We start from the raw sequence: 115,279 nt of genomic DNA on the forward strand, positions 1-115,279 counted from the left end.
GGTGAGCTGCTCAGGCCAGGACCCAGCCCCGCATACATTAGGAGTAACACAATTGTGTGAGAGCTGTAGGACATTATTGCCTGTGCATTATTGATAGTTATTGTACCCTGCAAGCCATAAATTATTGATGGGCCGAGAGAATGGTGAGGTGGGGGCTGCGGCCCGGCAGGGGGCGGGGGAGCGGGGCCAGAACCTGCACAAGGCCTGCCTCGGTGAGGTGAGGGGTGGTGGGTTGGGGTGGAGGGCCCAAGCTGGGGGGAAGATACACCTATGTTCACCCCCAGGCAGGAAAGTAATACATGTGTCTCGCTCTCTACTTCACTATTCACCCGTCTTTCCTCGATTTCCCCTTCCTGGGTGCCTTCACTTCTCTCCTGTCCCTTCGTCCTTCTCCTTGTGCTCCTCCTTCTCGTCCTCCTCCTCCTGCTCTCTGGCCTGCTGTTTCTGGTAGACAGTTGACATCTAAAAGAGGCCTCAAGGGCAATTCCAAGTGCTGGCCACCCAAGTGTTGGGGGCACCGTGGCCAGAGATGGGGAACAGCTAGGGAATAGACATTTGGGTGGGGTGAAACACGGAGTCCCGTTCTGGCCAGGTTAAGTTGGAGAACACTGTCAACCATCCAGGTGGAGGTGGAGAGGGTCTTCATTACCATGACCACATCTGTCAGGCGCTTTAGGGATGTTCCCTTCTTCCCAGCAATAATGGGAAGGAACCACAGAGGGGTTAAGGCACTCATCCGAGGTCACATCGCTGCTGAGTAGCAGAACCAGAGGTGAAGCCCAGGTAGTTAGACCCCAGGCCTGGGCTCTTAACCGTCACACTGGGTATGTGAGTGACTGTCCCTGTATGAGGAGATTAGGAGAGGGGTTTTTATTTGCTTTTTGTGCTTATCTCTATTTTCCAAATTTTCTACAATGAATATGCATTGGTGTGTAATCAGAAAAAACACACACAACAAATTACATTTTTAATAGCATCTCCCCTCCTCCCAAGTCCCTTGATGCCTCTAACCTCTCCCCTCCCCAACTGCTCGGCAGCCCCAGCGGCAACCTCCAAGTAGGCAGGAGGAGGGGGAAGGATGCAGCTGACCCCATGCAGAACCGCTCCTACGGGCTGCAGCCAGGAGGTCAACACCACTGCCACCTCTGTCAACCTCATCTACATCCAGGGCTGGGGTATGGGGTATGGGGTATGGGGCACTTCGGGCCTCCCTGCCAGGCCTGGCAGCTTCTTCTTTGGCTCCTCAAGGACTGAGGGTCAGCCCTAACCTCAGCTCTATCTGCCTGCAGCAGCTGGGCTGGCAGCTGGGCCCAGGGCCAGGCCAGTACCGCAGAAGGGACTCTCAGCCATTCCTAGCCCTGACTATGCCTCCGAGAACACCATTCTCATCTCTCGGTACCAAGTGCCCTGGATTAATTAGTTTTCCCAGACTGGGAGGGCAGGGGCTTTACTCTCATCCACACAGCTCCAGGAAGGAGAGTCTCCTCTGTCTCACTACTCCTGGCTCTCCCTGGAGAGGCGACGGTCATCCAGGAGGGAGTGAGAGCCTGGGGCGGAGGCTGCTGCCCGTGCGCCCACCGTGCCTGCCCACCTTCCCAGCAGTGGCCACGAGGCCTGGCACCAGCCACACTCTCACTCGGCCTCCAGCCACACTCTCACTTGGGCCTCTAGGTGGACCTTGCAAAGAGTTGCAATTGAGTTGCATTGGCCTCAAAGAATAATCAGTGTGGTGACATTAAGTGGAAAAACAAATTGCATCCCTATATAAAGCGTAACCCCATTTTGGTTTTACAAATAGATATTTTAGTCATGTTGATATAAATGACATGTCTGCATGATCTTCGGATTTGGTTGAGAGGCGCCCCCTGAAACGGCTCGCAGAGGTGAGGAGGTTGGGTGTCTGCAGTGGCTGGCTGGCAGGGGACAACACTAAGAGAGAATGAACGAATCTTGTTTTACATAATCCAAAAAAAGAAGTGATGACATTATGGGTTATTTTTTCCCACCCAGAATAAATAAAACTTTAAAAAGAACTAAATATGGTGGGCACCCTTATGCCTCCAGACTCTAGCAAGCCTAGTGGCTGGAGAATGACCGCTCTGGTGCTCCCTCCTGGGAGCAGTGTCCCTGTCAGGGAGTGTCGGCCACACCATAGGCAATGGCTAGGCAGCCGTCACCAGGGTCACATGGTTCTGGGCTCCGTGGCAGGACCGGCCTAGGCTCTGGGAAGATTCAGTGACTCATTCAACAACGATGTCAGAGACACCACCTAGGTTCCCGCCTCCCTTGCTGGATCCCTCTGTCACATGGCCACCCAGTGCCTCAAAGACCCATGCTGAGGACAGAGACCTCTGGCCTACTCATAGGACACTGAGTCTCTGCCCTCCTCCCACTTATCCAGCCCCGGATACGTGCCAGGCATTATGCTGGGTGCCTCCATCTCTCTCATCTAAACATGCTTATGTCACTGTTTTCTGGGAGGAAGGATGAAGTAGACCTGTCCAGTTTGGAAACGCACAAGTAACATATCTATTGTTACAGATATGTCCGTCTTCCCACGGAGGACAGAGGGAGAGTGAGTGTTTTCTTGAAAGGCTTGGAGACAATGATCCATCCACTCAATGTCTGAAACTGGTAGGACACCGTGTAAGCTCATAAGCCAGAAAGAGGCCAAATGTCCCCCAAGGGGAGGAAATGGAAGGAGGGAGTTGGTCCTTTTTGGATGGGGAATGGACAGAGAGGGAGCTGATGGTGTTGAGGGGTGTATACACCACAAAAGGGCCTCATCTTCCCTCTGGGTTGAATGGGACGTCTGTAGGAATGGCACTGGGGTTGGCTGAGCTCCACGTGTTTAAGGAGGCAGCTGCAGGCGAGTCCTGGATTTGGCAAGCTCACCCTGCTGTCCCCAGGCAGGTCACCATCTGCAAAGCATGAGAAAATCCCATTGGCAAACGGAAAGACTGAAGACTGGACAGGCTGTGCTGGGGGAAGTACTACACCTCTCTGGGTGAGCCTCATGCCTCCTGTGACCCTCTCCCCCAACACACCCCCCTCAGTTCCCCTCCCTGCTCCTGGGTTGAGCCTTCTGAAGGAGGGGGGAGCAACTGTGTGGGCCATCCCCCTCTGCAGGCAAAGCTGGAAAGCCCTAGAGAAGGGAGTCTGGGAGGGTGCCCCGCGCTAGGCCTTAGCTGTACCTGCCTCCCCTTGTCTGGCCCAGCTCCAGGAGGTGCAGGAGGTGGGGCGTGGGATGAGATCTGGGAAAAGGAAAGGGAACTCTTGGTCCCAGCTCTGCTGCCAACTTTCCATGTGGTGACAGAGGGCTCTGACAGGCTGTCGGGACAGGAAATGACAGGCCACAGTGAGAGTCAGGGACTGTCAGGGTGGAGGTGCACATGCCATGCCCCCTGCTGGTGGGGGCGACCAAGGTGGGATCTGGGAAGGGGGCCAGGCTTACCCATGTGGAAGGGCAGAGAAGGAGCATCATCTGTGTGAAGGGACAGGGGGGCTGGTACCCAGGCACATCCAGGGGAGCCGAAGGGAAGGGGAAGGGGAGTGTGAGCACCCAGCCGGAGGCACACTTTGCGTCCTCCCACATGGCAGCCACTGGCCACCAGTGGCCACGGAGCACTGGAAACGTGGCTACAGTGACTGAGGAACTGAAACTTCAGTTTCAGTTTTAACTCATTTTTAAAATTTTAATTAATTTTAATTTTAAAACTGATACTTTATTCGCTTATTGGAAAACTTTTTAGTATGTTTAGAACGTGAGTACTTTGCCGCAGTAAACCGTATGAGCTATAACCACTGATCCAGCATTTCAGTTGAAAAATGTAGAGTTTGGGACGCCTGGATGGCTCAGTGGTTGAGCATCTGCCTTTGGTTCAGGGCATGATCCTGGGGTCCTGGGATCCAGTCCCACACCAGGAGCCTGCTTCTCACTCTGCCTGTGTCTCTGCTTCTCTCTCTATCTCTCTCATGAATAAATAAATAAATAAAATCTTTAAAAAAAGAAAAGAAAATGTAGAGTTCAAACTGAGATAGCCTTTAAGTGTAAAATACATGCTGGATTTTGAAGAGTTGGTATTAAAAAAAAAGAATGTAATAACTATTAACAATTTTTGTATTGGTTACACGTTGAAACAAAAATGTGTCAGGCATCTTGAGTTCAATAAAATATATCAAATTAATTCCACTTGTTTCTTTTTCCTTTTGAAAATGTAGCTGCTGGGAAATTTTAAATTACCTATGTGACTGGCGTTATATTTTAGCTGGACGGAGCTGAAAGTCTTGAATGCTGGCCTAAATTTAGCATGAGAGTATGCATTATCCATTATGTGGCTCTGATGTGAGTAGCCCTGGGAAGTCATCCTTGCTCCCTAAGAGTGAGTAGGGCCCCTCTGTGTGCTTCCAGAGTATCCCATATGCATCTCAACATTAAGGAGAAAAAAAAAAAAAAAAGCACTATGACTCTAAGGCATGATAAGTATATTTTATTCAAGATGCACATGGTTTGTGACTACAGTGTGTGAGTTGGGGTTCTGCATCTGGGCTCCGGGGCCCCACACCACCAGCCTGAGCTGTCAGCAGGCCCTGTGCCCAGAGTGTCCTAAATCCAGCCAGGCGTGAAAAGCAGGCATCATCTACCTCTCCCACCTCCTCGCACAGACAGGGCCAGGGCAGGCGTCATCAACCTGGGCCTCTGGACGCCTCCTGTGGCCGGGTGCTGGCGGGGCGGGGCGGGGGGGTCCCAGGAGAGCATATCATGACACACGTCAGACCTGTCAGCTCTGATGCTGTAGAAGGGACATACAGGCCCGTGAAATAGGACCCCGATTCCTGTTTTGTAATATCTGGGCTTGGGTCACCAGCATGCAGGGCCCACTCAGGCTTTTAAGCCCGCCACAAACTCCCTAGCTCATCGCAGATTTGCCAGAGGGGAGAGGACCCTGAGGGGTGAGGAAGCTGGGCCCATGTCCTCCCCAGGCCCAGGGAGGAACCAGATCGACTTGCCTGTCTAGTTACATTTCTCTCTGGCCCTAGTTCCTCTGGACCCTTTTCATGGGGCAGGTTTTCACACAGCACTTGAAACCGCCTTTGACCTGGTTTTTCACACAGCGAGAGAATATAAAGGCCGACATTCCAGACGAGGCAGTTTCTAGGGGCTGTGATGCAAGACAAGAATTGCTGCGTGGCCTTGGGAGAGTCACTTTGCTTCTCTGCGCCTGTTTTCCCAAGTGGGAAGACAATCCTGGCATCCCTTCTTATGTGGACCAGACCTCTATGGAGGAGAGACATGCTGGGGAGGACGTTCTGCAGGTGCAAGTGTGTGCAGATAGACCTGAGCCCGCGGTCGACGACCCGGTCCCAGACCCAATACCCAAAGGAAACAGATGCTCTGTGGAGAGCTGGTTTTGCAAAGCAAGGTGTTATGTGAAAGCTTACAAACAACCTGCTTCCCACTTCTCTTCAAAGACCCTTCTCTCGCCTCTCTCTCTCTCTCTCCCTCTCTCTCTGCTCGCTTCCAGCTCTTACCTGCTTCTCTGTACAGGAATAGACTCATCCTTTCATTTATTCAGTCAACTAATATCAGTTTAATATTTATTGTTATGAAAATCGCCTGGTACAACGTCAAGAGCACACTAGATTTCTTAATTATCGTAATCATCATCTTCTATGCCAGGTGCTGTGCACGCTCTTCCCTTGTAGACCGAGCGCTTCCCAGAGGGCTCTCACCTACTAAATATTCTCTCCGTGGACCTAACCATCCCAGGGATGACGCAGGTGATGCCTGCACGGCCTCACAGAGGGGCCCCTCCTGTCTCCTCTATCTTTTCAAAGTTTCCACCCATGCATGCCCCCTAACAGGATCACTGTGGTTTCCAAACTTCTTTTTGGAAGAAAGCGGGATGCTTTCTTTAAACAGACCGCCTCCTGTGTAAAGCAGCTCCTGGGGAAGGGCTGGGGTTCTGGAATGCTCCTACTCAACACCTGCCCCCATCCCACCCTGTGGCAGCTTCTTCAATACCTCTGCAGAACCCTGTGGCTCCCCAGAACACAGATGGAAACTACTGGGGTGAGCAAAGACTGGAAGTCAGAAAGATAGGGCTACAGAGCACAGGCCGTTGTCGTGCTGTGCAACTTCAAGCGAGCTACTGCCCTCTCTGAGCTCCGGGCCCATTTTGGTCCAACGAGGAGGTTGGGATGGGTGAGTCAAAAGAGATGACCAGGATCCTACAATGGGGAGAAAGGAGAGGGTTACCACTGGTCTGGGTGAGACAGCTGCCCCGCCCTTCCTGAAACTGGTGACCAGGGAGCCGCTATATCTCTTCCCCATCTAGAGTGAGTCCTCCTCTGGAGTGAGTCACTGCACACCAGGAAGGCTTTGAGGTCCTGCTTATACACTAACTGCCCCAAAATATGTCTCCTCGTGTCTTTCACAACGTCTAAAATTCCACCATTAGCACCGCATCCCTTTGGATCCCCGGTACTTTATGTTCCACTCAGATCTCATGAAAATACGGATGGCTATATTTAAGAAACAGAAATAGCTCATCAGATAAGACCTTGGCGAAAATAAGCTGGCAGAGATGGGCTTGGTCTGGCCGTCAAGGGGGGCAGCCCAAGAACCAAAGCCCAACTTTACCAACTTCATCATGACAATCGGGCAGACCAGCCTGGCCTTCTGACCCACTTCAACACCCACCCAGGGCGGCCAAGCTCGCCCTGTAAACTCGCCTCCCGCCCCAGCCACCACACTGTGCTGATCGAACCCCAGCAGCAACCACTGCCCAAGCATTGAGAGCCCACCCAGCACCCTTCTCCGTGCCGGGGACTGAGCTGTGAGAGGATAGCAGAGCCCCTGCCCTCAGGGAAAGACACTTGATAAACAAGACTGCACAGGTTGCGCAAGTGGTATGATCACGTTTATGCTTTCAAGGGTCATGGGTCACCAGATGAATAAGGGATTTTTAGGGGGACAAGGGTAGAGCCGTTTGTCTAGAAAGCTGGAAAAGGGCCTGATAGCCACCTAGTCCAATCCCCCATTTCACAACTGGGGAGACTAGGACACAGAGAGGGAAGGGGCAGCAGCATGGTATAGTGAAAACAGTCTGGGCAGATTTGCCTCATCTTACCCCCCAGCCTTGATGTTATTCACTGGGTGGCCTCATTGGAGTTCTTCAGCCTCTCTGAGCACCACCTCCTCCCGTGTCTGCTAGTGGGGCTCCTGCCCCGTAGAGGGGCCCGTGAGCATGGGTGAGAGGACTCGTGCATAGAGCCCAGAGCATACTAGGTGCTGTTGAGCAAACAGGGCTGTTGCATTGCCACTGGCATCAGGGGGACCCGCCCAAGGTCACACAGGGAGTGAGTGGACAAGCCAGGACTGGACCCCTGACCTCCCAGTGCCCTGTCCAGCCCAGTGAGATCAGCCATCAGTGCAGTTTCCAGGGAAGGTGATAGAGGGTGGAAAAAATTAATAGGATGTTATGCAATTAACTAACATGAGGATAAGCGATTTTTTAAAAGGGGGGCGGGGAGGAAAGTGCCTCAGAGGACACACTGTCTTCACAAGCTGCTACTCTCTGTTTCCCAGCATGTTTTTCCCTGAGGTGAGCTCAGTGAGAAACACAGTAAATTACTGTTCAACAGGAAAAGACCATCCCAGCCCGGGGGGAGGCCTCCTCCCTGAGCAGAGCCACCAGGAAGGGACTCGCTTCTCTAGGCACAAAGCCTGAAGACAGCGGGAGAGTCCAGGCAGGACTGCAGGCCAGCTGGGACAGCCTCGGGGAGGACACAGGTCCAGTGGACGGGCCAGCTTGCACCCCTGGCACCTGCCCGGGGCAGTGCAGAGAGGACAGTGTGGAGTGACCGCAGAGCCTGGCCCCCGACACCCTCCCTTCAGGAGCCAGCTGTCTTTAGCTGGTTCCCCAACTGCTGTGAGCCTCAGGGTCTCCATCCACAACTCCTGGGCTTACAGTATCATGCAATAGGCGCAAGGAGCTGCAAGATCCCCTGGGACCATGTCTTGAGGCACCCAGGAGCCCAGGAGGGACTCAAGGCTTGTTTGCCTCCCTGTGGAGGGCCCCCCTTTGGAGAGTGAGGGGACACATGGTTCCTGGGAGGTGAGAGCAGGATGGAACTGGGGAGTGGGAGCAGAAGGAGTGGGATGGGGGGAACTGATAGCTGCTTCTCTGGGTGACCCAGGGTGGGGGCCCGGCTGCAGAGCCCCTACTCGAAGGGACTCAGGGAGCAGAAGCTCGGATATTGAGGGAGCACAGAGACGGAAGGAGGAAGGGACTTGTGCTTGGTCGTATGTTGGGATTAATAAAGTAGAACTTTCTCAAGGCGCTTGGATTAGTGTCCTGGGGCCACCACAATGAGGTGTCATGGACTGGGGAGCTTAAAATGACACTTAATGTCCCATAATTCTGGAAGCTGGAAGTCTGAGACCAACATGTAGGCAGAGTGGTACTCCCTCTGAGACTGGGTAGAAACACTTGTAGGCTCTTCTTTGCTTCTGGGGGCGGGGGGGCAGCAGTCCTCGGACTTCTCGGCTTGTGGCTGCATGTCCCCACATCCTCACAAGGTGTGTTCGCAGCATCTGCCCTCCAGGTGCATCCGTGTCCGGATTCCTCCTTGTAAGGACACTGGTCATTCTGGATTAGGGCCCACCCAAATGACCTCATCTTAACTCGGTTACATCTGTAAAGACCCTATTTCCAAATAAGATCACACTCTGAGATAATGGCAGTTAGGGCTTTAATATACCTTTTATTGAGGCTGGAAGGACACGATGCAACCCACAACAATACTCTTAGACATGCTTATCTATAAGCTTGGGGGGAAATGCCAATTGTCCATATCACACAATATTATTTGGGTGATAGCTTAGAAGAGGGGCAGGTAGCTACTATGGGGGGACTAAAGGCCCTCCAAGGCCTCCCCGCCTTGTTTTTGCCGCTGCTTAGAGATGGGATGAAGGCAGGCCCTCCAGGAGAGATGGGTACTCTAACCCTGGAGGCCTAAAATAATTCAGATTGAAAGGAGTTACTGTGTGTCAGGCCCCCTGCTCGGCATAACACAAAGCTCATCTCATTTCCTTCTTGGAATGACCCCACAAGGCAGGCATCATGCCCGCCTCCTGGATAGGGAATTGAGGGTAAGACAGGTCTTGTTCAAAGTCACACAAGCGTCCGTCTTGATGAGCACTGAGTGGTGCATGCAAGCGTTGAATCACTGTATTGTACACCTGAAACTAATATAACACCGTATATTGACTCGACTGGAATTAAAATGAAATGAAATGAAATTTTTTTTTAGAAAAATCAGCCCAAGAGTCAAGGAGAAGAGCTCGACTCTCAGCCCAAACAGCCTGGCTCTACACCTCTGGGTCTCACCCCTGAGCACACAGCCTTCCCACAGGAGGAGCACGTGGTGTGGTGCTTCTTCTCGCACTTCAAGGTCAAGGCTATGCCAGGCCCCAATCTAAAGGTGAGCCAAAGGCCATCGGAAACAGCAGCCAAACCTTTTCCCAGCTCAATAGCAGGATCAAAAAGCTGCTCGTGGCACCTGAGGTTGAGGAGAGCACTAATCACAGGTGAACTTGATCTAATTAACACCAAAACCCAGCACCAGTCAACTCACCTCGGGAAGAGGCTGCCCCTCACCCCAAGGTGGAGGAGAGTGTTTACCGGCTCTGTGAAAGATATAAGCAAACAAAGTAAAATTATATTTCCGTCCTCACATTTTTCCTAGATAGTATTCATAAAAAGGAAAGAAATATTTTAATTAATACATATGAAGAAGTAGGAAAATATGCAGCCGTGTGTTGGAACCAGCTGTGCTCATGAGAGCCAGTTGAGCACATCTTTTCATAATTCCACTCCGTTATGTTACTCTGTTATGCTGATATCTTGAACTCAGCTATGGTGGGAGTATTTACACAACCGACATTGGCAAACACTGCCAGATAGAGCTGCTGGGGCTGTTTGTTCTTTTTCTTTTTTCTTCTCCTTCTGAGAGCTGGCTTTAGGCTATTGTAAATTATATTTTTGAAAATTTTGATTTACACTTGTTCATTGCCAGTATATAGACATACAACTGATTTCTAAACATACTGATCTTATGTCTGGCAACCTTGCTAAATTACTTCTTAATTCTTGTAGCTTTTTGTTTTTGTGTGAGAGAGAGAGAGGTGAGCGGGGGAGAGGCGAAGGAGAAAATCTCAAGCAGGCTCCACACCCGGTGCAGAGGATGACACAGCATTCAACCTCACAACCCTGAGATCACGATCTGAGCTGAAATCAAAGCAGGTGCTTAACTGACTGAGCCAGCCAGGTGCCTCTATTCTTGTAGCTTTTTTAGATTCCATCAGGTTTTTTACATAGACCATCATGTTGTTTGCAAATAAAGACAGTTGTATTTATTTCTTACCAATTGGCCTGCCTTTTATTTCTTTTCCTTGCCTAATTTTAATGGCTAGAACCTATATAATTTATTTAGTTTCACTGAGATGTAATTGACATACAACATTGTGAAAGTTTAAGGTGTACAGCCTGTTGATTTGATGCGCTCCTACATTGCAAAATGATTACCACCTCCGTCATGTCACTTAATTAATATTTGTTTATGGTGAGAACATTTAGAATCTACTCTCTTAACAACTTTCAAGTATATAATATAGTACTATTAGCTGTAATCACCATGGTGTACATTAGATCCCCAGAGCTTATTCATCTTGTAACTGGATATTTGTGCCCTTTGACCACCATTTCCCTGTTCCTCACACCCTGCACACCCTGGCAACCACCACTCTCCTGTTTGTATGAGTCGACTTTTATAGATTCTCCATATAAGTGAGATCATGCAGTATTTGTCTTTCTCCGTCTGACTTATTTTACTTAGCATAATGGTCTTAAATTTCATCCTTGTTGCAAATGGCAGGATTTCCTTTTTTTTTTAGCCGGTGTATATATCATATATATAGAGAGAGATATATCATACTATATATTTGAGATATATATATATACATATATATATCTCAAATGTGTATATATATTTCAATTATATAAATATTTATCTCTCTCAAATCTCAATAGTGGGTTAAAAGCCAATTAAAAGAATGGATTTTTTTTACTAGGTATGTTTCAACATACCTTGTAGAATGGCTACAATTACAAAAAGACTGTACCAAACATTGGCAAAAATGTGGGGAAAACGGAACATTCATACACTACTGGCGGGAATAGAAAATGGTATAGCCACTTTGGAAACAGTTGATCAGTTTCTATAAATATACACCTAGTGTATAACCCAGGTAATCCCTTCCTATATATTTACCCAAGAGAAATGAAAGCACATATCCATATAAAGACTTGCACACAGGGGCGCCTGGTTGGCTCAGTCAGGAGAGCATGCAACTCTTTCTTGGGGTCATGAGTTTGAGACCTACACTCTACACTGAGTGTAGAGATGACTTTATTTATTTTTTTAATAAATTTATTTTTTATTGGTGTTCAATTTGTCAACATACAGAATAACATCCAGTGCTCATCCCGTTAAGTGCCCACCTCAGTGCCTGCCACCCAGTCACCCCCACCCCCCACCCACCTCCCCTTCCACCACCCCTAGTTCGTTTCCCAGAGTTAGGCATCTTTCATGTTCTGTCTCCCTTTCTGATATTTCCCACTTGTTTTTTCTCCTTTCCCCTTTATTCCCTTTCACTATTTTTTATATTCCCCAAATGAATGAGACCATATAATGTTTGTCCTATTGTCAATGAAATAATTGATTTATTTCACTCAGCATAATACCCTCCAGTTCCATCCATGTCGAAGCAAATGGTGGGTATTTGTCGTTTCTAATGGCTGAGTAATATTCCATTGTGTACATAAACCACATCTTCTTTATCTATTCATCTTTCGATGGACACTGAGGCTCCTTCCACAGTTTGGCTATTATGGACATTGGGGCTATAAACATTGGGGTGCAGGTGTCCCGGCATTTCATTGCATCTGTATAGAGATGACTTTAAAAACAAAAACAAAAAAGACTTGCACACAAATGCTCATGGTAATTTTATTTGTAATAATTAGAAACAACCCACACATCCTGTGACAGGTGATTGAATAAACAAATTGTGGTATATCCACATAATATGTTACTGCTCAGTAACAAAAGGAAATAGACTACTGATACACTTAACACATGGATGAATCTCAAAATTAGTATACTGAGAGAAAGAAACAGAACAAAAAAGAGTACATTTTATGTAATTCCGTGTTTAGAAGATGCAAACTAACCCACAGTGAAAGAAAGCAGGTCAGTGTTTGCTTGGGAGGGCAGGGAAGACAGAGGGGCAGGAGGGAGGGATTACAAAGGAGCATCAGGAAACCTGCAGGAATGATAGATAGAGTCACAATCTTGATGAGGTCATGGTTCCATGGTGTATAAGGGTCTAAACTTACAAGATATACATATCAAATAGATGCAGATTATATTATACATTAACATATATGTATACTTTAATACAACTGTTCAAATTGTTCAGAGTATACGGTATGGTCCATAGGTACAACAATGATGTAAAGTTTATATTGATTAATTTGATAGATTTGCTTGCCTTTTCTCTTATTGCTCAAGGCAACTATATTTTCTATTTATAATATTGTGCTGTAACATATAAAACAAGTTTTTCTTATCATGTAAGAAAAAGTTGTTGCTATGGTAATTTCAGGCAAAGCAGCCTCAAAACAAAGTGTTACCAGCAATAGAGACATAACGCCATGATAAATGGTCAATTTATCAAGAAGACTTGACCTTCCTAAAAGTCTATGTTCTCAATAATGGAGCTTCAAAGTACATGAAGTGAGTACTCAGGAAATTAAAGGAAGAAGTAGAGAAATTATATCTGAACATTTTAACATTATTCTTTCCACATTCGAATAAGTAGATTACAAAGGATTTGAATAAACAAAATAGATTTGAAAAAAGCTATCAATTTGCTAGTTGCTTTCAATAAACTACCTGAAATTTATAGAATGTTACATTTAACAATCACAGAGTATACATTATTTATATATGCACACAGAATATTCATCAAGATATATATGTTATAGGTATTCATGTAGAAAACAAATTATAATAAATTTTAAAGGGCTGAAGTCATAAAAAGTTTGTTCTGTGACCATATTTGGATAAATCAAATATCAATAACAAAAAGGTATCTGGAAAATACCACATATTTGGAAATTAAACAGCACACTCCTAAATAACTCATTGATCAAAGAATAATGCCCCAGGAAATGAGATAATATTTTGAAGTAAGTGAAAATGATTTGAGATATTTTCCTCTTTTCCAATGTAAGTTTTCAGTGTTATAAATTTACCTCTCCATGCTCCTTTAGCTGCATCTCACAATTATGTTGTACTTTCATTATAATTCAGTTCCAAGTATTTTTTTTTTTTAGTGTTAGGAGATTCTCTTGTTATTTTTCTGTTATTGAATTCCAGTTTGATTCTCCTTGTGGTCAGACTACATTATTTCAATTCTTTTAAGTTGTTAGAATTTGTTTCAAAATCCAGGATATGATATACTTTTCTACATTTTCCGTAAGCACCTGAAAATAATGTATATCTTACTATTTGAGTAGAGTGTTTTTATAAATACCTATTAGATCTGTTGGCTGATGCTATTGCTCAGTTTTTCTATATCCTTGTTGATTTTCTGTCTGGTAGAGAGAAAGGGATGTTAAAGTCTCCAACTGTAATTGCAGGTAAGTCTATTTCCATTTCTCCTTCCAGTTTTGTCATTTTTTACTTAGCTTTGTTGTCTGATGCATATACATTAAGGATTTCTATATATTCTTGGAATGTTGTCCCTTTTATCAATATTTAATGTCCTTCTTTGTCTCTGGTAATTTCCTTTGCTCTGAAGTCCACTTGATCTTATTAATATATACACTCTGCTTTTTTTTTTAAAAAAAAGATTTTATTCATTTATTTATTGAGAGGGAGTGCACGTGCATGCACAGGTGAGGGGAGAGGCAGAGGCAGAGGGAGAAAGAAAATTGTGAGCAGACTCCATGCAGAGTGCAGAGCCTAATGTAGGGCTCCAATCCAATACCCTGAGATCATGACCTGAGCCAAAATCGAGTCAGATACTTAACTGACTGAGCCACCCAGGTGCCCCACCACTCTGCTTTTTTTAAATTAGTTTTGTAGGGTATATTTTTCCCTCTTTTCACTTTCAGCCTACCTATATAGCTACATGTGAACTGGGTTTCTTATAGACACCATATAATTAGGTAATTTTTTATCCACTGTGCAAATCTCTGTCTTTTAATTGATGTATTTAGATGACTTACATTTAATGTGATTATTGACATGTTATGGTTTACATCTACCACTTTATTATTTGTTGTTTGCTCATTCTGTTTCTTATTCCTTTGTTCCCTCCCCCTATTTTCCTTCCTTGAAGGTTATTTGAACAAACTAAGTGAAATTGTAAAGAAAACATGTTAAAATTAATGGAATGCAAATAAAGTGCTGCTAAAATAAAGTATAGCTTTAACTGCTTATGTTACATAGGAATAAAACTAAATATCAATGATCTAAGCATCCACATTAAGAAGAAAAGAGCGTGTTCCATAGTAAGCATAAGGAAAGAATTAATAGAGTGAAAAGCATTAAAAAATAGATAAATGAAAAATTCATCAAAAACAAATATGATCACTTGAAAGATTGAAAACGATCTTATCAAAAGGTTGACAACCCTCTAGCTGGAATGAAAAAGAATAAAAAGGGAGAGCCAGAGGACACTCAAATTACCAATACCAAAAGCCAAAAGGGGATATCATTATAGGCTCCATCTTAAAATCCCACACAAATAAATATGACAATTCAGATGAAATGAAAAAAATTCCAGCAAAGTACAGCTTACCAAAACTAGCCCAAGAAGAAATAGAAAATAGTAATGGGCCTAAGTCTGTTAAAGAATTGGGTTAACGTTAAAACCTTCAACAAAGAAAATACTGGTCTCAAGCGGCTTCCCTGGTGAAATCTTTCAACTGTTAAAGAAAGAAATGGTACCAATCTCACACAAACTTTTTTCCAAAACTAGAAAAGGAAGAAATGCTTTCCTACTCATTTTACAATACCAACATGACCCTCCACTGAAACCCCACAAAAATATTACAAAAAAGTATAGAGCAACATCCCTCATGAACGTCAATGCAAACATTCCTTAATCAAATATTGGCAAGTTGAATTCAGGATATCAAAAGGAAAACATATGATGACAAAATGTGATTTATCCCAGGAATGAAAGACTAATTTCTCACTTGAAAATAAATTGCTATAATTCACATTAACAGAAGAGAGAAGAGAAAAATTACAATCATCTCCATCTATGCAGATAAAGCATTTGACAAAATCTAATACCCATTCATGATACTTAAAAAACTTAGCAAAGTAGCAATAAAATAGAAGGGAATTTCCTCAATATGGCAACAGATAGCTACAGAAAGCTGACAGTTAACATCCTACATAATGATGAAATATGAAGGCCTTCCCCCTATGATCCAGAACATGTGAAGAACGTCTGTTCTCACCACTTCTGTTCCACATCGTCCTGGAGATCTTAGCCAGTACAATAAGGCATGAGGAATAAACACGATTCATAACAATTGAAATGGAATGAGTAAAATGCTTTTTATCCACAGATAATATGTTTGTGTATGAGCAGAATCCAGAAGAATTGAGAATAAAACAACTAGTATTAATTACTGAATTTAGTAACTCACAGTATACAAGGTCATTATACAAAATCAATTGTATCTTTATACAGTTAGAAAATGAGACTAAAATCATTTTAACAGCATAAAAGCCTGCAAGATTTATAGGAATAAATATACAAAGCCTCTATAATGAAAATGATAGATTGATGCTCAGAGAAATTAAGAAAGTGAAGGGATATCTTTGCTTGCAGATTGGAAAACTTACCATTAGGATGTCAGTTCTCCCCAAATTGATCTATACATTTGATGACATTTTCTCAAAATCTTAACTTTTTAAATGGAAATTAACAAGTTGATTCTAAAGGTAGTGGAAACGATAATGCTCTAGAAGATGCAAAATAATATTGAAAAAAGAAAAAAAAAGAGGGTTAGAGAGCTAACAAATTAACTGTAAACCTGTGGTGGTGGAGATGGTGTGGTACTGGTGTAAGAATAGACAAATGGATTAATGAAACAGAACAGAGGATCCAGAAATAGATTCACACTTACACAGTTCATTGATTTTTGATAAAGGGGGCCAAAGCAATTCAATGGGGAGAAGAAAGTCTTTTCAAAAACATGATGTTGAAACAAGTGGATAAAGAGATGGGGAAAGAAATGACCCTCGACCTCCACCTCACACTAAACATTAAAAATAATTAGCGGCAGATAATAGACTTAAACATAAATGCTAATTACAATAACCTTTCTGGAAGGAAACAGGAGTATATCTCTATGACACAAAAAGCATTAGCCATAAAAGAAGAAATGTAAACCATTGATCTTTATCAAATTGGAAAATGTTGGCTTTTTTCAAACACTCAGTTAATGAAATGAAAAAGCAAACTACAGATGACAGGAAGGAAATATTCACAGAACACCTCTCTGACAAAGGGTGTGCATTCAGAATGTTCAAGGAAGTCCTATAAATCAACATTAAAACGCGAGAAACATCCCAGTAAACATTGGGCAATAGGATTGAACGGATCCTTCATAAAAGAAGACATACGAGTGGCTAATAAGCACATGAAAAGGTGACCAGCATCACTAGTCATCAGAGAAGCGCCAATTAAAACTAAATTGAGATACCACTTCACACCCACTGGCTTCATTAAAAACACTGACGATATCAAATGCTGGTGAAGATTGTGCAACTGGAGCTCTCATACACGGAAGGTGGGAGTACAAAGTGAAACAATCACTTTGGAGAAACAGCTTTGGCAGTTTTCTATAAAATTAAATATATACTTACCTGAGGACCCAGCAGTTTCACTCCTATTTACTGCAGAAAATGGAAACATAGGTTTCCAAAAAGAAAAAAGTTGTTCAAGAATATTCACAGAAGCCTTATTCATACTGGACTAAAATGGGAAACAATCCAAATGTCCATTACAAGAGAATGAATAAACAAATTATGGTGTGTTCAAATAATTAATACTATTTAGTAATAATAAGGAACAAACTTCTGTTACCACAACAACCTGGAATGGATCTCAGTCATTATGGTGAGCAAAAGGAGCCAGTCGCAGAAGGCTACCACACATTATCTGATTCCATGCATGTGGCACTCAGGAATAAGCAAAATTAACCTACACTGTTAGAAATCGGAACAGTGGTTGCCTCTGCAGGGTGAGGATTGACTGGGAAGGGGACAAGGGAATTTCGAGATGATGAAAATGTTCAGATCTTGATTGGGATTGTGGTTACTAGGTGTGTTCACCTGTCGAATGTCATAGAACTTTACACTCAACACCTGTGCATTTCATTGTATATAAATTACGCTTCAATCAAATTCCTAACAAGACAGAAGAGGAAGCAGTGGGCAGGAACGTGGGTGTAACTTCTAGTTCTTGAACCTTCCTTTCCTTGACCTTGATCTTCTCCACCATTTGGGATCTCCTGGCTCCCACAGGTCACCCCAACCAGGCAACACTGGTCGGAGTCCTGACTTCTGTGCGGGCCCTTGAGTGATGGTAATCTGGGTAGCAATCACTGGAATATTGTACAGCCCTCTTAACTGGGAGCAGAAGTTTTGACTTGTTTAAAAAAATCTCTCACCCTACAACTTACCTAACTACTTGAAAAGCTCAGCCATTTTAAGAAAGAATATGTATACACATGCACACCGACAGAGCCTGCTTAAAAGATGCCAGCAGTGGATAAAGAGTCATCAGGAATAGCAGATCTAGAAGCAACCAATGAAAAGCTACATCAGTCCAAATTCATAGCTCATGGTAGAATTGATTTTACGGCAAAAGAGTGGAACAAAGAGAAATCTAAATATCCAGAACCAAATGAGCTGACTGCTGATATTACAAGAAAGATAGAGCAGAGGAAGTGATGAGGGGCGCTCCCCATATGGCCCTTCACTGTAGAGTCAGCCTTCAACAGAAAGGAGAGGTCTCCGCTATCTGTTGCCCCAAACACCACCCCCCCCCAACACACACACACAGAGTCTACTGGGATTCTTGCCTCTCCATCTTCCTCCAATTAAGATCTTTGTGGCCCATGCATCCAGTTCATGTGAGGACCACCTCAAGAATACCTTCCACGGAAGAATTTCTTTGCCATTTATCCTGTAAAAATCAAAGCGAGTCACCTTCAAAAGAACCTGCTACCGAAAATTCAGAAGCATGGAATCCCCAAACACATGGGAATCTTGTCTCCCTTACAAATTCATTTTGAATTCTCTCTCATTTTTGGTTTAAGCGACTGCTAGAACTTGAGCGATTCTACTTTTGCCCAAATGAAAACTTTGCAGAGTTATAATTATCAAGATAGTGATTTGTAAATAAAGTTGATTTAAATATTAATCTCAGGGAGTGAATTATCTTGTCCTCTCTGGATAGTATAAATATAGCATTCAATTCGATTAGCAGCCCATTATTACATGAACAATACAGGAAGCATCACACGAGCAGTTCTGAAATGGCACTATGTGAAATGGCAAAAGGCATTTCTACACACCAAGCACTGTATTGTTATAGTTTGAAGATAAATGTCAAGTGCCTGGATGTTTGCATTAGACCAAGTAACTTGGTGTTACCTGAACACATTTCAACTGGGATGTTTAAAAGAGCACAAGAGAGTTTACAGGGTCTATCATGCTATTTGAATCGTGTCCTTGTTACACTGCACCCTCTCCTCCCTCTCCAGAGATAATTCCCCACTCCTAACTCCAGACAGGATCAGAAGAGGCTGGTAGAATAGGGTTGGAAAGCTCAGAGTCAGTCCTGACCAGTTGTCCCTGGTTCTCCCCCAGCCTCAGTTTCCATTTGAAGGACGCCAGGATCAACACTGAACTCCAAGAACAACAGAGAGGATGGACAGGAAATCACTGTTAAAAGAACTACCCAGGGAACTTAGGCAGGCGGTCGGTCCCCTGTGTGTGACAACTGTGCGGGCTCTGAAACCAGACTGCCACGGTTTCGATCTGGCCTCCGTCTCCCACTAAGCAGGGAAATCTGAGTCACAGTTTTCTCATTTTTAAAATGAAGATAAGCATAGCATCCACTTCATGGGTTATCGTGGAGATTGAAGGAACTGATTTGTGTACAGCTCTTGGCCCGGAGTCTGGCTCGCGGTAATTGCTTAGTGTATGTTAGCTGGCTTTGTTCGCTTTTAAGACAGTGGCCACTCCTCTAAGCCCAGGTCCGTCCTCCGTTCACACAGGTATGTCGGGAAGTCCACAGGCACCTTTAACTCACCCTGTCCAAACCCAGATTCTCCACCTTCTCCCCAGTCCACCCCTCCTCCTCTTTTCACTACTCCTCCTATTGCAACCCTGCCTTCCCCTGCTGGGCTCTTGCAGCCCCCATCCTTTCCCCTACCCCCAGATTCCCACACTCCATGAGGCTCAGAGTCCAGAGTTTTCTTTCTCCTTCTGGGTCCCCACCCCCTGCAGTTCCAGGCCTGGTCTCATTGCCTCAGGAGCAAACCTGACTGGTTCCCTGCCCTGGGCTGTCCTCCTCAATCCGCCCCTACACCCCAGCCTAAAATATGCTCCCACAGCTGGACTCCCTACAGGTAGCACCCAGGCCTCCCCATTTCCGAGCAGAATCAGTCTCTAGCACAGTAGCCCCTGCCTTAGCTGGAAGATTTCCCCTCCTGCCTTCTCTGCCCTTTTGTCCCCTGGTGGAGAGACTAGGGCCTGGCCACACCCTGACCATACACCATCCACATTCCTGGCCCTACATCTTTCTCACACTGTTCCCTGGAATGCAATCTTCTAGCAGGTTTATGGTTTCCTTCCCACCCTGGGTCTGGAGTCCAGCACTCCCTCTTCAGAGCTGTTAAAGCCCCTCTGGGCAGTACTGAGACTCACCAGCCAGACTAGGGCATATCCCAGGCCCCGCTCCAGGGCCTTTGCCCTGTGCTATAGACAGGACAGGTTACCTAATTTGTAGGACCAAGTGCAAAATTATTTTGAACAGGGCTCCTTGTTCAAAAATCATTAAGAATTTTGGGGCACCTGAGTGGCTCAGTTGGCTAAGCATCTGCCCTCAGCTCAGATCTCTCCCAAATAAATAAAATCTTTTCAAAAAATTATTAAGAATTTTAAGATGGACAAATCCCAGCTGAAGGACATTCTACAAAATACCTAATCAATAATCCTCAAAAACATCAACATTATAGAAAACAAAAAAAACCTAAGAGACTATCACAGCCAAAAGAAGTCTTCGAGGTCATGATCACTATGTGTAATGTGGCATGCTGGACAGGATTCAAGCACAGAAAAAAAAGGATATTAGGTAAAAATTAAGAAAATATGAATGTAGTTCATAATAACATATCAATATTGGTTCACTAATCGTAGCAAATATAGTACATACTAATGTAAGATATTAATGGTAGGGGAAACTGGATGAGGGGTATATAGGAACTTGCTATATTTGCAATTTTTCTGTATATCTAAAGCCGTTTAAAATTCAAAGTTTTTTTTAAATTAACAGTAGCAACAACAAAGAATTTTGAGAAGGCAACAGCAGAGAAAATGAATAAATTGTCCAAGACAGAGCCAGGATTTAAACCCAAATCGGCCTGACCCCAAGGCTTTTGTGACTAACTGCTTCTGTTGCCTAAACCCCAGGGAGAGGACCCTCTCCAGGGGGACCACAGAAAAGATGTGTGTCCGGGATGGGAGTGGGAGGAGGGCTGTCACAGTATTTATCCAAGGTTAAGAGCCCAAGCCTGATGGTCACGTAGTGTTGTGATTCCATTTATATGAATTTCCCAGAATAGGCAAATGCACAGAAACAAGAAAGTAGACTCGTGGTTGCCAGGGGCTAGACGAAGGGAAGAATGCGCAAGGGAAGCAGGGGAGGTAACTGTTTCATGGTGTGGGATTTCTTTTAGGGGTGATGGCAATGCTATTGAATTAGATAGTTGTGATGACCGTACAACATCCTGGATATACTAGAAAACGCAGGGTCATACATTTTCATTTATTTATGTTTTAGTAAACTTGACGCCCAATAGGGAGCGTGAACTGACAGCCCCGAGATCAAGAGTTGCACGATCGGCTGGCTGAGCCAGGCAGGCGCCCTGATAGGTTATGTGCATTTAATCTCAATTGAAAAAGAAGAGTACACACTTGAGACCATTCTGTCCAGATCTGCATCTCCACTGCACCGTTCCCGAGCTGTAGGGGACCCTGGGCAGGTGACCCGTCTGGGCTGCAGTGCTTTACCTGGCAAATAGAGGTAGTAACCAGTACCTATCTCAGAAGGCTGTGGTCCGCACATAAAGAACCCAGGACAGTACCTGGCATCTAGAAAGCACCCCGCATTAGCTATAATGATCTTACTACAAAGACATGGTAGTGCTTTAAGGGGCCTTGGGGCCCTGGGGCCTCCCTCCCCACAGTACAGGTGTTTGGGGCATCGGACTGGATGGATCAGGGGAGGGATTCTGAACTCATTCTCAAACCTCACCTCCCAAGATCCTCCAAACCGAGTCGTCTGAGAGCCCGCTCCCCTAGACAAGCCAGGGTCCCAGGAACCACTCCTGGGCGCCCCCCATCCCCTGGGGGTCTGGCCTTAGGCTGGAGGCCGCGGCGGCCTCGGTGGCGATGCGAGCTGCAGCGCGCCCCCTAGTGGCACCTGCGCGCACACGGGGCCTGGCCGCCGCGGGAGGTGCCAACCCAGCCCGGCGCCGCCGCAACCCGCAGCTGCTTTTCAATCAGCTCGTACCCAACCAGATAAGGGGCTTTCTGTATGTTCTTTTCAATTCTAGGAGGTACGTAGTGTTTCCATTTTACAAGCGAGGAAACCGATGCTAGGAAAAGGCTCAGCAGCCAGCCCACCTTCTCCCAGCAGGTCAGAGCTGGCCCTGGTCCATCAAACATCAGCTCAACTCCAGATTCCAGAACTCTCGTCTGCCACATGCTCTTCAGGTTTGGGGGAAATGAGGGTAGCCCACGGAAGCATCTGCAGACTCCAGTAAGTGTCAGAACTGGCTCTGTGTTGTAGGAAGGCAGCCCCACCTCCTGCCCCTGGCCCCAGGCTCCCAGGAAATGGAGGGGGAGGTCAGAGGCTCCTTCTAGGGCCCATTTGACAAGGCTGTGGGTGCTTTGCTCAGTAACCCCTCTTTTTCCAGTCTCACTGATGTTCTGACTCAACCAATATTGATTGTAGGCCTATCTTGGATGCTGTCTTCCAAGCTGGATGTATAATGGTAAACGGGAAAGGAGGTGCCCTGCCTCCAAGCAGCTCACCACCTCCTCCTCCTTCTTAACTCACAGCAGAACACCTTTGCTGGGTTTGGGAACACTTTAGTAATTTGTAATCCCATTACTCCAATGAGTCATCCCGGGGCCCGGGCCTTGCCCATTCACCTATCCAAGGGACAGGTATGGGCTCTGGGTATTATGACTCCCCCTGCAATCCTTTCCCTGGCTGGAGCCGAGGGCCAGCAGGCACACCATGACAGCATGGGAGGGGATGCAGGGGAATTATGGAGGGATCCCCCATGTAGTAAGTTCCCCACCCTGATGTTGGAGTCATGGAGGGAAAACAGGGCCCAGGACCCTCCCCCCATGCCCCATAGGCATATTTTAAGAATTGAAAGAGTTTTTAGGCTGGGGAGGGAAGTGGGGCAGACACCTGCAGGAGAGAGGGAAATAAATAACCACTCTTCTTTTGCTTGCCCTCTCATCCCCCCTTCCCTGCTGCTGGGAGTTAAACAAAGCCCTGAAACCTGACATTGGGCTAGAAGGGCCTACCTGGTACAATTCCTGCCTGAACAGCAAGTCCAGAGGACTGGAAGTTTTCAGAAGTCTCCAATTCCCACTGGCCTTCTGATGAAGAGAGAGAGAGGGAGAGAGGCGGAGGCTGGGGAGAGAACACCAGCCCTGTAGTCCCTGCATGCTCTGTTTCTGCTGAGCTCCCAGCTGAGTTATGCAGCATAGTGTCCTTGACCATGTGCCCACACCCAGGGGATGACAGTCAGTAGTGGGTCTGGGTACCTGTGTTCCTATATGTGCTTCTTTGGGGTAGCTAGGTATCTAAGTATCAATTTGTCTCTTCTTATGAGTCCATTTGTGCTTTTGGAGATGTCTGTGTGTGAGTCTGTGTCTGTGGCATGGGGAATGTGTGCGCTTTTTTTTGGCCTCATGTCTTGGGTTTGTGGTTGTCTCTGCAATGGGGAACCTGTTTGTAAGTGTTTCTAAGAGGGTCATTTTGCACCTGTGGATCTTTGCTGCATGTTTACTTGTGTGTACTTTTATAGGTGTCTATGGGCCATGTGTGCTTATAACTGTGCTTGGGGTTTGTGTATGTATGTGTGCTTGTAATTGTGAGGATGGGTGGAGTTGGCCACTACACTTGCCTGGGCTGTCCTGGGCCAAGCTAAAGATAACCTAACTACCTTTGCCCACAGGGACCTTTCTCAGTTGGCCAAAGTTCTTCCCAGGTATTTCTGCTCCACCTATATCCACCCTCCAGATCCTGAATACCCAGCCAGAGAGGGCAGGGGAAGTGGCTGACTACAAGCACCATGCTCCAGATGCTCCAGGCCCCACCTGTGCAGGGAGAGTGTGTGGAGGAGGATATTGGGCAGTACTTATTGCTTTTCTGCCCCCACCAGGTCCCCTTCCAGCCTGCTAGATTGGTCCCCAAGTCCTTTCTCCTCCAATCTAGGAATTGGAGTGTCACTGGGACAGGTATCACATGTGGGAACATGTGTCACTGGGGACACTTTGCCTGATTCCAGCCCATCCCCTACTGGCTCCCGGGCCTGGCTGGACCAACCTCTGACTTCCTTCACCCCTTCCTGAAGTAGCCCACTGCACTTGTATTTGAGGAACGATTCTAGATCCGTGCTCCAGAAAAATCCCAAGTAGAGACAGATCAGAGCTAGGGGACACAGGCATTCCTGCTGGCTGCCAGCATCCTTCTCTTTGAGTCCAGCCCCAGAGGAGGTGTGGGGTGGAGGCTCCCCAGCTCAGAGTTTCTCTCCAACTCCATCTCCCCTGTCCCCTTCACTCACTTATTCTCTCAAAGCTGTGTGTGATCTTGATCAAATGACCTTACATCTCTGTGCCTCCATTCCATCATCTATAAAATGGGGATATAACTGGTACAACTCAGAGTTGTTGTGAAGACTAACTCGGGGGCACAGGTCTCTGCCAGGGCAGCTGGTCCACCGCTTCTGGTATCACTGTGTTTCAGTCTCAAGACACTACCATCCCTCCAGCTCCACCTAGTTCCATATGCCTTTTGGCCCACTCTTGGGTAGCCAGGACTTTCCCCCACAAATCAGACTGGCAAGGAGAGGAGATCTTGGAAAGAGAGATTAGTGACATTTATGCAGTTTCCATACATATTTTTTTCATTCAACTCTACACCCCCTTATGAGATAATTATAATTTTTCTCTATTTTAGATGATGATGAAGGAAGCATCAGAATGGTTAAGTAACTTGCTCAAGGTCACACAGAGGGTGAGGAGCAGAGCCCAAGGGCTGTACCTCTCCCCTCTGCCCTACTGTTACCTTGGAGGGCAGCTTTTTAACAGTAGCACCTAAGGTGGTACAGGAGGTTTAGAGGGGTCTGGTAAACAGTTCTGCCTAAGGTCACACAGAGAAGCCGAGCCATCCAGGATGATCCGCATCTATACCTACGTTCACATAGCTGTAAGCCCCGGCTCAACCGGGCCTGAAGTGTTTGAGATTTTTCCCATTTAGGGAGTCTTTTTCTTTCTTTCCTTTCCTTTCCTTTCTTTCTTTCCTTTCCTTTCCTTTCTTCTTTTCTTTTTTCTTTTTTTTTCTTTTTCTTCTTTTTCTTTTTCTTTCTTTTTCTCTTTTTCTTTTTCTTTTTCTTTTTCTTTTTCTTTTTCTTTTTCTTCTTTCTTTTTCGAAACATCCCCACACTTTGAAGGCACAGGTAATAAGGACCAAGGCAGCCAAAAGCGAGAGGCCTCAATTCAATCAGAGGAGAAAGCTGACGCAGCCAAGCCAAGGAGAGCTGAGATACATCTCCCTGGTTTTTGAAAAAGGAAAACTGGGCAGCCTGCGCCTGCAGCCACGTTCCCGCGGCCGGGTTTTCCAGCTCGCCGGGCCGAGCGTCTCGCGAGCGCCCCCCTGAAGGGCCCCCAGCCTCGGCGGAGGCCGCGCCGCGCCGCGCCGGCCGTCGCTGCCCCCCTCCGGGGCCCCGCCCGGCCCCGCCCCCGCCGCCCCGGCCCCGCCCCCGCCCCCGCCGCCCCCGCCCCGCCGCGCGCGGTCCTCCCGGGCTCGCGGACCGACTCGGGCGAGCGGGCGGCGGCGCTCGGCATTGTGGCAGGCGGCGGGGGCCGGCGAGGGCGCCGGGGCCGCGGGCGGCGGCGGGGCGCGGGGAGGCGCGGGGCCGGCCGCCGCGGGGCCGCTCGGGGCGCTCACCTGCCGGCGCGTAACTTCGGAGCCGGGGCGCGCGAGCCCGCGGAGCGCTCGGAGCGCCGGGGCGCCGGGAGCGCAGAGGGGCGCGCGGGAGCCCGGCCGGGAGAGCGGGCGCCGGGCCCCACGGACCGCACGGGCTGGCGCGGCCGGGCGCCGGGAGGACGGCGAGGCGGCGGCGGCGGCGGCGGCGGCGGGGCCGGGGCCGGGGCCGGGGAGCGCGCCCCGCGGGAGAGGCGCCCGAGCCTGGCCGCGGGAGCATGTGGGCCCGGAGCGGAGCGCGGGGCGCGCTGCTGCTGGCGCTGCTGCTCTGCTGGGACCCGAGGCTGAGCCGAGCAGGTAGGGAGCGACCGGGCACGCGGGCGGGGGTCGGGGCCCGCTGCGCCCGGCTGCGCGAAGTTGGAGCGGTCGAGCGCCGCGTCCGCCCGCACGGGGAGGCGCAGGGGCCGCGAGTGGGAAGGTGGGAAGGTGGGAAGGTGGGAAGGCAGGTCTCCCCGCCCCACCAGCCACCCCCGGGGGCGCGGCCGGGTGCCCCAGAGGAAGCTCCCCGCTCCGCCGCCCGGGAGGACCCGGCCAGGAAGGCTGGCCTCCGGGGGACCCCGGGCTCCCCGCACACGGCGGCGGCACAGGAGGAAAAGACGGGGCTCCGGCTGCTCGGGCCAGGTGTGCGCTGGCTCGCGGTTCGCCGGCAACTTCCCAGCCGTGCGGGCGGCTCGTGCAAGCTCCTACGCGCTGCGCCCCCGAGACCCGCAGACGGGAAGGAGCGAGAGACCCGCGGGGCGCCCCGCTACCCAGGGAGGCCGGCTGTAGAAGGGGGAAGGGCCGAGCACTGCTCCTGGCGTGGCCCGCGACCGCAGGATCCGCAGGTCGGGAAGGAGTCTTTTTTTTTTTTTTTTTTTTCTCTTCTTTCTGGGGTTTGGTGTGTGTTGGGGTGGGGGCAGAGTACGTAGCGATCCTGCCAAGTTTCCTTGTAAATGGGTCACTGACATCCCCCCACCCCCACCCCCACCCCCCGTCCGGGGAGCCGGCGCGAGATGCGCTTGCCTACAGTGGGCCTGCAAGATGCGTTAAGGGGGTTGGTAGGCTCCTAAAATAAAGTCCCTACCGCCACGGCACCACCCCCTCGCCCTGGCTGTGCACACCTCTCGCTCGCCTGGAGCTGGGCCCCGCGCCGCCGACTGGGCTGCGACTCCTAAGGCGAGCGGGAGGACGCACGGGAGCCCACCTGCCTTGGGTGCGGGAACCCGAGGAGCTGGACGCCGCGGCTCCTGGGGCGGGGCTGGGGCAGGGGGTCGTCCCGCGTGGAGCCCTCCGAGTTGGGGCTGAGAATGGGGCAGGAAAGCTGGCGCAGAAAGTGGACGAGGTGACGCAGCCCCCCCCCCCCCCACTACACCCCGATGGCCAAAGACTCCTCGCTCTGGAATTAATGATTCCCACGGCCTGGGAGCGAGGGCTTGGTTTTAGCACATCCTCCACTTTTTCCCCCCCCAGCCCTCTGTTGTAAAGTTACGACACAATCATTTGATCCGAGTTAATTACGATTTGGGCAGACTCAGGTATTTAAAGCAGTGTTTTGAAGTTGGAAGGTAATGATGGGGGAGGGGGCAGGCTGCTGAATGACCAACCTTGTTTTAAAGAGCGCAGTTGAAGGTGGGAGTTGCTGGGCTGGGGTGTTGGTTTCTGGTTTGAGGGTGTTTGAGGGGAGGTGATTGAAGGGTAGGGTGAAGCCTCTGTAAACGCCACTTGGGCAGCATCGGGGCTTGGGAAACTGTTTTAGAACCAGCCGCGCAATGGGATCAGGGATAAATACTGAGGTTACAGGGGAGGGGAAGGAAGGGGAGAGGAGGGGAGGGGGGAGGGCCTCCGCTGGGCAGGAAAAAGGCAAGACTGGTTGGCCTAGAGTTGGGCTGGGGAGGCTGGGGGTGGCCTGCCTTTCCTGCTTAACAAAGCATCCAGCCCCCACCTTCCCCAGAGGAAACCCCAGGCCCAGGGCTTTGATGGATTTGGGCACAAACGGAGCCCAGCCAGAAGTGGCCTCTAATACCGGGCTTTGATTTCTCACTAGTGAGCAGAACCGGTGTTGGAATTGTGCTCATTACTTAGCGCGGCAGGGGCTGCCTGCCCACCAGCCTACAGTGGGCCCAACTGGTGGGGTCCGCGTGCAGTCCCCCCTCTGCCCAGAATCTGAAGCCCTTAGAAAATCTGCCTTCAAGGAGGGGAGAACATGCCCCCTCCTCCCACGCAGCCCGTTTCTCCGATGCCACAGGCACAGAACATCTGTCGGAATGTTCTTGGGGTCTGCCCAGTGGATCCGTCACGAGTCCCATTTCACTGCTGGGGAAAAGCAAGGCCAGAGTGTTGGCTCTTCTCAATCTTGCTTGACCACAGATGGCGGACTTGCGTGCAGGACTGCTCCTCTCTAATAGCCAGGCTGCTTCAGGTCACACTGGACGCCTCCTCGTGGCCCCATCCACCTCTGCCTGAAGGCATATATCAAGCTGATGGAGATAAGGCTGTCTCCACAGAGCAGGGCTCTCTCTGGGAGGTGTCCAAGCTCCGTCAGGTGGCAGGCACTTTGTCTCTTTTCCCTCACCCCCCTTCCCAGTGGATATGGGGATGAGCTCCCTTTACAGCACTAAGGGATTTTTAAGCCATAAAGTTTGATGGTGGAAAAATCAAACCCGGAACCATAAAATCCAGACCCTTAGAAGGAGGAGGTGTCAGCAAGTGACTGGCCAGCAGAGGCCACTTCAAAAGCCCCTGTTGGCCCTCAGGATCTCCTCTCACCGTACCGTTAGCCTTTCCAGGAGTTTTTAAAGAGTCTTGCCTTGGCTTCTGGCTGGGATGGTTGAGAAGGGACCGTGGAATCATGATAACACATCTTTTTAAGATGCAATTAAAGTCAGAGTTTTCCCAGTCTCTGCTGTGTGTGCATGTGTGTGCATGTGGGTGGGTGTGTGCATGTGGGTGGGTGTGGTGCGGTGGCCCATTTTGCGTCACCCTCTACACTGTAGCAAACACCCATCTCAAACAAATGGAAAATCAAGAGTGTCTTAATGTGCTTTCTCATTAAAGTGAAAGTATCACTGCAGGGGAAGAAATTCGGAGGTAATTTCTCTCCTTCCTCCTCTCTCCACCCCCACCCCAAACTGGGAATTCCAGAGGACAAAACAGTTCCCCTCTTTTCCAACCCCTTTCCTTAACTGCTGAAGCTTTGGGACAGGCCCTGACTTGCCCTGGGGAGGGGGGGAAGGGGGGTTTATATGGGGACTCAGGGATAGATCTGGAATCTGAACTCAGGCCTCACAAACCTCAGGCTAGTTCTGGCTCCTTCTTTCCACCTGGCTGCATGGGTCTGGGACTGAGCTGTTGAATTGAGGCCCTAGGGAAGGCAGGCTGCTAAAGATAAGGTTTGTTTGGTAGTTAGGTCAGACTGAGACTTGTAGTGGGATGGGGAAAAGAGGTGGAGTCAGGAATGCTGACCCCAGACAGGTGTAAAGGGCTGGGCCAGAGGTCAGGCCCTGAGACTAGCCAGGTGCCCAAAGGTAGCTCCACCCCTGATCCCTAACCCATCCCAGGTGAGATAAACCACTGGCCACGCTCCCTTGGAGTGTGGGACTAGCTGGCTCTACATTTTAAAACTCTGCCTTCATTTGTATAGATGGGACAAAATATATTTTTAGTTTTTATTTTGAAGCTTTGGGGAGCCCATCTCCTCCCCACCCACTCTGTTGAGTTTCTGGCTGTCAGGCCTGAGATGAGATCTTCCCATCTCCCCTTCCCTTCCTCCCCACACTCTTCTAAAGAGGGTGTGGGCTGCTTAGGACTTTGGGGATGAGGGTAGAGAAGGACTCCCTCATTCCAAGTGCTTAAGAGAGTAAGGTTAGTGATTCTAAAGGGTCCGTCCTGGAGCCCCCCTCCCTCTAAGTGTGTTCTTCTGACCCTCAGCCCTGGGGTGGGGTGGCAGAGAGACATCCATCCGGGAGCCCACCTAGCAAGGCCTGTAGGAAAGGAAGGGAGGCGGGGTCACGGGACTTGGGGAGTAAAGAGAACCTGCCACCAAGGCCGAGTGGCCCCCAGCAGAGAAGGGAGGGTGCGGGCATCCGAGGCCACAGCCGAGCCTCTCAGGGCCTCCTCTTCCTTCTCCTCCTCACCAGTTTCCTAAACAGCTTCCACAAATGGAGTCATTAAAACTGTGAAGGCAAAATGAAACCAAACAAGTGCCTTCTGTGCTTTTCTGTTTCTTGTCTTTATTTTTTTTTAAAGGGAAAATTAAAATTCCGTAATTAGAATAATAGGAGGAAGGGCAGTTTCAGGAAAGTCGAGGGAATCAGGTGCACTGGCCCCTTTGATTTGCTTCCCGAGTTGGGGCTGGGGCCCCAGCTGCCCGGGGGATGTCTCCCCACCCTCGTTATGGGGAGCCGCGGGCGCCCCGGAGCTGGCCAGGGCTCCCGGCTGTGAGCTGGGCGCGTGGCGGATTCGCACTCAGCCCCGCGCCCCCACCAGCCGGCCTGTGCAGGTCCCGCGGTGCCCCTTCCTCTGCGCAGCTTTTTCTCGATACTGGCAGCAAAAACACATGCTGGAGTGCGCGCATACAGCAGCCGCGTCCCCGCTCCCCAGCCCTTTCCTTCCCTCCCTTCTCTCCGAAAGCGCCCCGACCTGATCAGCGCCTCCTGGCCCGGCACGGAGTGGGCTCGGGGTGGGCTCCTTGCCTCCATAGTGCCGCTTACCTGGGGCCACGCATCTGGGCGCCCCGCCCCTCCACCCTGCGCCCCCTGCTCCGCGTCCCCCTCTCCTTCTCACCCTCTCCTTGCATCCCCTTACCTCCCCTCCCCTGCCGAGCTGAGTCCTGGGAGAGGTGGGGGGAGAGGGGGAGCCTCCTGGAGCTCCAAGCCACCTGAGCAGGTGAGGGTACCCAGCCCAGCCTCCATCCTCACCTCCCAGAACCGCCGGGCTGCCCCCAGCGCCTCATAACTTTCCCTGCGGGGCGAGGCCCGGTTTTCCGGGAAGGCAGGCTGTGGGTGTGAGAGTGTGTATCAAGGACTGTCGGTGTTGTAGGGGTGAGAACGTGTATTGCGGAGGTGGGAGTGTGCAGTGGGAAGGGAGAGTAGGTGTGGTGTTGCGTTGGGGTGTTGGGGAATGGAGATGAACGTGCGGGACCAATAGATGTGCCGATGAGGGTTGTGCCTTTTGTATATGGGTGCGTGCGATGGAGGTGACTACGTGTGTTTGGGGGTGTGGGGGTGTGTGCATATGGGCACAGCTGTGGTGTGTTTGTGTATAAATAGGTATGTGTGGTGTGGGGACAGTGAGTCACCACCAGGCATGAGAAGCTCCATCCATTGTATTCTGTTGGGGATGTCTCTTCCTGATGGGACCCAGGCCATTTGCCCTTTAGCACTATGGAGATCTTATTTTGCCCTGCACTGGGGGTTGTGAGCAGGATTTGGTCCAACTGCCAAGTTCTGGAGTTGGAAGGCAGAGGCCAGCTTCCCCTGCCCCCCACTACACACACACACACTCTTGAGGGCAGATAGGTCAGGTAGGTCCTGCTGCTCCAGAGGGAGGAAGGTCAACCATAGATAAGTCCTAAAACCAGTCCAGGAACTTGATCGATGGCCCCCAGGACGAGGGTCTGAGTCCTTGGGTCACCTTCAGTTGACTTGCAGCTTACCAAGAACAGTGGCAGCACCCGTGGTTTGGAGATCTGCTCTCTGACCTGGCTCAGCCTCATGCTGCAGCCCTCTGGAGACAATGAGGTCTCCTCTGGAATTTGCTAGAGTAGAGGCAGGCAGAGAGCTTGAGTGAGTGGCATCCCTACATAAGCAGGCATGGCTGGGGCTGGGGCTCTCAGTGGAGGCAATTGAAACAGGACACTTGCACACAGACACACACAAGAGCCGTACTCCACTGTCCTCACCACTTCCTTGGTCACCAAGAGTCCCTCTGCTTTCCCACTTCTGCCTATATTGATTGACTGCCATCCTCAGCTCTAGGGTCAAAGATGGGCCCTTGTGCAGCAGGGGGACCTATAGGAAAGTCGCAGCCCCGCTGCTGGTGCATATTGGTTTAGTTTATAAAAAAAAAACCCAAACTCTCTTATAGATGGGACCTCACTTGGTCCTTGTAAGAACTCCACCGGCCAGGAGGATGGTCACCTAAGAAGCTGACCTGGATCCCAGGTTGGAACCAGAGCAGCCCTGGTGCCAACCCTCAGGGTGGTCACTGGGCTGGATGCTCATGTCCACTTCAAAACTGTTAGGACATTCAGAGAGTCTCAGATGCCAGGTGAGGGCGGTGATGGTATATGTAGGGAGAGCACAGCAAAGAGTAAACTTTCCTAGCCTTGGGGCTTCCTGGAGGGGGTGACGTGAGCCAGACCTTGACTCTCTTTTTCAGGTCTTTCTAAGAGCATGTCCTGAAAAGACGGGGTGGGGGCCTGCTAGCTGGAGCACCTGGGCAGGGGGGCCTGGCCCCAGGCCTCTCCCACTCTCAGAAAATTGGCCCTATCGGCACCTGCTCAGCCACCATCTTGGGCCAGCCCAGTCCTTGGTGGGGCAACCCCTGGTCGTATGTCCACTCCTGGGCCTCTCAGCCTCATCTGAAGGGGTGCGCCTTGGGAAACTGACCCTCAGCTACCTCTGACTGCAGGCTGGGACCTGGGGCGGAAGATTGAGAGGAAAAGCTATCTTATTCCTTGATTCTCTCCCTGTGGCTCTTTTTATTTAAAAAAATTTTTTTAAAGATTTTATTTATTTATGCGTGAGAGACACAGAGAGAGAGAGGCAGAGACACAGGGAGAGGGAGCCCGATGTGGGACTTGATCTCAGGTCTCCAGCATCAGGCCCTGGGCCGAAGGGGGCGCTAAACTGCTGCGCCACCTGGGCTGCCCCTCCCTGTGGCTCTTGAGGATGAGTGAGTCCAGGAAACACTTCTTAACCACTGGTCAGCTGACTTTCTAGAGGGGCCTCACTGGCCTTGGCAGCTCACCTTGCTGTGCTGTGCCTCAATTGCCTCATCTGTAAAATGAGGGTAATAACACCATCCTCATGGGGTGGTTTTAAGAATCACACAACCTGATTATGATAAAGCACTTAGCATGGGGCCTGGCACATAGCGAGTATGGACAGCCCTGTGATGCCAGAGTCAGCTTCCTCTAGGGGCATGCGAGGAGGAGAAAGGCCTAGGCCTAGCAGCTCCTGGCCTAGGAGTTAGGAGACTCTAGTGTTTGCTCTTATGCTGCTGTGTGATGGGGGCCTTTTACTCTCTGGGTTCTGGTTGGTCTCCCCTTCTGGAAGTTTGGGGTGGGGAGAAATGGAAGGATGACCTTTAAGGGCCTTGGGGTTTGGCTTTTGTTTTGCCTAGTTCCATCTGAAGAGGCCCCAGCAGCCAGCAAGAGGCAGAGGTAGCTGAGGCCCAGAAGCACTTGTGTTTACACAGGCCCCTCTAGAAAGTCAATATATCGACTGGAATGCCCTTGTGAACATTATGTGGCCCTGGGTCTCTCTCTCTCTCTTCTCTCTCAAGCCATAAATCACCCGTCGGGACTTCAGTCCCATGTTCCTGCTCCATGAGCGTCTCCTGTCTCAGAGGCCAAGAGCCCCAGATGCCAAGCAGGGCCCAGGGGCAGAAAAGGACCCTACAGGCAGAGGCAGCGTGAATATGCAAGAGAAGAGGCACTTGTTCCCACACACACACACCCTCCCACCCCCATCAAGGCTCAGGGGGCGCTGTGGAGGAGGTGGGGGGAACACACTCTCAGACCCAGCCAGACCATTCACTGTTTCATTTTGCAGGGGTAGAGGCTGGTCCTGCGGTTGGGGAAGGAGGGATCCTGTCCCCACATCCTGTTGGAACACCAGCCCAGCCCTGAAACTCAGGTGCATGTGCATATTCATCCAAATAGAGCAAGCACTGGGCGATACAGTCCAAGTGGGGCAGAGCAGGGGCCTGACCCTTGAATGGATTTGTGTCGCTTTTTGAGGCCTGAGCCATGTGCCCAATGTGTGCTGCTGGGGTGCAAGAGTGGGAGATGGTGCAGCAGAGAGGAGCTCACTCAGGTGAGCTGAGCCACACGCATGGCCCGGGAGGGATCCAGTGCAGTGCTTGGACGGCAGGCTGTGCAGTCAGACCACTTGGGGTCAGGTCCTGGCTGGGGTCCCATCTGGCTCCAGGTCCGGGAGCAAGTCGTCTACCCTCTCTGAGCTTCAGTGTCTTCATTTGTAAAATGGGACTGCTAATAATGCCACACTCATCAGATTGTCATGGGGAACAATGAGGGAACATAGACAAGTACATTGCACCTTCTCGAGTGCTCAGTTGCATTCACGGTCCTCAGCAGCAATCATCATTACCGATGCCATGTATTGGGTGGTACAACAGGAAGTGCTGAGGCTGTTGAGAGAAGCTTCCTGCGGGAGGAGGAAGGTGGTGTTTGGCCTTTGAAGGAAGGACAGAGTTTGGGTAGGCAGAGAGGGCGTTCCTAGTAAGGGGGTGCGTTTGTAAGGGGGTGGGGGTGGGAACGTCTGGCTCATCAACCCAGGAAACAAATTCCTAATTCAGCCCCTGACTTGTATCTGATCATCTGGTACAACAGGAATTCTGGGCCCAGGGGTCCCTTGATACTTTGAAAGAGCCAGGCTTTGGAATTAAAAGCACTCACTCACTGAGAGCCTGGGCCAGGTGGCTCAGTGCTCTGGACCTGTCTGGAAGGTGACCTGCCACCTTCACTGGGCAGTGGTGTGCTGTGAGATGGCAAAGGTAATCCTGGCATGGAGTAGGTTCTCTTGATTTCTATTGCCTTCCCTCCTTCCTGCCTCCCCCCCCACCCCCCAGCCTGATCTATCTGGCTAACACCTGGGGTGAGGGTGCTGAGCCTTGCTTTTCTCTGTGCATCTCTGGGCAAGAGAGCAAGAAGACGGAGTGGAAGCTTCCAGGTTGACCTGAGAGCCAGGGAGAGGGGCAGGATGAGGGAGGCTGCCTGCCTTTTCTGGCCCCTGGTGTTCACCGAAGCCTGGCGGGTACCAGGAGGCATCCCCAAGGTCTGGGAGGCACATCTTCTGAGATCACCCAGGAGCCTGCAACCCCCAGGGGCCTCCAGTGGCGTCTTGAGGCATTACCGGGGTCAGGAGACAGGAGCTAAAGGAAAGCAGCTCTGTAATGCAATCAGAGGCGCCCGCCTGCCCAGCCTGGGGCCTGAGCACCCATGGAGGATGGAGAGCTTACAAGAAATTGAGTCAGAAATTCCAGGAAAGTTGTTCCTGGTTCCTTCTCCCATCCTACCTTTGGGCATTCTGTGACACAGCAGGGCAGAGCGAGACTCAACACAATGAGCAGTGGCCTGGGACCAGGTGGCAAATGTTGCAAGGGGCAGCCTCCCGCCCTTCCCTTCCCTTCCCTTCCCTTCCCTTCCCTTCCCCCTCCCCCTCCCCTCCCCTCCCCTTCCCCCTCCCCTCCCCGAGCCAGGGCCCTGGGGACCTGGGTGGAGGCAGGATGGGGTTGAACAACTAGGTCATGAAAGAGCAGCTGTGATGCTAGGTGATGAGGGGACTGGGTCTGATTTTGTTCCCTCGCATGTCCCTGGTGCCAAGCACAGTCCCTGGCCCATAGAAGGTGCTGGATAAACACTTGTAGAATGAATGAATGAGAACTCACGGTCAGGCCTCACTCACGCAGGTAGTCGCTATGATTCAGTCCCTACCGTGCTGTGGACTTGCTGCTTGAATGTAACCAAAGAATCAAGAGATCCTAGTTGCTTCGCTTGCAGCCTCCCTCTTTGCCTACCTCTCTCCCTTCATTCTCTTCTGCTTCTATCTTGGAGCATTTACTAGGTACCAGCCCTGATGAAAGTCAGAGCCAAGTCTTCAGTGCTCGGAGCCCCTAGCTATGAGAGAGTTTAGTCACTAGGTCCAGGGGAGCTGCAGAGAATTAACCAAGCATCGTAGCCAAGTGCCTTCAGGCCCCTGTGTGCAGAAAGTGGCCTGGCAGGCATTTGCCAGGCTGGTTAACTTTGTACTTACCTGCAAGGTGGCCTTCACATGGGATAGCTGGCCCAGCCCCTTGCAAAATGTTTGTTTCCTACTTATATTCCCAACCCTATGGATCATTCGCCCCCAGCTTGCCTCTTGGGGCTCAACAGAATGTCCATTGCATGCGCAGGGACTCTGGGGCCTGGGATTACATGTGGGCTGAGAGGGTATTTCTTGAAAGCCCATGGGCAGGGTCTGACCACAGCTCTCAGCCCTCCATAGCAACTGCCACCAAGGATCTGGGTTTGGTGCAGGGGAACAGTTTTGGCTGCAGGGTCTGATGGAGCCAAATTCTCCCTGGCACTGTGTTCAGTGCCAACATTCAGGGAGCTTCCCTGGGAGATTGATCAACCCCCTCGGGTCCTTGGCCGAGGCAGCAGTAGGCCTGGCCAGTACCATGCTCGCAGCTGGGCACCCACTGGTTCTTGCCAGGAGCCCCGATCCCAGGCTGAGCTGGAATTACTGCCTGGTAGCCAGATAGCCTGGGGCTGCTGGGCATGATGACCCCTGCTGCAAATCTGATCTGGCCCCATATTTTCCTGCTGGCACGCCCCACTTCTGTACACAAACACACATACACTCACGCAGAAGAGACAACAGCAGAAAGAGCCCTGAGCTAAGGATTGGGAGGCCTCCTGGATTCTAGTCCTGTCCACACAGCTAATCTATGGTATGGCATTGAGGTAGGCCCTCTCCCTCTCTGGGCTTCAGTGTCCTCATCTGTCCAAATGAAGAGGGTCTGGCCTAGAATTAGAAAACTGCATTCAAGTCCGATATATCTGAGTCACAAACTGTAATTTCCTGAGCCTGTACCTCCTCACTGTAAAAAAGGAGCCCTGATTAGTTGTTGGGGAGACCAAATGAGATGGGGCATGGTCAGTAAATGTTGGTTTTCTTTTCTTTCTAGCCAGAAAGAAATGAATCTGCTAATTGCTGGTTTTAGCCCTCGCTTCTTTCTAGTAGTCCCCTTTTGGCATGAGAAATATCAGACATAAGATTCAGCGTGGCCCGCAGGGCGACTTGGTGATCCACCTGTGGTTACAGCAAGGGAAGAAGCCTGCATGTCATATGCATTTGGAAAGAGCACTGGACAAGACATCTAGAAGCTTCAGCTCTAAGGCCAACTCTATGACCAAGAAATCACTCCCCCTCTTTGAGCTTGAGTTTACCCATCAGCAAAAGGAATCAAAGCAGCTGCATGTCAGATAGGGCCAAAGGAGAATACACCCAGAGAGATGCTTTGGAAACTTCTGCAAACCCAAGGAGCTGATCTGAGGTGGAAGGAGGCGGGCAGAGCAGGATCTGTTGTGCCAGGGACTACGCAGTTCATCCGAGAGCTGTTTGCTGTGGGGCAGAGAGGGCCTACCTAGGTTTCCTTCCCTGGCTGGAACCCCCTGCCTGTTGGTGGGGCCTGGCTTCTCCCCTCACCTGGCTGGCCATGGCTCTTGAGCTAGATGACAGAGTTTGGGTCTCTTCCCATCCCTCACCATGCTGCACACCCCAGAGCAGAGGAGGCCGGGGTGCCACGTCAGGGAAGGTTAGTGTCAGAGCTGGCTTTGATGTGTCTGAGCCAGCACACCATCTGCCATGCCCACCAGAACTTACATAATCCCTCGGCCAGCTGCCCGTTCTTAGAAAACGGGGCAGGCAGGACCAGCAGGGAGTGAAGGGGCAGGGTTTTCTTCTCTGCCCTTTATTCCCTGGCAGCCCACACCTCCTCAGACTAGCATTCATTCTCTGAGCTGCTCCTACACTGTCTGGAGCCTGAGACATAAATGCAAAGTCAGAGTAAGGCCCAGGCTGGATGGGGTCATGGCAGGCCTCAAGGGCTGCTTGCTGCCTGGCCTCGCAGGCTTCAGGGGCATCTACAGGCTGCTTTCTGATAGCACTTGGCTAGTGTGCTGGCCAGCCTCCTCTCATCATTCCTCTGTGGGGCTCCAGTGGGGTGGGGCCAAGGGGGCAGCTCAAGCTTCTGGGAAGTAAGAGCAGATCCTCCCCCACTTCCTACAGAGATGTTCCCTTTCCCACATTTTATCATGTAATGAGCATTTTTAATATGTCAGAATAATAGCCAAATAACACCGCCCATTTATGACTAAGACCCAAGATCCAGTCATATCTTTTATTTGCTGACTGTGTGATGTTGGCCAGGGTGCTTCCACACTGTTGGTCTCCATTTCCTCATCTGGGAAATGAGAATAATAAAGCCTGCTTCCATAGCTGTCTTGAGGATTGAATCAGTTAATAATGCATGTAGAGGACAGAGAAGGGGTTCCACGAATGCTAGCCGTCATCCTTGGTACTCAGTTCCATATTCTCTCTCTCTCTTTCTCTCTCTCTCTCTTTTTTTCCCCTAAGAAAGTGATACAGAATGACCAACTCTGGGTCATTCTAGGAATGCAAGGTTGGTTCAAAATCCATTAATGTTCATGACATATGCCAAATTAGTATTACACACCAGAGTAATGAATCTAGGGAAACAAATTCATATGATTATCTCTAGAAATGCTGAAAAAGCCTTCATCAAAATTCAACATCCATTCATCATATAAACCCTCAAAAAATACCAATTAAGGGGTTCTTTTTAGCATGATAAAATATATACATGCCCTAATCCTAAAGCCAGTATCTTATCTAATGGGGAAACACTAAAGGCCTTTCCTTTAAGATCACTAATGAAGCATGGTTACCCACCATCTCTTTTCTTCAGCACTGTGCTAGAAGCATTCGCCAATGAGATTAAATGAGAAATCACTTAGAGGCACAAAAATGGGAAAAAATGAGGTAAAACTACCTTACCAGATGCTAAAACATACTGTAGCGCCTCCATAATTAAAACCGAGGCATAGGTGTGTGAATTGTCGGACAGACCAGTCAAACCTAATAAAAGTCCAGAACGAGACCCAAGTGCATAAAGAAATGCAGTATATGGCAAAGATGCTATCTTGGCCCACTGGGACAGAGACAGACTTTGAAATAAATAGTGCTGGGATAATTGGGTAGCTAGCCATTGGAAAAAGGTATAAGCTTTGATTCACATTTCACACCATAGAGGGAAAAAACAAACTCCAAATGGATTAGAGATCCAGACTTAAGTACTAGATGAAACCATGGGTGAATTTCTCCTTAACATTGGGGCGGGAAAGGCTTTCTAGCTATGATTCGGAATCCAGAGGCAATAAAATAAAAAATTGATCAAGTTTATTACATAAAGACTAAAATTTTTTTTGACAATAAAGCACCCTACACTAGTCAAAAGATGAAATATTTGACAAACCAGGAGGAGATGTTTGTGATATATTCCTCAGGCAAAGAACTAATACCCCAATTCAGAAAGCACTCTAAACTACTGAGGAACAAAGGACCAAAAGCCTGGTAAAAAGAAAAAGGAAGAAAAGAGACAGACAATTCACAAGACAAGATATATAAGTGACCCTCATACACGTGACTTCTAGAACTCTTCCCTTCAGGTACACCTTTATTGATACAAAAATACATACGCCCCCCCCCCCCCCCCCAAAAAAATAACGCTCATCATTTGTAATTGCAAAATATTGGAAATCACTTGAGTGCCCTGAAATTCAATCAGCTATGGCACAAGCACTCATCACAGCTCTTCAGGAGCTGACAGGGTATGTGACTCCCAAGACATACTGACGAGCAAAGGAGGCACGAAATAGTATCTATAGGATGTTGTCTTTCATGAAAGAGAGAAGTGGGTGTGACACCAGGCCAGATCCAGATATCTCTCTCTCTCTCTTAAAGATTTTTATGTATTTATTCACAAGAGACACAGAGAGAGAGGCAGAGACCTAGGGAGAGGGAAAAGCAGGGTCCCTGCAGGGAGCCTGATACGGGACTGGATCCCTGGACCCTGGGATCACACCCTGAGCCAAAGGCAGGTGCTCAGCCCCTGAGCCACCCATGTGCCCCTGGACCTCTCTTCTCATTTTGTTTTCATGGCTGCTTGAATGCTTTCTGCTTCCTCATACACGCACCTCCTACTTTGCTCATAGGTCCAAACGGTGGGCCCCGCAGGGGAGAGAGGTTCCCCGTGCTATTCCCAGGGAAGATGGAGAGGGCAGGACCCACCAGTGCTGTCCCTGCCCTGTCTTGAATTGTGACTCCTGGCTCCGTGTGGGCCTGAGCAGACCCCTTCAGCCCCCTGGGACTCAATTTCCTCCTCTGTAAAATGGGTAATGAATCCTACAGCACTTGCCTCACAGAGAGGAGGTGGGATCATCATCACAGTTCATGTGTGTGCAAAGGGCTTTATTATTTACCTACAGGATCTGCAAGTTGCTATTTGGGCCTCAGATAAGCCTTGGATCTTCCTTTTCCAGTCCCTCGACACACACAGGCACGCACACACACGCACAACTCCCATTCTTTACAGAGCTGTACAACATGCTGACGTGGCTGCTTCGTTTGCTTTTACTTTGATTAGTGAGGGTCCCATCCACACGCAGTCCATCTGTGTGCCAGGTGTGTTGTAGGCCCCCCAAGGCCCCGGCCACCCTCCTACTCTGGGCCTGTCCTCTTGCCCACATTCCGTTTCATAACTTGTAATCACTCTGGGAAGAAGGTCTCAGACAACCAGATGAGGGCTTGGAGAGGTGAGGTGACCCACCCCAATCTTCCAGATTTTATGTCAGAACTGGGTCTGGGTGTTACCCAGCCTCTAGGCTCCGAATTTAGTATTCCTTCCAGGACCCCACTCTGCATCCACTCCCCGGGCTGGGACCGGGTCTCACCCCCATACACCTCCCTGGACATCCCCCTGAGAGCTGGCTGCGCAGTGATGACTTGGGGAGTCATTGTGTGGTGAGTGCACAGAAGCCCCACAGCAGCTTTGTCAAAGGCAGCAGCCCCACCAGTGTGCCTCCGGTCATCTCAGTAAAGAGCTGATGGTCGGAACTGGGCTTTTCCCTGGGACCAGTCCGGGCCAGCAGGGCAGCCTTCTCATTCCAGCCTCTGCCTTTATAAAGGTTGGTCAGAGAGGGTGCGTATTCCTGTGGGAGGCTGGGAAGGAAGGGTAGCAGCCCCGAGGGCAGCTTGTCTGCATGCCTCAGGCCCCTGAAGGACAGGCATGGTCTGGGGGGAAGCGTCCCCCCCAGACCTGAGTCTCCCCAGAGAGGGAGGGGCCTTGGGCAGGCAGCGGAGGGCATAATTGCCGGAAGGTCATGCTCCAAGCCCTGAAAACTCTGCTAACCAGTCAATAAGTCGTTTATTACACCCTTGACAGCATCCTTCTTTGCCTCCGCCCTGGGTCCTGTGCAGTTTGCAGAGGGAAGGGCCGGGCCAGCTGAGGGTCTGGCCTCTCCAGGGAGAGGGGCCTCTGGAAGCCTGAAGTCAGTTGTCCTCCCCACCTTCCCACCACAGCCCACCGATCGCAGTGCTCGCAGAAGCCCCCCGGGCTGGGGGGAGCCCCGATCACTGCTGAAAAAGCCAGCTAAACAAGTTTCCAAGTGCTTGAGCATCTCCACCTCCCTACCCTGGACTTCCTTTCCAAGGCTCCTTCTAGGGAATCCTAGTGCTTATCGCGCAGGGTCAGTGTGCGGAGCTTGGCAGGAGCCATGGCCTGAGAGAGCTTCTGAAGGGGCACGTGAGGGCCCATTTTTTGGTTTTTCTGCCCATCACATGTCAAGGTGATGCCCATTGCTCATAGGCAGGGAGCACTTCGAGCAAAGAGCATCTTCACATGTGAATCTCAGCTGCTTAACGGCCCGGGAGGTCGTCAGGGTGATAGTTTGCACTTCCTTCTTGCCAGTGGGGGAACTGAGGCAGAGAGAGAGGGATGACTTACCCAAGTTTTTAAGGGACTTGCTTTATGGCTGGCTGAGTTTTCACCCTTGCCAGACCTTTTCCACCCCAGCACAGCTGAGAAAGATTAAGAAAAGAAGCATTTTAGACTATTCTAGATTGTCTTTCCAGGGCCCCCATGTCTTACCTCTAGGACTTACCTCCAGGGAAGTCAACAGGAGATTGAGAGGAGCTGTCCGGGCTTTAGCTCTGAGTGTTCTGAGAGGGTAGGGGTGTATGCCCACTCATGAGCAGGCAAGCTGGTGGCCCTACAACAGGCAGTGCCTGGCCTCAGCCCTCCTGGCTATACCACATTCAAAGGCAGAAATCAGGCTTGAGCAAGAGCAAGCCAGCGGCCACTTCCAGCGGTCTGTCCACACAGAGTGACCTGGTTGACCCAGATGGCTCCTGGGCAGGGATGCTCCAGAGATAGCCATCACCCTTCTCTCTGCCCACTCTGCCCTCCCTGCCACATCAGGCCTCTGCCTTGGGGCACCTGGGCCACCTGTCCCCTCCCCAGAATATGTCCTACCCTTCCCTGGGCCGCTCACCATGGGTGGACAGCTGGGACCAGCTTTCCTATAAGGGAAATTCCAGATCCCACTAAATTCCAAATTCCATGGCCTTATCTGGCACCATTCTGTCTGGCCTGCGATGGGCTTCCTGGTGTGGGAGGAAGAACCTCCCTAACAGAGCAACTATTGGGGGGTGCCCACACTTTCCCACCACCCAAGCTCCCTGGGTGTGTCCTGCTAGTTTAGACCATGGCTGGAACACGCAGGTCGCCTATATGGAGAGCAACAAGCAGCAGTTTGGGGAAAAGGGGAGGGGCGGACAGTGGGCTTGGAACGGCAAGCAGGCCCCATAGAGGAGTCCTTGTCTCACATGTAACCCTTTTCGGAGCTGAGATGCCCATCAAAGCAAATCACAGCCTCTTGCTAAGCCTCGGTTTTCCCATCTGATAACTGTAGGGTGGGGGTTAAACTAGTGAACTCTGAGGCCCCTTAAAGCTTTCAGCTGCACATTTTCTAAAATCCCTCTTAGCCCATCAGCCTGTAGAATTTCCCGAGGTCCCAAGAGGGCAGTTGCGACACTGGCTCTTTCCCAGTACTTCCTGTCTAGCCAGGACCCTGTAAACAGCTGACAAGAGTGGGTCCTGCAGCTGCAGGAATGTGCAGCCCCCATGTCAGCAGACATGCCTCTGCACGGAGTGACCCCCCTCACAAGCCACTGGATTTGCCATTGCTGGCTCCTTCCTGTCATCCTCATCCAGGTCTTGGCCCAGATATCCCTTCCTCAGAGAGTCCTTCCCTGATCCCCTGTCCCTTTTACTTTTCTTCTAGCACCTACTACAGACTGAGATGATTATTTGTGCACGTACTTCTGTGCTAGCTGGCTTATTATCTGTTATGCTGTGGCCTGTAAACTCCATGCAGGCAGGACGTGTCACTCACCCAGTAATATACCCACAGGGCCTGGAACAGTGCCTGGCACAGAGTGGGCCCTCGATGGGCAGGTGCTTGGTGAATGAATAATCAAGGTTGTACATGTGAATCTCTTAGAGTTTTTTCAAGATTCAAAATTTTTTCAAAATGCCTGGCCTTCACCCCTAGCGGTTCTGGTTTAGGAAGTCTATGCATATATGAATTTTCACCAATGCACCCTTGTTCAAGAAAGACCCGCTCAGTGGTTCTCACCCTTGGCTGAATGACGGACTCACCTCTGTCTGGGTTCCCCCCAGAGATTCTGACTTAATTGGTCTTCGGGTCTGACCTGGGCATGGGAAGCCTTCAGAGCGCCCCAGGTGATCCTGCTGTGCTTCTAAGGTAGAGGACCCCAAGATCCAATTCTCTCCAAGGCCTTTCTGACCCAAAGTTCTGCATTCTTGGAAAGCCCTGCAAGTTTAAACCACCCTGTGTTCCACATGGCAAACCCAAACCTCCAGTGGGGTAACCTCCTTGCCCTCCCCCCTCCTGCACAGATAAAGAGTGGCTTGCTATGACCCTCGTGGGCAATCAGGGGCATGCCCAGAGCCCTGTGGCCCTTCTCCAAGTGACTTCCCAGGAGCGCTGGTGGCTCTGTGCATAGCCCAGCACCTCCTTTTCCTGGCAAAAGGGCTGAGCTCTGTTGGAACCTGTCTCTTCCCCTCCCTTGATAGCACACAGTTTTAAATAAGATCTTCATTTACCAGAAGTTCACACCACAGCTTATGTGTTATATGAGAAGCAGCAATCTTGTGCGCATGGGGAAGTGCGCTGAGCCACAGTCAGGGGGGCTGGAGGAGAAGCAGTGGCAGAGGGGGTGCGGGAGGAAGGAGGAACCCGTGGAATCCGAGCTGGCACCCTGCCCCGGCCCTGGCAGTGCCATGCTCCTCTTGGCTCAGCGCGTGGCGGGTGGGGGAGGTGCCCTCGCTCTGCCAGCTGACCTCACGGCTGCTGGAAAGCTTGGGGCTGGGTGGGAGTGTGATGTCACCGCCAGCTCTGCCAACTGCCCTCCCCTGCCCCCCACTGTGCTGCTCTGGATCATTTACATGTCTTCAGTTGCTTGAGAAGGGGCTCTTGCCCTTGACCTGCTTGCTAGGTGCCACTTGCCTTGCCTTGGAGGCTGTGATAAGGAAGGGATTTGGTGGCTGTGGACAGGTGCCACTCCTCCCCCACGGTGTCCTGCCTCACTTCTTCCCACCTGGCCTGTGCAGCATCAAGATCAATAAACAAATTCCAGTTGTACAGGACTCGACAGTTTCCAGGGTGTCGTCATGCATTCCTCCCAGCTGATGTGGGTATGATTACCTTGCTTGTGCAGAGGGAGAAACTGAGGCTCGAGGGGTAAAGACTCTTGGGGCAAAGCTGCGGCCTTGTGCCAAGATCTCTGTTGGCCCTGCCTGTGTCCAGTGGGGGACTGGAGGGCAGGTCGCATCAGGTCTCTCAGTATGGTCTGCACTGTTTTTACTCTAGTGGTGTTTGTCTCTCCTGGTGACCTGAAAGCCAAGAGATCAAGGATCGAGTATCAGAGTGCCTATGACCTTGAGCCAGGCTGCTTCTCTCTTTAGGCCTCAGTTTCCCCAAAGGTAAACCAAAAGAGTTGGATTAGGTGGTTTTTTGGGAAGGTACTACCCTTCAGGTCCTCCTTGCAAGTTGTCAAATGTGCCCTCAAATTGAGGAGATGGGGTAAGAGGGTCTTGCAATGGCCCTGTCATGAGATCCGTGGTACTAGGCCGATGTGCATGTAATAAATATTGAGCCAACAAATGCTAAGCCGCATCCCCAGCCTCTGAATAAATAAAAAGTTGCCCAGAATAACAGCCCGGAAAATGCTCGGGCTCCAGCCAGCACTCACCTTCGCCCCTCCCACTGGCCATGCCTTTGTGCCTCCTCCTCTGGCTGCCTCCCATCCCCCTCCCTTCTGGTCCCCTCTCCATCACTCACTCCAGCCCCAAAGGCAGGCCCTGTCCCAGACTGGCCTTAGTTCATGGCTCTGCAGATGACAGCTGGAGGACAGGCCAGCCAGGCCCTCATGGGGCTAGGGGTGGGGCTGGGGGATGTACTTTTAATCCCCACTGCCAACCAGAAATCTTTCCTTCTTTGTAGGACCCTCACTAGCATTTCCAGCCCCTTCCCTGGGAGATCTGCTAGCCAACTCCAGCAGAGGCCTTCGACTCTGACTGCCCCTGGCTGAGGCCAGCAGGAAATGAGGGCCAGGGTACCAGAGGTGGCCCCAGAACGCTCTAGGATATACTGATCACACTTAGTTTGATACTGCTTTGATGTGTATAGGAGTGTGTGTTTCCTGTCTCTTGCTGTTACAGTCAAGGTTTATAGGGGCAGGGACCCAAGTGTCAGGTCAAGCATAAAGGCACAGAATGCTAGAGCTGAAAAGGTATCTCTCTTTTCACAGTCAGGGAAACTGAGGCCCCAGGTAGGCAGGTGGAGGGTGAGAACACTTGCCTGGGGTCACACAGCTAGAAAGGGGCAGAGCCTGGATTTGAACCAACATCCAGGGCCTGTGCCCTTAGCCCACACTGACAGTGCTCTCCTCCCAAGGCCCATAGGTGACCCGCTCATCCTCGAGATTCAGTTTAGGTGCAGAGGAGCAGTCCAAGCCAGGGGGACCCAGGCTCCTTGGTTCTGTTCTTGGTTTATGGACCACCCTGGGAAGACAGTGCCTCATCAGAAAGCCTGCTTTCTGCTTCATAAAAGGAACCACTGTCATGTTATAGGGTTTCACTGAAAGTGTAGGGCTAGTCCCAAGAAGTAGCGCCCCTCCACGGCTTTCCTGTGGGCCTCCAAGCTGTGTGAGAAGTAGCTGGCAGCCTCTTGGAGTGGAAGGCTCTGAACATCAGGTGGAACACGCACCCCCTTTCCATGACCCTTCCTAGTCTTCACAGACAGGGTCTCTGTGGAGGATTCTAGTAGTTCAGTGCAAGAGGCAGTGGGGGTTTTCATCCCCATTCTACAGGTGAGAGCGCCAAGGCATGGCTAGTCAGGGAACAGCCGCAGTTGGAGGCTAAGACCCCGGCCCAGCCAGTTCAGTCTGGGTCTGGGTACCCTGCTGTCCTGCTGGGAATTTGGGGGACTCCCTTAGCCCCTCCTCCTCGTCCTCTTGTGGAGGTCCTGGTGCCAATCTAAAACTTGTGGGGCCTGTGAGCTGGCCTGGAGACTGGGTCATCTAGAACCCCTCCTGGGCAGGGCCAGATTCCCATTGGTCCTCAGGTTCGCGGAACAGACCACACTGTCCCCCTTCCTCCCCAGCACCCAGGGCAGGTCCCCTCCTCCCCCCCTGGCTGCGAATGCAGGGCCTCTGTTGCAGGACTCTTGCCCTGTTACTGCCTCTGACATTCCGCCCCAGTAGATAAGGATCCTGTCTGGCGCCTGAGTGCTTTTTTCCTCCTTCTTTCCGAATCTGTTCCCTGATTATCTGCAGACAGCCCCTCACTAGGGGGCCACTGGGGAGAGGGCCCAGCCCACAGAGAAAGACAGGAGGGGGTGGCGACCAGGAAGGCCTGTGGCCACCAACCGGCCCTTCTGGTCAAACCCTGCTCACCACCACCCCTCCCCATATGCATCTTGGGGCTTGACAGCCATGTACTAAGCCCCCCAGCTTAGCACAGAGCTGAGGGCTGGTTTCCCTGGGTGGACTGACCCACTTTAGTGGGAAGAAGGGGTATGTATGTGGCCTGGGGGATGTGCCAGAGTGGGCCAGAGGGTGGGGTCGCTTCCGTGGTCGGCGTTCCTCAGCACTGGGCCTGGACAGTGCCCAGAGGGGATGTGGTGGCGGCTACAGCCAGCCAGACGGCCACATCCTGTGGGAGACGTGGGCCCTTCCCAGGCCAGACGGGGGCTGAGGACACTTAGGGACAGGGGGGTGGGCAGTGCTCCAGGGTTCCTGGAGCCTTTCCCCCAGCTCTGGGGACTGGTCTCAGAGATGACCAGGGCTAGTGCAGCCTCCTGGCCTCAGCTTGGAAACGAGGGACCCCCCATCACCTGGGCCCAGGACATGGCTCCATGGGGCAACCCCAGCCTTAGAGTGCCAGGGCCGCCCCTAGAGAGCATCGGGTCACAGTCAGGCAGCGTACAGATAGGGAGGCCCGTTCAGACCAGGAAGGGATGCTGGCCGCTCGCCCACTGGCAGGCCGGATGCTCTTCCATCTTCCAGGGCTCCGGGGTCTACATCGGGGCCCAACCGCACTGGGAGTCAGCCCTGGGTTCAGGTCAGTGTGTCACCACTCACGTGCTGTGTGACCTTGGGCAACTTCCTCTTCCTCTCCGGGCCTTTCACTCTTCAGCTGTAAACTGGGAAGGCGGCCTGCGTGGCATGAGGGCATACGGCCTCGTGTGGGAGGTGGTACCCTGGCTTGGAGGAGGTGGCCCGAGAACACGCTCCTGTCCCGCCATCAGCAGCTCCGCAGCAGGAGCCGGGCCGGGCGCCGGGAGGCTGAGGAGTCCCATTTCTCTCCGTGCGTATTTGCTTATGCGGCTCCGGAAAAGGCCCTGCGCCGTCCCTGCTCCCAGCCTCCACTCGCCCTCCCTTCCCCCAGCCCCCTAAAACCATTTGGGGGAAGGGAAGCAATGCAAGATCATTTTTTATGGCTTCCTGGCCCCGGAGCCAGAGGGCTGGGGACTGGGTGGTGTGGGCTGAATTCCTGACCCTCCCCGTCCGAGCCTCCAGCTCGTAAATATGAAGCCCGGGGCCGGGAGGATCTGGCCGTTAAGCTGTCAGCAGAGCGCCCACTTAGAAAGTCGTAAAGTGGTTCTCGGAGCTCCTCGGAGCTGGGCCCGGGGCTCTCCCACCCCACCCTGGTGGGCAGTGGACTCCTCACTGGTGGGTGTGGGCTCCCTCTGCCTGAGCCACCAGTGCTACCATTAGCTGTGCCTCAGTTTCTCCTCTGTGCAAAGGAAACCAACCCGCTGTGCTTCTCCTGTGGGAGGATGGATGGGGAGTCCGGGCTCAGGGCTCCCTGGAGCTCTTGGTGAGCTAGTGGAGGTCTCACAAGGCCTAGAGCGGCCCTGTTCCTAGATATCTCCTAAGAACAATGAAGCCCTGATTATTTCTAATTCCCTTCTCTGTGCGTAGCCTAAGAAGACCCAGAACCTGCCCCGAGGAGCCCACAAAATTGCAGTTAGGGGGAAGAGATGGATGCCTACGAAGAAAGAGCCCACGCTCTCTCTAGCTCAGAGGTGGAGGGTCTCCATGGCTGGGATGGGGAAGGCTTCCTGGAGGAGGCAGGCTTGTGGGCAGGACTCAGAGCGGGAATATGGGAGTGGGAGATGGGGCTGCCTGGGGTGGAAGGCACCTGGCAGCCCAGGGTGGGTGTGCAGTGCAGTGGCAGAGGCCAAGGAGCCAGGACCCAAACTTGGGGGGCTGTGAGAGCCATGGGGCTTTGTGAACACACTGCCCAAGGACCCCTCTCTTGGTCACCAAGACTCGTGCTTACGTGGACAAGCTCTGACAACAGAAGGGGTCAGTTGCCACCTTCCCCACTGCTTGGCCATGTGTCCCTTGGACAAGTTAGCACATCTGAGACTCCACTTCAACCTCAGAATGGAATTAATAGCCATCTATTCCTTATAGCATCCGTTGTCATAAAGTTTAAATGACACGTTGCAGGCGGAGTGGGGGGCAAGTATCACTCAGTGGTTAGGGTTCTCTGGAGTTGGGAGCCTGGATTCAAGACCCACTTCTACGTCTTACCACATGGCCTCGGGTGATGATGTTACTTCTGGTGGCCCCGGTTCTCCTGTCCGTGAAGTGGGGTAGGGTAGTGGGGATTCCACGCTAGCTGTTATTACACGAGGTGCATATACAGTGTCTGTTGCAGGGTAGTTGTCTCCATCCTCAGATTGTGGCCTCTGTAGGGTCGGGAAGGGACGGCTTTCCTGGGAGTAGGAATGGTCTTTATTGTGACTCCTTAAAAGTTCTTTTTTCTGTCTCGAGAAATGTTTAGTGCTTACTTACTAATAAGGCAAGTAAAAACAATAAATGCCAGTCCATTTTCCTCATTTATGGTGAGCCGGGGGGGTCGGGAGAGGAGGGATGGTAACCTGAGCTGGGGAGGATGAGTAAGGTGGGAGCGAGCCCCACCAGGCAGGTAATTGGGGCCGGAGGGGACTCCTCTGTCTTCCTACAGTGGGTGGGAGGGAAGGCAGCTTCTGTGTCGCCTCATTAAACTCCACCGCAAATAGCCTAGCTGCCTGTAACTCCCTGAGGCAGAAATGGGGCGGGGGGGGGCATTCAGCAATGAAATAAATAAATAGGAGTGTAATCATTAAAAATAAGCTGCTCTGGTGGCCCTGCCCCAGGTGGAAACACCAGTCTCCCAGCAGTTTGGAGCCCCAAGAAGGGATTGGTCACAGCACTCAGGGGTTGACCACTCTGGGGAGCAGCTGCTGCTCCCAAATGGGTCATGAAAGCCCGGAGGCTGGCCTGGCATGCTTGGTAATGGCCCAGGGAGGCCCTGTTCCTGGGCCACTCCCCACCCCCACCCCCAGCACCCCATCCCAAGATGCTCTTGTCTTCTCAAGGCTTCCAGTTCACACTCCTGTCCTCTGTCCTCCCCACTTGCCTTAGCCTTCCTCCATGCATTCCTTCTCCTCCCATTGCATCTACAGTCTCCTGCTGGGCCAACTGGGCTCAGATTTAGAAACTGAGGCCTGATAACTCCCTGCTAACTTCCCTGCTTCCGAGCTGCTCTGGCTGGTGGCCACCGGTCGATGGTGGTTGGTGAATGGGGCATGATGGTAGATGGTGGATGGTAGGGGAGAGGGCGGGTTCAGGTTTGAGTGGCCTCTCCTCCAGCCACCATAAACCTCCCCTGTGTCCCCAGGGGGCCTCTGACCCAGGAGAAGCTGGCTTATCACCAGTCCCCTCACAGACACCTAGCAGTCTAGGATTTAGAAGGCAGCAGATAACTTGGCCAATAGTGCAGTGGGTTTTAGCAGCAGCCCTGGGGCAACATCTTCCATAATGTTAGGTCAACAGAAAACTCCCCCAGGGAAACCCACTAATGGGGAATGGGGCTCCCAAAGCAACAGGACGCCCAGGCCCAAGGGATGAATGAGTCAGAAGTAGCCATCTCATTTGTGGAGTGGGCAAAGAAGGGACAGCTGGGTGGCAGGCCGTGGTTCGTGCTGAGCAGTTAGGAGCTCCCCACAGGTGTCACTGGGCAGATCGCTTCACCTTGTGCCCTCTTTGCCCCTTACCAGCAGTACCTACCTTATGGGAGGCTGTGAGGGGTCAGTTGGAGGAGCCCTCCCTGACATGTTCAGCCCAGGGCTGGTAAATTGGAAAGGCTCAGAACGTTCCCTCCCAATGCCAATATTAGTATTTGGTGCTAAGCTAGACAGGGCCCAGCCAAGGTAGGCACCTTGGCCACCCCTACCCCCACCTGGTCCTGTTCTCTGTTCCGCAGTATGGGAGCAGACAGTTCCCCAGGTGGGCGGTGGGCAGCTGGCTCCTGGTCGTGAGTGACGGCCAGTGCCTGAGGGTCCCGGGCTGAGTCCCATGCGCAGATTTCTCAGCTTCATCGACTTCTTCCCTGCTTCTCCACATGCACCCTATGTATATAAACCTCCGGGCCTGCCCCCGGGGAGCCGCCTGCTAAACCCACCAAACTATTGGCCACAGGCTTGAAGAAAAACACACTGGTGTCCTCCATGGGGTGCTTGGAGGCGGGGCCAGCGCACTCTGGGGGCTTCAGACAGGTGCAGGAGGGTGGCACGTTAGATGCCGAGCCAGCCCCTCCGCTCCCCCTCCTGCACTGTGGTCCTTCCTCCCCACTGAGCTCTGCCTCCAGAAGAGCTCCGGATATCCTAAGCCATACTTCTCACGTGCCAGCCTCTGCTCCACACCCCTGAGCGGCACTGTCATTCTCCTGCCATGTGGCCCGCTCCGTTTGGGGACGACTTGGACAGCTGTTGGTCCAGCCTGCATCTGCCTTTTCTGGCTCCCACCACTGGCCTTGGGCCAGCCACTTGCCGCTACAATTCCTCTGCTGACATAACCTGCCGAGCTGTCAATTCCCCTTTCCCCAGGACCCGAATATCCCCATTTCAGGATGGCCAGCACCCCCAGAAACCAGTGGTCCCAGCCAGGGAGGTACTGCCTGTGGCCTGCCTCCCATAGGCTCCAGCATGGGCGCAGGGCCAGCGCGGTGGGTGTGGGTGGTGAGGCCTGGAAGGGCCAGCTTTATCCCTCATCCTGCCTTCTGCTCCCTCTGCCTCCGCCTCCCAAGGGGCCCACGCATTGCTTCCTGTTAGGGTCACGGCAAGCAGAGGCCAGCAGCAACAATTTCCTCCCTGCCCAGCAGACGCCTGCCTTCTCTCTGACCGAAGCAGATACCCACCTGCCCCCTGCCTTCCCATATGCCCTCTGGTCCCTCTCCTGCTACGTTGTCTCCTTTCTAGGACACCAGGGGGAGGATGGGGGTAGGGGCAAGCTAAGGGCATATTTGATATTTCTGGCCATCCTGTCTAGCCTGAGAACGCCTATGGCTGAGAAATCAGAAGAAAGTTCCCTTTGATGGCCCTTAGAAATGAGAGGAGGCAGGCTCCTGGGTGCCAGTCCCCAAGAGCCAGAGACAACTTTGGTGGGGATTCCTGCCTGGAGGGGGATTTAGGATGACCCGCTAGGCTGCTTTTCCTTTTACAGCCTGGAGAGTCCACTGATTTTCTGGCTTTGGGTCTGGATATTTCTGAGTCTGTCATCACAGTGGCCCCCGTATATTGGAAGAACTGTTCCACGCACTCTACGTGCATTGGCCCCACTCATCCTGAAAGCCTCTTGAGGCAGGAATTCTGTCCCCATCTTCCAGACCAGCCGGGGTGCCCCCCTCTGGCAGCACGCCTCCAGACCTCACCCCGTAATCGCCACACTGTCGCCTGGTCTTCCGGGATGCCTGGCTGCCTTCTACGGCCCTCAGAGCCTATTTCTTGAGATTCAGTTAGCTGTGATTGGCTTTAGCTAGAGGAGAGGTTGCCCAGGCGTCCTTGAGGAGCCCAGTGGGTCACAAGTGGCCGAGGGGCCCCCTAGAGAGCCCGTAACTGCGGCCGGAGCCCCCATGCAGACGTCCTAGACGTTGCCTCGGCTTGTTGCAAAGGCCTCCCTTCCTCAAACACTCTGCGTCTGTGCTGCAGCGCAGCCCTCTGGAGTCCGCGGCTTGCGTCATGGAGCCTGGTGGCTGACCACGTCCAAGGTTAGTGCTTGCTGGCTCCGGTGGCCCTGGTCTGCTCAGGGGATGGGCCAGAGGCCACAGTGAGCACGTGAGCCCTAGGGCTGAGAGCTGCCCTTGGGGGTGGCCTTGCTGTCCTCTCCCCCCTGCTGAGTGCCGCCCAGGTAGCCCTATCTTATCTGGGGAGGGGGGAGGCAGGCAGGGGCAAAGTGCTATCAGGCGTATCTAGCTTTGACCCTGGGAGCATGGGCTGGACCCGAACAGCAGCAGTAGTAACTGGCACGGAGACGCGGGGCTCGCCTTCTTCTCCGCCTGGCGCTGCCCCAGGAGATCTCTATCTTCAGATCACAGGCTGTCAGAGCTGGAAGGAGCCTCCCATTACCATGGCCCAAGTCGAGGCCCTGAGCCTCTAAGTGCTACCCAAGGACACAGGATCATAATGGTGCTCCTGGGCCATTCGAGTGGGTTAAGGCCAGGTTAATCTTATAATAAACCTCTAACAATGGGGATGACAACAGCCCAGGCCTCTGCCCTGTTATCTTGCACATCACCTCTGATGAGATTATAGCCCAGAGAGGATGTGGGGCTGGCCCGGAGTCCCAGGATGGAGAGATGAGACTTTCCAGGAGTCCCTGGCTCCTAGTAAAATGCCCACACACGGTACCCTCAGGAGGCTGTACAGGGGAGCGGCCTACAGTGGCAGGCGTGTTCTCCACCTGCAATGTCCAGTATGGTAGCATTAGCTGCATGTGGCTGTTGAGCCCTGGAAATATGGCCATGCAACTAAGGAGCTGAATTTTTCATTTTAATTAATTAAAGATGAAACAGCTAGTGGCAGCCGTGTTGGATGGCGCGGCTCTGGAGGTTCTGGGAAGATGCCATCCATCGTGTGTCTAGAAATGCATAAGCATTCTGCTGGGGAGTTAGTCCTTTCCCTGCTCCCCAGAGACCACTCCCCACCCCACCCCGCCTGCGAGGCCAGGGCAGACTGGAAATCTGTCTGCTTGTCTCAAGCAGCATAGAGGGAAGTAGCAGCTGTGGTGCTAGGGATCACATAAAGTGGCGGCCGCTCTTAAAATCTCCTCCATGCCTGGTAGTGACGACATTCAGTGAGAGCTAACTGAGCAGCAGACACCGTGGGAAGGGCCTGACATGTCATGCTACTTAAGCTAAGCATTGTGCTCCCTGTTCTGTGGTTGAGGACACTGAGGCCCAGAGAGGGGAAGCAACTAGCCCGAGGGCACACAGCTAGTGTGCAGCAGCACCAGGATCTATGCCCAGGTTGTCTGTCTCCAGGGCCCATACTCTTTTCCTAACCACCCCCCCACCACTGTTGCTTCATCTATTTACCCTCCACCTATTCCTCTGTGGCCAGTCCTGGGCCAGGCGGTATTGAGGACACAGAATTATACGATATTGGGTCCCTGCCCTTCAGGTGTCCTTCACACATCACTCCCTGTACAGAAAGGGTAAGGGATGCCCCAGTGCCCAGTCAGGAGCCTCTGAGCCCCAACCTTCATGGGGTGCAGCAGGTCTTCTTGGCATCAGGGCCAAAGCCCGTGGAGAGGGGGTGTCTCCCCAGCCTGGGACCACTCAGGCTTTATGGCTACACCCTAAACCTGGATGCTGAGGTCTGAGTCCTCATCTCTTAAGAGGACACCCAGCACCCAGGAGTTTCCTGGCACTGCAGAAGGCTTGCAGCAGAAATCAGTTGGGTGACTGTTCTCTGGTGTTCTCTCCTCAGTGAGCCAGGCAGGAGAATCACAACTCATCTTTCAGGGGAGGAAACTGAGACTCAGAGGAGCCTCAAGGCTCACCCTAGGCTATGCCTTGCTCGGGGCAAGGCAGGAGGGCCCCCGGCTCTCCTGATGCCTGCTCCAGGGCTCCGTCTACCCCCTAAGGCTGCTTTTCTAGGAGAACCAGGGAGCAGGTGGAAGGAAAACACTCAGCTTGCGTAAAGAGGCAGTCATAAATATAAAAACATCCAAGAGGAGGAGGGAGGGCGGATGCTGAGAGCAAGGATGTCCGCTTCCGAACCTGTGTTCTCCGGCCCTGCTGTGAGCTAGGATCCTGCGGGTCACTGGGACTACTTTGAGAGACAGAGAGAATGTGTGTGCACGCGTGCCCCAAGTCCTGCTGGCGTGGCAGTGTGCATCTGTGGGTGATCACAGCACACAGACTGTCTCCAGCTCTCTCTGCCTCCCCCCCCCCCCCTTCCCAGTTCTGCAGCAGCCAGATGTCTCCCAGATGTTTCTCACTTCCTGCCTGGCTCCGTGCAGTGCGTGTGTGTGTTTATTTTGGACAGCCCACTAAATAATAACCATTTTAAGAAAAGCTTTTCATAACTCTGTTCCCACGAGGAGTCAGAGTTCAGGAAATAATCCCAACTCTATTCACTATTGTCCCCAGGCTCTCTTCTCTCTGACCTCTGCTCCCCCCCCCGCCCTCAGGGACCACTTTTGAAAAGATTTCTTTTTATTCTACATGACGTGTCCTCTCCCCGTGACGCTGGCTCTCCAGGAAGCTGAGGTTGGGTATTTCTGAAGAGCGCAGTGAAGCTGGGGCTCAGAGCAGGGAGCCCCTTAGAGCTATGCTACTCAAAGTGTGGTCCCCAGACCAGCTTCACCTGAGAGCCTGTTAAGCCTGTAAAGTCTCAGCCCTGTCCCAGACCTCCTGAACCAGAGTCTGCATTCCAACAAGATCCCAGGTGATTCCTATCTACTGCAAGTTTGGGAAGTACTAGTCTGGGCTTCTTGTTGATGGGTAATGGGAGCTGACTCGAAGTAGGATTGGGGGTCCTGCCATCAGGAGAACCCACGTGGGGTCTAGTGGTACGAGGAGGCCCTGAGCTCACCCCAGGGCTTGGAGCCTGAACTGCCCGAACGGGTGGGCTGGGGGAAGAGACAGCCCAGCTAGCCCCTGGGAGGGGACCTGAGGGGGCAAATTGGTCTTGAGAATGTCATCATCCCACCCCTGGCAGCCAGTAAGGCAGCAGACTATGTGCCTCCCCAGGTGGCCATGCAGCATGGTAAAGAGGTCTTGGGCCAGCCCTACTGTCTGCTTCTTGGGCTCCTGTTAGTCCCTATCCTGGGCCTTCTGGAGATTGGGTGGGGCTCTCCATCCCCAGGTGATCTCAGCTCTTCAGTGGGGTGGTCAGAGTTTGCATACTCTTGTCTCTACGTGACCCAGCTTGTGGTCCTGCCTCCTGTGAAAATAGAGCAAATAATGTGAGCTCTGCTTGCTTCATGGGGGACCTGTGATCACTCCATAAAGTATCCCACCCTACATGTGCCCAATGTTATGTCTCCCCTTCCCTCCATCTCTCAGCAAGGGTTTGTGGAAGGCATGGCATACCTGGCTCGGGGTGGGGGCAGTAGATGCTCCAAGAGGCCTGAGACCGAGGCTTGGGCTCAACTTCAGGCAGCTGGTGGCTTAACTGGGAAAACGAGACTCCTGCCTTTGGAAGGTTAAGGAAAAATCTGACCCCAGGACTGGAGACCACCAGCTGGTAAAGGCTGCCCTTCAAGCAAGAACAGAGCTGACAGGAGTCTCTTCCTGGACAAGATGGGGTTGCTGGGAGGGGTGAGATTCTAAGGGGTGTGATGAGTTATGGGGAGGTTCTAGCAAGGCCCGCCCTTGTAGGGACTCTGGGCTCTTTCACCGCAGGTGACCACATCCTGTGTCAGAGTAGGTGCCCATTAAACCTCAGTAATCAGTGGATGGGTGGCCAGGTGTGACTGGATGGAGAGGGAGGGAGGGAGGAACAGTGCATGGTTGGACGGATGGATGGATGGATGGATGGATGGATGGATGGATGGATGTAACCATGCTAGCATTCTGTACTTGTCAGAACCCTCTCCCATCTGCCATGCTTTTGCTCCCACACTTGCCCTCTGAGGAAGAAGAGCCATGAGCACTTCTCCATGAGGTCAGTAAGACTAGGGCCCAGACCCAGAGGGGTACAGACCACTGGCCAGCATCTCCCATGAAGAGCACTTCTTCAGCACCCCAGTTTTCTTGTGCTCCACAGTGGGAGGGCTGGACACCTCATCATCCACGCTCCCTGGCCCATTCCCTGTGCCACCAGGATCCGGGCCCGCCAGGCCATCCATAACCCGTCTGATCACACCCCTGCTGCTTGGAGAACACCGGTGCCAGTGGTGGCCCCGCCCCAGCCTTCCCCAGATTCCGGCACAAATCAGATGAGAAAGTCAGTGGCCCTGATTGTCCACCGGAGGCATGTCCAGGCCCGGCAGGGTTGTCCAGGAAGCTTGTCGCTGAACATTTTCTGAGCACCAGCTGTTTGGCAGTGGTTCCTCGAGACAATAAAGGATAATAAAGGTCAGTTTGTGCTGCAGAGGTGCTCGCTGTGGTGTCTGAGAACAAAGAGGTCACCCTGAGTTGACAGCAGCTCAGGCTATGGTGCACACATCCCTGACACATCAGGGTAGGCTTCTCGGAGCAGGTGCTGGTGGAGCTGGGCCTGAAGGGAGGGTTGGGGCCCATGAGGAAGGCACTGTTCCATCTGGCCAGCCACTCCAGCAGGTCCCCAGCACCCCACCCATGTAACATGCTGGAGAGGAGAGGTGAGTGAACAGGCCTGACTTGTTTCTTTCTCGCCCACCGAGGATGGATGAGCTCTCAGACAGTGCCCTGTCAGCTGGGGGCCTTGCCTTCTGAGCTCCCCAGACCTGATCCTCTGTACTTCTAATCTGATACCCATCCCCAGCCTAGCAGAGCTGTTTTGGGGACCTGAGACGGGGTCCTCCTCACCTCTGCACCCCTCGCCCCCCAGGCCCTGGCAAGGATATGAGCAATGACCATGCTCCCCAAATTAGAACCTGTGCATGGTTGGGAGTTCTGTGCCCTACAGGTCTATGAGAAACCAGGCAGCAAGTTGCAGACATCAAATAGAGAGCCTTAGGGAAGACATGCTTCTTTTGGTTTGCCTTAGGGTCCAGTGCCAGGGAACTAAGCCTCTCTAGTGATTTGGGGTCTTGTGTCCAAGAGACCCCTTTCGAGGCCTCAGGGAATAGGAGAGAGGACAGGGAGCATCATATCTGCCTTTGGCTAGCTGCTGGTACCCCCCTCCTCTGTGTCATAAGAGGTGGACTCAGTGACCCCCCGCAGCCCCTCTTTTAGTGCTGCCCTGCCACTGTGTGATATCTCGGGGAAGGAGATGCCAGGTTCACCCTGGGGACCTGTCCGAGGGCCCCGGACCCCTGGACCCGCTCTCATCTCCTGCCGGAGGAGCCTCTGAGTAGGAGGCAGTTGGGTTCCCCCGCCTCCTGGGCAGGCAGCCTTGCCTCTGGCCTCGGCAGCGCTTACCCAAGCAGGAATGCCCGGGGAGGCTGCCGCCAGAGAGGAGAAAGGAAGAGAAGGAGGGAGGCAGTACAGACAGTGCGGAGAGAGCAGTCCTGGAGCAAGAGGAGGCCCTCCCCTGCCTGGGTTCCTCTTGGGACCCGCACATCCTCACTCCATCCAGGAGGGATGAGCCGGTGGGAGGGCCCACCCTCCCTTTCTTCCCCCTGAGTTGGCACTTTCTTTCTCTGGGTGTTAAACTCAGCTCTTCCTTTTTCTCCCATTCCCTACTGCCTGTTAAATAATTTAAATATTTGGGCCTAAAGGGCCTCAATTATCCTTTAATTTACATTAGTAATTTATGTATTAGGCAGAATGGACACGCGGTTAGTGTAACAGCCCCCAGTAGACCGGCCAGTATCTGCTGCACTTTGTGTTCTTAAGAATCTCATCATTTTCCTTTGCAGCCCAGGGTCTTTGTTTTAAAAGCAGCTCCAATAATGCACCTTTACACAGCCCCGTGCACGCGTTCCTGTGTGCACACAGGATGCCTGAACTCACAGTAGACACTGACATGCACCTACTTATATGCGTGGACACGGGTTATACACACACACAGGAAGTTGTAAAACACACACCCCATTGGCCTGCAGTCGCCACTCCCTCTGTCCACCCTTATTTCTACAGGCAGTGGTGCACCTGGATGCTTGTATTTGCATCAGTTGGCCAGGTGGTCCCACACACAGCTCCTCCTGGCAGAGGTGGGTGGCTTCCACCGGTGCCTGACTGAGCCCAGGGTCGAACACACACATGAGAGCAAGATCACCTCTCCACCCGGCTCACATACCACGGACCGTCACCAGCTCCAGGCTCCTTCTAAGCAACTCTGACAGGCTGCCCACCTGGTCCTGGCACCAGAGCCTTACAGCCTGGGCACAGCAGCCTGAGCCCTTGCCCTGACACAGCCAGGCTGCCAAGGGGAGCCCATTTGGGATTGCCAGCTCCCAGCTGCTCCTCCAGGGCTAGCCCAGCTGCCCCGGTGCCAGCTTGCAAGGGCTGGGGCTTCTCAAGGGATGGGGACAGTAGTGACAGAGAACAGTGTTCTCGCCTGCAAGTGTATGTTTCTGAGCTCGTCAGCTGAGACGGGCCTCTAGCCCTGTGGGAACGTACTTTGTCTGTGCTGAGACCATGCTTTCCAGGCGAGAGTCTTTGGATCCGGAGCTGTTCTGGAGGATGTGGCTTGCTAGCTGTCATCCCTAAGTCTAGGAAAGCCCCCTGTGCAGCTCCTCCCTCCCATCACTTCCCATTTGTCCCCAACAACCCCGTAAAGCAGAGGTGGGTAGGAGGCAGGTAGCCCAATGGGCAGTGCAGACTTCCAGTTGAAGCAGCCAGTCGGTCATACAGAGGGTAAAGCAAAACTGCATCTTAGGGCACAGGACAGTACTTAGTCCCCTAGAAAAGTCCCTTGTAGGGTACTGGCCACATATCCCAGTGGCCGTAGGGCCTTTTGGAATGCAGGTTTCTCTCTTCCTGCTCTGGTACTTAGACTGCTGCCCTGCTATCTAGGATGCAGTGGGGATGTCCCTTTCTTCCCTGAGAGCATGTCTGGGGTCAGGAGAACAGTCTGAGGGAGCCGGGTGGAAGATGCATGAGCCACTGGTGCCCATTCCCTGCGCCCTCAGGTGACTACGGTGGCACAAGCATCCCCCACTCCTGAGCAGGCAGGGACACTGGGAGCCCGGGGTACACTGGGCCTGAGCCTGGGCCTCCTGGCTGCTGAAAGCCTTCATTGTGGGGGTCCCAGGCCCTGCTCCCAGGGTGGTCCTGATCTTCCAGCTGTTCTGCTCTCTCCAAACAGGATGCTCCCTTGCCTTGGCTGGTGTGCTCCTGAGGTCCTCCTGGAAATCACTCCCTCTCCCCAATCACGTTCCTCCCAGCTTTGGCCTCTTTCTCTTCCTAGCCTATCTGGTCTGGCTTGGGTGTTTGGGTGCTTCTCAAGTCCCAGCTTAATTCCTGCCTCTCCCAGGAAGCCTTCCCTGATAACCCCAGCCTCCCTGGTCCGGTAGCCCGTACCTCAAAATCTAGGGCAGCAGTGGCACAAAAACAGGTCACCTCCTGTGGCTGTTTTGAAACCCAGAGGGTGACCACCTGATGTGCTACATTCAGAAGAATTCTAGGGCCACACTTGATGTCATTTGTGAAGGTAGCAGCAGTTAGGAACGTCTGCTCTGGGCACAGGATTGGAGTTAGTGGTACTGAAGCCAGGTATGTGCCATCACGGGCCCAGAGCTCAGGCGCAGCTTTGTTATCACTCTCTTATGGCTGCACGAGGGCTTTTCCCCCTCCTGACTCCCAGCTCAACAACATAGGCTGTACTTCTGTGAGCAGAACTTACTTCTCCACCCCCCACCCCCCACCCCCCACCCCCCAGATTCTAACACAGGTCTAGATCTAGTGGAAACTGAAGAGGGGGGATACTTAGAGCATGCTCGAGGTGGAAGGACCCCAGAGACCATCCAGTTCAGGGGTGGCAGGTGGGCCTCCTCTTGTCTACCAACCCTAAACAAGCAGCAGTGACCTCCAGGAGCTGTGTCGATCCTGAGGCAAAGATCAGGCTCAGCTGATGAGAGTGCCGTGAGCAGCTAGTGATGTCTGTCACGGGCTCCGCCGTGGCAGCCACAGTACAGCCATACTGTACAGCCGTCTGGGTTTTATTTCAGTCTTCTGAGTAGGCTGGTACGGAGCTGGGACCCAGACAGGGGTAGTGTCAGACATCCCATTGCTTGGTCGAATCGTTAGAGAATCCTAAGCTCCTGCTAAGAGAGTCAAGTAAAGAAGGCAGGTGTTTTTCCAGCACATTCTTATGAGTCTTCACTTGTACTTACAGGACTCACAAACTCACTGAAACACATACCCCCATATACACACATGCTCCCAAATATATACAAATACACCCACGCACACGCATGCACATGCATGCACGCCATCCTCTGCCTTCGTGCTCGGCTGGTCGGTGGGACAGAGGGGCAGCTCCAGGGAGCCCTGACAGACAGGCTGATGATGTGTCTTGTCTGAGTCAGCTCCCTTTAGCTGCAGTCTTCCAAAGTCTTCCTGCAGGTTTTAAACTCTTAAACTTTTACCTTTTACCCTTTACTATCGGAGGTGGCTGGTGCGATAGAAACACTGTAAATGGCACTCAAAGGCAGATTGGATTTTCTTCTGGCAGCTGCCCTGGACTGGAGACCCGCAGGCCACAGAACACACCTCCCCGTCTGCGAGAGCAATTTTCCATCTGCCCCAGGATGGGAGATGAGACTCCGTGGTGGGCCGGTGTGTTGCAAAGGTGGCTTGTCCTATATAATGCGCTAGCTTTCCGACGCGGCCTCTCACGTGTGCTGCACATGCCTGCAGACGAAGTGATGCGAGTTGCAGATTGTACAGGGTCCCTGCGAAGACCCTGAGCTCTGTCTCCATCTGACCCCCCTGCCACCCATTTGTGGGCTGACAAAGGGATGAATGAACCAAGAAAGCACTCCTGACCTGTGAGAGTCTCATATCTGCACGCAGGCACTCAGGCTCGAAAGAAGAGGCGATGCTATTTACTTTTCTTTAAGCCTTTTTTTCCCCCCTTTTGAAAAAAAAGGGAAAAAAATCCACAGGCTGAGAGTGTGTATTTCCAGCCTATCATTTCGTTTACTGTCTGATTGACTATACTTTTCTGGGACTCTGCTGCTTGAAGTCAATCAGGTGTGCCAGTTTGGGAAGTAAATGAAGTGAGATGTAGTGAGTTTTGGAAGTACGTGAAGTGAGTGCTTCTCTCCCCCTTGGCAAAAGAGTGAGCTATGATCTGGGTTAAATTAAGAATCATATGTATTACAATATTTTTCTAAATGTCTGTAACTTGGAAAAAAAAAAAAAAACGGAAAGGGGGAAGGAGTTAACGGCTCTCTCAGTGGTACCTGAATCTTGCTTGAGTTTTATATTTCTGGTTCCACTTCCTTCAGAGCTGTTCACTTGCTGTGTGGTGTGACCCTGGCTGGTCTATTGCCCTCTCTGGGCCTCTGTGTTTTCACCCATCAAATGGGATGGCGTTGGGCCTGGGGCAGCAGAAACCGAGACAGAGCCCCTGGCCAAAGTACATGGCTCGCATTTGTGGCTCTGTACCGGGGCAGGGCAGGTTTGACCTGTGTGTCCCAGGGGGGCGGGCATCAGTCTCCGAGCACACAGCCTCCTGCCCTCCACCTTGCCCGCTCCTGTTGGCAGCGTGAATCCCTATCTCTCATCTCTTTCTCATCTCAGTCACTTCGCGAAGGCAGGGCTTGCACTGCATTGTACAAGGGAGGAAACCAAGGCGCCAAGAGGTTGCTAATAATAACAGCTATGAGCAATTTTTAAGATTTTATTGCGTGCCAGGCACTGTGCTGAACATGTATTAAATCACCCCCTTTGATCAGAACAGCGCAAGAGGTAGGCATCCTCCCATTTGGAGTGGAGGAAACCGCCTCGGAGATTTGGTGTGACTTGCCCCCGGCTAGAGCCCTTCCTGGGGACTTGCCTCGCTAGGCAGCACCTGTGAATTCTGGGGGAGCCTGCAGGCATTGAATGCATTACGGTGTATTCCGGAGACCAGAGCCTAAGTCCCTAAGTCAGACCCAGGCAGTCTGTTCTTCCCTGAGGAGCAGAGGGCAGGCAGGAGAGAGGGGTGGGGGCTGGGGAAAAGAGGGGGCTTTTCCTGGGGAACTCCAGGGGCACAGAGAGCAAGGGCAGAGCGCAGGCTGTAGGGTTCTGGGATCTAAGGGCTTTTCCGCCCTGTCCCTCTTAGCTCTTGGCTCCTGCAGCTCAGACCCTGACTCCTCCCCCACACCCTCTCCCTCACCAGCTGTGGGTTCGGGGGACCCCCAAAGCACTGACTATTAGAGGTGCTGCACCCCACAGCAAGGCTATACTAGCCACCCCACTGTGCCAGGCCAAAGGCCCAGGAGCCGAAGTAGACCGTTCCCTGAGCTTTGGCCCTTCCCCTGGCACCATGCCCCAGAGATCCTGATGCAAGGAGCAGCAATGGCACTTCCCAGAGATGAGGCTTGCTTTCCACCAGTCCCTTATCCATTGCCAGGCACTGCCTGCAGCAGGTGGACAGACTCGCAAGCAGGGCCTGGGTTGCACCGTTTTGGTCCAGGCTACAGGGGTGGAGTGGGGTGTGTGTGTGTGTGTGTGTGTGTGTACATATGTACATGTGTGTGCTGAGTCCGCTCTATCCCTGGACAGCGTGGGCTCTGCTTGCCTTTCCCTGGGGCCCTCCCAAGCTCCCTAGCACCTGGTTCAAAGCAATTCCAGGGTGTCAGAAGCTGGGCTTCCCCGAGGGCTGCCAGGGGAGGAGGGGGAGGAGAGCTGGGTGGGGCTGAGAGCACTCTGCCTCCCCAGGGACCCCCACAGCCTGGGGGGTGAGAGGTGAGCACCTGTGGGAGGGGAGGGCGCTCCAGAGGCTAGAGCAACTATCTCAGGAATGTCTCCCAGGAGGGATTTAGGCAGTACCTGTCGCAGGTGGGGGTCACAGCTTGAGAGGGGCATCCCAAGGACCCCCTCCTTGCTCCACGTGTGTCCTTGTCACACATGGAGCAAGTATCATGCTTATATTATTCACCATATCATGTCAGCTTACAGACCAGCCAGCAGTCCCCGGTTCAGCAGGTGGGAGACCCATGTCTACAGAGGGCGGTAACCTGCTCAAGGTCACATGGAGGTAGTAGGATTGTTGGCACCGAACTTCAGGGTTTCTGACTCTTGGTCCAGTGCACTTTCTACTAGAGCAGGTGGTTATCGAATTAATATAAATTGTATGCAGATGTCCATGGCTCTCTGTCCCTGGCGTGGCAGGGTGTGTCCTGGGGGAGCTGGTGGGGATCTCTTCCCTTCACAGACTATCAGATCCGATAAGGCCCATGGAGATCATCCTGCCTGCCCCAAGGCCGGGGTCCCAGTGGGCTGTGGTGAGAGGGGAGGGGTGTGTGTTGGCTCTGGGACCGTGGGCGCCTGGCGTCCTGCTGCGGTGGCGGGGTGGGGCCGACAACGCCAGGAAATATCCGGAGGAAGCCTCCAAGATGGGCCCCCAGAGTCTGTCAGACGCCATGGGCCCAGCACAGGGAAGTTTTCTCACACATCCTGGGAAGGTGACGAGCTCTCCCCAGGCCCCCTGGGTCCCCCCATCAATAAGCTGGCCTGAATGGAGACGCTGGGTTGGGGAGATTTATTTCCTGGCTTTGGAACCAGCCATTCTTTCTGCCCCCACCTTCCTCCTGGCCAGAGAACAATGGGACGTCCCCAGAGAGGCCCTCCTGGGGCAACAGGTGCACAGAGCAGAGTGGATGGCCTCTGGCCCCCCAGAGCTCCCGCCCCGAGGCCGTCGCATGCTCCGTGAGCCTAGAATGTTGGCTAGGCTTGCCAGAAGCGCCTGGAGGGGCCCTTGTTACACTCTCTGAGGCTCTTTGAAACACCAGGCTCTGGCCTTCTCCCCAGTCTGGACCCAGTACGTCTGGATCCAAGATGTATTTGTTTATTTGCTTGCTTATACAGTCCAGATAATGTGGCCATATCACCCCAGATGGTGGGAGACAAAGATCTGAAAGAGCAGCAGCCATAATCCGGCCCCCTCGGACCCAGCCGCTGCTCTCATATTAGCCTGTTTCCTTCCAGGCCCAGGCCTGGGTTTGTTTTATGGTGAAATCAAAGTAAAAACGCTTCATGTCACCCTCGGGGCTCCTCACTTCACCTGATTGCGTGAACCTTTCCCGTGTGGTTACGTAGACTTCCTACCTAGCACCGTTCCCACCCCAGGATCATCCATCCTGGGGAGATACTTTACTCCACTAGTTCCCCCCGTGCGGCTATCTTACCCTGGTACATAGCGCTGCACGCAACACCTCCACGCACGCAGCTTGGTTGAGCTCGGGAGAGGCTTCCCAGGAGTGGAATTCTAGAGAAGACATGCCGTCCTTGACACGTGGCCGCGTAGCTCTGTGGCTTTGGAGCAAGAGTTATCCCCAGGTTATCACGCTGCCAGGCTTCACCAGGTGCCCCTCATTATGGGGGAAGGGAATGTGGATCAGCCTTGACTTCCAGAGTCCCTAACTTAGAAACACCGGGGGGCCCCTAGGGACCTGCTTTACTAAGCGGGCCACTCCTCGTCGGTAATTAGCGCCATCCATCTGCAGTGAGATCTGGAATGAGCGGAAGCCCTTTAAAGCAATTTGCTCTTTTAATCTCACCCCTGTGATCTCATTTAATTTTCTCAGCCAAACTTTGTTCACTGAGGGTGCCAGAGGCTCCTGGACTCCAGCAGCTGGCCTGAGTTCTCACCCTTTCTAGACGGGGTCGACTCTGGAAGCTCTGCTGGCATTTGTTTCACCTCTGGCAGTTTGGATCTCAAGCAAAAGACCAGTCCCCTATAAAAGGGAAGGGTAGGGCAGCCCGGGTGGCTCAGCGATTTAGCGCCTCCTTCAGCCCAGGGCCTGGTCCTGGAGACCCGGGATCAAGTCCCACGTCAGGCTCCCTGCATGGAGCCTGCTTCTGCCTCTCTCTCTCTCTCTCTCTCTCTCTCTCTCTCTCATTAGTAAATAAATAAAATATTAAAAAAAGGAAGAGTATAGTGTAAGAGATGTGGCTTCAGACATAGGCAAGAAGATGGCATTATTTACTGAGTTATGCTCTTTGGCGTGTGTGTGTGTACAGGTGGGGTCCTCAGGTAATCCTCTCGTGAACCCTATCAAGTTGGAGTATGATCACCCCCATTTTACAGACCAGGAAACTGAGGCTTTGCGTCTCAATGACTTGCCAAGGTCCCTACCACATCCCCTAGCAGGTGCCCCCCCCCCCGGGAGCTGGGGTGCTGCTGTTACCGTGTCATGTCCCTACCATGAGATGACTGGGTAAGTGGCCGTGTGTCTATCATACCCTGTACCCTGTACCACTGCCACTCACGTAGCCGCTCCAGCCCTGGCCCCAGCTCCTCCAGGAAGGGAGACTCAGCTGAGCCAGCAGAGCTCCCAGACTGTCAGCAGCCGGGCTAGGAGAGAGCAAGCCACGGTGATTTACGGCTGCCTCATCCCCTAGCGCCCTGCCTGGGTCTGCTGTGCTTACTGACTAATGGAAGCCCGGCACGGAGGGAAATAACTCTGCCAGGAGTTGGCTCCAGTGACAGGGGCAACCACCGCTGCCTGGGGGAGAGGACAGGATAGGGAACACGAGGGAAGTTGAGCAGAGATAGAGACGCATCGTGAAGTCCCCGAGAAAACAGACAGAGCCCAAGCAGACACTCAGAGGCGCAGAGAATGGCACCGCCTGGCAGCCCAGGCCCTGGACCACCTTCTCCAGGGCCCCGGTGGGGAGCCAGGAGGGGAGCCAGGAGCCCAAGGTCCCAGGTGTCCACCAGCATACCAGCCTGAACATTTGGTGTGGCTTTTGATATTCATAGAGCATCAGAACTTCTCACCTAACCCCTCAATGACGGATGAGCTAGCAGCGACCCAGAGGGGGTCAGGGAATTGTTCAAGGTCACACAGCAGTTGGTTACTGAGCTGAGACAAGAGCCCCGGTCCCCTGCTTCCCTAAGATGACACAAGAACACTCCAGCCAGTGTGGAGCCCAGAGGGATGGAAAGGAGGGCCATAAAGAAGGCACAGATTGTGAGGTGAAGCAGAGAGTACGGGGATGGGGGTGGGGGGAGCCAGTCCGGTCCAGGGAGAGCAAGGATCACAGGATTAAGGAATTACACTAAGGAGAATTGGGGCAGCCCCAGTAGCAGGAGGGGAAGGGAAGGGAAAGGAAGGGGTCCAGCAGCCAGTATAAACCATCCTGGCAGGGACAGGTTGAGGGGAAGCCCTGGAAAGCTCCGCCTCGGTGGATCCCCTCTGCTAGTGAGCAGGAGCCCCCAGCACCTCCCAGGCACGAAGGGTTGAGGAGGAGGAGGAGAGTCCGCTATACCCCTAGATTGTGCCTCTCCACCAGCATCCCCCAGCCAGCGTACCTGGCCTCTTGGTAGGAAGAGAAGAGCCTTGGGGTCAAATCCTAGCTTCACCACTAGCCCGGGTTCGGAGCCAGGCATGCCATTCACCTCTCTGAGCCTCTGTTTCCTTAATCTACTAAGTGGGACCATTCTGTCCACCAACAAACGGTGAACGGGGACGTTTGGGCTGAGAGTTGCCGCTCATCTCAGGCCAGGTGTCTAAGGACCCCTGTGTCTCTCTGGGACCTCTTTCCCCTTCAGGCCACCCAGACCAGTCACATAGGTGGCCAGCGCCTCCTCAGTAAGACGTCCATGAAATGGGCAGAACGAAGGCCACAGCCCTCGGGGTCCCAGCTCCCCTCCAGCCCCAGGCTGGACGGCATCCCGGGCTGGGTGGTGAGCTCCCGCCTCCACACGCCAGGTGCCGCGCAGAGGTGCTGCGTGGGTGTGGAAGGTGTTGCTCCTGGCTGGGGACTCAGCAGCCACCTGGGGCCTGACAGCCAGGAGTGAGAAAAGCTGGGTCTGTGGCAGGGCAGCCCTCCCTGGGGCAGGGGCGGGCTGTGGCCAGGTGTGTGAGGAGCTGTGCCAGGTCACCAGGCCTTGGCGGCTCCCACGGGCGGCCAGCGTGCCTGCTGTGCACCAGGCCTGTGCCGAAGCCCATCGTGCGTGTGACCCATTCAAGGCGGGCCACGTCCTGATACCCACTTTCCACTCTGACCACCTGCTGGCCAAGTGCAGGATGGGAGGCGAGGGCTTGCAGGTCAGAGGCTCCTAGAGTGAAGCCCTGGTGCTTTCAAACACACCACCCCACATCCCCCCCCAAACCCAGCCCTGTGGCCCCCAAAACACCTGGCTTCTCGCTGAGCTGTGTGGAGGGGCTGGCTTCCCTATACCTTTCCTGGAACACCTCTACTCTGAGCATCTGCGAGCAGCAGGACATGCTCTTGAAGAGCATCCTTGTAGAGGAAGAAGGTCCAGAGAGAGGAAGGGACTTACCCAAGGTTACACAGCTTGGGGCATCCCGTGGAACCCCTGGAGTTACCTCGGAGAAGCACAAGGAAGAACCAAGGTTGGGCTTTGTCCAACTGGCTCCCACCAGTGCCCATCTGCTCCCAGGGCCACCCAGGCCCCCACCCTTGCCCCACCCTACCCCAACATTGTCTTTTCTCTTGGGGTTGGTGTCCAGCCAAGCAGGGGATTCACCAGTGGGTAGATTTCCTCCCCGGAGAACTAAACATCCAAAGCCCCTCTTCCCCCTCCCTGTCCAAGGACCCGCCAGTCCCCAACCTGAGAGCCAGCTGGCAGATGACAAGGGATAGGCTGAGCCTCAGGGTGGGAAGCGGATAGAACTGTCCCAGCCTCGCCTCATGGGCAGGGTGGAGGGAGGGTAGGTGTAGCTACCTTTTCATTAGAAAAAGAATCATGAGTGATCTTAGCCGTGGACCACCTTTCACAGGTTGTAAAGCACTTTTGCATCTATTAGAAGAACCTCCTGTTCTTCTGAGATGAGGAAACTGAGTCCCACAGAGGTGAAGTGGTTTTGCCCCAGCTCACTTAGCCTTAACATATGAGCAGGATGTGAAGGTAAACAAGGTTTCCTGAGCACGCCAACCAGACCCCGTGCCAGTTACTCTCACATAGGTGACTGTTTACCTGAACGGCAGGCCTGGGGGTTTCATGTGGATCTCCCTCATTTATAGATGAAGAACTTGGGGCACAGAGAAGATGTGTGGTGCGGTGCCCTGCCCACAGGCCAGTCGTGGACCTCGGCCCCCTGTCCCCACTCCTGACATTTAGGGGCAGACAGCCCCAGGCAGCTCCAGGTCTGCCCATCTTGGATGGTGGAGGGGGGAAGACGCCTGTAACAGCACCGTTTGGGTGTGAGCCAGAGCCTCTAGGAGACAAACCAACCTGTGTCATTGTCCCTTTTGGTGGAGAGAGGTAGGGGGCACACAGGGTCGGGGTGGAGGCTGTAGAGACCACTTCCTTTCATGGCCCAGCACAGGGGAGGCCCGGAACTACTCCCACCTCCTGGCCAGAGGATGGCTTCTGCGTTTGTCAACTGTCTCCAGCTCTTGTGTTTCCATGCCTGAGATCCCCAACTCAGTTTGAGAAAACATACCTGAGATATCCAGGGTTTCTTTGCAAGGGCTCCACCATAGGGGTGGCAAGCAGAGGGGCTCAGGGATCTACCCCCCAACCCCTTTCCTCACAACTCCAGGGAGGAGGTGGCAATAGGTGGAGGCAAGACAGGCAGGCTGGGCCTGGGAGTTTAGAGGCCTCTGATGGCACCGGGTGTGGCTATAATCCTGCTGGCTGGCCGCCCTGTTCCCTAATTAAAGTGTCCTTTTGAAAATGCCCTCCGGTTCAGGCCCGGCAGTGCTGGGAGAGGCGGGCACCTCCCAGAAATCTCAGCAGCTTTCTCACCTCCCCTGGAGGGCTTCTAGGCTCAGGGCCTTGGTCATCCTGGTGAGGCTGGGGGAGTCATGCACACTGAGGACTCAGGCTTGGGCCCGTCCTATCATGGTCACTGTCCTCCAGGCCCACCTCTCTCCAACACCCCTTGCTGAAGGCAGTGGCTGTCCTGATCCAAGAGCCTGGAGAGCCCGGATCAAAGGCTCCATTGAAGAGGCTTGTTAGAGCGGGGGATGCCAGGGGCAGAAGAACGGCTGGGGGCAGGTAACCAGAAGACTGAGTCACCACGGGCCAATTGTGGTGAGTGGGCAGCGAGTGGCTGGAGCCAGCTTTTCAGGCTGGGAGGAGAGCCCAGCCGAGAGGCCCAGGAAAGGGGGTGCTGGCAGAGGTTGCCACTGCCGCACCAGAACTCCTCCGCCGGTGAGCAAGCTTGTCCCTATGAGGTCCCTTTGCTCAGGGCAGCAGACCAGCTGACCTGGTCAGTACTGTGGGCTGGGGCCAGGGCCAGCTCTTGAGTCTCCTGAGTCTTTCCCACACGTGAGGCCCAGGGTTCATGGGGCCGGGCTCAGGGTGCAGTGGGAGTGGCCGATGCACACCCATGGAGGCCAGTCACAAAGGAGTAAGAGCCACCCCATTAGTGGGCCAGGTGGCCTCAACTCTCTGAGCTCTGTTTTCCCCTTGGGTTAAATTGGGGTGAGTGGAGACAGTTCGAATCAGAGATGGTGGAGTCTTTCATCACTTGATTGGTGTGGCTGGGTGTAGTCCTGTGTTGAGAAGGAGTCTGAGGCCCTGTCCCGACAGGTCGGGATTGATGATTGATTAGTGATGTCTGCCACAGGCTCGGGAGGGGCCAGTCTGCTGTGCTTGCACCTCAACTAGATTTTCTCTGCAGCGCTCATACTCTACCATGCCGAGCTTCTGAGGCCGACAAGGCCTCCCTCATCCTGGCTCTGCCTCTGGATCCTGAGATGCCAGTGGCAGTTAGTCTCAATTTCTCCATCTCCAAAAGGTGGGGGAGAAGGCTTTCACCGCAACTCTTAGGCCTTCACTCCTGAAATTCAACATTCTCGGGATTACCGGGCCCTTTCTGACACCCGGCCCTGTGCAAGATGGAATGTGCATGTGCCCCGAAACCTTCTCCCTGTGTGGACCTGTGTCCTGCCTTTCTTTCACTGGCTGTGTGATTGGGGACAAGCCCGTTAAGCATGGAACGGGGGTTGTAGTGTAGGGTGATGGTGCCTCTGCCCGTGAGATACAACCGTGCACGCAGAGGGCCCAGCCCCAAGATGTGGTGCTGATGAAAGTATCGGAAGGGCTGGGTCCTTTGCCCGCTCCTGACCTGGGCTTTGGCTGGGAATTTTGATGAGGGTGGGGCGGGGGAGGTTCGAGGAGAGTTTCAAAGCATCGCAGGCCCAGACTTTCGGCTCTCCGCCGCGCTCTGCTGCGCCGAAACCGCAGCCCCAGCCTGAGCTGGCTCCTCCGTAAACTCCCCAGTCCCTCCCTCTAAGCAGCCCCATAAAAAGGGAGCAGGGCAGGAGGGAGTCCGGCTGCAGACTTTGTAATTTGGCTTGGAGGCGGCTCCTGTTCGTTTTAACCAGGCTGTAATTACGGCTGGCACCCAACACCCCTCATTACCGGAGCCTGGGAGGAGGACTCTAATTATAGCGTGCTGGGTCCCGGCTGGGGTGGTGGGGGGCCAGCAGAACTGGGCGCTGCAAGGCCAGCAAACAGCCCTCTGGGGTGGGGCCGTGGGGGCCTTCCCCGAGGCTCCTCATTTCTCTTGCTTCCAGAGTCATTCGTGGGAAGGGTGGGTCATAGGTTGAATCGAGGCCTCTTAGGGAGAGAGGACCCAGAGTTGCCCAGGATTCATCTATTCAGGCAAAAAAAGCATTTGCAAAGCGTCTGCCGTGTCCCGTGCTGGCGCTGGGCGTCAGCAGTGGGCACATATGTGCCATCCAGCCAGGGATGGTGTTCAGGCAGAGGGTGCCAGTGAGGACATCCTGCTGCTGAAAACATCTGAGTATGTCCACGCTGGGTGGCAGAGAGCAGTGCCCCGAGGCTTCAGTGGCCCCAGTGGCTCCATTCGCTCCCTCCCCAGCCTCCCTTGGCACAGTAGGGTCTCCACCCCGGTGGTTCAGTGTTGTGACTGCCCCCTGGGATGAGTCGAGGAGCTGGGGGAGACTCAGGCATTCAACAAGGAAACACACAGATGAATATATAACTAAAAATGGTGGCAAGAGCAATAAGGAAAAAGAAATACCAGAGGAAGAGCCAGGGCCCCGGGGTTGTCGGGAGGGGCAGGCAGGGCTCGGCTCTCTGGGAGGTGACCTTTCAGGTGAGGGGTGGCGGGGTGATGATGCAGCATTCCAGGTGTCTCCACTGGAGGCCAAGAGAATGAGAGGCTTGCAGCCTGGGATCTGACGCTCTGAAGTGTCCCCACGCTGGCTGGGAGCGAAGACGGCAGTGGGATTTCTCCCGCACGTGGTGCAGAGGGCGCCAGACCATGACTGTGGGCCTACAGTCCAGGCCCAGCTCTGCCAGAGTGCTGTGTGACCTTAGGCCAGTCACACCCTCTCTGGGCTTTGGCATCCTCACCTGTCCCCTGGGAGGCCCCTGTTGGCCACAGGCCTCACCCCTGGGTGTTTGGAGAGGCTGTGACCAGCAAGTCTTGTTCAAAGACCGCATTTTGGGGACGCCCCAAACTGTGAAGCAAGGGCTCTGCAGCCGGGATGGGGGGGAGGGCCAGAGGGCTGGGGCTGAGAGCTCTGGGCTGAGAACTCCACGCTGTCCCGTTCTCTTTGCTGAGTTACTAAGAGCCACCCGGAAGCAGACACAAAGGCAATTGTCCTGAGCTGGAGTCAGCCCCTAGCCCCCCAGCCGAGAACAATTGGGGAGGAAAACCAAGGCCGTGTGTCCAGCACGGAGTGCGGCATCGGCGGCGGCTGGGAAAAATGCCGAGTATTTCTCAGCTAAAATTAGACGCCTACTAAACCTTTTACATCAAGGGCAACCTGAAGCTTCTATTGTTTTGAACTTGCGATCCCAGAGGATGTGGGGGCAGGAGGGTCTCAGGAGTAGTATGTGACCGTCCCCCTCTCAGGGGCGGGACCAGCCAATGCCAAGCCAAGCCCTGCGCCTGGAGGGTTCCCAGTAAGGAGAAGCAGACCAGGGGACACAGATGGACAGACAGGGAGGGAAGGGGTCTGGCTGGCCAAAGTCACCAAGCATGGGGGGCTGACATAGCTCTGGTTTCCTACTGGAGACATTCTCCCTTCAGCAGTGACACTCTTATACCCTGGGCTGGGGGGTAGGGGGGGTCTAGAAGGAAGTGCAGGAAACATAAGTAAGAAAATAAATACGAAAAATAAGTCAGAAAATAAAAAAAAATAAAAGAGAAAATAAAAAATAAATAGGGAAATAACTCTCCATCCTTTTGGGAGGAAGTGGGCATCTTTCTTTGCTCGTGGAGGACAGGTCCTGCCACTGGGCTCCCAAACCTGGCTTCAGATCCTTCCTCCGCTGCCGCTTGGTGACTTGGGCCAGTTTGCTGAGCGACATCAGGTAAACAACGGAGGTGGATATTACAGCAACCTCACAGGGTTGTTGTTGCAGAGACAGTATAGATGATGTAGATAGTGGCAACGACAATAATAACAACAATAACACAGCTTATACTCGATAAGCCCTTTTGAGGTGCCAGACACTGCCCTCCCTGTGTGATGTGAGCATAAAGCGTGTTCAGTCCTCCCATTTCACGGATAAGGAAACTGAGGCCCAGAGAGGGTAAGGAGTGTGCCAGAACACAGGTGCCGGTGACGGCTGTCATTCTCCTTACTGCCACACACCGGAGCCGATTTAAGCTAAGGTGGCCGGCACCGTGCTGCCCTGTGATTCCTCAGGTTCCTTTTGAAAGGTCTCCGGCTGGATTCTAGAAAGGGAGCTGACTCCATTAAGCACAGTTGTGTGTGCCAAGTGTTTTATATTTCTGTTGGGCGGCCAGAGGGCGTAGAGCAGTGGACCGCGGCAGCACCGGGGAGCTTGTTAGGAAAGCACGTTCTCAAGCCCCACCGAAGGCCCACGGGTGATTCCAGCGCATGCTGCCGTTTGAGACTCCTGGCATGGAGGTGAATGATAGGGGCTTAGAGTCACGGAGATCCGGATTTGAGTGCCAACAGCCATGCTCTGTGACCTTGGGCAAGTTGCCTAGCCTCTCTGTACCTCAGTTTCCTTACCTACAACCTGGGGATCGTGATGAGAGTACTTGCCTCAAAGGTGGTTGGGTGTAGTTGCTCTATACCAAGTGCTCCGTGCGGGGTCTGGGAGGGGGCTGGTCTGTAAACAGCAGTGGTTATTGGCTACCCGTGTGACTCAAGGCCATGGGAAAGAGAAGGTCGATCTGCATGGCCTGGGAAGCCCCCGAATCCCAGCTGGAGTGCAGCCCTCCCTCCAAAGCAACCTAGCAGAACCAGAGGTAACCCCACTCTCCTGGGGCTGAGGGGTCGAGCGAGGGCAGCTGAGATGGGCACGTCCTCCCCACCGGGCTCCTTCCCCGTCTTTCAGGAGCCTTCAGTGTTAACCAGAGAGACACATAAACTGCATGAGGCTCTTTTCTCCTCCCCTTTCTCGGGGAAAGAGCAAAGGCGTCTCCAGGGAAACCAGGTTTGACAATGAGTCTGGAGACAGGGTGATCTCCAGACCCCGGGCTCGTGGGGTCAGGGCCCTCAGCGGCACGCAGGTGGCCTTGCGGTCGCCAGGAGTGTGTTTTGGCTCTTGTCCTCACCACCTGTGTGTGTTTGACGCCTCCTTGGAGGCCTCTGGGGAACCCTGTGCTCCTCATCCATGCCTTCCTCCCCGCGAGGAGGCTCCTGGGGCCAGCCTGGGCAGAGAGCACAGCCCCACCTCCAGGCTCCTGGAGAGAACCCTCCCACAACTGTCCCCAGGTCCCCGGAGCCACCCACATGCTTTCGTGTCATGTTGCACTTTCACACCCCTGGCCCCAGCTCTCTCTGCGAAGCGAGCACAGTTAGGGGCACGGTGCTGTGTCCATTTTACAGATCAACCCAGGCCCCAGGGCAGTGAGGCAACTGGCCTAGTCATGCAGGAACTATTCCAGTGTTTTCCTCCCACAGAGCCATGCTTCTCCCATAGGTCTTTTCCCTCTGACTTCTTTACCCCCTTGGAGAAATACATGGAAGATTGACACATTGAGGCTATCATGTGACAGGCTCAGGGCCATGGGACAACTGCCCTGAAGTGACACAGTGGCAAAGCTGGGTTGACCTACGTTCCACTTGCTCCAGCGTCAGTGGAGCAAGTGCTCTTCTCCGTGCTGTGTTTCAGGCTCTTTCTGCCCCTCTGCTGTCAGCTGCCCCTCCCTGGAGAAGAGCCCTGTCAGGGTGTCCAGGGGCTGGGCACCTGCCCTCTCCCACTCCCTCTGGCTCCAGCTCAGAGGTCAAGGGGAGTGGGCCGAGCCCTGAGCCAAGGAGGCTCAGCAGTTACATCAGCAGATACAAACAAGCAGGCAGGAGCAGGGCCGGGAGTCCCAGGGGGGCCGGGGGTGGAGCTCCACCTGCCCCACGCGAGTCTGTTTCCTTCACTCCTTCCAGCTTGCATCAGCCTTTTTTGCAGCTCCATGTCATCACTGAGTGGGTCCTCACTGAGTGGGCTGGGGCAGTGGCTGGGAGGCTGGGGAGTGGGGCGCCTAGCCAGCACCTCAAACCCAGAGGAACACCCTAGAGCTTTTGGTCAAGATGTGGGCCAGTGACCCTGGCAGCCCCAGGAAGGCACATCCACCATTTCTTAACTGCAAAAAAACAGTACTAAAAATTAGCCAGAGCACGGGGCTGCCCACCTGGCAAAAATAGTTGCACACTCCTGACATTGTGAGCCCTGGGACTGCAGGGGGCAAAGCAAGTAAAAGTGACTCCATTTCCCAGAATGCAAGATTGAGGCCCAGAGGGAAGCTCACTCAAGGTTGCTTCACGAGCTCCATGTGCTTCAGCCCAAGAAAAAGATGAGGGATTATAGGGACCTGGAGAATGAGAACTCCCTATGGCAGTCAAGGTGGAAGTAGTCAAGGCGTGCTTCCTGGAGGAGGTAGGCTAGCTCCCTAAATGGGGAGGAGGGAGCTACAGACACAGCTGGAGATTGGTTTCTGCACTGTCAGTGGGTGAGCAGGCAGAGGGGCAGCCCTGTGGGGCTGGGCTGGAGGCAGACAGAGTAGGAGTCAGAGTCAAGATGTTGGATCCTTCACCTTGAACTTTTACTGTGAGCTTCCCATGGGTGTGACCAAAGCTTGGCCCAGCTCACCAAGGCCCTACCATAGGTGGTGAGGACGTTTGATGAGTGAACGAAAGAGTGGGGGTGAGTCCCTACCCAGCACCCTGTCTCCCTCGAGGTGCACCTGAGCAGCCATGCGGGTCCTCCCCTTGTCCTGAGCCATATGTCTCCCCACCGTCTTCACCGCTGACGACTCAGCTGTTTACCCAAGCCCAGGGCCGGGGTCTCCCCGACCGATACAACCAGAGAGAGGCAAGGGCAAGAGCACTGGGCTGGGTGCCAGGATGCCCAAGCTCTAGTTCAGCTTTGCTTCAGCCCCGCTCTGTGACCTGAGACCCTTTACCCCTACCCCTGGGAGCCCGAGGCTACACCGTCTGCCTCCCTTGGGGCCCCTGGAACCTTAGCCCAGTCCGGGCCTCGGGGAAGACGCAGAGCAGGAGTGTAGATGGAGCAGGAGTGTAGATGGTGATGGAAGCCATCTCCCCTGGCTCCCGGGGCCTGAGCGCAGACCCCCGTGGACTCCAGGCTCCAAAACATACCAGGAGGAGCCCCCCGCACCGCTCCCCTCACCCTCCACTGCCGGTGTGCTCAGCTTTCTCTTGCTCTGTCCCTCTCTCTGTGTCTCCACCTCCACCTCTGTTCATCTCTCCTCCTTTGTCCTATGCCCATTTCACAGATCAGCAAAGGCCAGGGTCTGCCCCCCCCCTTCTCTCTGGCCCCGCTGGGACTCCCTTTGTGTGAACGTGATGTCAGGATGCTAGGGTTGCTGCAGGCACTGACTGGCTGTCTGCCCTTGGACAAGTCACAGCTCCTGTCTGGAAGTGAAGGGCTCGGACTCAGGTCTAAGGGCCCCGCGGCCCAGGCTCCGCCCTGCCTCCTGGTGCCTGCCGGGTGGCCCACAACCACACTGGGGCAGGGTCTGGCCGGGCGTGGTGACCGTGCTGACGGCAGCAGGCAGCGATCATAGCCGATTTTCTGCTTGGCAGTGTGTTGGCAGTTGTCTGTCCTTGGCGAGGAGGGGTTGTCCATCCGCAGAGCAAGACGCTGGGAAGGAGAGGAAATTCATACCTCAGGCACTCTAAGAAAGGCCTGACCTGGACTTCCCTGGAGGGCATGCAGACACCTCTTCTGGAAGGGCAACAGGGACACAACCACTGCCCCCTCAGGCAGCCTCTGAGCCAGAGGCTGTACCCATGGGCTCGTTCACTTCCCCGGAAGACAGGGACAGGACCCTGGGCATCTTTCTGCCCAGCACCCAAACATGCAAAGCCAACCTGACGTCATTGCCTAGTGGCTCCCCGCACCAGCTCTGCATCCTCTCCAGCGACCCGGGACGCTGTGCCAGGGTCATCAGCCCAGCTGGCCTGCATCTGTGACGTGTGAGACTGTGCTGAGCACCAGAGAAATTCCTTGTACATTTGGCTTGTGGTCTCAGAGTCCTTAGTTAACGGTCCTACAAGGGAAACAGAATATGCAGCTGTACATGGTGGCACCTCAGTAAATCACAAAATATGTGTCATATCTAAAAAAGTCCAGGAGGACCATTGTCCCATGTTAATTCTGGTAAACTGGGGGTGGTGATGGGTGGTTTTTATTCTCATTTTTCTTTCTTCCTAAATTGTAATCAGAAAAGGCCAAAAAACAAGGCCAAGAAAAGGCCTTCATTAGAAGGAAAAGGAGGATTTTAAAGATAAATTCCCTCCTCCTGCCCTGGGAGTCTAGAGCCCAGTGTCTCTACTGGATCTGCTGCTCAGGTGCTGTGTGATTTTGAAGCCAGGCCACACCCTCTCTGATCTCCACGTCCTAGAGGATTAGATGGTCTCTGAGGTTCCATTTGTTAGTGGCATCCTAGAGGATCGGGGTTTCCAAAGGGACTGCCTCCCATGGCTCAGGTGGGGTTGGCCCAACCTGTGCACAGTCATCTCCTCTGGCCACTTCCTCCCACCTCCACCTGCCACCCCAGGTGTTGGAGAAAGTTCTGCATCCCCAGTAGGCCCAGCTAAACAAGCAAACAGGATTTCCAGGTTCTCCAGGAGCTTGCCTTCCAGAGAGCAGACCTGTCCAGACACAGACAGCAAACAATCAAATACAGGAAGAAGGTATTCCAGAGAGTGATGAACTGTCAAGGAAAACACACAAACAAGCAAAACAACAAAAAACCCCAAGACAACCTGCAGACGATACGGGGGAGAGCCAAGGAGGGTCGGTGTCCACGGGGCGGTCAGGGAGGGCCTCGCTCGGGAGGGGCAGGTGGCACTGGGGTCTCAGTGACCGAGAGTCGCCACAGGAGCACAGGGAGATTGGCCGGCGGTGTGCCTGCATTCCAGGAGAGAACAGCAAAGGCCCTGTGGAATAAAGGAGGCATATTCAAGGGGCAGGACCACGCCCGAGGTGGGGCACTTGGAGCACAGTGGCAATGGGTGAGCATCTGAAGTCAGAGGGTTCGGTGACAGGTGAGACCTCATTACAGGTGCAAATGGCAGCCAGACGGTGCAAGCAGGAGAGGGAGATTTCTCTCTGTTTCATGAGAGGGCTCCAGCAGCTGTGAGGAGAGGGGATTGGAGGGGGAGGTAGGGAGCACAGAGAGGAGGTCCTGGTGGGAGGACATGGGCTTGGGGACTGTAGCGAGTGTTGGGGGACAGTCATGTGGTTTGAGGCACACCTTGAAGGTTTGCCTAGCAGCATCCAGGTCCATCAGCAGCATGGGCAGGATGCCCGGGAGGAAGGGGAGGCCTCCCTAGGTAGGACTGGAACAAGTCAGACACACCCCATGCCATCCCTGAATGGGGGACAGATGACCAAATAGGATAGAGGGCCCCCCATGGGCCAGAGCCACAGCCATTGCCTTAGAGCATTGACATAAACAGCCCTAAGAACAGAGTCACTGTCCCAGCCCTAGCGGGGCTCTCTGGGGATCCAAGGGGAGGCTGGTGGCCTGTGACCGCAGGTAGGGTCTGCAGGTGTCCGCTGGGGTGAGTGTGTGTGTCTGAGTGTGACATCTCGGGGGCCGCAGTGGGCTAGCACAGGTCCCTCCAGGCTAGGATGGATCTCTGCTTGTCTGGGGCATCCAGAACAATCTGGGACTTGTCAGGCCCTCAGAGGTAGCGAGGCCAGGTGCTGGGGTGACAAAACCAAGACCCTCTTCCCTTCCGGCGAGCTGGTAAACTCTGGTGAGACTCTATTTGCTCATCTGCAAAATGGGCAGAGAAATAGCTAATCCCTCAGGGGCACTGTGGGCCAAAGGAGGCCTGTGGTTTAACAAGAAGAGCTTTCTTGGTAGCTGGGAGCCTCCGTCTGCTCCTCCGTGACATGAACCCCTCCTCCGCAGGATCGTTGGGTTGATGATGTTTGTTATCACACTGCGTGCTGGTGAAAGGTTATAATCTAGAGTGTGATGCATAAGAGGGCTTTGAGCGCCTTGTCTGTGAGAAGAGGGCAAAGCAGAGTGCCCTCTCCTTGGGGCCTGAACCTCCAGGCATAGTGACACCCCGACATCTGAGGCTCGGAAGGGGAGCCACCAGAAATCAGCCCTGGGAGAGGCCCAGGCCTAGGGGGTCCAGTGGCCAAAGGAGAGGTGTGCGGGGAGCGCCTGGACTCTTGGGTGTGGAATACGCCTCCTCAGGCTCCACTGAGCATCTGAGGGGAGCCCCAATAACCGTAGTGTCCCTCCCGACTTTGTAAGTCGTGTGTACCCCAGTTAAATGGGGTCCGGGCTCCCTTCCAGGACCCTGTGCCTACCCTGGGGCCTCAACCCCAAACCTCCCATCAGCTCCTTTGCCTGCCCTTGAGCCCTTCCAGGGGAGACATTTCTCAGGATCGGCCAGGATGCAAGCTCCTGCCCCAGGTGGCCGTCCCAGTGAGGCCACTTCCCGTGGCCAGCACAGGAAGTGATGTCATGGGCACAGAGGGTATGGGAAAAAGGGCTGTGCAAGGGGCCTCTTTTGTTAGGAGTAACTCCGCGTCCCCCAAGCCCGCCAGCCCCCATTTGTCATCAGTAACGGCCATTGTAACCGCCTCTGAGGGGGGCCCCGGCCTGGACCCCACAGCCGCCAGAAGCCAGGGCCAGATGGAAGAAGGGCTTTGTGTTCAGGGAGGGGTCCTTCCATGGGGGGGCGTATGTGTTTTTAAAACATAATAATAAGTGGGCTCCCCCCCCCCCCCCACTCTCCACACTCCCCACTGGGCACATCAGCCTCGCGGTGAATGGAAGAGATTTTCCATGCAGTGGGAGGTCAAGTCTGGCGAGAATCAGCCCGCGCGTCCAGGGGCTGGAGACTGTGATTGCTGATGATGAATGTGCCCAGCGTGGGGTGTTTCTCTGTCCCTCACCTCCCGCCTGCTCCTCTGCTCCCCTCCTGGCCCTGCCCCGTCGGCGTGGGCCAGCCCGCCCTGGAGACGCAGGGCCCTGCTCCAGATGCCCACCTCCCGCTGCTGAGCCTGAGCCTCGGGCTCTCAGGCCTGGCCTTGTCACCACCGGGGGACCCCAACCCAGGCCCTCCTATGAACCACCGCAGCCTCGTGCTGCGGTCCCTGCCCCGTGGCCAGACCAGAGGTGGCCCCCGCTGAGATGGGTGCTAGTGGGTTTCTGCCCCAGGCCGGGGGGCGGATAGAGGCACTGCTGCCCTGGCCTGGCCTGCTGTCTCCCCGCCTGAGCCCCGAAGCCGAGACTGCGCTCTGGCCCGGCTTGGCTCCTGATTTGCTGCGTGATGTTGATGAGTCACTTTCTGTCTCAGGGTGGAATGTAGGGCTCCAGGCCTCTCCGATTGGGACTCCTCTGCATCCCATCGATGACCCGAGAGGTGAAACAACCTTCCCAAAGTCCCAGTGGCGGACTGGAGATTGGAACCCGTTGCTCTCAGGGTCACTGTAAGGGAAGCGGAAGCCCACTGGCTTCCCTGGGCATCTGGTGATAGCCTCTCTTTCAGGAAATGTCTGGACCCTGTAGCCATAGCCCCCCCTCCTCTCAGGGGGAACCTCTGGAAAATACAGTCTCTTCACTTCTGTCCTGAGGCCACTTTGTTCACCACCAAGGCTCTGGCTCCTGCTTATTCTAGTGGCTTCGATTCTGAAACAAACCTGTGGCCTTGACCTCCTCCCTGCCAAGTGAGGGAACCTGTGTCCCCACGCTGGGCCCTGCACAAGCCCAGCCCCCCAGAAGGAGCATTCAACCTAGCACGGCTCCTCCCGTGGGGTGGAGATGGGGCTCGGGCTCCTGGCTGTGTCCTGCAGGCTCCCGCTCCCCTACTGGGTGATGGTTATTCAGTCCCAAACAATGTGGGGAACACCAGGGAAGGTGAGTTGTGCTCCCGCTCCCCAAAACTGCTAAGGAAGCTTGGAGCTGCCGGGAGCCGGGATGCACCTGCCAGCCCCCGCCCTGGTCACCTCTCCCACATTTTAAGTGGGTTGGGAGCAAAATGGAGCTTGTCCATGAGGAAGCCATGGGGGGCGGGCAGCGGTGTGCAAAGCTGCATCTCATGAATATTTGAGAGCAAGGAGAGAAGGCCAGGGAAGGCGCCTACACGCTCCAGGGGCTGGGAAGCTGTCACGCTGGAAGAGGAAACACTCTTTTGTGAACCTCAGAGGTTAAAATTGTGGCAATGGTGGGAAGCTCAGCACATTTCAGTTGAAAAGAAGGACTTTTCTGTTAGGTCCGTTCAGAAGAGGACCTGGCTCAGAAAAGCAGTGGTGAGTTCCCTGTCCCTGGAGGTGTGTAAATCAAGGTTGGATAGAGTGGGGGGGGGGGGAGGAGGTGTTGGACAAGACGGCCCTGACGGTAACCTCTCTCCCTGTGCATCTGCGTCCACGTGAGACCAGCTGACAAGGGCCCTCAGACGGGCAGCTGTAGGTAAATTGGAAGTGAGGGTTTGAATGGCACCCACAGGGGTCCCACCTGGAGGCGCTGGTGGTCCTCTTGATCTGAGGCCTGGGGTGGGAGGGCCTGGGCCTGGTTGGGAGAGCCCAGCTGCAAATAGTGCCTCCCCCCTCCTCCCTCTCTGGGTTCCCCCCATACTGTGCCTCAGGACCACAGTCTGTGCGGGGCCTTTGAGCTAGGAATAACAGTGGCAAAAAAGGTGACCACACGTGCAGGACACTCACTTCTGGAGTTAAAGATGGACCCAGTAGGACACCGTCATAGGCCGACAGGTTCCGCTTACGGCACCTTCCAGTCTCAGGGTGAAGGAACCAGAGTAAGGCTTGAGAGGAAGGCCAGCAGCAGCGCCAGTCCCCGGCTGGGCTGCAAACCCAGAGCTCCTGGGCTTTTCCAGGGTTTGACCGTCTGTGGCTCCACCTGGCCCAGGATGCGTCCTCCTTCCCTCATGCTGGGATAGCTGGGCCATTCGTGCATGTGGCTTTAGAGGCAGCTTGCATTTTAAATGAGGACTCCTATTAGAAAAACACACTTCACGTGGGACCTTTTCCCACCGGCAGGAAATCCAGATCCAGACCCGGACCTGGCCTGGCCGAGGCAGGCTCTCCTCCCCCGGGGGCGCCTCTCAGGTGTTTGAGTCTCCTCTGTAAGGATGGCACTGAGGGGAAAGATGTAGCGAAGCCAGGGTGACAGGTGACGGAGAGATATGGGCTGCCTCCCATTGACCAGGTGACCTTGCTATGGGGCAAGTCCCTAGGAGCCCCATGTCTTCATCTGGAAAATGGGAAGATAATCCTCACCTTGGGGGTTGTGGGAAGTAAATGGGGCAAAATACTTGAAATGCCTGCCACATAGTGGAAGTCAATGCCAATTCCAATTCAGAAGTCAGGTTTAGGTATCCGACCGCCCAGATTCGCTTCCTAGCTGCATAGCCCCGTGCCGGTTACTTCATCTCTCTTGGGCTCCATTTCCTCATCTGTAAGAGGAGCGTAATGAGAATACCTACCGCATAGGGCTGTGGTTCCCAAACGGTGTGCCAAAGCACCCCAGGGTGCTGCACACGTTCCCAGGGGTGCTGTGGGAAGTTAATTCATCTGGAGGAAAGACAGCCGTCCTGAACAGCTGCCAGACACCACCACAGCTGTTAGCTCAGGATAGCTTTCGATTTCAAAATCGAAAAATATCACATGATACCCTGCTTTTTCCCTTCACACGCCGTCCTCTCTCTGCAAAGGTGGGAGGTGAGCATTTGGAAGGACTCAGACAGACGATGGGTGGCAGGGGCGGGGGTCCAGTCTGATTGCAAGACCTGAGAAGTTGTGCCGTGTGCAAGCGGCAAGCACATTCCCATTGCTAGTCGCTGTGGCTGTTTAGGAGTGGAATACAAATCTTATTTTTTCTTTCAACTTATGGGTGTTGTTTTTTCAGATGGCTACCAGGTTGTTAGCGCGCACACAGACACAGGCACACAAGCTGTTTGGATCTAACTAATAAACAGAACCACTAGGAACTTCTCTTGGCCTTGGGGTAAAAATTAACCAAGACACTAAAGACCAAAGACATTTTGGAAGCTCTGTGTGGGTTGTTGCGGGACCCAGTGAGTTCGTAGGAAAGCATGAGGCAGAGGAAGGCCCCGGGGACCCTGAAACTCCATCACTCTTCTTCCTCCAGGCTGGCCCCTGCAGGACAGGCTCAGGCCACCCTCAGCCGGGACGCCTGTGGAGTCTCCCTGGGCCACGAGGGCCCAAGGCAGGGCCAAGGAGGAGGAGAGGTGTCCAGCCTAGCTGTTCACCAGGACTGCCCCGCCCCACTTTTATTTAATTTGCATTCACTGAGCACCTACTCCACGCCTGGCAAGCATCTAGTCTGCCCGTGGCCCGCCTGCGGAGGGAGTCTCAGGTCAGACCTGATCCTTCTTGGCTCCCAGCAGCATCTGAATCCAGCATGCCTGCCTTGGGGGGTGGGGACGCTGCAAAGGGACAGTGGCTACATCAAGAGCCACCCCCCCTGCACTGCTGTGCTAGAGAGGCACCCGTGAGGATGCCCGGCCGCAGTCCTGCCAAGGCCAGAGAGGAAGCTTCGTGCCAGGGTGGAGAGGAGGGCTGGGGCAGGGAGGGCAGGGCCGGGGGCCGCCAGACCCGGGCCTACTGCACTAATGGATGTCTAATGTTTACTTTGCTCAGCCGCGTCTGCGCCTGCTTTATAAATGAGCCGCATTAGGGTTATAAAACAAAGTCATAAATACAGCCTGCAGTGCCGCAGAGAGCCAGGGCAGCCATCACCTGGGGGCTGCACGTTAGAAGGTAGAGGTAGAAGGCACCTGGACCCACAGGCTCCCACACACCTTCTCTGGGGCTGCTACCCCCCCCAGGGGGAGGCCTGGTTCCCCCTCATTTCACAGATGAGGTGCCTGAGGTCAGTAAGGGCTGCAGTCTCCCCAGGCCTGAGACTGAAGCAGGGTGCTGGCAGTGCGGGGTGGGCACGGAGCCTTGCCGGTGCTCTGTTGCCCACATGCCACTGGGAGACCCAGTGCCCAGTTCCCCGGGCGCTGTTTCATCTTGCCATCAGCTGCCCAAGCTCTCAGACCCTCAGGGTGGCCAGTCTTCTAACCTCCAAAGAAGGTGTCTCCCTGCCTGGCTGAAGGATGTGGGTGTGGAGAAGCTCTGGAATCCTCAGTGCTATTCCCAGTGTAGCTGCCCACAAGCCTCGGTGAAACAGCTCTTAGAGTTGTAGGGTCCTGGCTGGTGTCAGGATCTATTAGGATTCTCAGATGCAGGGACACTCACCATGTTATGGAGCTACTCCAGTGACATGCAGTGTGGGGTCCTGGGTGGCATCCCAGACGCTGGAATCTGTTTATTGGGTTCAGACCTTGGCTCTGTCTCTTGCTAGCTCTGTGCCCTTAGAACAAGTTTTTTAGCCTCTCTGAGCCTCAGTTTTCCCCCATGTAAACTGAAGACTTGCATAAATACCTTATAAGGCTGTTCCAAGAGTTAGGTAAGTTAGCTGTGTAAAGTACTAAAAACAGAGCACCTAATGTGAGGCAAGTGTTTGTTGCCATTTTCATGCCACAACTTGCACCTGCTATGTGCTAGGCCCCTCCTGGGCACCCTTGCTTGTCTAGCTCATGTGGTCCTCAAAACAGCCTGGGGGAGGGTGTTTACCTCCCTGCCACCTTCAGAGACAAAGTAACAAGCTCGGAGTTAAAGGGCTGTCCTAGGACCACACAGAATGTGCTAGATGGAGCTGGATTGACACCTTCTGGCTGGCTTCCCCTTCACTCCTGCAGGTCGCACACAGGCAGCCTACCTGCGACCCAGCATCCAGAGCCAGCGACAGCCTGTGCATGCTCTCAGAGCCCCTGCAGCCCCCCACCCCCACCCTTAGCAGGAGCTCCAGGGTCCCCAAAGGGATGGCACAGCTTGGCATGCCAGGCACACTTTGTTCATTCTGCTCTTGGAGAACGGAGTGTCCCCTTGCCCCCTTTGTACATCGGGAGCTCCCTAGGGCCGAGCGTGTCCCATCGTGACCTCCTGGGACCCCACCCCTCTTTGAGGGACTGGAGTGCTGGAACAGTGACAGGCCACAGCTGGCAGTGAGGGGCGGGCAGATGCACACCCTGCAATTGGATTCATTCCCTCTGGAGCTTCGCAGAGGAGGACAGGCCCCCCCACCGCTTGTCCCAGCCACCTGACTGACGCTTCGTGTTGGAAAGTCAATTTTCCTAAGTGGACAGTGGACCAATAGGCTGGCCTGGCCTAGTTTCCCTCCCTCCCGGCGCTGGAAGAGGCCGGCCCCTCTCCCTTCCTGTTTGTCTCACCTCCTGAGGCTCTGCTCTTTCCAGGGGGGCAGGCGGACCAGGGTTCCCATTTGGCCCCTGGTTGGGGAGGACGTTGTTGAGACCCCAGGCTCTGCAGTTTCCTTGTCTGTTGTCAGGGTGGAGGATGTGGGTTTGGCCGAGGTGGGAAAGGCTAAGGCGTGGGGCAGAGACACGGCTGGGGAGGTGGTTTCCCCCTTTATGCTGCGCCTGCCTTGGGTTTTCTGGAGGAGGAGGCCCTGTTGGAGGGCCAGGCATCAAGGAATCCAGGCCCGGTGCAGCCATCTCACATCACCCCACCTTATGCCTCTGCGGGTCCTGGCTCATCTCCCCACTTCCATCAGCTGGGGCTGCAAAGGGCAGCTGTGGCTTCAGGGCAGAGCTGGCCTGCTTTGTGCTCCAGCCTCAGCCCCATTCCAGCCCTTCATGGTTGGGGGCATCACTGTCAGCAACTGGAGGGTAGACTCAGTAGGTCCAGTGCAGGGGACACTGGGGAGAGCTCCTCACCCAGACGGGTCACTTCAGCTCTCCAGGCCACTCTGACATCTGTCTGTAAAGAATCACCCAGCATTATAGAGCTAGGACTGGCTCCAAAGCACAAACTCTTAAAAGCTGGGTGGGCTGGGGAAACCGAGGCCCCCAGGAGTGCCAGACCTTGCCCAGGTCACAGCGCCGTCCTCCCTGGCGTCCAGCTGCCCACCCCTCCTCCTAGCCTGCAGCCTCACGAAGCCTACCCTCCCTCTGCAGGCACTGATTCTGGCAGCGAGGTGCTCCCTGACTCCTTCCCGTCGGCGCCGGCCGAGCCCCTGCCCCACTTCCTCCAGGAGCCCCAGGACGCCTACATCGTGAAGAACAAGCCCGTGGAGCTGCGCTGCCGCGCCTTCCCTGCCACACAGATCTACTTCAAGTGCAACGGCGAGTGGGTCAGCCAGAATGACCACATCACGCAGGAGGGCCTGGATGAGGCCACTGGTGAGCCTGCCTCCCTGGTTTGGTCACCCCCAGGACACTAGGGCAGGCCCCGGGGGGTGCCAGGGACACTGCGTCCTGGGCCTGGCTCCACTCTGGGCTCCATGTGGGACCTCACTCGGCCGTGGCAGCCCCCTGGGCCTCAGTTTCCCCTCTGGGATTCATCCTGGGTCAGGATCTCCCCAGTGGTTGACCACATGTCCCAGTCTGACTTTGGTTCACCAAATGCAAGAGCCCCGAATCCTTGCCGAGTGCTCATTGCCATTTCTGGTTTCTCTCCATCTCCCGCCTACATCAGGGAGCAGTCTGGGGCAGGGCTGGGTTCTTACAGGCACACACGCATGCACACCTCAGCCCCTGCTACGCTCCCTGTGTGACAAAGAGGAACTGCCCTCGGCTCCCCCCACCCCCCAGCCCTGCACGTACCCCAAATCCTAGACCATCATTCATGTTTGTGGGAAGTGAGTCTGTTCCCCTTTGTAAGAATGCTGCGTCTCCTTCATAGACGTCAGCTGTTTTCCTTTTAAAGCCCGAGGTTGGTATTATTATGGAAATAACCATAGAGGTGGTGCTGGGACAGAGCCCAGATGCTGAGAGTAGGGTGCATGTGGGGTCCCGGGCACCCCCCCACAGCCGTGCCCCCGAGGCCAGGTGGAGGCTTATCTGTCCCCAGGTCCCTCAGGGGGTCCTTTCCAGGACTCAGGCTGGGACGGGGCCGCCTGCTGCTGGTGACCTGCAGGTGGCCAATGTCAGGCAGCCCTAGCCAGGCCCCAGCTCCGAGGGCCCCTCACCCCACAGCCCGCCTCAGCTTTGGTTCTGCTGCTACTACCTCTTGCCTCGTCCTGTTCCTCCTTTTTCAGCCTTTTCTTGTTTCCTTCTGTCTTTCCCACCTGTCCCTTCTCACCCCTGTCTCTCTCTCTTTTTATGTCTCTCTGCTTCCCCCCAACATGCTCTCCTCACGCCCTCTCCCTTCTCCCTCCTTGCAACTTTAATTTTTCTTTGAAAAGCTAGCAGATTTCAGAACCATCCAGGCTTAACACCATACCCCAAAATGTACTTAATGCCACTCAACGGTAGATATTAAAATGGTAAGTTTTAGGTTATATAAGATTTTGCCAAAATTAAAAATAAATAGATGTGGAGTCTCCTGCCTGCCCAAACTCTAAAAATTTAAAAATCCCCCCCCCTTTTTTTTAAAGAGAAAAATAAAAGAAACATACCCTCACTGCCCCCATTCTCTGGCTGTGTGACTCTGGGAAGTCACTCACCCTCTCTGAGCCCCACTTCCTCTCTTTGTAAACTGGGATGGTAACGGAAGGTGCTGGTGGGAATGAAACAAGGTGGTGTCTGTACAATGTTGAGCATAGTGCCAGGACCAAGCAGGCACTCAGTAAACCCCCTGTCTTCCATCCTCTTTCTGGTTTTCTCCTTCGCCTCTTTCCTCTTGAAGCCTGTCCTTATTTCTCCATCCCCCTGGGCCCCACCGGCCTATATCAGGGGTCAGTCGTGGGGGTCCAGACAGAGCAAAGGGATGGTGTACCCTGCTGGGGTCTCTCGCAAACCCTGCAATTACTAGTAATAGTAACAGCATGGCTCCTACTCCCCTGCTACTAGGCACACAAGCCCTGCCAGCCCCAGAAATTGGGGCACTCTAGTCCCCATTAGCTACAAAGAATAGACAGTGGTCCTGTGGGCACTCCCTTGGCAGCAGTGTGGCTGGTTCCACCTCAGCCTGCTGCTCCCTGCCCTGGCGCTCTCTGGGCCCGGGAGAACAGAGGATGACAGCTGTGGGCCAGAAGAGGCAAGACGAGCCCACCCACCAGCTCATGCCAGGTCGGGGCAAGTGGCCCAATCCTGGGTGTCCTGGCTCAGGCGCCACCTGCCACTTGGCCGCTGTGCCGGAGGGGGACACCTGGCGCTGGGGCCCAGGTCTGGGAGATGGAAGGTCCCGGTCTCCTCTCTGCTGGTGACCGTCACCAAGGGGTTAAGCCCCACTGGGTGCTGGTTTCTCTGTCGGGCTGTTGGGTGCTTCTGGATAGGATGACCCCCTTAGGAGGGACCCCATTCCAGTTTCACAGCCTGATGAATAAGGGGCAGGGGTCCTGGCTGTGCTGCCCCGGGTCACACAACATTGCTTGTCAAGCCACTCCCCCAAGAAGCAGCCTCTTCCCTCCTGGTGCTCCCCAGTGGCAAACCCCCAGCTTCCTCCCATTTAGATCCCTGGCCACCAGGAGGAGGTTTTCCTCACTGTCTGGGCTCCCAGTGCAAAGGCCATCCTACCCCATGATCCAGGACAGTTAAGGCCACGGACTTCACTAGGAGAGGTCCAAAGAGGTCATGCATTTGGGGATAGAGCTCTGACCAGGGCAAGACCCCAGATAGCTGATCTCAGCTCAGCTGGCATCTTGAGGTAGGACTTGCGGCCTGCCCCCCGACCCTCTCTGAGCCTCTGTTTCCTCACATGGGAGGAAGGAGCTGGACGGGATCCAAATGACCTTCCAGTAGATTTGTGTTCAGCTGTGGCAGAGTAATCGTCGTGCTTCATTCAGAGTTTACCCTGAGTGTCTAACTGTGATGAGGCAACTGAGGCTCAGAGAGGCTGAGTAACTTAGTGAAGATCACATGGCTGGGGAGTAAGGTTGGGGCCAAGAGTTGCCAAACCATCCAACCCTACACCTACTGTGTGCCCACCATGCCACAGTACCACAGAGGGTACAGTTGACCATCCTGCCCTCAAGGGGCTTATCAGAACTCACGTGTAAGCATGAGAGGATGAGCTGGGGATACACGGTAGGGCGGAGCAGCTTTAAGAATTCTGAAACCAGGGTAGTCAGGAAGGGCTTCCTGGAGGAGGAGGCCTCGCAGTCCTCCCACAGGCTTTGGGGAAGAGCTTTGGGTGGGCATCCTAATCCAAGGGGGTTCACTCCTTTTCTGAGCATAAAGGGCTTTGTTGAGGATTAGCAGAAGAGTGGTTGATCCTCTCTGGGTAGCTGGTGGAACCAGTTATCCAGTGACGCCTCCAGGCCCTGGCAGGGAGCTGTTGAGAGATGGGGGGCTCCCCAGAAGAGGGGCCTCCCACCAGCTCCAGCTCCTAACCAGAGAGAGGCCACACGCTCTCTTCCTTCACGTATTTGTGGAACACCTCGTCTGTGCCAGGTCCTGGGCCACAGCAGTAAACAGGGCAAAGCCCTCTTTATTCCCCTACAGGAAATACATCATTAACACACCACCACAGCGATAGGTGACAGAGTTCCAGATAGTGGTCAGTGCCGTGAGGAAACCAGGCTGGGCAGGAATGATCACTGCATAGCCCAGTGCTTAGCGGGGCACTTTGAGAGTGGGTGGGGGGTGGGCCAGGGTCAGGGGGGCCACCCCTCTGGAAGCGAGGCCCAGCCCAAAGCCAATAGGGACTAGGAGTCCAGGGGGCACAGAGAGGACAGGGTGTTCAGGCAGGGAACTGGATATGCAAAGGCCCTGTGGCTGGGGGTGGGGTGAGGTCGGGTGGGGTGGGGGAGATGCCCAGTGAGGCTGTCGTGGATAGACTGTGTAGGGCCCAAAGGCCACGTGGAGGATCTAGGCCTTTATGTTGTGAAGACCTGAGGGCACAACCAGGGGAAGGACCTGGCATTTGTGCATCTTGAGGAGCACACACTGGCTTTAGGGCAGGAAGTGCATCGCACGGGGTGGAGGCTCGCGCCCTCTGTGGCCATCTCGGGGTGAGTGGCCGCGGCGGCTCGGGGCCGGAAGGAGGCAGAAGGGATGAGGAAATAGATGGAAACGGGAGGCATTGGCAGAAGAGAGGCAGAGGTCACGGTGCCATGCCCTGCGCTTCACCTCCACCGCCCTGCGCCCTCCTGATGCCTGTCTCCTCCTCTCAGGCCTGCGGGTACGGGAGGTACAGATCGAGGTGTCACGGCAGCAGGTGGAGGAGCTGTTCGGGCTGGAGGACTACTGGTGCCAGTGCGTGGCCTGGAGCTCCGCGGGCACCACCAAGAGTCGCCGGGCCTATGTCCGCATCGCATGTACGCCGTCCCGACACCCCCACCCCACTCCCCGGGGGCCCCTTCCCCGGCTGGTGCATCCTGCAGAGAAAACCCCCCATCTGTGGGGGGGCATCCGCAGCGACATCAGGGCACATGGGTGTCCGCTCAGAGAGGCCTCCTAGACCCAGACCTGGGCCAGCTCAGGCCACAGGATTCCTAAGGGCCCCTTTCACCTACTTGGGTGTAAGGGAGCTGCCCGCTTCCTCGCCATCCTATAGTCCCGACCCCGGGGAGAGCCCATTCCCTTGGTGCGCACTGCCACCTAGTGGCTGCAGCCGGGCGCTTCGGGCTTCTGTTCTGCCTAATTGTGCCCGGGGACCCCTCTTCCTTCTCCAGACCTGCGCAAGAACTTCGATCAGGAGCCTCTGGGCAAGGAAGTGCCCCTGGACCAGGAGGTTCTTCTGCAATGTCGCCCACCAGAGGGGGTGCCTGTGGCTGAGGTGAGCAAGGATGAGGGGAATAGCCAGGCGGGGTATCTACCGCCAGCCTCCCAGAGCTCGCCCCATTTCGTAGATGGGAATTATCGAGGCTGGAGCCCGAGAAGGGAGCTAGCACCTCTGCAGAACTCAGCATGCGCTAGACCCCGGCTGGGGCCTCCAGAGGCAGAACCCGGAGGCATGGGGCCGAGCGGGGCCAGATCCCTGAGGGGCTGCTTGGGCGCACCCCAGGCTCAGTCTCTTGCAAGGGAAGTGCCTGTGGCCAGATCCTCCTCCCCCCCCCCCTCCCGGAAGCCAAAGTCTCAGCTTTATGGATGCCAAAGTGTCTCGGAATGTGCGTGTCCGAGCCTGGATGCCCCCCACGTGGCCTTTGCCTCTCGGTGAAGGCCCGCAGTACTAGCTAATGCTTATTGTACTTATGGAGAGTACTGTTCACACTTTCCACACTCACTTGTTTCATGCTTGAAACAGCCCGTGGTGTAGATGCTAAGAAATTCTGCTCTACGGTTGATGAAACCGAGGCTGGTGTAAGTCCCTTTCTGGGACCGTCCAGCTGGTGGGTGGTCGTCACAACCCCTGGGTTCTGCGGAGCCCAGCGCAGTGCCTGGCTCATGAAGGTGTTGCCTCACTGTGTCACCACCGTGTGTGGATGTGGATAGAACCCCTGTCCTGTTTACGGCCGGGCCGCCTCTCCCCTCCAGAGCAGGCCCCTGCCCGGATGCAGGTGAATAGGTGCTGGGCGCTCACGCCCCCCCAACCGCGCTCCTGCAGGTGGAGTGGCTGAAGAACGAGGACATCATCGACCCCACCCAGGACACCAACTTCCTGCTCACCATCGACCACAACCTCATCATCCGCCAGGCCCGCCTGTCAGATACAGCCAACTACACCTGTGTGGCCAAGAACATTGTCGCCAAGCGCCGAAGTACCACTGCCACGGTCACTGTCTATGGTACGGGCCCCACGTGGGGACAGCCTGGCCAGGGGAGTGGGAGGGCCGAGGCCACATGCCTGCCTCACCGCGTCCTGCCCAGGAGGCCAGCAGGACCCTGGAGGACAGGTGGGAGGATGGGCCCAGAGAGGGGAGGTGCCTTCCCCAAGATCACACGGCAAAGCTAGCAGTCAAGTGTGCACTCATGGGTTTGGGGTTGGAACGGGGCCTAGTGTCCCAGCAGAGTGAGGAACCGCTGCCTGGGCCTGTGGGCTATTCCTTCTGTTCTCTTGGGTGGGAGGGCCAGAGCTATAGCTGAGATGCCTCGAGTGTGCTAGAAAGAACCCTATGTCGGGTTCCAGCCCCAGGTCCTCCATTACCGGGCGGCCTTAGGTAAGTGTCAGCCCTCTCTGGACCTCCGTTCACCATTGTACCATGAGAGCTGGAATAGGCCCTGACCTCCCTGGTCCCCTCTGGTGCTGGTGGTTGCAGTCCCGATCTGGCTGCTAGTCACTGAGTCCCCGGTGCCACGACAGGAGGGGTCCAGTTAGGAAAGGCCAGGCCTCAGCAGAAGGGCTGTGTCACTCTGGAGATGGGGGCGGGGGCACGGGTCACAGAGCTGGGCCAAGCGGGTGACACCCGCTGCCCTTGCAGTGAACGGGGGCTGGTCCAGCTGGGCCGAGTGGACGCCCTGCTCCAACCGCTGCGGCCGTGGCTGGCAAAAGCGCACCCGGACCTGCACCAACCCGGCCCCGCTCAACGGAGGCGCCTTCTGTGAGGGCCAGGCCTTCCAAAAGACCGCCTGCACCACCGTGTGCCCAGGTAAGGCCATGGGCCAGCTGGCATCCTACCCACACCCGGTCCCACCCCGGGCCCCGGCCCTAGGGGTACCCCGCACTCAGGATGGCCACTCTCCCCATATCGTGGGGAGTGGAAGGTGCTGTCCTGGGGCCCATGGCCAGCTGAGCGGGCCGGACAGGATGGTGCAGCCTCTGGCCTCTCATTCTGTGCCCGGCCATGGGAGAGACAGAGACGGGGGCTCTGAGCCTCAGTCTGAGGGGGGCTCTTCTGTCCTCCGGGCTGAGGGTTCTCAGTGTCAGGCCCCAGGGCCAGGGTCCCAGCACCGCCGAGGGGTCAGAGGAGCCTATGCTCCTGCCCTTAATGTAGACACATCTTGACCACCACCCCGAATCCCACAAATATCCCCTGGTCTCCTCTCATCTTTGTCTCACCCTGTGCGTCCCTGTCTGTGGGTCCTTGAATGTATGGTTTTGTCCCGTCTCTTCTGGTTTTATGTGAACAACGTGGTGTGTTTGCTCTGGGTTTGAGTCTGCGTGAGTGCACTGGCTCTAGCTGTGTGAGTGACCTTAGGTGTGTATCTGTGTTGTGTGTGCCCCCTTGGTGCCCCTGACTGTGCTGGCACAGGGCGGTGTGGCTGGGGGTGGGTCTCTCCACGTGGCTTGTGTGTCGTTGGTTCCTCTCCCGCCATCGTGCGTGCGTGGGTGCGTGGGGGTGTGTGCACTGCTGTGCTCTGCATACGTAACGGTGCGTGCCTGTGTTCCCACGTGCTGGGTGCGGTGCTCCTGCAGTCGATGGAGCGTGGACAGAGTGGAGCAAGTGGTCAGCCTGCAGCACCGAGTGTGCCCACTGGCGCAGCCGCGAGTGCATGGCGCCTCCGCCCCAGAACGGAGGCCGAGACTGCAGCGGGACCCTGCTCGACTCCAAGAACTGCACGGACGGGCTGTGCGTGCAGAGTGAGTCCTTGGGACAGCGGGCCCTGGGGTGGGGGCTTGAGCCGGATGAGGACCCCCCTGCCCCCAGCCAGCCCCAGGCCTCAGGTGCCGGCTGCAGTAGAGTAGCCCCTGGGGCCTCTGCCCACCTGCCCCATGCATCATCTCATCTGCGCATTTCCTGTCACCTTCACCATCCTTTCTCTGCCACCCATGTCATTGTCTTTCCCTTTATTTCCCTCGACAGATAAGAAAACTCTAAGTGACCCCAAAAGCCACCGTAAGTCCCATTTCATGGCTGTCCTCTTTCCTCTGGGGATCCTTGGTTCTCCTTGGCTGGCTTTTCCAGGGTGTGGGGTGCAGGGCAGGGTGGGGGACAGGGAGACTTGAAGGTGCCCCCTCACCAGCCCTCCATGGGGTCCCCAGCCCCCAGTACCGCACACGTCATGGCCTCCATCCCGCGCAGACTGGCGGGCCCGCAGCTGACAGGAAGGGCACCATCCCGACCCTCCCATTATAGGAGAAGCTGAGTCTCAGAGTGAGGAGGGGACTTACTCGAGGATCCAGCCAGATTTGAACCTAAATAGTTATATGGCCAAAGCTGGTGCTCTTAGCCTTGTGCCCTCAGCCTTCCTCTCTGCGACAGAGCCAGCACACAGGCCCACACCCACCCGTCCCGGTGCCCCTTACTGTACCCCCAACAGTAGGACTAGGTTCTCCAGGAAACCCACGGCCCAGCGTCAGCCCCAAGGGACTGGTCCACCGACTCCCCCAGGCTGTGCCGTAGCAGCACCAGAGCAGTAAAGCTGCTTAGGCAGGTTGACCTGTGGTAATGAAACCATAATTTCCAAATAATTCAGAATCATAAAAATCAAGCAGTGAGGCCCTGGGCCCAGCTCACGGAGCGGGGGTTGGGGAGGGGTGGGCTGGTGACCCCCCCAGTCGTCAGGGAGACCATCAGGAGGCAGAGCCAAGCCCCGAGGGCCTCCTGTGGCAGCCCCCCACCCCTCCCCCTGGGTGCTGGGATCCTCTGGGGAGCCCAAGAATGAGGGCCTCTGGGGAGAGATGGGGCCCGAGAAGGTGACAAAAATGGGCAGACACCAGGGAGGTGGGCTTGGGAGGGTCCAGGCAAGGAAAGCAGGAGGGGAGACTGGAATTTGCTTCCTGGAGCTCCCAGAACAAGCAAGAGGGAAGAGCAGGCATCTTGGCTCTGGCCGTGGGCTGTCCAGCGTGGTGGCCTCTGGCCACCTGCGGCTCTTTCGACTTCTAGTTAAGTCAGTTAAAATTAAATACGCTTGTGTAGACTAGTTCCTCAGTGCCTCTGGCCACACTTTAGTTGTTCATGAGCCACAAGCAGCTGGTGGCTGTCATGGGACCACACAGACATAGAACGTGCATCATTGCGGAAAGTGCGGTTGGACGGCGCCGCCGTGGACGCTGCCTGGTGACCATGACTCGTTCCTGCCTGGCCCCTGTAGAGCTCTTTGCAGCTGTGTAGCAGCCTGCCGGGGGGAGGGACGTGTAGCGGTGGGTGGCCTCCCTGAGCCCCTTCCTCCCCCCACCTGTTCACCTTCTCTCCACCCCATCGCCTGCATCTCATTCTCTCCTCCTGCTCCCCCTCTGCCTCCACCCCCCACCCTCAGCATAGGATGCGAGTTGAGCTCAGGATGGCCGCTTGCAGAGAGTCCTGGGAGCGGGGACCTCGGGCCCTGGGATGTGCTGCAGGCTGCGACGGGGCCCTGAGCTTACATCCTGGCTGGGACAGGACAAACTGAGCTGCAGCCCTTGTCTCTTTCTCAGCAGTGAGCAATGAATTCACTGTTGGGACTGACCACAAGTCATTTTGCCTCTCCTCCTGCGCCGAGAGGGAAGCAGGACAGGGGATTTGAGACCCTTTTACTTGTAGAGACTGATGCACAGAGCAGTTCAGGCTTGTCTGAGGTCCCAGCCAGTTGTGGCAGGGCTCAGACCAGGAGCTAGCATAGTGCAGGTCTGCCCCGGGACCTGGGTCTCTGTCCCCAGACTAGGATCTCTATCTGGGGACCTGGGTCTCTGCCCTGGGATCTGAGTCTCTGCCCCCAGACTTGGGCCTCTACCCCAGGACCTGAGTCTCTGCCCCCAACCTTGGGTCTCTGCCTTGGGACCTGGGTCTCTGCCCCCAGATGTGGGTCTCTACCCTGGGATTTGTGTATCTGCCCCCAGACTTGGGTCTCTACCCCAGGTCTCTCTGCCCCAGGTCTCTGCCCCTGCCCCTCACACAGCCCTCCTGTGCCCGCAGTTCTGGAGGCCTCGGGGGATGTGGCTCTGTACGCGGGCCTCGTGGTGTCCATCTTCGTCGTCGTGGGCGTCCTCATGGTGGTGGGGGTGGTGGTGTACCGCCGCAACTGCCGGGACTTCGACACGGACATCACCGACTCATCCGCTGCCCTCACTGGCGGCTTCCACCCCGTCAACTTCAAGACTGCGAGGCCCAGTAAGGACCTGGGAATACCTGGGGTGACGGATGCAGGCAGGGGCACCCAGAGGGGCACGGCAGCTGGCCAGAGCAGCCAGACTAGAGCATGGGTTCCTGCTCCCTTCCAAGGTTTTTCTAGACTTTGCTCCACAGATGACTGCATGAGTGTAGGTCAAACAGACCCAGAGAAGGGAAGGGGTAGCCGGGTGGTGAGTCCCCAAAGCTTCCTGCAGCGACGGTAACTGAGCCTTTAGCAGCTGAACATTTGGGTGGGATTTTGCAACAGAAGGGTCCCCAGCAGGAGCAGAGGACAGGAGTGGGCCAGCGAGGCACAGCTGGGTCTAACCATAGCCCCAACCCCTGCAGACAACCCACAGCTCCTGCACCCGTCTGTGCCTCCGGACCTCACGGCCAGTGCTGGCATCTACCGCGGGCCCGTGTATGCCCTGCAGGACTCTGCGGACAAGATCCCCATGACCAACTCCCCCCTGCTGGACCCCTTGCCCAGTCTCAAGATCAAGGTCTACAACTCCGGCACCACCGGCTCTGGGCCAGGCCTGCCAGATGGGGCCGACCTGCTGGGGGTTGTGCCGCCTGGCACGTACTCTGGCGATTTCACCCGGGATGCCCACTTGCTGCACCTGCGCAGTGCCAGCCTCGGCTCCCAGCAGCTCCTGGGCCTGCCCCGTGACCCGGGGAGCAGCGTCAGCGGCACCTTTGGCTGCCTGGGTGGGAGACTCAGCATCCCCGGCACAGGTGGGCTCCCGCTCTGCTGGCCTGTCAGCATGGCCTCAGCATGTCCTTCTGGGCATCCCAGCACCCCTCTACCAGCAGAAGATAGGACTTCCCTGATCCCATTTCTCAGATGGAAAACACAGGGCCCAGGAGGAAGAAGGGACTATAAAATAGAAGTCTTAGGGTCTAGGCCTTTCTCTGCCTCTCCAAGGCAGGGGAACTCTGGGCCAGCCTCCCAGTAAACCTCATCTGTTAAGTGGGAGAGAGTACCTCTTTGAAATTCAGCAGACCCACAGAGCACTGCTGGGAAGGCAAGGCTGCCCATCTCGGGTTGCAAAGCCATCAGTTGATCGTTTCCCAGAGTCACACTGATTGAAGGCTACAGCTGGCACTGGGACCTTCCAACTTTGAGTCTTTGCCCCATCTCCATAACCCGTCACAGTGCCAGCGGCCCCCTGTGTTACCAGACAAGCCTCCTGCTGTAAGTGACTGGGCTGTCCTTGTACCTACTCCCCAGAGCTTCTCTCCCCAGCCCTTGCTGTTGACCACCCAGATTTTAGGAAGTGTCTGTCCCCACACTGTCCCAAGCTGGGAGCCACCCCATGCTCCCCAGCTGCCCCCTATTCTAAGCTCTTAGACTCCCTCCAGCTCCTCCCTGCTGACCTCTTCTCCCCCTAGGGGTCAGCCTGCTGGTGCCCAATGGAGCCATCCCCCAGGGCAAGTTCTACGAGATGTACCTCCTTATCAACAAAGCAGAAAACACCCTGTGAGTAGAGAGACCCCGGTTCCGGTGTGGGCTGCCCTCCACCCCTTCCTCTCCCTGCTGCCCGTCCACCCTGGGTTCAGATATCACCGTCCCCCACTCTGCACCTGATCCTAAGGCCAGAGGGGGTCCTTCAAGGAAGGCGCAGACAGACCTTACTACGTCCGCACATAAACTGTACAAAACGAGCACAACAAATCATAAAACTGAAAGGCAATTGACCAAGTAGCTACTTTATGACAAGAGGTTAAATATCCTTACTATGTAAAGAGGCTTTAGAGACCAGTAAGAAAAATTGAACATCTCATTACAAAAATGGAGGATGTGAACAAGCGATTCACACAGTCTCTGATGCACCCACCCTCACACGCACACACACACATAACACAGGCCGATAGATTGTGAAAAAACACTCAGCCTAATTTGTAGTCAAAGAAATAGTCATTCAAACAGCCAGAAGATATGAGGAGTTTTTTGGTTCTTGAATTTACAGATTTGTTTTCAAATGATAAAACCTTCCTATTGACAAAAGTGTGGGAACTCGGCCCTCCCATGACGTGCCCGTGGAAGGCTGGACGGGTAGCAGCTTTCCAGAGGGCAGTTAGCAACCCTTGTCAGAAACATCCCAGGAGTACAGAACCTTTGAAAATGCGAACAGAGATATGGCTGCGAGAACGTGGCAGCGAAACAGCAGAAATCTGAGAACAATCTTGAGGCCTGTGCCATCCTTGTGCCTCCCCTTAACCCCTGACCTCTGGGAGCCCAGGGCTGGAGACCTGCCTTCGGCCACCCAGGAGCCAGGGCAGAGGTGGGAGCCCCGCACCAGCCCCAGCCCTTGCTGAGCTCCCCACCTCGCCTCACTGCCTCCCTCCTGCCCTCTGCTGTCTCCCCAGCCCGCTTTCAGAAGGGACCCAGACAGTCCTGAGCCCCTCGGTGACCTGTGGGCCCACGGGCCTCCTGCTGTGCCGCCCCGTCATCCTCACAGTACCCCACTGTGCTGAAGTCAGCGCCGGCGACTGGATCTTCCAGCTCAAGACCCAGGCCCACCAGGGCCACTGGGAGGTGAGGAGCCAAGACTGGGGGGCCGGGGCCGCCATCCCAACCTGCTCTGGGAGGCCTCAGAAACAGAAAGAAGGCCCAACCTGGGTGGACCTCTCCACGGCCTTGTGACCCGCGTGCCTCATCCCCGCCGTCACCCTGCAGGAGGTGGTGACTCTGGACGAGGAAACCCTGAACACCCCCTGCTACTGCCAGCTAGAGGCCAGGTCGTGCCACATCCTGTTGGACCAGCTGGGCACCTACGTGTTCACGGGTGAATCCTATTCCCGCTCGGCAGTGAAGCGGCTCCAGCTGGCCATCTTCGCCCCTGCCCTCTGCACCTCCCTGGAGTACAGCCTCAGAGTCTACTGCCTGGAGGACACCCCTGTGGCCCTGAAGGTAAGGCCGAGCCATAGGCACCACCCAGCGCTGGCGCCCCTGGCTGACCAGCTGTCTGGAACCTTCGGGATCTCCCACCCCAGAATCCTGGCACCCCTCTACCATCGTCAGCCTCATTCATCGTTCATTCATCGCTCAAACACTGAAATGGCATCAGACCCTCGAGACACGGAGATGAATCAGGCACAGCTCTGCCCTCACCGAGCCCCAGGCTAGAGGCGAGGAAACGGGGCCCACTGACAGGGGGCTGGGAGGAGGAGGTCTGGGAAGGCTTCACAGCACAGTTAGCCTTAGACCTATGCCCTGAAAGCCAAGGAGGGGTGCCAGGCGGAGCAGGGCAAAGGGCATCCCAGCCCACAGAGCGGCTAACCCGAAGGCCGGCGTGTCGTTCCAGTGTGGCCAAAGCATGCAGGGGCTGTGCGTGCGTGAGTGAGGGGGAGAGATGGGCCGGGCTCAGCTCCCCAACAGACCCGGGAGCCGAGTTCAGGAATTTGAGATCTATCCAGTGGGCAGGGGCAGGTGCTGTTTTGAAAGCCCCTGAGCTGTGTTGCGGGAATGGGTAGACAAGAGGCAGAGAGGCCAGTTGGGAAGTTGCATCTGGACCCTGGACAGCAGGCAGTGACAGCAGCGAGGACAGGGGTGGCTACTGTATGAGTAGAATGGACAGGGCCAGTGACCGATTGGAGGAGAGGGAGAGGGGAGGTGCCAGGGCTGACCGCCAGGTTCCCACTATAGGCCAAAGGAGGTTGCAGCTGGGGCGAGTGGTTTGGAGCAGGGAGGGCAGAAAAGGTGAAGGGGTCGGATTTGAGCACGTAGAGCCTGAAGTGGCAGGTGTGTTAGTACCACCCTGTCTCCCGTCAGCCTCCGAGGCCCTGTCCATTGCCTCCCCAGCCCCCCACCCCTGAGTTCCTAGGACCTCAGGCTCATCCTAACACTGGAAAAACACCGCCCCTTGGCCCCGTGTAAACCTTCTCCTTCCATCCACTGCTCTGCGAAGCTTCCAGGCCCTTTCTGTAGCTCCACGGTCTGTGGTCTCCGCTAGCTGCTATCTCCCAGGCTCACGTGACTTGTCCCAGACTACAAGTTGCGTACTGAGGCAACACAAAGGGTAAAGGCCTCACAGGAGAGTGAGTGTCTTCTGCTGGGCCAGGCTGGCCTGAAATTCCAGAAGGCCCAGAATGGGCTGGAGGCTCTGAGCAATGCTCTTGCGGTCTCCATCTCTCAGTACAGGAGCAGGGCCAGTGTCCCGCTTTGGTCAGAGAATGGAAGGGAGGTCTGGAGGGAAGCTGCCACATTTTGGCTTGATGGCATTCCTTATCTCTTCAGTCCCCATTTGTCTGTCCATCCATATGTCCGTCCATCCATCATCCATCCCGCCTGCTGCCAATCTAGCTGTATACTCACTCACTCGGCAATGCCTCTGTCTGTCCAGCCATCACCAACCATCCATTTGTCTTTCCTTCCGTCTTTCTATTTATATACCCATCCATTTGTATATCCGTCTGTACACCCGTCTGTCTGTATCTATCCATCCATTTATCATCTACCCATCCATCCATTTGTCCACCTGTCTAGTCATCTATAAATCCAGTCATCTATCCATCTGTCCCATTATCTGTCCATCCATCCATCTATTCACACAGTATGTCTTCTCTGAGCCCTTAGCAGATGCCCAGCCCTGTGCTCAGTTGGGTGCCTGCGCTCAGTATCACAGCCTGGCTCCCTTGCCCGCGTGTGTCCCCAGACCCCAAACTTGCAGCAGGAAGAACCCATTGGCCAAGTATGATGGGCTCCCCCTTCCCATTGCCTCCTGGCCCACAGGAGGTGCTAGAGCTGGAGCGGACCCTGGGAGGCTATCTAGTGGAGGAGCCCAAACCCCTGCTGTTTAAAGACAGTTACCACAACCTGCGCCTCTCTCTACATGACATCCCCCACGCCCACTGGAGAAGCAAGCTGCTGGCCAAGTATCAGGTGAGGGCTGGGCCAAAGGAATTGTGGGAGAAGGAACCTGGGGAGGGGGAGCATTTGAGGGGCTGCCCAGAGAAGTCTACTTCCACCCCCAAGCCTTGGCCCAGCCTCCTTCCTCTAGCCTTGCCCCTCACTCCCCGAGTCTCTGCCTCCCTCCCACACCACTCTCCAGGCTCCCAGTCATCCTTAGGCACATCCCCAAGTTCGGTGCCACTGGCAGCCAGGCTCCCCTCCACCCCGTCACACACTCCCACATGCCAGTGTCTATACACCTCATCTTCAAGGAGGCCTTACCACCTCTAAGAGTGTTTGTGCCCGGCAGACTGTCCAGAGCAATCTTGGATGGTCACATCCCTGTGCCCACACCAATCCACATAACAATGAGGCTTCCAGCCCAGACATACCTGAACATGTGCACACAGATGCACACACACACACACACACACACACACATGCACGGATCCAGGCTTGTGCCTTCTCCCCCTCTCTCAGCTGAAGGGCCCTTGGAGAGGCCCACACTGCCCCCTGAGAGGGCCCAGCACTCCCTGAGGCTGGCCTCTTTCCCACCTCTGCCTCCGTTCCCTGAGGGCAGGGCAGGCTAGCCTCCTATCCTTGACCCTGCTGCCCCTCCCACAGGAGATCCCCTTCTATCACATCTGGAGCGGCAGCCAGAAGGCCCTGCACTGTACTTTCATCCTGGAGAGGCACAGCCTGGCCTCCACAGAGCTCACCTGCAAGATCTGTGTGCGGCAGGTGGAAGGGGAGGGCCAGATCTTCCAGCTGCACACCACTCTGGCAGAGGTGAGGCCAGAGGACACCAACTCTGTGGGGCCAGGTGTTGGAGCATTCAGAGCCCCGTGCCCCCCTCCCCGGGCTGGGTGGGAATGCTGTCTCCCATAAAGCTCTGTCCCCTTCACCTCCCAAGTCTGAGCTGGGACCTGGGCATGTTCTGCTAAGAGCTACCACTTACCGAGTGCCCGGTGCTGTGCTTGGCAACATAGATTACTTCACTGAATCAGAAAGTAGGTTTTAGGGAGGACAGATACCGCCGACCTGGGATCAGGTCAGCACTTGGCTCACGCCTATGGTTCTCCCCTCCCTATAAATCCAGATTGAGGTTTAACAAAACCCAGTCCACCCAGTGCTAGTACCTCCTTGCAGTGCAGCGTAAAGAGCGCTGGCTATGGGCCTACACGCAAGTCTGCCCCTAACTTGGCATGCGACGTGGGCAAGTCACTTCCTCTTTCTAGACTTCATTTCCACACATGTAAAAGTGGGTCTGTGTGGATTAGACCATGGCTGAGGCTCCTTGTGGCTTTGTAATCATGAGATTGCATCAGCATTAGCCTGGGACAGTGCATGAGCATGGAACGCCCCGAGGGCTGTGGGTTGGGCATGCAGCCCAGGCCCTCGGAAGCTAACCTTCCAGGGGAGGAGGCCTTTGACTGAGCAGCTGGAGCCTTCCCAGGATGTGGGGAGTGACCAGAACCTCTGTGATTGCACAGACCCAGGGCAGGAAGGTTGAGAGGCAGATGCCATTACTATGCATGTGGGGGAGCCCTCGGCCCCTCTCAGACCTTGCCCCCTCCCCTTCCAGACGCCTGCCGGCTCCCTGGACACCTTCTGCTCTGCCCCTGGCAGCACAGTCACCACCCAGCTGGGACCCTATGCCTTCAAGATTCCACTGTCCATCCGCCAGAAGATATGCAACAGCCTGGATGCCCCTAACTCACGGGGCAATGACTGGCGGCTCTTGGCGCAGAAGCTCTCCATGGACCGGTGGGTGTCAGGCCAGGCCCGCCCCATCCCAGCCTCCCTGGGTCCCCAAGGGGCAGGTGGGGCAGGCAGCCTGGCAGTCCAGGATCAGATCCCTCCATCTGGGGTAGATCGGGAGCTCAGGCATGGGTGTGCTCAATCTGAGAAGCCCATTCTTTGAGGAGTGCCATGCTCAGAGCGCTGGCCTGTGGGGATCGGGTGAAACCAGGTGATCACCATCTGTGCCCCCGTGCCCGGGACAGAGCAGGTGTTCTGCAAATGTTTGCCAAGTGACAGGGGTATATATTTTGGTGTCAAAGCCCTTTTGGAGAACTTAAAATGCTGGATAAATATAATGGCAATGATAGTCCTTATTACTATATTATACTTTCTGAGAAACCCTTTGATACACCTGCGTTGAGCAGATGCCACATGCAAGACCCCTTACTGGAAATGGATGGGCTTCACAAAGAGTCTAAGGCTTTGTTCCTGCTCTCAGGAGAGCGTGGGGGGCAAGACCCATCAGGGAACGATGTGGGAGGAGGAGCGGGAGGAGGAGCGAATGCAATGCTGGGTTCGGACAGTCTCTCCCGGGGGCTGGTGTCTTTCAATGGTAGTGCTAACGGTGATGACGGATGGTGATGAGCAAGACTGTTTCCATCTTAAAGATGAGGAGGCCAAGGCTCCGAGAGGAGCAGTGGCTTGACCGGGGCCACACAGCCCCCCAACAGAGGGGCTAGGGTTATGGGAGCCTTCCCACCTCCCCCGGTGCTCTTTCCATTTCCCAAGCTCCCTGGAGGTGCTGGGTATTTGGGAGCCCAATGGCCTCCTCCTTCCCTCCGCCAGGTACCTGAACTACTTTGCCACCAAAGCGAGCCCCACGGGTGTCATCCTGGACCTCTGGGAAGCTCTGCAGCAGGACGACGGGGACCTCAACAGCCTGGCGAGTGCCTTGGAGGACATGGGCAAGAGTGAGATGCTGGTGGCCATGGCCACTGACGGGGACTGCTGAGCTGCCCCGGAACCAGAACCGTGGGCTGGGAGGGTGGGCAGGAGGCGGGTGCAAGGAGGCCCCGGGCAGCCTCCTGAGAGGTGGAGCAGCCTCCGCTACCCCCCAGAGCTCAGAGCCGGAGTTGCTCCCTCCTCCCCACCTCGCCCCACTCCCAGACCGTGACCAGCCTTAGCAAATCCATGTACTCCGTTGTTGTCTGGAGGAGCCAGTGCTCCTTCTCCACCCCCTGCTGTCCCTCGTGCCCTCAGATCTCCACGCAGGAACCACCATGAGGCCTCTGGAGGCAGCTGGGTGGGTGGGGGCAGGAGCCCTCCCCACTCCTGCCACCCCACCAGGCCGCCTCCACCCTGGGAGTTCTGGGTTACCTTTGTCGTAGTTGCGTCCTTCCAGTTTCTTCCTCGGTTCCTGGTGTCTCCCTCCCCGCCACCACCCCGCCCCGAGCCCCCTTCTCCTTTCACACCGTTTTCCTCTTTGAAGAGTCAAGTACAATTCAGACGAACTGCTTTCTCCTGTCCAAAGCAAAAGGGAAAAGGAAGGGAAGAAAGACACTTCAGGCCGCTAGTCAGGCTCCAAGAAGAAAAAAAGAGCAACGCCAAAACCACAAGGGAAAAGAAAAACCCAGTTTCTTAGGAAACGCACATGATTTATTATCCAAATATTTGGATAAGTCCTTTTTAAGAAAAAAAAAAAGAAAATGAAAAAAACAACACAAAAAAAATAGAAAACTCTTTTCTTGAGTGCGGGTGAGTGCAGGCTTGCTCACGGTTCTGGCCAGGAGTGAGCGTGTGAGTGTGTGAGTGTGTGTGCGTGTGTGTGAGATTATCAGGGAGAGAGAGAGAGAGACAGAACAGGGAACACCTTGCTGCTAATGATTCCATCTTAGACTAATTCCTAAAAGGCCTCAGTTTCCCCAGTTGTACAGGGTCAGATGGGGTTTTAGCCATGGTACCACGTTTCCTTCTAAAATCTTAAGCAGATGCCGAATCTGTAAAGCCAAGGAGCCCTGAGGTCTGGAGTGGGGTGGGGTCATCTCGTCCTCCTACCTCCCCAGGCAGGTGCCCCACAGGCTCCCTGGGCCCCTGGGGAGTGCAGATTACAAGGCCCTGGGGTAGAAAGTGTGGGCAGGCCGTGCTAGCTGTGAGCCAGGGACAGGGTCTCCAGTGTCCCCCTCTGGGGGCTCCCGGAGAAGGGGACAGGGCCCAGAGGTGGGGCCCCAAGCAGAGAAAGAAGCCGATGGGAAAGGGGAGGGAAGATGAGAGTCTCCTGGGGACACTTCTCTCCCTCACCCCAGGGTGGGACCAGCCAGGTCACCCATCTGCCCGGCACCCCCGAGCCTCAGTTGGCTGGGGAGGTTCATCCATAAGACAGAAGGGATGGATGAGAAGGCCTCTAACAGCAGAAGCCTGAGCTTCTGGGCCCCGGTGTGGCTTTGAAGGCCGTGTCAGCAGTCAGCCCTGCGGGCCGGGAGGCCGGGAGGTAGGTGGCCTGGCTGTGTTGTTCCACACGCCCGCCCCAGTGGACGAGCACCTGGGGAGGGCTGTCTTCCAGCTCTGACCCCCACTGGCACCTTCAGCCCGGGTCTCGGCCTCCTTCTGCAGTCTGGGAGGTCTTGAAGTGAGCTGTGAACAGGCAGGGCTGCCAGAGGGGAGGGGCCAGTACCCCCTCACCAGCCTGCTCCAGCATGTCCAAGGGGCCATCAAATCAAGGTCCCTTGTTGACCAGCTAACAGTGGCTGCGACCAGGCTCTTAGAACTGGCACAGAGCCTCATCACAGGCCTCTCACTCCTCTTTGGCACCCGGAGCAAAGCAGTGCCAGCCCCCCGCCCCCCGGACAGCTCTGGGTGGGCACTGACCCCAGGGCTTGCCCAGCTTGCCCGTGAGCAGCTGCTGGGACCAGCCTGGGCATATCCTGGCCTTTGAAAGTCTAGTCTCCTGGGAGGAAAGCAGATTTGGGGGCTCCAGTCCCATTTGGTGTCCCTGCCATGGACTCTGGGGCTTATGGGGGTTCTCAACCACCTACCTACCTCCCAGGGGTTAGGTCAGCCACGGGCAGACAGGCTGGCTGGGTTCGAGAGAGGAGTTTTTGTATAGGGCCGCTGAAGGGGCCAGGCCTGCATTCGGGGCTGGGCAGCAACAGCTCTTCACTCCAGTGCCTTTGTGGTGTTGCCTCAAAGGCAGCGAACCTTCCTGCCAGAGGTGCCCACCGCCGTGGGCTCAGCGTCCCTGATGACTCCGAGCCTGCGCTGTGCAAGCCTGTGTGGCAACACGGCTGTGGGAGCAGCCTAAGCAATGCCGCTGCACCCTTCCCGTCAGTCCCTACAGTGCCCACGGGCAGCCCGGGGTCCAAAGACCAGCACATTCCAGCCCCAGCTGTGCCATTAGCCTGCTGCGTGACCCCAGGCATAGGACTGCCTTCTCTGGGCCTCACTTCCTCTTTACACCTGCAGCTACCATCTGACTCCCTTTGGGTCCTGACACGTGGCCACTGTAGGTTGCTGGTGGGGGGAGGTTGGCCGTGGTCCGCCATGCCCCTCCTCTCTGCCCGGCTTGCTCAGCACCCAGGAGGGAGCCCCTGGTGGATGAGGCCAGGCCAGCTGCTCACGTGCCATTTCTTAGCTGATTTTCAGAAATTGTGTACCGGGGCCTGGGGCACAGAACCAATAGGCTGGAGCCTCCTGGGAGGGTTCGAACTGCCTGGCTTTATAAGAAACGCCTGGAAAGGGTTGGCTGGGCTCCATCCAATCAGCCCTCTGCTGAGGCTGCTGTGGCTGTTATCCCACACGGCCCGCCTTAGGGTAGGATCAGGATTTCTCCTCCTCTGTAGACCTTAGAGGCCTCCCTACATGGCCCACGGACCCCACAAGGGGCAGACCAGGGCCCCCCCACCCCCCGCAGGGCTTGCAGGGGCCTCGCGTGGGTGTTTATGTGTCTCTCATCTCTGGGGCGTGTCTGCACGTGCATGCATGGGTGTGCCCTTGTGCGTGTGCTTTTGTCTGCAGGCACATCAGGGTGTCCGTCCAGGAACATGCCCCCACCTAGGTGTGAGCATGTGACCTCTCTGAGTCCACAGGGTCCATCGACGTATCCTCTACGTGCCTCCCCCTCTGCCTTCTCTTGCAGTGAGCCGGGCTCCAGAACTCCGGGCCAGGGGTCCTCCTGAGGGCGTGGCGGGGGCCCCCAGCTCCTGGGTGCTCCAGGACCCTCTGGTCCCCTTTTCCCCAGCAACCAGGCAGCTGAGCCAGGTCCCTTAGTATGCCCCCTGAGGGAAGGTGACCAGGAGTTTGGGTGCAGGGAGCAGCTCTCCTGGGGGCAAAGGGCTGGACCCCCTGCCTGGGCCATGGACATGGTTATGTGTCCCGGGGATGTAGGGCTGCAGGGATGGCCCGATCCCACCGCCGTTTGTTCTGTAAACTTCAACCTGTAAATAAAGTTTAGCATTCCTATTGTAACAAAATTAATTTTTACAAAATAAATTATATTTCCTAGTCTAATAAAAAAATTGCAGTTGTATTCATGGTGTCTTCTTAACTATCTGGCAGTGAGTGGAATGACCCATTTTGCTTTTCTCAAAGTTCCATGGGTTTGGGATCGGGTGGTCACCGTCAGAGCTCTCTGAGCTCTTGGAAAGGATCAAGCTCTACTGCTTCGTTTTACAGAAGGGAAAGCTGGCCCAGAGAGAGATAGGACTCCTCTGTGGTCACACAGCAAGTTAGAGTCCGTGATGGATCTGGATCCCAATCCCTGCTCCCCAATCAGCAACATTAATGCATAAGCATTCACAGAACATGTTCAGGAGTCAATCATTTGAGCCTGCTGTGGGCCAGGTGATAGGTGGGCTTGAAGCCCCCAGCATCCCTTTCTGCCTCCAAGAAATGCAGAAGGGCTGAGCCTGAGAGGTCAGTTTAGAGCACTCACCTGGAACACGATGGTGCACGTAGATAGCGATTGATGGGTGGGCTGGGATCACATAACTTTGGACCCAAGGCCACTACGCATGGTTGGGCAGGTTACACACTGGACAAGAGTGCCATAGCTAAAGGGGAGAATGGTGCCTTTCCCCAGGTTGTAGACCTGTGTGTTTACTATGAGATGTTTCCAGCAGGTGGCAGTAAAGGTTTGTTCTAATAAAATCAACATATTGGTGTTAATTTTCCTACATATGGAAGTATCTTGAAGGGGCATATTTTTCTGCTTTGCACACAGGTGTGGTACGACTGGCAGGGGCCCTGTTAGCTGGTCGTCAAGCCTCCCTATGTGAACTGAGTCCACTCCAGCATTTTGTAGCTTGCCGTGTCTGCTTCGTGGTGGATTCTATGATATCTGAGGTTTGGCATGAAAGTACCCTCTGGTCTCATAGTGCAGACCCACAGTGTCCATCAGCACACGAAAGACTCTCAAGTCCTGAGAGAAGAAGCTGGTGTCCTCATATTATTATAGTGTGTCCCCGATGTATTTGGCCATAGACCCCTTTTTAACCTCCATGCCCTGAGCTGTGAGGTACCTATAGGCCTGCCAGCTCTGACTTCCAGAGACCTGTGGCCCTGGGATGTGTGCCAGGTGTCGCCTGGCTGTCCCACGAGGGGTAGGGAGCACATGTGGGCTAGGTCCTCTGGGAGCTTGTGGCCCAGTGGGGCAGGCAGGACGGTCAATGCCCACTTGCTCATGCAGGCACACAGACCCACCCCTGAGATGGTCATCATTCCCTGGAGACCCAGGGTACCTGGAGCATTCACATTTGTCCCTGGGGGTGTGTGTAGGAAGGGAAGGGAGGTACAGCCTGAGATGAGGCAGCAGTGTAGGGAAGGAGGGGGCAGAGTCAGGTGTGGGACGGTTATTTCCTACAAGCAGCCCCTGCACACAGGCAGATTGTCTAGTGTCCCCCCAGGAATCAAGGAAGCCCATTAAAACCCCCTACCCTCTGCCCACTACCTAAGCAGAAGGGCCTCTCCTTGCCACCTGCCCCTTGTTGGGTGCAAAGAATTCTGGCCTAGGGCACAGGGACCTAGGTTCTAGTTCTGATGCTGTGCAGGTCACTGCTCCCTGGGCCTCAGTTTCCCTATCCATGAAATGTGGGCCTTGGATATGCTGGTCTGTAAGTTCCCTCTGGCTGGTGTAGTTCTATAATTTGAGGGTCCTGCTTCTAGGTAGGGGTGTGACAGCTCCACCTGGTGGGCCTTCCTCTATCACAGACCCAGGGGTGACAGGAAAAACCAGAAGCCAGCAGTAAATGGGCTGGTTCTGACCCTATAGCCAAGTGGCTTCCGCAGGAGGTGCCCTAGATAGAGCAGGGCAGTGAGGTGACGAAGCTGGCACAGCCAGTGGACTTCAGGCCACCAGCTGCTGCCCAGGAAGGGGTTGCTGGGTGTGAGTCGGGCACCAGCTGGCCCCCTCCACCACTAGGGGCCATAAGAAAACCCATTCCAACCCCAGCCTAGGGCTTGAGATCACACACAGGAAGACCTCATCCAGTTCCGTTTAGCAAATTTGTCCAAACCCTCACCCATTTTAGTTCAAGACATGATACATGCCTGTGGCTAAAAAAAATAATAATAATAATAAATTGTAAGGAACAAAAGAATAGGTGAGAAGTAGAGGCCCCTCCTTCTGTCTCACCATCCCCTCCCCGGCTCCCTCCCTATCCCCAATCCACCCGCCCCCCCTCCCCGAGGCAATTGGTTCATTTTTTTTATATATCCTCTCAGGAAGATCTATGCAAATACAAACATATATTTGTACATGTAAATATTTAAATATAATGGATCTGATCCAAGAGTCTCAACCCCTTGAGGTACAAACATGAAATAGTTTTATTTTTCCAATAACTGCTCGGAAATTCATTTTGCCGACGTTGTGTTTCCCACAGGATAACAGGCTCCCTTAATGATGTCCCCATGGAAGTCCCTAACTCCCCCCCACACACCGCTGTCATTAAGACGGTCTCTATCTCATTTGGGTTGCTAAGGCTCAACCCATTCATCTCGGAACTCCAGCCTCCTGTTTAACTAAAGCCCATGGAGTGCCTGGCATAGGCCACTGGGGGCTGCGGCTGCCTGCCCTCCACACCCCTTCCCTTCACAGCCTCCGCCAACCTCTCTCAACTCCTTCCTCCCTCCAGGCCTCCTCCCTCAGCACCACCAGGCAAGGGCTGCCAGCCAACCCATCACTCTGCACTGGGCACAGGCATCCCACACCGGGAGCCCAGCCTTCTTAGCACTGGGTCCTGGAAAATTGGGTGGCTGTCCTCAACCACAATCCCTGCCCTGCCTTCAACACTCCAGGGACAGGAGGAGCTCGAGATTTGGAGCCCCCCAGTCCTGACTTTTCCAAACACAAGCTGGCGGGGCACAGAGTGTGGCTCCACGGCTCACCCAGCACACTGTGTCTGTCGATCACTCTGGGGCACAGGGGAGGGGTGGCACACGCTGCCCTCCGAGCCCATGGCCTAAGCCAGAGATAGAAGCCAGGGGACAAGGGGGCCATGGGAGCTCAGAGAGGCCGCTGACCAAGCTGGGGGTGGAGAAGGGCTTTCTGGAACAGTGATAGTTTAAAGATTTTATTTATTTATTTATTTATTTATTTATTTATTTATTTATTTATTTCAGAGCATGAGCAGGAAGAGGGGGAGAGAGAGAGGGAGAAGCAGACTCCCTGCTGAGCAGGGAGCCCGAGATCACGACCTGAGCCAAAGGCAGATGCCCGACTGACTGAGCGACCCAGGCGCCCCGGGACAGTGATATTTTAGAACAGTGTGGTTACTTTCCCTGAGCCAGAGCTTCTCAAGTATGCATTTTGGGGGAGATGCTTTTAGGCGAAAGTTTGCAGCAATTTCTTTTCTGAAACTTCTTTCTAAGAGAACACACTGATTGACGCCCCTTAGCAGGTAATAGGCCAGATGTCAAGGCTGCTGCCTGCCGCAGGTACTGAAATGGCCTCGGGGCCCTCTCTGGGTGTGTCTGCTTGTGGGAGTGGGGGCTGGCAACCTCTCAGTGACCGTGACCCAGGAGATGGGGGTAATCCCAGGGAGGGGGCACCCGTGAGTCTGTGCTGTTCCAGCAGCCGTGAGGGCCTGACCTAGCCCAGGCCTCACTGCAAGTAGCTTGAATCTATCCATCCCAGCTCCTCGGCCTAGAAAAGCTTCCCCAAGGAGAGGGCCTAAGATACCTGGACATTCAACTAACATTTATTGATCTAATCCACAGATGGGCACAGCACAAGGGGTGCTGGGCGATAAATCACACCTGGACACAGCCCTCTAGCAGCTCACTGCGGAGCAAAAAGTGAGTTCCCATAGTACACGGGGACTGAGCAGCAGCCAGCCTGGGATGGGTACCCACATGGTACAAGCAAGGAGATGGGGTGGGGGTCATTCTGGCTGGCCCGCCTTGGGTCTTACCTTGGAAGCTAGTGGTGTCTAGACAGGTGGGGATCAAGGTAGAGGGTGGGGTCTAAGGAACCACCAGGTAGCAGGAACTGCATGGCCATAGGTATGGCTCTGAGAAAGCTCATTGCAGAGGGATTGAAGGATCGGGTTGGGAGTGTGGGAGGGAGAGAGGGGCCATGCTGACCCAACTGCCATAAGCCACCCACTCCTGGCTCACGCAGATCTGTTCCTCGACATTGGAGTCAGCCTCAGGGCTTTGTCGGTAGGCCTGGGTCAAAAGCAAGTATCTCTAGGATCCAGGCTGCTCCTTATATGAATAAGAGAAGCCGTATCAGCACTTCACAGAGAAACGTGTCCTCTTGGCGGGTTCTTGGAACATAAGACCTTCTTAGCATATTGCCTGCTTCCCACTTTCGTTAGCAGCGTGGATCTCTACTTGAGTGAAACAGGAGGATAAATGGCCTCTCACGCTTGGCCTCAGCACGCTAGGGAGCGACAGGGAGTAGTGGAGACTGTAGCTCACTGGAGGCCACACAGCCCCCTGGAGGGGAAGGCCCTCGCCTTCTCCTGGCTCAGATTCATGGTTGCCGGGCAGGAGTGAGTGCCCAGGACTGCTCTACCCTTCTGCTTTTAGAAAACAGAAAACAGGATTAGGATTAGTATGTGAGATTGTTCCATTTGGCTAATTGTTGGCCCTAGTTTTCAAACACCATGTAGGTCAAACGAGACCCACCCAGTTCGGGATCTGCTGGGCAGTGGTGGGCTTTAGAAAAGCGTTGAAGCAGGGGAGGGTCAGGCTCAGAGCTGCTTTGGCTCAGGGGTGTGCTGGCTGGGACAGTTCTGAGCCCCTGGCCCTCGCTACAGACTGCCCAGAGGCCCCCTGCCTCGGCACCCCTCCTGCATCCCTCTGTGGGATGGTGGCCTCAGCTGGCCCTCTTCCCAGGAGCTTCCGCACTGCCCGACGAACCCCAGGGCAGGGCTTAGCTGCCAGGCCCTGGGGTGCCTACAATTCCCCTACCACCAGGTCCCCAGGGACAGATGCCCAATGTTCAGACCAGTAAATATCATGATTACCCAAGGGGGTTACAGTGGGCAGAGGCTGTCCCTGAGAACTGCAGGGCTTCACCGGGATCCACTTTGCTGACCTTTAAGATAGCAGAGGTGGGGGGTCCCTGGCCATCATCTCCTCCTCCATTTCACCTGAGACCAGAATTCCCTCCACTGTAGCCCAGATGGGGGCTTGTCCAGACTCCACTTGACTACCTCCAGAGATGGTGAACACACTACTTACTAAAAGAATAATAATAAATGGCATTTATTGGATGCTTACTTATTTTCACTGTAGGGGCTAATTTTACCCTCAGCAATCCATAGGAGTATGTCTAAGTCTTACACTCCCTGACAGCTTTTCAAAGATTTGGGAACAGCTCTCATGCTCCAGCCTGGAGCCGCTCCTCCTCCGTCCTGAGGCTTCCAGGTCCTCCTGTGGCCCAGCTCAGCACCCACCTGCCCTTTTGTGCTCCCTCTGCCTCCAGGCGGCCTGCCTCTGTCCCTTCGACTCCCACAGGGGAGCTACAGTGGGTCGAGCTCACAGGATGGGGGAGGCAGAGAGCCCCCAACAACCGGGAGGTGCTGAGCATGGGGGCTGGGTCTGATCCCCTTCTGGCTCCAGATCCCACCCCGTCCCCTTCCCATGGAGGGGGACAGCTGCCCTGTTGTAACCGGAGAGAGAGGACCCAAAGCTGATGGGGTGGATTTCGCGTTGAGAAGTGAGGACCTTCCTCCCTGGTGGCTTCTGCTGTCTTCATCAAGCAGGAGGCAGGAGGCAAGACCGTCTCAGGAGGGGGTGTGTTTAGGGGTGTGAGGTGACTGGAGGAGGAAGCAGGAACTAAGACATGTCGCGGGCCTGCTGCAGTCCATCTCAGGTTGGTAACCATGAATTCCAAGTGGAGCCGCTTGCCAGCTGGGGACTGGGGACTTTCTCCATCAAGGCTCAGTCTACTCAGATGTAGGTGGACACATCCAGGGTTGGCCAGTGGTGCTACTAGGAGACAAGCGACATGGGAGTTCGGGGCGTTGCCAAGATGCTCCTGCAGCCATGGGCCATGGGATCTAAGCTGACTCAGGGTGGAGGGAAAGGTACCCCATGCATGGAGGGGAGACTGAGGGGCCAAGGGCTGGAATCTCCAGGAGGCCCTGAATTCTCCCAAAGGGAGCCATGGGGGACACGTGGGTGGCTCAGGGTTGAGCGTCTCCTTGGGCTCAGGTCATGATCCCGAGGTCCTGGGATCGAGTGCCACATCAGGTTCCCTGCAGGGAGCCTGCTTCTCCCTCTACCTGTCTCTCATGAATAAATAAATAAAAATCTTTAAAAAGCGGTTTAGGGTTGAGGGAGCCTTGGGACACAGAGGAGAGGTAGTTAGAGTCAGAGGGCGGGTTTGAACCGGTGATATGAGAGCAGAGAATTAAGCTCGGCAGTTCCCCTGTCGCCCAGGATCCATGCGCCCTGCTTGGGGGCCCAGTAAGGCCCAGGGGGCAGGAAGCACGGCCTCCTGCACGCACTGCAGTGGCAGGGCACGGTCGCAAGATGGCCTGCCAACCCCGTGCCTGGAGGCCTCAGCACCCACCCCGCTGTGTGAATATGCAGGTTCTTCCAGTTGCTTATCCGCCTACAGGTCAGCAGGCTTTAGCATAAGACCGGGAGCTGGTGTGACCACCCCCTTTGATGATGTCCCTGACCGGGCTCTGGAGGCAGTGAGGTGTTGAGTCTTGGCTCTGCCACTTAGCAGCTGTGTGACTCTGAACAAGACACTCTCTGTATCCCTGGGTCCTCAGATGCAAAATGAGGCCAACTAGTGTCCCTATCTCATGGTGTTGTACATGGGACTCCAGTAGGGGGTCTCTGCAGGAGAGAGGTGGGGGGCAGCCAGAGAAGAACTCCGTGAAGACCCCCCTTCTTGGCCAGGCATCAGGACAGCTCACTGGCCACCTACTCTGTGCTAGAATTGCTCCAAGTTAAGTTCTGGATCTCCTAAAAACATCCACCCAGCCCTGGGAGGCCAAGCACAGCACGAGGGACTCCCACCGCCCCCCCACCCCAATCAGGGACAGCATCTGGGGAGGTCTTCAGCCCTTTGGGGTTTTTTGTGATTTCACTGTGGACAGTGGCTGTTTTGTCAGCTGTACTTAGTGCGTAGGATAGGAGCATCTCGGGGGAATCTGGCTGTTTGTCCCGATCTGTACATGGAACATCCAGCCTGCTGAGCAAGCGCAGATTCAAGGCAAGTCTCCCTTCCCCCCAACAACCACACAGGCCCTCCAAATCCTCCAAGACAGTGTCCCAAAGCCCCCCACAGCTCCCTCCTGCCCATGCCTTCCCCTCCTTTCGGGTAAGGCCCACGTGTCCTGGGCTGGGTGCTACAAAGTGTGCGGACTCGGTTGGCTTAGGGAGGCAGGGCTGGAGCCAGGATGGTTCAAGGCCCAGAAGGGAGAAGATACCAAATTAAAACCTTGCAAAGGTGGATATGTTGGGACGCCTGGGTGGCTCAGTGGCGTGATCCTGGGGTCCTGGGATCGAGTCCTGCATCAGGCTCCCTGTGGGGAGCCTGCTTCTCCTTCTGCCTGTGTCTCTGCCTCTCTCTGTGTGTCTCTCATGAATAAATAAATAAAAATCTAAAAAAAAAAAAGGTGGACCTGTTTTCTTAGGCTGGACGAATCAGTCAGATATTGAAGCCAAGGGGCCCCACCCATTGCTCTGCCCACGATCAGCGATCATCACAGTCACCCCTCTACCCCGGTGGGCCCTGTTCCCCTCTCCTGCAAACCCTTAAGGAATGCTGTTCCATGGAATGGAATGCTGTTGCCTGCAGGGTGATGTCCACACTCCCGGTCCAGCTCTCAGGGCCACTCCTGTCCCTGCCCTTTCTCAGAGCCTTGCATCCCTCCCTCCACCGACAGGTCAGCACTCTTCCCTCTGCCTTTGCTTCAGCCTTCTGCTCCTTCTGGAAGGTCCTCTCTGCTGTCCTCCACGAGTCACAGGCATACGAAGATTCTGCTCCAATGTCACCTCTCCTGAGAAACCCTTTGTAGAGGCCACTCACAGGCTTGAGCAATGGTAACATGTGTGGGGTAGAAGGGCCCCCAGTGATCCCTGCAAACAGGTGACCCACCTGGAAATAGCCACAGGCCCTAGTTGACCAATGGGCTGCTTAAAACAGGGCACAGTTACCAAAAAAAGCAAAATTCCATACGTTTGCCAAACCTCCTCACTGTCCCCCTTATGCAGCCCCCCAGCTTCCCGCCTTCTAGCAGACAGTCTCTCCTTAGCTCTCCTGCCCACTGCTCCCTTGCAGTATAGTCAATAAACTTCTATCTCCTTTGTTCTGCCTCAGATGAGTTCTTTTACCACCTGGCCTCCACCAGATCGGGACACCCCCCACCCTTTCCCCTCCAGCCTAGTTCTTACCCTACCCACCTCCAGGCCCTTAGGAGGGGCATGTGGTGGAGCAAAAGCAGGTAACACCTTTCGAGTCAGACGTCGGGGGGCAGATACAGGCTCCACCATCCTGTGACCTTGGGCCAGCTACTTACTTTTACCAGCCTTGGACTTGCGCCTTGTGAATAGGGCTAACAAGGATGGGAGGCCACAGTGAGGGTGGCCAGGTGCCCAGTTTGCTGACCTCCATCACCTGCCACCAATGCCCCCACCACACTGTGCACACCCCTGCAAGAGTTTCCAATGTCCTCCGTATTTTCTGCCTCACCCAGGAGGGTATAATCTCCTCCAAAACAAGACCCCAGCCCTTCCTACCTTTGGGCCTCTGCACAATTTTCACTCTCAACGTTTCTGACA

At 54.6% G+C, this 115,279-nt stretch overlaps 1 protein-coding gene across 2 annotated transcripts; it reads left to right on the forward strand.

The window, feature by feature from the left end:
• The first annotated feature begins 25,850 nt into the window (after positions 1 to 25,850).
• UNC5B (unc-5 netrin receptor B) lies at positions 25,851 to 106,556 on the forward strand. Of its 2 annotated transcripts, XM_038534250.1 has the most exons (17): positions 25,851 to 25,978; positions 85,559 to 85,783; positions 89,659 to 89,802; positions 90,160 to 90,263; positions 91,032 to 91,212; positions 91,846 to 92,013; positions 92,781 to 92,945; positions 93,169 to 93,201; positions 95,200 to 95,394; positions 95,743 to 96,132; positions 96,790 to 96,877; positions 97,768 to 97,936; positions 98,078 to 98,311; positions 100,133 to 100,282; positions 100,916 to 101,080; positions 101,877 to 102,058; positions 102,881 to 106,556. In XM_038534250.1, exons 1-17 carry the CDS (start codon positions 25,900 to 25,902, stop codon positions 103,044 to 103,046), a joined length of 2,838 nt encoding a protein of 945 aa, XP_038390178.1. In that variant the 5' UTR covers positions 25,851 to 25,899; the 3' UTR covers positions 103,047 to 106,556. The 2 variants fall into 2 exon arrangements, with proteins under 2 accessions (XP_038390178.1, XP_038390179.1); XM_038534251.1 differs by lacking the exon at positions 93,169 to 93,201.
• The last annotated feature ends 8,723 nt before the right edge of the window (positions 106,557 to 115,279 follow it).

The sequence above is a fragment of the Canis lupus genome, chromosome 4 (assembly GCF_011100685.1).
Source record: "Canis lupus familiaris isolate Mischka breed German Shepherd chromosome 4, alternate assembly UU_Cfam_GSD_1.0, whole genome shotgun sequence".
Classification (NCBI taxonomy): Eukaryota; Metazoa; Chordata; class Mammalia; order Carnivora; family Canidae; genus Canis; species Canis lupus.

Bases quoted from the DNA above. Each gene is read 5' to 3' on its own strand.
- UNC5B (XM_038534250.1), top strand. From the start codon at position 25,900: ATGTGGGCCCGGAGCGGAGCGCGGGGCGCGCTGCTGCTGGCGCTGCTG. The intron at 97,937-98,077 runs GTGAGGAGCCAA...GTCACCCTGCAG, and splicing joins CCCACCAGGGCCACTGGGAG to GAGGTGGTGACTCTGGACGA. The intron at 102,059-102,880 runs GTGGGTGTCAGG...TCCCTCCGCCAG, and splicing joins CAGAAGCTCTCCATGGACCG to GTACCTGAACTACTTTGCCA.